The 144179-nt window shown below is 37.5% G+C and overlaps 1 protein-coding gene across 4 annotated transcripts; it reads left to right on the top strand.

The window, feature by feature from the left end:
- Nucleotides 1-54942: 54942 nt before the first annotated feature.
- Nucleotides 54943-137201, top strand: MINDY3 (MINDY lysine 48 deubiquitinase 3). 4 transcript variants are annotated; one of them, XM_069547572.1, is made up of 15 exons: nt 54943-55658; nt 67447-67526; nt 71398-71458; nt 73093-73266; nt 76487-76538; nt 77413-77527; nt 80011-80084; nt 80957-81036; nt 93787-93857; nt 98891-98971; nt 119002-119074; nt 130176-130248; nt 132121-132208; nt 134291-134362; nt 136910-137201. In XM_069547572.1, the coding sequence occupies exons 1-15, from the start codon at nt 55565-55567 to the stop codon at nt 137057-137059; spliced, it is 1338 nt and encodes a 445-aa protein (XP_069403673.1). In that variant the 5' UTR covers nt 54943-55564; the 3' UTR covers nt 137060-137201. The 4 variants fall into 4 exon arrangements, with proteins under 4 accessions (XP_069403673.1, XP_069403675.1, XP_069403674.1 ...); XM_069547574.1 differs by having other exon boundaries at nt 55286-55415; XM_069547573.1 differs by lacking the exon at nt 76487-76538 and having other exon boundaries at nt 55322-55658.
- Nucleotides 137202-144179: the final 6978 nt, after the last annotated feature.

Here is a 144179-nt window from a genome sequence, read left to right as displayed (position 1 = left end):
TGATTTCCTTTAGGATAGACTGGTTGGATCTCCTTGCAGTCCAAGGGACTCTCAAGAGTCTTCTCCAACACCACAGTTCAAAAGCATCAATTCTTTGGCGCTCAGCTTTCTTTATAGTCCAACTCTCACATCCATACATGACTACTGGAAAAACCATAGCTTTGACTAGATGGACGTTTGTTGGCAAAGTAATGTCTCTGCTTTTCAACATGCTATCTAGGTTGGTCATAGCTTTCCTTCCAAGGAGCAAGTGTCTTTTAATTTCATGGCTGCAATCACCATCTGTAGTGATTTTGGAGCCCCCCAAAATAAAGTATTTCACTGTTTCCATTGTTTCCCCATCTATTTGCCATGAAATGATGGGACTGGATGCCATGATCTTCGTTTTCTGAACATTGAGCTTTAAGCCAACTTTTTCACCCTCTACTTTCACTTTCATCAAGAGGCTCTTCAGTTCTTCTTCGCTTTCTGCCATAAGGGTGGTGTCACCTGCGTATCTGAGGTTATTGATATACATGCACATTACTGTTACACCTGCATATAACCTCTGTATGATTTTAAAGAGTATTTTAATTTCAAAGTCAGTTATTTGAGAATGAAGAGGGATACCCTACTGAATTAGCAACAATGCGAACAAATCTTTGTGGAGCAAAGGAAGGCAGACACAACAGTGCAAATGCTGCAACCTTCCCATGTGTATGAAATTCAAAATAGAGAAAACTGAAAACTGGACTTTGCTGAGGGTCGAGTGGTAGCGACTCCACCCTTCTGCTGCAAGGGACAAGTGTTTGATCTCTGGTTTGGGAGCTAAGATCCCACAGCTGCATGGCATTGCCAAAATTTCTTTTAAAGAAAGAAAGAAGGACTATAGAAAACTACTATTCAGCATAGGAATTCTGAGATTCATTTTGTCGCATGTATCAGGTGTTCGTTCACTTTTATGGCTTAGTGTTTTGCTGGGTGATCATCCCAGTCTGTTTATTCATTCACCTGTCCAGGGACATTTGGGCTATTTTCAGCTTTGCTTTTGCCTATAACAAGTAAAGCTTCTGTGGACATTTGTGTAAATATATGTTTTTATTCTCTTGAGTAAAAACCTAGCAGTAGAACAGTTGAATTCCATAATAGGTAAACATATCCATTTTTAAGAAACTGTTGAACCATTTTCCGAGGTGGTTGTACCATGTTGTATTCCCATTAGCAATGGAATTCCACCTGTTCTACATTCTTATCAACTCTTGATATGGTTAGTTTGTAATTTTTTAATCATCCTAATGAGTTTATAATATATCTCATTATGGTTTTAACTTGAATATCCTTGATGTATAATGATGGCTGAGCATGTTTTTAAATTATAGAATATCCAAACTAATCTAAAGTGTTAGAAAGCAAATAATTTGTTGCCTGGGGCAACAATGGTGAAACACAGAGAAGACAGATTTATAAAAGAGACATGAGTAGCTTTTAGGAGTGACAGAAATGTTTTTAGTTTTTATTGTGGTGATGGTTTTACTGGTATAGATACATGTAGAAACTTATCTCATTGTCCACTTGAAATATATGTATAGTATGCTTCAATTCTATCTTAACTGTTTAAAACAATTTTTAAAGTACAGGCAAAATTAGTCTATGATGATAAGCATCAGAAGAATGGTTATCTAGGGTAATAGGAATTATCTGGAAGGGAGCTTGTGAACTTCCTGGGGTGATAGACATATGTTACTTCCTGACTGGGGTGTTGATTAGTCAGGAGTTTGTATTTGTCAAAACTCACCAAACTGTGTGCTTGAGACCTGGGTGCTTCACTATATGGGCTTCCCTGGTGGTTCAAACAGTAAAGCATCTGCCTGAAATGTACTTCACTATATGTAAAATGTCCTTCAATTTTAAAAACTTCATTGTTTAAAATTTTACTCCACACTGTCCCTATACTAGTTCAACTAATTTTGCAAAGTTGTGATTTTTTTTCTCACCAAACAATTAAGTTTTGAGTTCAGTATTTCATTTCTTACTAAGTGTAAATATTTATATTTATGTCATAGGAGATCAACAAACTGGCAAATTAGTAACAGAAACTGTAGCATGCAAAGAACAGTCTGGTTGAGTGATAGACACTGTTACTATCTCACCAAAGAACTTACTCATTGACCTTTGAAGTCACTTGGGAAACACAGAAATTTCAGTTTCACAAGCAGGGTCAAGAAATCATTGAAACATTGCAAACACTGTGACAAACATCATTTTCTTTCTTTTTAAAAAGAATTTTTGAAGTATAGTTGATTTACAATGTTGTGTTAATTTCTGCATATAGCAAAGTGGTTGTATACACATATACACATTATTCTTTTTCATATTCTTTCCCATTATGGTTTATCATAGAATATTGACTATAGTTCTCTGTGGTATACAGTAGGACCTTGTTGTTTATCCATCCTAATATACTAATTTGCATCTGCTAATCCCAAACTCCCAATCTTTCCAGCCCCCACTCTCCTCCCCCTTGGCAACCACAAGTCTTCTCTCTGTGTTTGTGAGTCTCTTTCTGTTTTGTAGATAAGTTCATTTGTGCCATATTTAGATTCCACTTTAGGGCTTCCCTGGTGGCTCAGAGGTTAAAGCGTCTGCCTGCAATGCAGGAGACCTGGGTTCGATCCCTGGGTTGGGGAGAGCCCCTGGAGAAGGAAATGTCAACCCACTCCAGTATTCTTGCCTGGAGAATCCCATGGATGGGAGAGCCTGGTGGGCTACAGTCCATGGGGTTGCAGAGTCAGACACGACTGAGCAACTTCACTTTCACTTTACAAGTGATATCACATGGTCTTTATCTTTCTTTTTCTGACTTACTTTGCTAAGTATGATAATCTCTAGGGCCACCCATGTTGCTGCAAATGGCATCATTTCATTCCTCTATGACTGAGTAATACACACACACACACACACACATATAAATACATTTACCACATCCGCTTTATCCATTCATCTATCAGTGGACATTTAGGTCGTTTCCGTGTCTTATGTCTTAGCTATTGTAAATAGTACTGCTATGAACACAGAGGTGCATGTGTCTTTTGAATTTAATTTTGTCTGTGCATATGCCCAGGAGTAGGTAGCGGGAGACTCATCATTTTCTTATATTCATGTTTGATGCCACTCTATTGAACACTATTTTTTAGAGGAGATTTTCCTTAAGCAAGAACGTAGTATTTGTGACATCAGACTCAGAGGTTGTCCCCCCATGATCTTCACCTCTTGGTGGTCAGTCCCGCTTTTGCATAATCCCTTCTTGAGTGGCAGGACCTGTGACTCTCTTCTAACCAACAGAATATGGCCAAGATGAGAGAATATCATTCTTATGATTATGTTACCTTACATAAGATCCTGTCCTTGTAGCAGTCTCATTCCAAAGACCCTCCCTTCCTAGTTGGATTTGAAGAATTTAAGGAATGTACAACTCTGAGATTCCACTTGGCCAAGAGTTGTGAGTGGCCTCTGGATGCTGAGGGCAGCTGACAGCCAGTAGATCAGGGACATCAGTCCTACAACCAAAAGAGAATGAATTCTGCCATTGACCTGAGTGACCTTGGGAAGGGGCTTTTCCTTGGTCAAGTTTCCGGGTGAGGATGCATTTCCTCCAACATCTAAGTTACAGCCGTATGAGACCTTAGGCAATGGACCCAGCTAAGCCATGCCTAGACATCTATCCCATAGAAACTCTCAGATGACAAGTGTGGGTTGTTTTAAGCCACTTCATTTGTGTTAATATGCTATAAGCAATAAAAAGCTAATACAGTATTTTCTCTTGAATGTGCTAATTAAAGCTCTTCATATACTTTCTGTGTTCCCTTGACTTTCCAATTTATTGCTGAAGCTTCAGCTCAGGTCACAGACCGGGGGCTCCAGAGTCAGTTCCTCTGCCAAGTTTGATGCTGTTGGCACAGAAATATGCTATAGCTCGAGCATCTAACAAGACCAGACACATTTCTTCAGTTCCTCTGAAGAGATGAAATTATGGCTCCATCTCAGGCCCAAAAAATAATTTCCCACCTGTACATAATAAAGGCTGCGCTTGTAGATTCAGCTAAATGATGTTATGAAGGAAGCCCAGGCTAAATAAACTTAATAAAATAAATATGTAATATGGGAGAGAAACCAGGGTGTAATTTTGGCAGTTTAAAATTTTGAGTTGTACATATTTGCCTTCTTATTTAAATGACTTTGAAAGCAACTTCTTAAAAAGATCTCACTGTCAAAAATATTGAAAGAATTCTTAGCATTATCACATGACTCACATTTCAGAGCTTCTCATTTTGTGAGGTCAAGGAGAAAAGTTACAAAGGAATTTTTATATTCAGTTTTATTTGTTTTACTTAATGTTTTGAGCGATTGAACGGAACTGAATTGAACTGAACTATAAAAGAACTTTATTACCTGAATGGCCTTTTCTTGTCTGTAATTTAATGCAAAATAATCTTATCTTAGTCTTACTGAAATGGTTCTAAATTCTTGTTAAAGTTCTTCAAATCCTGAATATCTTTTAGTTTATTTTTTAAAGCATTTTATTAAAGACATAACACTTTTTTCTACAGATGTTTAATTTGTTTCTCTATAATACTTGCAAAATCAATATTAATTTAATTAATATATACAATAAAACAATATATGTTCCAGTTTGTTTTACTCAGCTCTAGAGTAAAATTTGTTTTATATTCAGCTCTAGAGATCATATTAAAATAACCAGAGCCAAACATTGAATTCTGTCATCTTTAGGTATTAGTATCATTAATCAATCAGTAGGTATCAAGTTTTTATAAGGTACAACACTATGGCACAAATGTATACATGTGCTTCTAATTATATATAGCAAAGTTTTTAGTCTTAAACATTATTTAAGAGTTGATAAAGCAAATACAGAAGACTACATGCAATCATGTAAGTGAATTTAAAAAATTCATTGAGCCCTTGCTTTGTTTATATATTACATGGAGACCTTGGAACTGAATCAAACTGTGTGATTGAACTGAACAATAATTTTTAAAAGATGTAGTCAATAAGCTTAACATAAGGTCAAGAGCTAAATGTCTTTCTGCAGAAGTACAGAAAATGATAACCCAGAAGGCTGAATAAATTAAGTGTATCTAAGTGTCTTCCTTGTGACCAGAGAGTAGTAAGGACTCTGGGACATTTAAATACAGAGTACACAGTGGGTGTACTCTTTCTTAAACATATGATCTGTGGAACACTGTGCGAGAATAATATTGCATAGATTCATGCTTGAACAAGTAAAGGGTGTGATGCTTGGTTGTACCTCTTGGTGGCTCACAATACATATACACTGGCATTTTAAAGCTGTTGAAAAGTTCTATAGTAGATAAACCTCTATCATTTTAACACAGTATTTTTATTTTTTATTTTTATTTTTTTAATTTTTAGTTTTTTATTTTTTAAATTTTAAAATCTTTAATTCTTACATGCATTCCCAAACATGAACCCCCCTCCCACCTCCCTCCCCAGAACATCTTTCTGGGTCATCCCCATGCACCAGCCCCAAGCATGCTGCATCCTGCGTCAGACATAGACTGGCGATTCAATTCACATGATAGTATACATGTTAGAATGTCATTCTCCCAAATCATCCCACCCTCTCCCTCTCCCTCTGAGTCCAAAAGTCCGTTATACACATCTGTGTCTCTTTCCCTGTCTTGCATACAGGGTCGTCATTGCCATCTTCCTAAATTCCATATATATGTGTTAGTATACTGTATTGGTGTTTTTCTTTCTGGCTTACTTCACTCTGTATAATCGGCTCCAGTTTCATCCATCTCATCAGAACTGATTCAAATGAATTCTTTTTAACGGCTGAGTAATACTCCATTGTTAACACAGTATTTTTAAAACATCATCAGTGGGAGTCAGCATCATCAACCTTCTGGTTCCAACCAGTCTAGGGTCTACAAGCTTGCTAGCAACTTGCCATTAACTTCTCCTACCTAGTGGGGGTTTCAGTTCCTGCAAAACAGCTCAAAGATGTATGTGTCCCTTGAAGAGGGGACCAGGACCCTGCCCCCATGGCTGTACAATTGTTCCTTTTGATTGCTCCTCCCTTGTCTCCACATGCCCACCCAACTTCCCTAATTAACAATTATTTGAACCTGCCCCTTGGAACTCAGGGAAGGTCATGGAGGCTGAATGAAGCCCATTTCCTGTAATCAAGAAGTGAGGGACGTGGACTTTTGTACCCCAGAGCCCCACTCCTTCTCGGTTTCAAAAGCAAATGCCTTGGTAGTTAAATTCATGTTGATAATGTATAGCCAAAGCAATATTCTGAAGGCAACTGGGGGATGAATTCTAGTACAACTGAGTACAGTTAATAGAAGTTAGAGTTTCATGTATCCTACCAGAGTCTCTAAGAACCAGGCAGCTGGACACTGGTGCTTCTGTTGAACAGAATTACAACTGGGCTGGAAACCAGGGAATTGACCAAGACCTGTACATTTCAATCTGTTCTACAATCATAGATCTGAGGAGGAATTAAAGTGCCAAACAATCAGGCAAAGAACAAGATGAAATGCAATTTACCCATAAGATTTTTTCTAAAAATAATGAGTCAGGAAAGATTTCTTCACTTGAGCATGAGTAGGAGCTGAAGCAGAAAGGGCTAAAGAGGAAACTGTGAATTAAATACTGCAGAAAAAGAGAAAGAATATCCATGCACCTTTGACACTGATCCACTATGTGATACACAACAAAATTTTGAATTGAAGTGTGAAATTGTTTATGAACTCCAGAGAATGTAGGAAGCTATAGCCATTAAGAAACAGGAATAGGGTGTCAGAATAGTCTGGGAATAGAACATACTAAGATGGGAAAAACAGGCTAAAAATTTTTTTTTTTTAAATGAATACAGGAATGCTCGAAATAACAGTAGAGGACAAAACTCAGGGTGCAGAAAATTAACAGTAGTGAAGAAAACGTTACTATAAGTGCAGTGGGGAAAATACAGTAGATATGAAAGACAGACTCAAGCAAGCCAGTAAACATGGGCAGGACCAGGTGAAAGAGAAAGAGCTGCTTCCCCTTCCTGTTCTTGTCCAATTCACAGCACATCCTGACCTTTTGTTCATCAGCTTTATCCCTTTTTCCCAGATGGAAGGGACCCAGCTACTTGCAGAAGACCAATGTTCTGCTATCTCATCCAAACCGTAAGATCTAGAGAATTAGGCTCTTTCCTTGATGGGAATTTTGGGGAAGGAAAGAGTAAATTTATCCCATGGTGATATTATGGTCCAGTACTTTGGGTAGGGAACCCTGACAAATACATAAAGATTTGAATGTAGAGATTGAAAGAACAATATGGAGAAGCCAAATTAGGCTAGAGAATGCAGCTTTATTTGGACTTTAGGACATGACCTTGAAAATTTAGGAGACTTTTTTGGGGCCATGTATCTTTTTTTTTTTTTTTACAGTTGTGCTTCTTTATTTTTCATGTATTTAGTACAGTGTCCTGGTGCTTTTGCCCCTGGGGATTGCTGAGCCTTTTGTCTACAGCCAGGGGCTGTTATATAGAGGCAGGGTTGCATTTGCCAGACTATAAACATACAACTCAAGAGTGTGACCTTCTTTAAGTGATATCAAAGGCCTTAGCAAACGTGCAAGCTCTAGAAGCAGCATGGGTCTCAGCAAGGGTGAGGTGCACAGTGTTGCCTGGGCAGATGTTGGCCACTCAGGTACCAGTAAGCCAACACCAGGTGCACAAGCTCAGCAGGTAAATGCCAGCCACAATGGCTTCAACCAAACTTCCAGCAGCCCTAGAATGGAGACTGTTGCCACCTGTACTTGGAATTCACAGATACAGGTTGACCTGGTATTCCAAGTTAGATGGAGACAGGATTCAATATTTCTAGATGCGGTTGGGCAGAACTGTATTTACTGTAAGGCATTTGAGTTCTACATGTACTGTGAAACATAAGCAAAATTCTAGGTTTAAAAATGTTGGATTTGGAAGGAACAGGAATTCCTAAACAGATGAGTGAGGAGTTCTCAGTAACAAAGAAAAAAAAAACAGAAAGCATCACAACTTCTTTTATAAAACAAAAATTGCCTCATGATCACTACTGAATACTTGTGAACCCCCCCAAAAAATTCACAAGTTGAAATCTTATCCTCAATGTAATGGTATTTGGACTTGAGCCTTTGAAAGGTCCTTAAGTCCTGAGAGTGGAGTCCTCATGATAGAATTAGTGCCCTTGTAAAAGAGACCCCAGAGAACCCCCTCAACCCTCTTCTACCAAGTGAGGACACAAAAAGAAATCTGTCTATGAATCAGGAAACAGGCTCTCACCAGATGCTGAATATGCTGGTGCCTTGATCTTAGACATCACAGCCTCAAAAACTGTACAAAATAAAACTCTGCTGTTTTAAGCCACCCAATCTAGGGTATTCAGTTGTAGCAGCTTGAATTGATTAAGGCATCTCACTATTAAAAAGAGAGAAAAACACAATTAAAGGTAAAAAAGAGTAAATAAGCAAATATCAGCTGTGAATAATCATGAAAAATCTTAAGTAAAGTATTAGCAAATTAAATGAAGGCATAAATGTAGCAATTCCACTCCTGGGTGTATATCCAAAGAAAACGAAAGCACTAATTCAAAAGGATGCATGCACTCACAATGTTCATACCAGTGTTACTTATAGTTCTCAAGATACAGAAATAAACTAAGTGTCCCTAAACAGATAAATGGATAAAGAAAATGTAATATATATATATATATATATATATATACACATATATATTTATGTATGTGCATGGTATTTATGTATATGTAAAGTGCCTATCATAGCAGGGGCTCAAAAAGATTGAATAACTAGATGGTAGAATGGGTGGGTGGATAGAAGAGTGAATGGATAGATGATAAGTAGATGGTTAATAGAAAGATAGCTGAGTGGATAGACAATGAGTAGGTGGAAGAACAAATGGATGAATAGACAGAAAAATGGATGGATAAGCAAATGATTAAATGAACCAAACATGTTTCTTAAAAACCACTATGTGCATGAACTGTTTCAGAGTCACCATCTTCTAATCATGGCATTATAATCACTAAGTCACAAATAACTGAAAAGTTCTTACCAAAAAAAAAAAAGAAGGCAGTAAGAAAAGACAGAAGCAAACCATTAAGGTTAATGTTATTTTGAAAACAGTTGAACAGTTCCATTTTCAAAAACTAAACAGAAACTATGATATTCTTAAAAGAAAAAATAATAATAGCTATGCTTTGAATTCAACACTAAAATTTCTTTTGTGATCAAAGTAGAACAAGTATTTTTTAAACAGACTTTAAAATTATTTAAGTAGGGCTCAAATAAATTTACATAAATCTTTAAATTGATTTATATCTCACTTCATAATATGTGTAAATATACTATGACAGGCTTCAAATATTTGGAAGAATGTTTCATATAACAAAGGCATGTAAAGTTTACTTTAGGAGAAATCTTCAATACTTTCTAAAATAGGCCATAAAAATAACATAGGCATCACATTGATCCTCATGAGTATACTTTATTTGTCCTTGAAAAAATATATATCCAGTGTACCTTTCAGAATGATTTATTAGGTGTTATTATTATGGTGCTCAATATTGTTCAATACCGAACTACTATACTGATTACCACTCTCCATTCAGCTTTAGTTCTATCATGTGCTTTTATTTACCTCCTGAGGCAAAAACATTTTAATTGGTTTAGAGAAGCTTGAACTCTCTTCTATCAGTGACAGATTTCATCAAAATGGAACTAACCCAAGAGCAACAGTCCAGGGCAAAAAAAAACCAACAACAAAAATAAAAACATGATCCACTTTGGGTTTCTAAGTTTTAAGATGTACAAACCAACGGTTTTTTAAAAAGTGTAAAAGCTAACACAGCATTGTAAAACAATTATACTCCAATAAATTTAATTTAAAAATTTTTTAAAGAAGGGAAATAAAGCCTCTTTGTAATCTAAGAACTTTTTTCATATGTATATAAACACACACATAAAACACACATATATATACACACTCATATATGTATATACAGATATACACATACATGTATGCACATATACATACATATGTGTATCTATAAACACATATGAAGAAGTGAAAGTGTTAGTCACTCAACCATGTCCAACTCTTGGCAACCCTATGGACTGTAGCCCACCAGGCTACTCATCCATGAAATTCTTCAGGCAAGAATATTGGAATGGGTTGCCATTCCTTTCTCCAGAGGATCTTCCTGACCCATGTGTGTGTGTATGTGTGTGTGTGTGTCTGTGTGTCTGTGTGTCTGTGTGTATACACACACACAGAAATGTATAGTGCTTAGACATAATTCTACAGAAAGGTTGCTGCTAAGTCACTTCAGTTGTGTCTGACTCTGTGTGACCCCGTAGATGGCAGCCCACCAGGCTCCCCCATCCCTGGGATTCTCCAGGCAAGAACACTGGAGTGGGTTGCCATTTCCTTCTCCAATGCATGAAAGTACAAAGTGAAAGTGAAGTCGCTCAGTCGTATCCAACTCTTATTGACCCCATGGACTGCAGCCTACCAGGCTCCTCCATCCATGGGATTTTCCAGGCAAGAGTACTGGAGCGGGATGCCATTGCCTTCTCCGACAGAAAGGTTAAGAAGTATCAAATACATTAGTCTGTCTACAGAAGTCTATAACATTACAAAAATGACAAAAATGGTTTCTACTTCTACCTTAGGGAAAGTATTACTAGATGAAAACAAGTCAGTGCTTCTCCCATTTTGTTTTGTTAATGGGCTGCTTGCCAAATTAGCCACACATTAAATTTATAGAATACTGCAGTCGATTTTGAAATAATTTGCAGCTATAGTAAATCCTGCTAACTGCATAAACTTAGGCAAATGGTGCATTATTTTAATAGGTTTGTATTTCTTTAAGTATTCATTTCACAATGCTCCATTATTTATGAACAGTAGCACAAGAAATAATTTGCTTGCTGCACAGAAACTGTATTTGTTTAATAGATCTTAGTTCCATGCAGATTTTACTATTTCAAGAATGGAAGCTAAATTGCTATTTTCACAGAGCCAAACATTAATTGTAATACACATGCAAAACAAATACTACAAATATTAACCGCAGTGATAGACACCCAATATTGGTTACTTCTTTTAAGCTTTATTTTATTGTGATAAGAGCACTTAAGATGGAATCTACACCTTTAAGAAATTTAATTGTACAATGCAGTACTATCCCCACAAATACTCAAAATAAGTACTGGTAAAGATATGGAGAAATTGGGACCTTGTACACTGCTGGTGGAAACAGAAAATGGCACAGCCACTATGGAAAACAGTATAGAGATGCCTCAAAAAATTAAAAATAGAACTATGAGATAATCAAGCAATCCCACTTCTGGGTGTTCATCCAAAAGAACCAAAATCAGGATCTCCAAGATACACCAGTGGTCCCATAGTCATATGGTCAGTGCAGCACTAATCACATTTGCCAAGATGTGGGAAAAATTTGAATGTACATCAGTGAATGCTTGGCTGTCCTTTTTGCCAAACAAGATGACAAGAACCATAAGGCATTAGACACAGAAGGGCCAACAGAAATAAATTCAAGTTCTCCCAACATTCCCATGGCAAATAGGCACAGCCCATCCTTGCACTGAATTTTAGCAAAAGTGTTCATGTATAAATCTGCAGGCACTCTGCACAAAGGAAAGATAAAGTGTGTTGTTTACAGTCGATAGTAGATTTCAGTGAATTCAAGTGAATTTCAGTGAATTCACCTTTCAGCAAATTCTCTGGCTATGCCCAGTGAGTCTTCCTTAGAGCTAAATTGTGCACTAATTTTTATTGCTCATTCCAATATGAATTTGTTTCTTTTTAATTTCTTTCTGTGTCAAGGTGAGCAAAATCCCCTGAGAGCCACAGACACTGACCTTAATGTTTCCCCCTGCATAGTAAGAGGCTTTTCCAACACAGGAAGTTCATTCTAAAGAGTAAAGTAACCTCATATTACCTAGTCATGAAATAACAATGACTTCAGTGAGTTGGTGAAAAAAAAATTATTTTCTTCTAAAAAGCAAATGTGCAGAATAGGTAGAAATGTAGGGTCATCTCTGTAATGTAATATAAAGGGTATAGAAAATTGATTTCTTTCACTCACAGCAGTAATTCCAGTACATTCACATATCATTCCAATGCGGTGAATAAACACATGTATCTAGACACTTCATTACTTTGAGTCAATAGATATTCTTTGTTACAAGCAAACCAAAAAAATTCTGTGAAAGTACACTTTCAGCAGACAAAGCAATCAAGTATTTAAGAGTACCTGCTCTATGTTCAGCTATGTGCTGGGGATTATGAAAGATACAGACAAAACGTAAGTCATGGTTCCTGCTTTTAAATAGCAGCTAAAGTTTTGGTTAGGAAAAAACAAGACGAATGCCTGAAACAATATCAAACAAAAAATATCAGGTTGCTTGAACATTTCTTAGTCCCAGCCACAGTTCAGCAAACCTGCAAAAGCATAGGTAGCAAATACGTTAATTTTAAGGAAACATAAGGTCTCCATCAAGATTACTTAACTCTGCTGGTGTAGCAGAGATAATCCTAAATGATGAGTGTGTCAGTGTTTCAGTAAAACTTTATTGATTAAAAGCAGGTGGTGGGCCAATTTCTGACTCTAGGTCCATTCAGTAAGGATGTTTACATTATGTTGATGTCTTAGGGGGAACAAGATTTTTCTCTTATAAATTTGTATTTATTTTTTATTGAAATATTGATATAGAATAAGGTATAGCTTTCAGGTATATATGTTAATTTGATACATTTATACAATACAATTACCATTGTAGCAATAATTAACACCTCCTAGCATATTACATAATTATCCTTTCTTTCAAGTATTTGGAATCATTACGTTCTAGTCTCTTAAGTTTGATGATAATAATACTGTATTATTGTCTATAATCTAGTGCTTATTTACTGCTCATTGTAAGAGTGTACCCTTAAACTACATCTGTCTGATCTCCCTCCCCTATTCCCTGGTAACCAGCATGTTACTTTCTGCTTTTACAAATTTGGTTTTTTGTATTAAAGTGATACTAGACAGTATTTGTCTTTCTCCATCTGACTTACCTCACTCAGCATGAAATGCCCAAGGTCCCTCCTTGTTGATGCAAATGGCAAGATGTCTTTCCTTTTCATAGCTAAATAATATTCCATTGTATATGTATTTTTTTATCCATTCATTCATTCAACAGCACTTGTTTCCATATCTTGACTCTTGTAAATAATAATGCACTAAACACAGGAGTGCGTATATCTCTTCAATATCCTTTCTTCATTTCCTTTGGATACACACACACACACACATACCCAGAAGAGGAACTGATACATCATATGGCAATGCTATTTTTAATTTTGTGAAAGTCCTCTCTACTGTTGTCCATAATGGTTGGATCCATTTACATTCCTACCAACAGAGTACAAGGGTTCCCTTTTCTCTACACCCTCACCAGCACCTGTTATAATCTGTCTTCCTGATGCTACCTCTTCTAACATGTGAGGTGATATATCATAGTGGTATTGATTTACACTCCCTAATGATTAGTGATGTTGGGTATCTCTTCAAATACCTCTTGGTCATTGGATATCTCCTTTGGAAAGATGTCTGTTTAGTTCCTCAGCCCATTTTTAAAATAGATTGTTTTTGTGTTTTGTTGTTATTGAGTTACATGAGTTCTTTATATAATTTTGGTTATTAACCCTTTATTTAATACATGGCTCACAAAACTTTTCTCTCGTTCTGTGGCTTACCTTTTCATTTTGATTCTTTTGCTATGTCGAACATTTTAAGTTTGATGTAATCTCATTTGTTGATTTTTATTCTTCTTGTTTGTGCTTTTGGTGTCATGTCCAGAAAATCATTGCCAAGACCAGTGTCAAGGAGCTTCTTCCCCATGTTTTGTTCTTGGAACTTTATGGTATTTCATCTTATGTTTAAATCTGGGATCCACTTGGAGTTAATTTTTGTGAGTGTTTTAAGATAAGGGTGCAGTATCATTGTTCTTCATGTGTTTATCCTATTTTTCCAGAACCATTGGTTCTTCCTCACTGTGCGTTCTTGGCTTTCTTGTCAAACATTAGTTGACTGAATATGTGGAGGTTTGATTCTGGGCTCTCTATTCTGTTCTATTGGTCTTCGTGTCTATTTTTGCTAGTCCCATACTGTTTATGACTTTGTGGTCTAACTTGAAGTCAGAAAGTGTGATGCCTCTGGCTTTGTTCTTTTTCCTCAGGTCTGCTTTGGCTCTCTGGGCCTTTTGCGTTCCATAAAAACTTTAGAATTTTTCTTCTACTTCTGTGAATAATGTCATGGGTATTTTTGTAGGGATTAGGTTGAATCTATAGGTGGCTTTAGGTAGTGTAAACATTTTATCAACATTCTTCCAAGCCATGAACAGAACATCTTTCCGATTTTTTGTGTCATCAGTTTCTTTCATCAAAGTCTTGTAGTTTTATTCTGCAGATATTTCACTTCCTTGGTTAAATGTATTCAGAGGTATTTCATTGATTTTAATGGTGTTGTGAAAGAAAGAGTCTTAAATTATTTATTCAGATGTTTCGTTATTAGTATATAGAAACGCAACTGATTTCTGTATGTTGATTTTATATGCTGCAACTTTACAGAAATCATTGATTAGTTCCAAAACTTTTTTGGTTGATTCTTTGGGATTTTCTGTATATAAATTATATCACCTGCAAATAGCAACAATTTTACTACTTCTTTACCCATTTGTATGCTTCGTATTTCTTTGTGTGCATAACTTCTCTTAGCGATGATTTCCCATACTGTATAGAATAAGAGTGGTAAGAATGACGTCTTTGTCTTTTTCCTAATTTTAGAAGGAAAAGCTTTCAATTTCTCTCCATTGCATATAATGTTAGCTGGGCATCAGTCATATATGGCCTTTGTGATTATGTTCCTTCCAATGTGTTCAAGGCTTTTATCATGAAAGGATGTTGTATTTTGTTGACTTTTTCTTCCTAAGCAAAGATTTGTTAGTTTTTTTTAAAGAAGTCCATCTTACCAATTTTTTTCATTTTAAGGATGTGATTTCTTTCTCTTCTCTATGAAAATTTTTCCTAAGCAATCCCACAATGAAGCTATGGTGAAAGAACTCAAAAGCCAGTTTTAAGCCAAAACTGTTACAGTTTTGAGCATTGAGAAGAATAAGATAACATGATTGTTGAATATTTGATAAAACATTAAATCAGTAAAAATCCATTACTCTGTAATAATACCCCCAAAAAAGGAAAAAATGGAGGGAATACCTCATTGCTGCCTTCTACATTGGCTATTAAGCCAGTTTTTTCTTTGAAAATTAGAAGTCAAAGAGAAAACTTACATGCATGTACCTTGGCCTTTTCAATAGGATCTGTATTTTGAAGTTACCATATGACCCCAGTTCATGAGGAAAACCTTTACTTTACTTAAAATGACCAGCAAATAATCACAGAAGGAAGGATAAAATTAAAGAAGAATCACCATTTTTCAGAGTCCAGTGAAATTATGTATTCAGACGAGGACTGCAAATTTATTTTAAAACCATTACACAAAGCGTTGATTGGGAACTCATGTACACCCGTGGTGGATTCATGTCAATGTATGGCAAAACCAATACAGTATTGTAAAGTAAAATAAAGTAAAAATAAATTTAAAAAAATAAATAAATAAATGGATGTGTATATGGTGCCAAAGTGTACCACACAGATTATTTCCTGATTGCAAAAGGAAAATTTAATGTGCAGTAAAGGGACAAGGCTGTATTCTCCCTAATCTGATGGCCAACTTTTAGTTTAGAAAATAGTAGGACAACCAGATATTATGTGTTTCTAGATATAATGCATTATGAAATAGACAACATCACTTATGGTGCATTATACAAAAATGTTTAGCCTGGTCTAATCAAAACTTTGAAACAAAATTCTAGGTTTTCAGAAATACAAGGTGTTAAACTGTAAAATTAAATGGCACCATGTGAGAGAAATGAGGCAATGTCCAAATGGTAGAATATTCAACTAGGTAAAGTTAGGTTCCTGTGTCAAGAAATATTTTTTTGATCAAAAGAGACTTATGAAATTCAATATGTGGCCCTGGATTCAATAATGTTCATACAAACCAACTGTGAAGGACATTCAGGAAATGATTGGGTAAATTTAAATGCGGATTGACTATTAGATAGCACTAGGGAATAAATATTAATTTTATTATGTATGATAATGTTATATTGTTTTGCCTATATGGTATGATGTCCTTACTTTTTATAAATGCATATTCATTTTTATGTGTGGAATGTTATAATATCAGTAAGTCTCTTTTAAATGCTTTTGAATAACAAGCATTAAAAACAGAATGTCATTACACTAACTACCACACATTCACTATGCACCCAGCCCTAGATCATTCTCTATCTGGCACGTGTTATGTTGTCATTAGCAATAAAGATTTGTTGTTTGGTGTTTCATTATTTGTTTGGTTGGTTACTTACTCATATCCTTCCTTCAAAATGCAAGTGTTATGAGTTGTGGGATCTTGCCTATAGTATTTACAATTGCACTCTTAGCCTTTGAATATTATGTAGCACTTAGTAGATGCTCAGTAAATGTTATTACAGAAGAGGGGGTGGGGACTTGCCTGGTGTCCAGTGGTTAAGACTCCGAGCTCCCAATGCCAGGGCGCAGAGTTCGATCCCTGGTCTGGGAACTGGGTTATCACACGCTGATTGGCCAATAAAAAAATTAATGGCATGTAAATTTTAAAATGAGGAGGGCACACTTTTATTATACTGAATCGCCATTGCTGGTGAAAATTTTCCTTTGAAGATTTCCTTTGCATGGCCTTCCCTGGCTCAGATGGTAAAGAATCCGCCTGCAATGCAGGAGACCCAGGTTCAATCCCTGGGTCAGGAAGATACCCTGGAGGAGGGCATGGCAACCCATTCTAGTGTTCTTGCTTGGAGAATTCCCGTGGGCAGGGGAACCTGGCAAGCTACAGTCCATGGGGTCACAAAGAGTCAGTCCCCACTGAGTGACTAACACTTTCAGTTTTCACTCTGCTTAGTTTGACATGCGGTTTCCTTTGGAAAATGTTGACAAAATTGGGAAGAGGCTGCTTTTTTGATTTAACATATGAATTTAGTTTATGTTGTGTCCTGCCAGCTAACAAAGAGGGTAAAATGACAGAAAGATATGAGATTTAAGTGCAGAGTTATGTGAAATCACATGTGAACAGTCTGCTGTGCGCTGCTGGAAGACATCCCTGTGAAGTTCAAAAAGCTGAGTGCTCTAGCACCTGTTTCTGAGCTATAACCTGTTTACACTTTTCATAATAAGATGAAACTCAATGTTTTCGGAAAGCCAGTACATGAGCGTTCTAAACATATCCTGTTGGAATTAAATCTTTAGTCCTAAAAATAAAGCTTGCAGTGCTCTGATGAAAGAAAATTAAAACATTTTATTTAAAAAAATGTGACAGTGAGAATCATAATCCAAAGAAACTGTACCAGTGTGAATAGGAACATCTTTTCTACCTACAGGAGGCATATATTACAGTCAAGATCCGATTTAAATTTATAGGTTACAGAGACTCTTTGGCTCGAGAAATACTAGTAACAGATTTTTGTCATATATAAAGAGACTGAATTCCAGAGAGAACTAATAATAAGACCATATGCTCGTCATTTTATGACTTGACATTGAATCTGCCTTAGATAATGAAGGCCACCCAAAAAGTCCACTAGGTCAGAGGTCCCCAACCTTTTTGGCACCTGGGAGCAATTTTGTGGAAGATAATTCTTCCATGGACCAGGGGGTGGCAGGGGGGATGGATTGGGGATGATTCAAACACATTGCACTTTTTTTTAACTTTTTATTTTATATTGGAGTATAGCCAATTAACAATGTTGAGATAGTTTCAGGTGGACAGCAAACGGACTCAGCCATACATGTACGTGTATCCATTCTCCCCCAAACTCCCCTCCCATCCAGGCTGCCATATAACATTGATCAAGCACATTACATTTATTGTGCACTTTATTTTTGATCTAATGTAGCTGCTGCTGAGCTGACAGGAAGTACTGATTCACGGCCCAGGGGTTGGTGACCCCTGCACTAGGTGACATGTCTAATGGCTTATTCTGTATCTCTTACTCTAATCAAAACATAGAGATAAGCATTACAGATACTGTCATAGCAACAGAAAAGCACTGTTGCATGACCATGTTTTTACCAGGTTACAATTTCTTACAACCAGAATTCTGCTTAGTTGTCACTGAAAGGGAAGACCATAAGAAGAAGCATGGAAACACTTAGAATAGGATATAGTCAACAATGAGATGTGAAATCTATCTTTCCCCCAGCTATAGTAACCTCATCTAGTCAACAAATATATATTGAGATTTAACTACTTGCCACACAGTATGTTAGAAGCTGAGACTACAAAGAATAAAAGGAACATAGGATTTATCCCCAAAGGCAAAATATGGTAGTGGAAATTAATCAGCAAAAGCTATGTATACAGGGCAAAATATATCCCAAAGCTACACAGGGGTAGATCACAAAGTCAAGATTTTAATATTGGTGTTTTCTTAAGAGGTACAGGGTAATCTGTTAAATAATCTCTTAATTCTATGGTTTGAATGTTTATGTCTCCCCGCCCTGCAAAATTCATATGTTGAAATCCTAACCCCCAAAGGTGATGGTATTAGGTGAGATTTGGGAAGGTGATTGGGTCCTTCACTGGATGATGTAAATGACTTGATATCAACCTCTCACTGAAAGGACTATACTTCATTCTTTATTGAGCATCTATTGTATACCAGGTACTCTGCTAAGCTGTAGAGATGCAAAAATTGTTAAGAAACCAGTTCCTGCCTCTAAGGAGCTCAGATATGTAAGCCATGTGGCAAATATGATGATGAGTAAGAAAGAGAATTACAAAAACTCAGCCTGGGTATACAAATGGAAGTTTCCTACAAGAAAGGGGATAATTTTAAAAGATGAAAGAGATTGAACTCTTTATGGCTTGGGAGAAAGGAAAAGCACTCCTGGAGGAGATGTTGAAGAACTGAATTAAGAGTAAGAAAGAAATTAAGAGTAAGAAAGAAATTAAGAGTAAGAGTAAGAAAAAGTTAATATGTCATAAGTTAATTATATATCTTTTGGGGGGAAAAAAGAAGGGCTTAGGCCAGAGATATATTTTGTTTACTTGGATGATGCAGAGTAATTTGAATTATTAAAATCAGTTCGAGTGCTACAATCCAGAAGGACTGTGTCTCAACCTGAGGATTTATTATCACTCAGCCATCTGTGACCAATAGTCCCTACAGAATTGTTCCAAATTTATTCTCCAAAGTTAAATCTATGGTAGCAAAAAAAAAAAAAAAAAACTGGCTCCCTTTCAGTAGGTGAACATCTGGATTCATTTGAAACAGGTAAGAATCAGATAAATGATATTTTAAATTTCTGATGACAATAAGGAATAATATGGAAATAAATTATTCTATTGTAATACAGTAGAAAAAATTAAGATGTTGGTAGAATGCTAAAAGTGGTTGGAATACTGAAAGGTCTACAAAACTGTCAGATACAACTGGGAAGATTTATTTGAAAACAGTAGGCTGTGAGGGTGTGGAGAAATTGTTTAATTTAGGATTCCTAGGCCCAAATTTTGTTTAAATTGAAAGATTAATCATTTTAAAGATTTTCCTGAAAACGCATTTCAAATTTGAATGTCTACCTGTTAGATAGTCTGCATATGATATGGTGGGCAAAGGAGTGGAGTCGGCCTCATTCTCAGAGAACAATATAATTGCAGAAAAATCTTTAATTACAGTCTCTCTTAGATCAAGGACCTAGGAGTGTAAGAGTTGTCAGAAGCACCAGGTTGAATCGACTGCCATTTGTCTTGAACACTAAGAAAATGCACTTTGATGTCCACTTTTCCTCAGGCCCTTTGTGCTTCCTCCAGTCCACTATAGGGCTCAGTAGAGATGGACATGTAGTTCCTAATCTTGAAACCTCCAATCTGCCTCAGCTGTCACCCAGAAAAGGGATGAAGGACAACATCCTTCTGCCCAGGCCACGAGAACAGAAGCCAAACTGGTCTCAAGGCCACTTCCTGCCCAGGGACTAGAGACTGAGTATTGGTGTCATCACAAATGTCACATGTTGAAACCTACCCCTGAATGTGATGGCATCTGGAGAGGGGCAATTGGGAGATGATTAGGTCATGAAGGTGGAATCCACACAAGTATGATCAGTGCCCTTTTAAAAAGAGATTCCATAGGAACTTGCCTGATGGTTCAGTGGTTAAGACCCACTACAAGGGGCACAGGTTTGATCTCTGGTCAGAGAACTGAGATTGTGTATGCTGCACAGTCAAAAAAAAAAAAAAAGGTTCAAGACTCCATGGAGCTCCCTCACACTTCCTACCACATGAGGATAGAGTGAGAAGCTACCCTCTATGGAGAAGAGGGTCCTCACCAGACGTAGAATGCGCAGATTCTTAGTCTCCAGAACTGTGAGAAATCAATGCATCTTGTTTATAAGCCAGCCAGGAGTACTATGACCCATGAGGTCATCCACACAGGAGAACTAGGGGTTAATATGCAATGGAGGGAGTGGATCTCAACGGGAGGCAATAGCATGGCTAGAAATGAAGAATCCCACAGGAAAAGGCAAATCCTGGCCCATGTTGCTTATTGACCAAGAGCAGAAGCAGACCAGTGGGGCTGGGGGTCGGGGAGCTCTGAGAGTCACTTCTGGCACCCTCACCAATAACTGTGCATATCCCTTCCTTCCTCAAAGTGTGCATCAGAAAAACAAACATTGTATGTTAACACATACATATGGAACCTAGAAAAATAATACTGATGAACCTAGTTGCAGGGCAGGAATAGAGGCACAGACATAGAGAAAAGACTTGTAGACACAGAGGGGAAGGAGAGCAGAGGGCAAATTAAGATAATAGCCACTGACGTATATACATTGCTATGTGTAAAATGGCTAGTGGGGAGCTCCTATATAGCACAGGGTGCTCAGCTCTGTGATGACCTAGAGGAACGGGATAGGGAGACAGTGGGATGGAGGCTTAAGAGGGACAGGATCTATGTATACCTATAGCTGATTCACTTCATTGTACAGCAGAAACTAACATAACATTGTAAAGCAATTATACTCCAATTTTAAAAACATAATGGTATTATCTGCACATGGATTTTGTATGAGTTTCTGTATTTTCTCTTGAAAGTAAAAGTTGCCCAATTCTGTCTGACTCTTTGTGACCCCATGGACTATACAGTCCATGGAATTCTCCAGGCCAGAATACTGGAGTGGTAGCCATTCCCTTCTCCAGGGCATCTTCCCAAACCAGGGATAAAACATAGGTCTCCTGCATTGCAGACAGATTCTTTACCAGCTGAGCCACCAGGGAAACCCAAGAACACTGGAGTGGGTAGCCTATCCCTTCTCCAACAGATCTTCCAAACCAAGGAATTAAACCAGGGTCTCCTGCATGGCAGGTGAATTCTTTACCAATTGAGCTACCAGGGAAGCCCATGAATTTCTATATATTCTCTCAGCAAGAATTTATTAAAGGGCTCTTACTGGGTAAGTGTAGAACTTTTAAAGGTAATATACATACCCATAGCCAAGATCTCCTAGAGAGAGTGCATATCAGTTCTCACACTCACCAAGAGTCTATGATGTATAGCCAATTGTCAGCAGTATAATTTTTTTTAAATAGTAAGGGGTAACAAATAGATGAAGAGTTTTATCATATTATTATAAAGTGCTTTTACTTGTTATTAACAAGGAAGTGAGAAATAGATTTAAGGGATTAGATCTGATAGAGTGCCTGATGAACTATGGACAGAGGTTCGTGACATTGTACAGAAGACAGGGATCAAGATCATCCCCAAGAAAAAGAAATGCAAAAAAGCAAAATGGCTGTCTGAGGAGACCTTACAAATAGCTGTGAAAAGAAAGGAAGCGAAAAGCAAAGGAGAAAAAGAAAGATATACCCATTTGAATGTAGAGTTCCAAAGAATAGCAAGGAGAGATAAGAAAGCCTTCCTCAGCGATCAGTACAAAGAAATAGAGTAAAACAATGGAATGGGAAAGACTAGAGATCTCTTCAAGAAAATTAAAGATACCAAGGGAACATTTCAGGCAAAGAAGGGCTCGATAAAGGACAGAAATGGTATGGACCTAACAAAGCAGAAGATATTAAGAAAAGGTGGAAAAAATACAAAGAAGAACTGTACAAAAAAGATCTTCACGACCCACATAATCACAATTGTGTGATCACTCACCTAGAGCCAGACATCCTGGAATGTGAAGTCAAGTGGGCCTCAGAAAGCATCACTATGAACAAAGCTAGTGGAGGTGATGGAATTCCAGTTGACCTCTTTCAAATCCTGAAAGATGATGCTGTGAAAGTGCTGCACTCAATATGCCAGCAAATTTGGAAAACTCAGCAGTGGCCACAGGACTGGAAAAGGTCAGTTTTCATTCCAATCCCAAAGAAAGGCAATGCCAAAAAATGCTCAAACTACTGCACAATTGCACTCATCTCACATGCTAGTAAAGTAATGCTCAAAATTCTCCAAGCCAGGCTTCAGCAATACGTGAACCATGAAATTCCAGACGTTCAAGGTGGTTTTAGAAAAGACAGAGGAATAAGAGGTCAAATTGCCAACATCCGCTGGATCATGGAAAAAGCAAGAGAGTTCCAGAAAAACATCTATTTCTGCTTTATTGACTATGCCAAAGCCTTTGACTGTGTGGATCATAATAAACTGCGGAAAATTCTGAAGATGGGCATACCAGACCACCTGACCTGCCTCTTGAGAAAACTGTATGCAGGTCAGGAAGCAACAGTTAGAACTGGACATGGAACAACAGACTGGTTCCAAATAGGAAAAGGAGTACGTCAAGGCTGTATATTGTCACCCTGCTTGTTTAACTTATATGCAGAGTACATCATGAGAAATGCTGGGCTGGATAAAGCACAAGCTGGAATCAAGATTGCCGGGAGAAATATCAATAACCTCAGATATGCAGATGATACCATCCTTATGGCAGAAAGTGAAGAGGAACTAAAGAGCCTCTTGAAAGTCAAAGAGGAGCGTGAAAAAGTTGGCTGAAAGCTCAACATTCAGAGAACGAAGATCATGGCATCTAGTCCCATCACTTCATGGGAAATAGATGGGGAAACAGTGGAAACGGTGGCTGACTTTATTTTTCTGGGCTCCAAAATCACTGCAGATGGTGAGTGTAGCCATGAAATTAAAAGATGCTTACTCCTTGGAAGGAAAGTTATGACCAACCTAGACAGCATATTCAAAAGCAGAGACATTACTTTGCCAACAAACGTCCATCTAGTCAAGGCTATGGTTTTTCCAGTAGTCATGTATGGATGTGAGAGTTGGACTATAAAGAAAGCTGAGCACTGAAGAATTGATGCTTTTGAACTGTGGTGTTGGAGAAGACTCCTGAGAGTCCCTTGGACTGCAAGGAGATCCAACCAGTCCACCCTAAAGGAGATCAGTCCTGGGTGTTCATTGGAAGGACTGATGTTGAAGCTGAAACTCCAATACTTTGGCCACCTGATGCGAAGAGCTGACTCATTTGAAAAGACCCTGATGCTGGGAGGGATTGGGGGCAGGAGAAGAAGGGGCCGAGAGAGGATGAGATGGTTGGATGGCATCACTGACACAATGCCCATGGGTTTGGGTGGATTCCGGGAGTTGATGGACAGGGAGGCCTGGCGTGCTGGGGTTCATGGGGTCACAAAGAGTCGGACACGACTGAGCAGCTGAACGGAACTGAATGAGATTTAAATTGTTTTCAACTTTCTGTCACGTGCGTGTGTGTGTGTATGTGTGAATCAATTGTTTTAGACTAGTATGCTTTTAAATGGACTGTAATCTCTACACATACTAATATCATCTCACACTGAGTATAATAGAACTTGGTCATGAGATTTTTCCAACATATGACTTTAAGCTGTTTGAAGGAGGCTTTAGAACTACACAGTATTCACATTTTGAGAGAGAAAAAAATAAGAATGTTTGCTCTACCTTTTCTAAGATGGTAAGTCAAAGAACTTAAATTTGTGGAGAAATACCCTAGGTTTTCTTTAAGGTAAAACAATCCTATAGCTATTTAAGTACAGGCAGCTCATTTCTTCAAACAATGCAGTTCCCAACACTTTTTCTGTCCTTTTCAAAGGCAAAGTGTGGGGATTAGCTTATTATTCTAAACAGTGAGTAGTATAGGTGGAACTTATTTCTTGCTTCAATCACAGTGCATCTTTTATGATAATACACATATTTCCTTATAAGGGATGCATGATCATTCTGCAAGAGAATTTTCTTAACCACATAATGTTTCTTAACCACTTAAAGAGTTATTTTAAGACACTTAAATATCTTTCAAGTGTTCCCTCCAATTTTTATTTTTAAATCCTGAAGTTTCTAGTGAGCACATAGTTCTTTCTTACAACTATTTTCTATTTTAGAATGGGTAAAAATTCACTGTCAACACATTAGTGCAAGACTGATGTAAATAATTTCAAAGCCAGTAGTCATGGTGTTCAAAAGTAGTGATCCTTTATATGGTAATAATGTAACCACATATTACATTTTGACCATTTCATTGATTGAACAACCACTATGAGCTGACACTATATTCTATAGTTATGAATATGAACCAGACAGAAGCTCTGCAGTCAAGGTGCTTATGGTTAGGGTTACAAGATACCATGTAATATAAGCTGAGAGATGGGAGATCAGAGAAGGATTCATTAAAGAATTATTTCTTAATTAGGTTGCAAGCAAGGAAGTCATATTTAGACAAATGACAACAATTTTTGTTCCAAAAAGAAAGAGAAAGCCTGTGTAAATGGGGATGGAAAAGAAAGGGCCAAAAATATCCCTATAGTGCAATCCATTTTGACTGCCAAAGGAGTTCGTGCTGGGAGATATGTAAAAAGGAGTGTCATAAACAAAGTATGTACAAATCCTGAGTTATAAATTATGAAGGAAATACCACATTTCATTTCTAGGATATTCATTATAAATTCTAGAATATAATAGTTCAGTAATATACTATAGGTTGGTGATGTTATGTCTGCCTGGGAAAAGAAGACTGTTATTTATAGCAAGAGTTACAGCTCCCTCTACAGGCCGAAACTAGAAAATCTTCAGTTGATTTCAGAAATAAATGGTTAGAACAAAGACTGAACGTTACTGCCTTGTAAAACAGCAATGTCTTGGAATTTATTCTTTTAATCTAAACACGTGTTTTCTTTTTTTCTATATACCACAATTCAGAAGCTTTGTTAGTAAGAGAAAAGACTCCAAAAGTCGAAGGAAACCCTTAAAGCCGTGAATTGGAAAGTATCACAATTCTTAAATGAAGCTCCCCAAAGCTTTTTCTTCCTCAGCATCCTTGTCTCTTCTGCCTAATTCCGCTGATCTGCATGTGCTTAGGCTCTTCAGCCGTGTCCACTCTTTGCGACCCCATGGACTGTATCCTGCCAGGCTCCTCAGATCATGGAATTTTCCAGGCAAGAATACTGGAGTGGGTTGGCATGCCCTTCTCCAGGGGATCTTCCTGACACAGGGATTGAACCCACATCTCTTAGTCTCCTGCTTTGGCAGGCAGGTTCTTTACCACTAGTGCCACCTGGGAAGTCCAATCCCACTGAAAGTCACAGCAAACACTAAATTTGTCATCACACACACTTTCCAACTACCTAGAAGAGAGTTATGCATAAATGACTCACTTTGCAAGCTTATAAAAGCACTGTTTTTATCCCCAATCTGCTAAAACACCAGCATCCAAAGAAGGGTTTGCCAGTCTGCACTTTTAACAATTGCCCCTGAGGGATTCTTCTCAGACCAGTTTGGGAAACACTCTTCCAATGCAAATCTTCTTTAATAAACTAAAACTCTTCCACTACTAACTTGTTGCTGAACAGCTGACTCCTGATTATCCTCAATTAATTAGCACCACCTGTTTAACAAAAGTGAATGGTTCCCTATTGTCTATTAGATCAAGTCTAAAACCTCTCTCTGGCAGGAACTCAGGCTCTCCACCAGCTGGTCTCGTCTCATTTGCTCACATCCCCTTCCAAAGCCCCGATGCCAGCTGGGCTTCTCTTTCATTGGTCCCCACTCTGCCGTGCATCTCCCCACAGAACAATTACCCCTGCAGGAAAATGTTACTTCTTCACTGTTTCGATATCTATCTCAAGTCTTAACATCTCCTGGACTGACTTTTGTGGCCTCTCATGGTCTTAATTCTCTGAATCCTATATGATCTTCATGTTTTAGACTCACTCCAAAATGCCATAGAGCAGGAGTCCCCAGCCCCTGGGCTACAGACTAATATGGGTCTGAGTCCTGTTAGCATCTGGGCCACACAGTAGGAGGTGAGCAGCAGCTTTATCTGTATTTACAACCGCTCCCCATCACTCACATTACCGCCTGGGCTCCGCCTCCTGTCAGATCAGCAGCCACATAATAAATGCAATGCATTTGAATCATCCTGAAATCATCCCTCCCCACCCTGGTCTGTGGAAAAATTGTCTCCCACAAAACTGGCCCCTGGTGCCAAAAAGGTTGGGGGCCGTTGCTGTATTTGTTTTCTTATGAATTTATGGGCCAACGTGCATGCCTACACCCAACAGGCTAATACTTTGGCTGCCTTCTAATTCATTCTAGTTAAATATTAGTTTAACCATTTTGTAAAGGAGAGGCTAACGTGGTATGGGGGAAGAACACAGGAGGAGCACAAAGCCCAGCTACTGTTCTGCTATTCCCAGAACCTTCCCATCCTGCTCCCCAAAACACAAGCCCTGCAGTATGGCATGCCCTCTAGGGGACTCATCTCTGCCCTCACCATCAAGCTACTTGAAAGTATTTATTCTGACCACACACAGTGCATAGTCTCCAAAAATCTTTGTAATAAGATCTTCTCAGTTTTAATCATTTTCTTCTGATGCTCTGCACAACCTACAGATGTGAGAGTACAGATGTAGGGCCAACCTACTTCATGGCCAAGGCTATGCGTATTAGAGATAGAGATCTTGACTACCCAACTGAGATGTTCAAATATTGTAACTTTTTGTGTACATTATGGGACCTATCATAATTGATCTACAGGTCTGTGATAAATACTGGGGGAGTGTACCACAGTCATGAGCCATCAACATCTGTCACCTACTAGCTCTAGTCCAAAGATATTAAAGGGACTATAAATTCAGCATTTTCATAATATTATATTGATGATTTTAGGATGCTAGGGTACAGTATGCATAGATGTACAAGATACTGTATATATAATTTATAAGTGTATACACTATATATTGCATATGATTATATATATATAGTACAGTATGTGTGTGTGTGTGTGTGTGTGTGTGTGTGTGTAATTTAGGTTTGGAATTGGTGAAATGACTTTATGTTAAGTAAAGTATGCTTCTATTGAAGCCATATGTGTGTGTGGGGGGGGGGGGTATGACTTCAGTAGAAGTATACTTAACATAAAGTCACATCTTCACCAATTCCAAACCTAAAAAATTCATTAATACTTCCATTTCTAGCTATATAACTAACTAGTTAACCTGAAAATACCAACAGTAAAGCATTATAAATGATATGTAAAAATTAGCAAGCATCCTTTTGAATACATCAACGACAACATTTTTAAAAATAACCTCCCATGGACCCATCACCTATCCCAATAGCCATCAACCCATAACCAATCCATGGCCTCATCTAAACTGCCATCCACTTTCCTCCATCCAAGATTATTTGAAAGTAAATCCCTTACAACAACCATACATATTTCCGTATGAATTTCTAAAGGGAATGACTCTCTTTAAAAAAAAAAAAAAAACAAATGTAATATTGCATCTAAAACATTCCTTAATATTATTAAATATCTAGTATTCAAATTTCCAGTTGTCTTATAATTGACATAAGTGAAGGTTTTTTTTAATATTAGAAACATTCAGGGCTGGTTTCTTAAAAATAAGAGAAGATATTATCCAAAATTTTTTTTAAAATTTAAATACCAGGCATATTTGACACGGAACCAAATAGAACTTCAGTAACTAGAAAACTAATATACTTGCTACAACAGTAGCCCCCGAATATTCAAACTTTTAATGCTATTGTGTTGACTTCTTTGACATAAAGTGTTTGTCTGCAGTTATGTCCCTGCTATTGTGAGCTAGAACATCAAGCTGTTCTGACTAAGTGTATTATATTCAGGACTGAATCCCAGCCAGAACCCCATCTAGTGCATGAAATGTGGAATGTGTCCAATAACAGTTTGTTACTTTATTTGAAATGACCATACTGCCTAGGCCTAAGTGTTCTTACATAGCTAACAGGCATCAATTGGACATGGGTACACCTATTTTGCATTAATTGAATTAATAAACCCAAGACAGAGGAGAGCATATGTATCCATTCTGTCTGGTGAGGTTGCACACTAGCTAGACTTGTTTTCTGTTGCAGCAGAGAAAATTGCTACAAACTTAACTGCCTTTTGACAATACCATTGGTTATCCCTTAACTGGGTAGGTCAGAACTGTGGGATAATGAGATCCGGTTCTCTACTTAGATTCTTACAAGGCTGAAATCCACATGTCAGCAGACTGATCTGTTATCTGAAAAATCTAGAATTCACTCAGATTGTTGGCAGAATCTAGTTCCTTTGTGGGTGTAGGACTGAGATCCCCATTTCCTGGCTGGCTGCAAGCCACTGTTAGTTCTCAAAGGTCACCAGCATTCCTTGGCACATGACCCCCTCCATCTTCAAAGCCAGTAATGATGCATCAAATGTCTGTCAAACGTGAAATGTTTGACTTCATTTTCCCCCATCAGTCAGTTGAAACTCTGCTTTTAAAGAGCTTGTTAGCTTAAATTATGCCCAACCAGATCACCTCCTTTTTCCTTGTAAGTTGATACAGTCACAATAATACAATCATGGGAGTGGTGTCTCATGATATGCAGAGATATGACCTCATTCAAAAGACAGGGGGATTATTATCATTAGATGAGTGTCATTAGAGTCATTCTTAGAATTTGCCTACTTCATGTCAAGTGAATGACAATAAGTATTTTTTTAAAGATTGAGCATAAATCCATCAATTCAACAAACAATGATGATACTATATCTATATACTAGGTACTGCTGATACAAAGATTAATAAGCTGGGGGCTTCACTGGTGGTCTAATGTCAAGAATCTGCCCTCCAATGCAGGGGACAGATGTTTGATTCCTGGTCCAGGAACTAAGATCCCACATGCCTTGGGACAATTAAGCCCATATAGCAGTGAAGAACCCACATGCCACAACTAAGACCCAAAGAAGACAAAAATAAAATAAATAATTTTTTAAAAGATTAATAAACCATAGTTCCTTCCTTCAAGGAGATAAACTTATGAATAAGTATTTACTGTTATAAGGCTCTAAAATGTACAGTGATGGCATAAAGAAGGAAATTCAGTTCAGTTCAGTCACTCAGTCGTGTCCGACTCTTTGCAACCCCATGAATTGCAGCACGCCAGGCCTCCCTGTCCATCACCAACTCCCAGAGTTCACTCAAACTCATGTCCATCGAGTCAGTGATGCCATCCAGCCATCTCATCCTCTGTCGTCCCCTTCTCCTCCTGCCCCCAATCCCTCCCAGCATCAGAGTCTTTTCCAATGAGTCAACTCTTCACATCAGGTGGCCAAATTATTGGAATTTCAGCTTTAGCATCAGTCCTTCCAAAGAAAGAAGGAAGAGATGGGTCTAAATCTTGACATAGAAGCTAGGTGGATAGTAGAACCGAATGATGAGATCTAAGCAACATACCAGATCCCAGAGAGCTTTGCATGCCACACTTCAGGATTTGTACTTTATTCTGCAGCAGAAACAGTCATTGGTAGCCATTAAGCAAGAGAATTATTCCTGCAAACACTTAACACCCAGCTTATGAAACTGTCACTTGCAATAAATAGTACACCACCAGCTATACCATATGCAAACTGACTCTTATCATGGCTGCATCTGGGAGAAGAGAATTCAGACTGATCTAGTGGCCAGAAATGTTAGTGCAATTTTCAAGGGAGTCCAATTTATAACCAGATCCTTGCTTAAGCACTGGGAAAATCTGACTCAGCCTGGCATCTCCTCCATCAGTATTCTGTGACAAATTTCTAATTTCTATAATCTATTATGTCATACTTCCAAAATTCTATGACTTTCTCGCCCACCTTTGCCAGGCTTTCAACTACCCACCAAAAAAAGGTTTTCTTTTATAGATTGGAATTAAAGCTTTGCACACGCACACACACACACACACACACACACACACGCAAAGCTGCACATTTTATACCTGCTGTTGCTTCCTGAGAAAAGGTTACAGGAATCTCAAGTAAATTTTAATGAGGGAAACTCTTATAGGTCTCAGAATTGATTTATGTGGGGAAGCATTTGAGAGTGTGCAGTAAGTGCATGGTTGACATGAATTATCATGTAGGTGTACAGAATTCCACATACATCGTCCTTTTATTTTAAAGACTAGCCAAGTTACAGAAACAGAATCATTTTTAAATGTCACTGTTGGATCTCTGCTTACTCTAAAGAACTAAGAATTTAGAAAATCAAATTCCTGCTTCCTGCAATTGGCTCATCATTAAGTTTCTTCTTGTTGGTGAAATGCATTGTTCAAAACAATGAAAGTGGGGAAGAAACAACTATTTCCTGATTAAGAGGAGAAGAAAAAAATCAAGCAACTCCCTTCCCATTATCTTCTGTACTTGTGCATCTTTGCCTGTCTCCTCCTGTTAGCAGACATGTGTATGACTCATGAGATTCTATTTGAAGTTTCAGCTCAACTATTCTTTCCCCAGTATGGAGTTTTCCATCAAAATCCATGAAGCAGAGAAACAGAGGAGCCTGAGCATTCACGCTTCCTGACATACAAGAAAAAAGGTGAACGTTTTTAAATGGGCTTCCCTGGTGGCTCAGCAGTAAAGAATCTGCCTGCGATGCAGGAGACCTGGGTTCGATCCCTGGTTCGTGAAGATCCCCTTTAAATAGGAAAGACCAAAAATCAAAATATTAGAGACACAGATGTAGAGAGCAAATGTATAAACACCAAGGAGGGTGAAGGGTAGGATCAACGGGGAAACTGGAATTGATATATATATACACTGCTGCTGCTGCTGCTGCTGCTGCTAAGTCGCTTCAGTCGTGTCTGACTCTGTGCAACCCCATAGATGACAGCCCACCAAGTTCCCCTGTCCCTGGGATTCTCCAGGCAAGAACACTGAAGTGGGTTGCCGTTTCCTTCTCCAATGCATGAATGTGAAAAATGAAAGTGAAGTCGCTCGGTCGTGTCTGACTCTTAGTGACCCCATGGACTGCAGCCTACGAGGCTCCTCCGTCCATGGGATTTTCCAGGCAAGAGTACTGAAGTGGGGTGCCATTGCCTTCTCCGATATAAATACTACTATGTATAAAACAGATAACTAATGATAACCTATTGTATAGCACAGGGAACTCTATTCAGTGTTCTGTGGTGATCTAAATGGGAAGGAAATCCAAAAAAGAGAGGATATATGTACACATATAACTGATTTGCTTTGCTGAACAGCAGAAAATAATGCAACATTGTAAAGTAACTATATTCCAATAAAAATGTTTTAAATCAAAATATTACTAAAAATTTAAAGAAGCATAGTATTACCTTTCCTGTAGATATAATTCCAGAAATTCATATCACTAGAAGTTGAAAAATTTCCAGCTTCTAAAAATTAATTTCTGACACATCTAAATTTCTCAAAAAATGTTTTATTTTATTCAACAAAAAAATATTTTCTGAGAACCTGTAATGTACCAGTATTACAATGTGTTGATGTGATACACTTATATATTAAAAATTATGACCGCCATAATCACCACTTCCATCACATCACAAATTATATCTTTTTGTGGTGAGAGCATTTAAGATTTACTCCTCTAACAACCTTCACATGTACAAAGCAGTATTGTTAACTATGATCACCATGCTGTACTTTAGATCCTCAGAACTACTCATCGTATAGCTCTTTTATTGCAGAGCATGGGCTCTGGGGAGTGCGGGCTTCAGTAATTGTGGCACACAGGCTTAATTGCCCTGCAGCATATGGGATCTTCCCAGGCCAAGGACTGAACCCATGTCCCTTGCATTGGCAGGCAGATTCTTAACTACAGGGCCACCAGGGAAGCCCGAAATTCAACTTTCTAACAACATACAATAAAAAACTCCACAGTAAGGGGATAGCTTCTAACTTGATACATTATATAGCTTCTAGTGATGGATTTTGTTAAACTCTTATCCAACTCCAGCTGAGTATAGAATATTAATTTTTGACAATGTTTTGCAAAATGATGAAGTTGCTTCTTGGTAGAAATCAATTTTATACACTGATTACACTAGGTAATCAGTAATCTTTTTGTGACTTAAAGCAATATTAGCCCTGGCTATGTGATTTTTGTAGGTATTTCTCTTTTGGCTGCCATGTAAACTACAGGATTAAGTTTTATTTTATGCATTTGTGTATTTACTTCTTCATTTTTAAAATAAATTATTTATTAAACCATTATTATAAGTAGAGTTTTGCTAGGTGTTTGATTTGAAGGCTTTGATCTGCTTGAGATAAAATAGAGATGAAATTAAAATATGTTAACAACATTAATGAGAATCATTGGCACATATATTTTCCATATATGGATTTTAAATTATTTTACAACTAATGCATACTTATCATTTTAAGAAAGTAGAAAAACAGATAAGAAAAATAAAGTGCATTTTTTAATTATCCATAATTTTACCTTCTGGTGATAAACAGTGTTAATACTTTATATCTTTCTATTTTCCTCCAATACATATTGGGCAGGGCAAAAATAAGATATCAGTAGTTCTGTTCTCAATCAAAATGGAACTGTGCCAGAGGAGTTGCTTGGTGTAGAGTGAAGTTGTAGGAGACAGGGAGACACAAAGAAAGCAAGATTGTCATCAGTTCAGTTCAGTTCAGTCGCTCAGTCGTGTCCAACTCTTTGTGACTCCATGAATTGCAGCACGCCAGGCCTCCCTGTCCATCACCATCTCCCAGAGTTCACTCAAACCATGTCCATCGAGTCGGTGATGCCATCAGCTATCTCATTCTCTGTCGTCCCCTTCTCCTCCTGCCCCCAATCCCTCCCAGCATCAGAGTCTTTTCCAATGAGTCAACTACTCGCATGAGGTGACCAAAGTACTGGAGCTTCAGCTTTAGCATCATTCCTTCCAAAGAACACCCAGGGCTGAACTACTTTAGAATGGACTGGTTGGATCTCCTTGCAGTCCAAGGGACTCTCAAGAATCTTCTGCAACACCACAGTTCAAAAGCATCAATTCTTCGGCACTCAGCTTTCTTCACAGTCCAACCTCACATCCATACATGACCACAGGAAAAACCATAGCCTTGACTAGACAGACCTTAGTCGGCAAATTAATGTCTCTGCTTTTGAATATGCTGTCTAGGTTGGTCATAACTTTTCTTCCAAGGAGTAACCGTGTTTTAATTTTATGGCTGCAGTCACCATCTGCAGTGTCATATCACTTACCTATTTTTCCTTTTGTTGCTTGTGCTTTTATCGTATTCAAAAATTCATTACCTTAGAGCACTATCATGAAGCTTTTCCCCTATTTTTTTTTCCTAGGAGTTTTACAGATTCATATCTTAATTTCATCTTTAATCCATTTTGAGTTATTTTTGTATATAGTGTAAGGTAAGGGCCCAACTTCATTCTTTTTCTTGTGGATATTCAGTTTCTCCAACATTATTTGTTTTAGAGACTATCCTTTTCCAATTGTATTTTTGGCACCGAGTAGAAAATCAGTTGACTGTATATTCATTCTCTGCTAATGGTTGATAAGTCTATTTTTATACTAGTATCATACTGTTTTAATTACTTTAGATTTTAAGGTATTCTGAAATTAGGAAATGTGATCTATCCAGCTTTGTTCTTTTTCAAGATTCTTTTGGTTTTTCATTGTCTTTTGCAGTTCCATATAATTTTAGAGGTGGTTTTTTTTTTCCTGTAGAAAATGTCATTGAAATTTTGATAGTGATTGCATTGAATCTGTAGATCTCTCTGGGCTGCATGGATATTTTAACAATATTAAGTGTTTCAATCCACAACCGTAGTTATCTCCATGTATTAGCCACTCACAGGAGGAGAAATACTGCATGAGTCCACTTACATGAAGTATCTAAAACAGTCAAACTCAGCAACAGAAAGTAGAATGGTGGTTGCCAGAGTGTGCAGGGAAAGAATAATAAAGGGTTGCTGTTTAATGAGTATAAAATTTCAGTTACGCAAGATGAATAAGTTCTAGAGATCTGCTGTACAACACTGTGCCTGTAGTTAAAAATTATATATTGTGCACCAAATGTTTGTTGAGAGTAGATCTTGTGTTCTTAACACAGTTGTTGTTGTTGTTGTTGTTTTTTAAAAAAAAGGAAGCAAGATTGATTTGAATGATTTACACAGGAAAAAACATTGGAAGAGAATGAACTAGATCTGGGATATGAAAAGAAGAGTGAAAAGAAGATTGTAATGAGAGAGTATTTATGTAATCAGGAAAGAGAAAGAATAAAGTTTTTATTAATAGTATCAGATGTGGGCTGTAGGTATCACAGGGAACTTTAAGAAATGTGTGCTGAGTATACCACTATAAACTTTAAAATGTATTCTCAAATTTTTGGAGAATTTTATACTGTCATTTATTTGAATGAAGACCAATAGGTGATTCAGCTTTATAGGAATAATACATCTACATATTTTATGATAGCTGTGGGTTTTCTGCCCAGCGATAATCATTCCACTTTTTAAATGATGACATCAACTTTCTAAACCTAGTGGGTTCCTGGCAGTCACATTTGTCTGACACAATTTTATTCCTCTGTCCATAGTTAATACACTAAGGATAGACATCATATATTCATGTATTCTTAGCCCAGAGTCTCTCCAGGAATTTGGAGCTCAGATTTGCAGAATGTCAGGCAGTTTCTAGGTATAGCTGGACTATAATATATGAAACTGTGAGTTTTAGGATAGGCAAATTCATCACATGAATCATAGAATAAGCAAATACAAATAGCGAAACAGGGATAAAAGATGAAGAATGCTTGTAAGTTTTTAATATGTGGTTTAGTCTTTTCCTAAGAAGTTTCTCCTAAAAATGTAACTTTGGAATCTTTGAGACATCTCTTTATTTTTATAATAAATTCCCTTTCTTTTGCTTTGGCTATAGCTCACATTGGTTTATTTCCTTTGCAAACACATGCAGGCACTTGTACACCCACATTTAATAGCCTACTTGTTCTTTTTCAGTAATACCAAGAGTATATTTATATTAATAAATATGGTTTTACCTCATCAACATTCATTACTGCATAGTCTTATGTTATAGTTCCATAATTTATTTAACCAATAACTATTTTGTGTAATTTTTACCCTTAAAAGAAAATCCTTACACATATAGTTTTGCACATTTATTTGATAATTGCCTTAGGATGAATTTACAGTAACACAGTAATATATATGGTGGATCAAAGGGTAGGTACTTTTTGTGAGCCTTTTGAGAGATGTAGACAAAATATCCAAAAATGTATGTGATGATTTATCAAAATATCTATAAAGATTTTAAATTATCAGTAGGAAAGGAAACATTATCTTATTTCAAGATGCAGTCCTTTAATCTCTAGAGCAATAGGGTATGTGTTCATGAGGGTCATTTTATTTTTCCCTTAGTTGCTAAGTTTTTTGATACCTTACCAAAAGCTGCCCCATCTCCTCACCAAGTGACCAGGCCCATAATTAGGGAAAGTCACAATATAAGGCAATCAGGAAGAAAAGACCTGTGCTTCAAATGAGCTGCAAGATATAGCTCATTTATACTAGAAAGAACCAGGCAAATTTGCGTAGGATTAGTTTCTGAGAGATTCTGATGAAGGAGGCAAGTGTGTAAGGTTGAATTTGTTATTGTTGTTTAGTGGCTGAGTTGCCTCAGACTCTTTACAACCCCATGGACTCTAGCCCACCGGGCTCCTCTATCCATGGGGTTTCCTAGTCAAGAATATTGGAGCAGGCTGCCATTTGCTTCTCCAGGGGATCTTCCAGACTCAGAGATTGACCTGTATCTCCTGCATGGCAGGCAGATTCTTTACCACTGAGCCACCTGGGAAGCCCCGTAATGTTGAATATACAATCCAAATATGCAAGATTTAATATCCTGGCAAAGACTCCAGGAGGGTGGTACAGTTTACTCCTAGAAGCATGGAAAAAGCAATGGGTCCACACAAAAGGAGTTTGAAATTCCAGAGTCTCCATGGATGATGGTACCAAAAGGGATCCAAAGGCTAAGAGAGATGTGCCTGCTAAACCAGAAAATCTGTCAAACGATTATGTTCCATGGGAAATGCACTGTTGAGAGATCACCAGCATCATTAAGAACTTCAGTGTTAGATCTCCTGTGTTTTAGGATGACAGCAGAAATGTTCATTAAAGACCAGGGCTCCTGGTCACTGTGGGGATAACAGTTCCCTCTAGATTTTAGAATTGAGGTGAATGCACATAATCACAGGAAGCTAAGTAGATGCAATTGTAGTGGATAGCAAGGTTGGAGATGGTTTAAAGAACATGGCAAAATAAATAAATAAATAAATAAAGAACATGGCATCCCCTAAGGGCAAAATGGATGGGCAGACAACAAAGGTACCTCCCAATTTGCAAAAACAAAATAAAGGATGGAAAATGAAGACAATTGCCCCTTTAAATAAAACATGATCCCTACGCCAGCTTCCAGAGCTAATCCAGGTTTTAGGCATGGAATTTATTGACTTGAGATAGGGTCCCCAGGAAAAAAAGACCTTGCAAGAATGTATCAGATGTACACACAGTCACGATTCCCTTAGTGCATTCCCAACAGGACCTACAGGTTTTTACTCAGGTAACTGTGCACTGGAGAAAGGGAAGTTTCCAGCATTTCCTGAATTCTGTGAAACACAGTGTCCAAGTGGACACTGATGCCCAGAGACCTGAAATGTCACAGAGATGGGGTCTTGAGGCTTCCCTGGTAGCTCCATCAGTAAAGAATCCGCTCGCAATGCAGGAGACAAGGGTTCGATCCCTCGGTTGGGAAAATTTCCTAGAGAAGGAAATGGAAACCCACTCCAGGATTCTTGCCTGGAAAATCCCATAAAGAGGGGCCTGGCAGACTATAGTCCATGTGGTCAAAAGACATGACTTAGGGACTAAACCACCACCACAATGTTACATGACATCATGAGGGTGGGACCCTGATCTAGTAAGTCTGGTGTCCTTAAAAGAAGAGATCTCTCTATCTCTCCCTCTCTCTCTCCCTCTCTCTCTTTTTTCATGCCTGTGCACAGAGGAAAAGGCAGAGGAACAAGAGATCAAGTTGCCAGCATCCCCTGGGTCATCAAAACAGCAAGAGAGTTCCAGAAAAACATCTATTTCTGCTTTATTGACTATGCCAAAGCCTTTGACTGTGTGGATCACAATAAACTGTGGAAAATTCTGAAAAAGATGGGAATACCAGACCACCTGACCTGCCTCTTGAGAAACCTGTATGCATGTCAGGAAGTAACAGTTAAAACTGATGACATGGAACAACAGACTGGTTCCAAATAGGAAAGGAGTACGTCAAGGCTGTATATTGTCACCCTACTTAGTTAACTTATATACAGAGTACCATGAGAAACACTGGGCTGGATGAAGTACAAGTTGGAATCAAGATTGCCGGGAGAAATATCAATAACCTCAGATATGCAGATGACACCACCCTTATGGCAGAAAGTGAAGAGGAACTAAAGAGCCTCTTGATGAAAGTGAAAGAGTAAAGTGAAAAAGTTGGCTTAAAGCTCAACATTCAGAAAACAAAGATCATGGCACCTGGTCCCATCACTTCACAGGAAATAGATGGGGAAACAGTGGAAACAATGGCTGACTTTATTTTGGGGGGCTCCAAAATCACTGCAGATGGTGATTGCAGCCATGAAATTAAAAGACACTTACTCCTTGGAAGGCAAGTTATGACCAACCTAGATAGCATATTAAAAAACAGAGACATTACTTTGTCAACAAAGGTCCATCTAGTCAAGGCTATGGTTTTTCCAGTAGTCATGTATGGGTGTAAGAGTTGGACTATAATGAAAGCTGAGCACAGAAGAATTTGATGCATTTGAACTGCGGTGTTGGAGAAGACTCTTGAGAGTCCCTTGGACTGCAAGGAGATCCAACCAGTCCATTCTGAAGGAGATCAGTCCTGGGTGTTCATTGGAAGGACTGATGTTGAAGCTGAAACTCCAATACTTTGGCCACCTCACGTGAAGAGCTGACTCATTTGAAAAGACCCTAATGCTGGGAAAGATTGAGGGCAGGAGGAGAAGGGGCCCACAGAGGATGAGATGGTTGGATGGCATCACCAACTCGATGGACATGGGTTTGGGTGAACTCTGGGAGTTGGTGATGGACAGGGAGGCCTGGCGTGCTGCAGTTCATGGGGTCGCAAAGAGTCGGACACAACTGAGCAACTGAACTAAACTTAACTGCACAGAGGAATGATCATATGAGAACACAATGAGAAGGTGCTCATGTACAAGCTGGGAAGACAGGTCTCACCAGAAACCAACTCGGCCGTCACTTTGGCCTTGGGCCTTTAGCATCGAGAACTGTGTTAGAAAACACAGTTTTTTTGTTTAAGCCACACAATCTGTGGTATTTTGTATGGCAGCCCCAGCACTGCCTTTCTAATATGTATACATGAATCTTTCTTCAGCAAAAGACTTTTTAATATTGTATCTGCTGCATTATTTGCCTCAAATGTCTTCTTTATAAATTTTGTAAAGAATGTGTGGTGAAACCCTCACTGTCTGATTTTATCCTTCTGTTACTATGTAGCAGCAATCAGTTCAGTTCAGTTCAGTCGCTCAGTCGTCTCCGACTCTTTGTGACCCCATGAATCGCAGCACGCCAGGCCTCCCTGTCCATCACCAACCCCCAGAGTTCACTCAGACTCATGTCCATCAAGTCAGTGATGCCATCCAGCCATCTCATCCTCTGTCGTCCCCTTCTCCTCCTGCCCCCAATCCCTCCCAGCATCAGAGTCTCTTCCAATGAGTCAACTCTTCTCATGAGGTGGCCAAAGTACTGGAGCTTCAGCTTTAGCATCATTCCTTCCAAAGAAATCCCAGGGCTGATCTCCTTCAGAATGGACTGGTTGGATCTCCTTGTAGTCCAAGGGACTCTCAAGAGTCTTCTCCAACACCACAGTTCAAAAGCATCAATTCTTCGGCACTCAGCCTTCTTCACAGTCCAACTCTCACATCCGTATGTGACTACTGGAAAAACCATAGCCTTGACTAGACGGACCTTAGCCTAAGTTCCAGGAATGGTCTCTGGTTGGTATTAACTAATCATTGCAGTCACATCACTCTTCTTATGGACTGGTTTCTAACTTTAAGCTTAAGCATAGTGATCCCCTGGCAACAGAGCTGGATTTATTAACTGAATTAGCGAAACTGAGGAAGAACACTTGAGCAAAAGTTGAAGAAATGTTCTCTTTATTCCACTGAACAGGAATGAGGAAGTAGCCATTATCCCAAAACTCCAAGTGGAACCTACAATAAAGTACAGTGTATACTGAGGAACTGTAAGAATATTGGTGCTTGATGATATTGTTGAACCACTGATTAACCAATCTTGACCTTTATCCTACTTTTGGACTATTAATTATGTGGACCATTTTCTTTAATGTCTAAGTCCCTTTCAGTTGAGTTTCCTAAGACATAAACCTAAAAGCATCTTAATTGATGCAGTAACCAATTAATTATTTTTTCAGTAAATATATAATGAATGCCTACTATGACCCAGGCACTCCCCCAAATTCAATGAACGAAGCAGAAACAGTGTCCTTCCCCTCAGAGAGTTAATTCCATCCAACTCTCTCTATTTTGAGTCTCCATCCTCTGTGTGATTTATTCTGTCATAACTTTATGCATGGCTTTAATCTTTCCTATGCATTCTGGAAGAGTTATCCAAATTTGTGTACTTTAGTGCCAACCTGATTACCTGCATCACTAATTACGCTCTTTGTTGCCTCCATCTCAAATCTTTCTTCTTCTGCGTTTTTGGTTTTTTTCACAACCTTTCTCCCATGTATATTCATGTTGTTGTTGTTGTCGTTTTTGGTTGGACCAGGCAGCATGCAGGATCTTAGTTCCCCGACCAGGAATTGAACTCCAGCCCCCTATATTGGGAGCAAGGAATCTTAATCACGGGACAGCCAGGGAAATCCCTATATATCCCTTTTGTAACAGTCACTTCTATTTTCTTCCTTACCTATTAACATTTTATTTCATATTTCTATCCTTATAATCTTTTCTGGATCAAGGGTATTTTTTCTTTATACTATGAAGGATGCAAACAACATCTTGAAATTCACTTCCAAAAGTATCTTCCCCTAGAAGCATCTTGTCATCCTTGTAGCTTCAACTGTTTTCTGCGACTTTTAACAACAAAATATTCTTGATTTTCTTCAATGTCTTAACTTATATAAACTTATTGTTATGTATAATGCATGTTATATGCAATAGTCACTTCGTATAAAATTTCTCTGAAAAAATTAAGCAGCAAAATTTTCAATAAATATAAAGGATACTTTCTACTCTCAAGGAAAACAAAATCTCAAAGAAGATAAAAAGTTCGCCCTTGTTGAAAAATCAGGAATTTACTTTCTGGACATAAAGGAAAAAATGTGAATGTAAAATCTTATGATTTTTCACAGAATGGATAAGGATCTACAATCAAACTTTGAAAAAGCATAATGGCAGAGAGGAAGTGAATATTAACACAATATGCCTGGGATATGCCCTCACTCTATTTTTGTGCCAAGAAAAATATTGCCCACTCTTCACTTACCACTCCAACTGGAAAAAGCTCCAGATCTGAAAATCAAAGAGATCCTCCCTGCCCATTTTAAACCCTAGTAAAGACAGAATTGCAGTGTGTTAGGATAATTCATGGAGAGGATGAGATGCATATCATTTCTTATCACAATTTAATAAAGATAACATTTGGATTATTCTATATCTTTTTCCTCTAAACTTATTCACTTTACTGTACTACAGAGCAACTTCAGTTGTTAAAATTTACTCTTTTCACTCCTCATTGTGTAATGGAAAGAACACATAACTTAAAAGGATCTGACTTACTGTGGGCTCCAATACTTATTTCAGTGTAATTTTTGAAAACTAATCTTGATTATGAAATGGCGATTGTTAGAGTTGTATCATAAGAATCAACAAGAGTAAATCTGATAACAAATTTGAAAATGTGCCTTTGAACCATAGAGGTGTGATAATAAATGAGAATTATGTATTAAAACTTATACTGAAGAATTATGTTAACATTTCTTCAGTTCAGTTCAGTCACTCAGTCGTGACCAACTCTTTGCGACTCCATGAATCGCAGCACGCCAGCCCTCCCTGTCCATCACCAACTCCCAGAGTTCACTCAGACTCACGTGCATTGAGTCCGTGATGCCATCCAGCCATCTCATCCTGGGTCGTCCCCTTCTCCTGCCCCCAATCCCTCCCAGCATCAAAGTCTTTTCCAATGAGTCAACTCTTCTCATGAGGTGGCCAAAGTACTGGAGTTTCAGCTGCAGCATCATTCCTTCCAAAGAAATCCCAGGGTTGATCTCCTTCAGAATGGACTGGTTGGATCTCCTTGCAGTCCAAGGGACTCTCAAGAGTCTTCTCCAACACCACAGTTCAAACGCATCAATTCTTCAGTGCTCAGCCTTCTTCACAGTCCAACTCTCACATCCATACATGATCACAGGAAAAACCATAGCCTTGACTAGACGGACCTTAGTTGGCGAAGTAATGTCTCTGCTTTTGAATATATTATCTAGGTTGGTCATAACTTTTCTTCCAAGGAGTAAGCATCTTTTAATTTCATGGCTGCAGTCACCATCTGCAGTGATTTTATAATAAAATAAAATGTGTCCAGTATGTTGATAATTGTATCATTTAACATGTAGACCCTAACTTGGATTTCTACTGTCAAATAAATTGTATTTTGTCTACTCTGAGCTGAGTTTTCCATCTGCTGATCTGCTCATCAAATTGATGCAAAGGATTTTAAGTAGGCTTGTTTCATTTCTTGACATTTGTGTTGTGTACATTTTTAGATTTGTGTGTGTGTATATATTTTTAGTATTGCTAAAGAACTGTATTATTTTCCATTTCTTTTTCTCAGATCATCCACACCAACAATGCAGGACTAATTAGCTTAGACAAGCTATGGGTTCCTCAAATCACTGAGAAGAATTACAAGAAACCTCAAAGTAAGTTCTTTTGGTGAGTCACAACTTCTTATTACCACCTTCTGTGTTCATGCTGTGACTTTGACGAGCACTTTCGAGGGAAATAGCTTTGCCAGTTTACACAGTGAACCAAAGGCAGAACTCGGAAAGGGTCAGAGCCAGGTATCCTCCATTCACTTTCTTCATGACAGTGCATATGGGGTTCACCCATTCCATTCCAAGCTGACCCTGTACAATTTGCTGCAACATGGAGAGATCGCCCAGTGGTGTTATTTCTGGGAATACTGAACTATAAAGAGATCTCTTGACAGAGGTGTGACCAATGTTAATATTTAATAGCATCTTAAAAAAAAAAATCTATACACAAATAGACAATGAGTGTTGTCTTGCTTTTCTCAGTACAAAAGAGAAAGAATGCAGAGGTGTTCTGTTACAAATGCAAGTGTTGTTAGTTAGTTACTCAGTCATGTCCTACTCTTTGAGACCCCATGGACTGTATAGCCCACCAGGCTCTTATGTCCATGGAATTCTCCAGATAAGAATACCGGAGTGGGTTGCAAAGGAGTATTTTAAAAATTATAAAATTTTCTGTTGCCTTGTCATATATGGCCTTTATTATGTTGAAATATGTTCCTTCTATACCTAACTTACAAACTTTTATCATGAATCAATGTTTTTCGCCACATGGTTTTTTTTGTGTTTACTGAGAATATATAATTTTTTTATTCTAATAATATGGTTGATCACATTGATTTCTGTATGTTGAACCATCCTCACATCCTAAGGATAAATCTCACTTGCTCATGGTGAATGATGCTTTTCATGTGCTTCTGAATTCTGTTTTAGAGTGATTTTGCATCTATATTCATCAGGGACATTGGCCTGTAATTTTCTGTATAAAATGAGAACTTGTGATAATCTGAAATTATAAAGCATACATTGGTCCTGTAGATATCAGAATACATAGTTATTATTTTTGGTTACTAGTTGCTTTGTCGACAAAATAGCACACATTATATCCTGAAATTTCTAGAAGTATTATATAAAGTAGAAGAATCCAGCCAAGTTTATTCCAGGACATAATTTTCAACAATATACATGTTTTAAACAAAATCATAAAATCAAGGTTCCTAAGGTACAAAAGCAATGACCAAAGTCTTTGGAAAAAGGAAGATGCCTATAGGTGCAACTACTCCAAAAAGGTTTTTTGTTTACAAAATTCAAACTATAATACAATGGCACCACCTGTTGATGGAACTGCAGAATTGAAATGCTAAAATTACAGATACAATCTCAAATATTTATTGGAATTACAAATCAAGGTACAGATATACACATCATTGACTACTGATTAGATGAAATCTATCAGTGAGATGGTTAGGTGGTAATTGACTGGCTTACATCAATTGTTCTTTGACTTTCTGGCATTCTGTGGAATGGCACAGCATTCCTTTAAGGGCTAATCATTTCTTGAACAAAAGAAAGTATATACTTACAATTAGTTTTCAATATTTTTAATTGAAGTATATAGTTGATTTACAATGGGTATTAAGTTCTGTTTGGGGCATCCCTGGTGGTTCAGCTGGTAAAGAATCTGACTGAAAACTGGTTTTGATCCCTGGGTTGAGAAGATCCCCTGGAGAAGAGAATGGCTACCCACTCCGGTATTCTTGCCTGGAGATTTCCATGGACAGAGGAGCCTAACAGGCTACAGTCCATGGGATTTCAAAAAGTTGGACAAATTCAGTTATATATATATACACACACATATTCTTTTTTAGGTATTCTTTTCCATTATGGTTTACAATAGGATATTGAATATAGTTCTTTATGCTATACAATAGGACCTTGCTGTTTATCCATTCTATATTTAAAAAGCTTACATCTGCTAACCCTCATCTCCCATTCCATCCTTCCCCAAACCCCTTTCCTCTTGGCAATCACCAGTCTGTTCTCTGTATCTGTGATTCTGGTTTTGTTTCATAGATAGGTCGCTTGTGTCATATTTTAGATTACAAATATAAGTGACGTCATATGGTATTTGTCTTTCTCTTTCTGACTTACTTAGTATGATAAGCTCTAGCTGCATCCACGTTGCGGTAATGACAGTATTACATTCTTTTTTATGGCTGAGTATAAATGTATATACGTCTTGGTTAATGTGAATAGTGATGCTATGAACATAGTGGTGCATTTATCTTTTTGAATTATAGTTTTGTCTGGATATATGTTCAGGAGTAAAGTTGGTAGATCATATGATAATTCTGCTTCAGCTTTCTGAGGAAACTTCATACTGTTTTTCAGAGGGGCTATACCAGCTTATATTCCCACCAACAGTGTAATATTATGTGTGTGTATTATTATGTTATATTCACCACACCCCACCAGAGTTGGTTATTTGTAGACTTTTTAACGATGGCCATTCTGATCAGTGTGAAGTGGGCCCACACTGCAGTTTTAATTTGCATTTCTATAAAGAAAGCTGAGCGCAGAAGCATTGATGCTTTTGAACTGTTGTGTTGGAGAAGACTCTTGAGAGTCCCTTGGACTGCAAGGAGATCCAACCAGTCCATCCTAAGGGAGATCAGTCCTGGGTATTCATTGGAGGGACTGATGTTGAAGCTGAAGCTCCAATACTTTGACCACCTGATGTGGAGAGCTGACTCATTTGAAAAGACCCTGATGCTGGGAAAGATTGAGGGCAGGAGGAGAAGGGGCCGAGAGAGGATGAGCTGGCTGGATGGCATCACCGACTCAAAGGACATGGGTTTGGGTGGACTCTGGGAGTTGGTGATGGTCAGCTAGGCCTGGCGTGCTGCAGTTCATGGGGTTGCAAAGAGTCGGACACGACTGAGCAACTGAACTGAACTGAATAACTAGCAATGTTCATGTGTCTCTTGGTCATGTGTATTTCTTCTTTGGAGAAATGTCTATGTAGGTCTTCTGCCCATTTTTTGATTGGGTTATTTTTTGTTGTTGTTGAGTGGTATGAGCCATTTATGTATTTTGGAAATAAAGCCCTTGTCACTTGCATCATTTGCAAATATTTTCTCCCATTCTGTAGGTTTTCTTTTTATTTTGCTTATGGTTTCCTTTGCTGTGCAAAAGTTTGTGGAAAACTTGTCCAAAAAATGACAAGTAAAGGTCTCTGTCTTGACTTAGAATCTAGATGGATCAATAAAGAGCCACATTTGAGAATCTGTAATGATGTATCTTCCTCGCATAGGCTGCAGTTATCATTTTCACTCTCTGTGTGGTCCAGGAAAATTTCATCTCAGAAAGCAACATAAAATTGATCTATGGCAGCATAATATGCAAATTCAAACTGTCTTTGAGGGACAAATACTCAATCTACATAATACAGTCATACGAGATTCCCACAAACCAAACTTAATTTAAAAACAAGTTTGGGAGTCCCTGGTGGCCTAGTGGTTAGGATTCTGGGATTTCAGTGCAGTGACCTAGGGTCAGTGCTTGGTCAGGGAACTGAGATCCCACAAACTGTACAGTACATCCAAAACAGGAAAAAAAGCTTATAATCCAAACCATAGAACTAACAAAACATTTCATAATAAATGAGTTAGAAAATACTATTATAAAACTTCTGGAAAATCTGGGAAACAATCAAAGATTTTGATTTGTATAAATAAAAATGAAACAATTGAGATTTAAATTTTCAATTAAATTTGCTAAAAGCAGTAAAGACAGAGGTGAGCAGAGATTAAAAGATGAAGACTTTATTTTACATATATATTATGTAGAGAAAAATAAATGGCATATATGGAAGACAAGTTGAGCATGGGGGCCTGAGTGACTAAACCCAATATATGTCTGTTAGGATTTCCAGAGATGGATAATAATGACTGAGAAAAAAATATTAAAAATTAAATGGCTGAAATGTTTTCCAAGTTGATAAAAGACGTAAATTTACAATTTGAAAAAGTACAACAAATACCAAGCAGGATAAATAAAAATGACCCATACCATATAACACAGTAGAACAGTAGAAAACCAAAGATAAAGATGAGGGAGAATGAGAAGAGAGAGGAAAGAGAGAGAAAGAGGGAGATGTCCGGTATCTCTTCCTTTTCTTATTAGCCCACCAGTTCTATTGGATTAGAATCCCACATATATGATGTCATTTAAGCTTAATTACCTCTTTAAAGGCATTATTTGCAAGTCACATTGAGGCTAAGGCTTCAGCATATGAATCTGGAAGAGGCACAATTCAGTCTATGGCACCTCCTTAAATCTGACATTCTTCACTTATCTCTCTAGTGACACTAATGCCAGGCTCCTGCTGCAATATTTCATACCTAAACGCACATCCTCCCTGTCTTTGCTAGTCAAAATTCTCTCCAGTTCAGGGGAGTTCCCTGGTGGTCCAGTGTTTAAGACGGTTGCTTCTAATGCAGAGGACGCAGGTTTGATCCCTGGTTGGAGAACTAAGATCCCATATGCCACACAGTGTGGCCAAAATACTAAATCCTGTCCAGTTCAAACTTCTCTGATGTTTTCTTCAGATCAAATGCAGCAATAACTCCCATTTTTCATCTTTCTCCCCAAGGTTCCTGGTTCAAACCATCAATATAGCTAACACAAGAATAGCATTTTTCATTATGCATTTTTTTGTGTACTCTGTTAAATCCCATAATCCCTGTATGATGTAATTATTAGTGTTTATTTTCTGTATATGGCATCTGAGTCTCAAAGTGCTTACTTATTATATCAAAATAGAGAACATTTAAATATGTGCATGTTTATATAGAATGGCACCATTCACTGATAATGAAACATGAAAGGGGAGAAGGTTTTCTGGGGCAAGATATTTGATTTATTTTTGTGTGCGGTGTTAGAAAGTGATCTAGTTTCATTCTTTTACAAGTGGTTGACCAGTTTTCCCAGCACCACTTGTTAAAGAGATTGTCTTTACTCCATTGTATATTCTTGCCTCCTTTGTCAAAGATAAGGTGTCCATATGTGTGTGGATTTATCTCTGGGCTTTCTATTTTGTTCCATTGATCTATATGTCTGTCTTTGTGCCAGTACCATACTGTCTTGATGACTGTGGCTTTGTAGTAGAGCCTGAAGTCAGGCAAGTTGATTCCTCCAGTTCCATTCTTCTTTCTCAAGATTGCTTTGGCTATTCGAGGTTTTTTGTATTTCCATACAAATCTTGAAATTATTTGTTCTAGTTCTGTGAAAAATGTGGCTGGTAGCTTGATAGGGATTGCATTAAATTTGTAAATTGCTTTGGGTAGTATACTCATTTTCACTATATTGATTCTTCCAATCCATGAACATGGTATATTTCTCCATCTATTAGTGTCCTCTTTGATTTCTTTCATCAGTGTTTTATAGTTTTCTATATATAGGTCTTTAGTTTCTTTAGGTAGATATATTCCTAAGTATTTTATTCTTTTCGTTGCAATGGTGAATGGAATTGTTTCCTTAATTTCTTTTTCTACTTTCTCATTATTCGTGTATAGGAATGCTGGATGAAACTGGAGCCGATTATACAGAGTGAAGTAAGCCAGAAAGAAAAACACCAATACAGTATACTAACACATATATATGGAATTTAGAAGATGGCAATGACGACCCTGTATGCAAGACAGGGAAAGAGACACAGATGTGTATAACGGACTTTTGGACTCAGAGGGAGAGGGAGAGGGTGGGATGATTTGGGAGAATGACATTCTAACATGTATACTATCATGTGAATTGAATCGCCAGTCTATGTCTGATGCAGGATGCAGCATGCTTGGGGCTGGTGCATGGGGATGACCCAGAAAGATGTTATGGGGAGGGAGGTGGGAGGGGGGTTCATGTTTGGGAATGCATGTAAGAATTAAAGATCTTAAAATTTAAAAAATAAAAAACTAAAATTAAAAAAAGAAAAAAAAATAAAAAAATTAAAAAAAAAGATATTTGATTTAGCACATGCTAAGTTTGAGTACTTGTGACACATCCAAGTGTGTATATCGTATATACTCATTTAATATAGTTAGTTCTGGATTAATATGCAAGTTTGAATTTGATCGTAGTTAAAATGATAGCACAGCTAAATGACAAGTGACAAATTACCAACCTCTTTAATTCTATGTGTTAGTGAAGAATAGTGCTAAACTGTTTACTCTTTATACTTGCTCAACATTCTTTTTCTTCTCACTCCATCTATACATCTTAACTTCTAATCAGCCAGTTTTTAAAATCAGAACTGGGCATGATCTAAAGTAAATGGGATATTAAGAGATGATTTAAATTTAGTCCTTACTATGAACAGAGAAAGCACAGTTAAGTGATTCATCCAAGGTCATGGTACCCAAATAAAAACTAACATCCAGCTTTTCTAATTCCTATAAAAAATCTATTCCATTAGGGACTTTCCTAGTGGTCCAGTGGTTAAGACCTCCCCTTCCAACGCATAGGGTGTGTGTTCAATCCCTAGTCAGAAAGCTAAGATCTCACATGCCTTGTAGCCAAAAAACAAAAAACAGAAGCAATACTGTAACAAATTCAGTAAAGACTTTAAAGATGGTCTACATCCAAATAACCTAAGAAAAGTTAAAAAAAAAAAATCTATTCCATTATACTGTGGCCAATGATTTCCAAACAGTTATCTGTAGAAATAAACTGTGAGAAACTCAGTGAACAATATGATTCAAATATAATTCCATCTCTTGCTCAGTTCAGTTCAGTTGTTCAGTTGTATCTGACTCTTTGCGACCCCATGGGCTGTACCACAACAGGTTTCCCTATCACCAATTCCCGAGCTTACTCAACCTCATGTCCATCAAGTGGGTGATGCCATCCAATCATCTCATCCTCTGTCATCCCCTTCTTCTCCCTCCTTCAATCTTTCCCAGCATCAGGGTCTTTTCAAGTGAGTCAGTTTTTTGCATCAGGTGGCCAAAGTATTAAAGTATCACCTTCAGCATCAGTCCTTTCAATGAATATTCAGAATTGATTTCCTTTAGGATGGACTGGTTTGATCTCCTTGCAGTCCAAGGGACTTTCAAGAGTCTTCTCCAACACCACAGCTCAAAGGCATCAGTTCTTTGGTGCTCAGCTTTCTTTGTAGTCCAACTCTCACATCCATACATGACTACTGGAAAAACCATAGCTTTGACTAGATGGGCCTTTGTTGGCAAAGTAATGTCTCTGCTTTTTAATATACTGTCTAGTTTGGTCATAACTTTTCTTCCAAGGAGCAAGTGTCTTTTAATTTCATGGATTCAGTCAGCATCTGCAGTAATTTTGGAGCCCAAGAAAATACCGTCTGTCACTGTTTCCATTGTTTCCCCATCTATTTGGCATGAAGTGATGGAACCAGATGCCATGATCTTCATTTTTTGAATGTTGAGTTTTAAGGCAGCTTTTTCACTCTCCTCTTTCACTTTCATCAAGAGGCTCCTCAGCTCCATTTCGCTTTCTGCCATAAGGGTGGTGTCATCTGCATATCTGAGGTTACTGGTATTTTTCCCAGCAATCTTGATTTCAACTTGTGCTTCATCCAGCCTGGCATTTTGCATGATTTACTCTGCATATAATTTAAATAAGCAGGGTGACAATATACAGCTTTGATGCACTCCTTTCCCAATTTGGAACCAGTCCATTGTTCCATGTCCAGTTCTTTGAAACTGTTGCTTCTTGATCTGCATACAGATTCCTCAGAAGGCAGGTAAAGTGGTCTGGTATTCCCATCCCTTGAATAATTTTCCAGTTTGTTGTGATCCACACAGTCAAAGGCTTTGGTGTAGTCAATAAAGCAGATGTTTTTCTGGAACTCTCTTGCTTTTTCAATGATCCAATGGATGTTGGCAATTTGACTTCTGGTTCCTCTACCTTTTCTAAATTCAGCTTGAACATCTGGAAGTTCTTGGTCACGTACTGTTGAAGCCTCGCTTGGAGAATTTTGAGCATCTCTTGCTTGACTTTATTTAACTCAGCATTTAATGACAGAACCCCTTTTCCACCATGTGTTTGTAGGAAATGACATTTTATGTCATACCTGAGCATGACAGTGGTGGATTTATAAGGAACTGAGACATGTTTAGTTTGATGCAAAGAAAAGAATTTCATGTGCTCTACAGATTTACACTGTTATTGGAAGCCAAGGGACATATACATGAAATAGTTTTTATTAATAAATACAGAGAGGATTGTTTTAGTAACCTGCTTAGAACTTATCTTATTGTAGAGTGGATTTCTGAAAGATTGATTTCTCTTAAACAAGTGGTGCAAATATACTAAATTAGAATCTGAGGGCTTCTAGTTGGAGAAATGTCCTTTCATGGTAGTTGCTAGGAACAAGGTCATGAAGCTGTTTTGCTCTTTTTTGACAGGGAAATTTGGGGAAAGATAACAATAATTCAGCATGGAGTTAGCATTTGATAATGAGTGATTCTGTTTCTTAGTGGATTTGGCTAAAGAGAATTGATGATTCTGGTAATCTAAGCCCAGTTTTATAGAGGTACCCTGACTTGAGTTTGAAAGAGGAATACTAAAAATAAAAGTTAACATGTTAACAGGAATTTTCTGATATTTTTAGACTCTCTTTTAGGATTAAAAATCATTTATGCAACCTATATGTCAACCTGCTCCACTGTTCTTGCCTGGAAAATTCCATGAACAGAGAAGCCTAGTGGACTATAGTCCATGGGGTCACAAAGAGTCTGACATGACTGAGCCACTGGGCATTCATGTATATGTGCATCTTAATGACACAGCAATTTAATCAAAACTATAGATGGTCCTGGGCTTTCCTCATAGCTCAGTGGTAAAGAATCAGTCTGCAATGCAGGAAACCTGGGTTTGATTCCCCAGGTTGGGAAATGGCAATCTGGAGAAGGAAATGGCAACCCACTCCAATATTCTTGCCTGGAGAATCCAATGAACAGAGGAGCCTGGCAGACTACAGTCAATGGGGTTGCAAGAGTCGGACATGAGTTAGCTACTTAGACAGAGACTAATAGATGGTCCTAAGGAAAAAATATTATGGTAAATATGGAACAAGATAAATATGCCAAAGAAAAATTACATAATTTTCAAGTCATTATAAAAACAAAAAAGGCATTATCCTCCTGTACCAGAAATACATGCAACAAACTTGACTGTTACAATTATTGTTATTTTTCTAAATGATTACTAACTAAAAAAATGTTAAATGAACATTAATTTGCATTTCTAATGTAGCATAAGTAACTTCACAATTCAAATGTAGGAAGTAATGAATAATTAAGCAACATAAATAATTTAACAATCAAATATTCCTTGTTAAAAATATGTCCAGCTAATTTAAAAATTTAAAGCATGTTGCAAATAGAGAATACAACCTAAAGGTAGAAAGATCATGCATATTAACATCTACCCAAGATTTTGCCAGTTTCATCACAGCTGAAAACTAAGAAAAATCATGGATCAAGAAATATTTCATTAAAATTTTTTGGAAAGTATTTCTTTCTATCCATGGACAATTATATCTATAATTATGTCTCTATAATAATGAAAAGAGGAAAATGTGGCAAACACCTCTGAACTTATTGCTGACTTTTAAAAAATGCAGTGTGAGAGTTGTGAGTTAAGTTTTATTTGTGGCAAAATGAGGACTATAGCCTGAGAGACAGCATTTCAGATAGCTCTGAGAAACTGCTCTAAAGAGGTAGTGGTGAAGGTCAGTATATATGTGATTTTGGTGAAGGGGGTGTACATGCAATCAAGCATATATTTTTGGAAGGTTTCTGCTAGTCACAACAAGCAGTTGTCACCATGAAGGATTTTAGCGCTTTTCTAGATATGACAAGATACTAGAATTGGGCTCATAAAATTAGCTCCTCAAAATATCTAACTATCTGAAGACCTGTTCTGCCCATTTTTTCCAGAGCACAGAGTGCTACATTTCTGTTCTTCACCCTGAAGGCCTTTCAGGGGTGTTAAAAATCAGCAGCTGCAGCAGCACATGATTTAATCCTTGTAGATTACAGGTAGATGGCAAGCTCCCATGGCAAGTGCCAATTTGTAGTTGACATTAGAGTTCTGCCACTTACATGATCTATGAATATTGGCCCTTCTATGTCTTTTAGGAAGTGAAATAATTGTGCAAATTATAAATCACCTGTACAAATAATAGACATTTACTTGGACCAGTCACTGGTACTTTCCCTCATTTCCTTACTTCTTGAATTCTTAAGTTCCATAAGTGAATTCTCAAGTTCCATAAAGGCAAGTTTCATTCTAATACTGAGATCCAGCTATGTTCAAGGCTCTCTATTAGTTACTATGAATAAGACAGGTCCTCATCTTCCTTAAACATCTACCACAGCAGAAGAGTAAATAATTATTTGCACATTACAAATGACAGTGATTGTCATAAGCAAGTTACAAAATGGCAACCCACTCCAGTATTCTTGCCTGGCAAATCCCATGGATGGAGGAGGCTAATAGGCTATAGTCCATAGGGTCACAAAGAGTTGTACATGACCAAGCAACTTCACTTTCACGAAATCTCAGAAGCTAAAAATTTTCTTTTATATTGTAACAACAGGAGAACGCTTTATTCAAAGTACCACTTCTACTTTGTGAGTAGTAGAGTGAAAAGTCGAAGTGTTAGTTGTTCAATTGTGTCCAACTCTTTGTGACCCCATGGACTGTAGCCCACCAGGCTCCTGTGTCCATGGAATTTCCCAGGCAAGAATACTGGAGTGGGTAGCCATTTCCTTTGCCAAGGGATCAGCCCAACCCTGGATCCTGCATTGCAGGCAGATTCTTTACCATTTGAGCCACCAGGGAAGTACCAAGAAATGGAGTATTTCCTGCCACATCAGTAAACAGGGATATCACAGTCATCAGTGACTATAGAACTCCATTGTGAATTCCTGAGCCCTAAGGGCACTCAGGAAGAAGGGTACCTGTGGACTAGCAGCCACTAGGACTGTAGCTACTCCCTAAGGTGAGCCCCAGTGGAGCTCAGGATGTGAAAAAACATAGGCTACTGGCCCAGGATAGCTGAGATATATATGAAAGAAATGATTTCAGTGATCCCAGACTCTTGCATCTTCCCGTACATAGAAAAGTGCTAATTTCTTTAACTTGGGATATCTGTGCTGTGCTTAGTCGTTCAGTTGTGTTCAGCTCTTTAGCCTGCCAGGCTCCTCTGTCCAGGGGGATTCTCCAGGCAAGAACACTGAAGTGGGTTGCAATGTCCTCCTCCAGGGGAATCTTCCCCACCCAGGGATCGAACTGAAGTCTCCTGCATTGCAGATGTATCCTTTACCATTCCAGCCACCAGTGAAGCCCAAGAATATTGGATTGTGGGATATCTGGCTTCCTTTAATTAACAATAATCTTTTGATGTTCAGACTACCTGCCCTTTGTTGCAAAACTTCTATTAACCTGGCTCCTCCCCTCTGCTCCTCAGAGCAGTTGTCTCAAGGTTACTACAAATGCTGTCTCCTAGACTTAAAGTCCTAAAAATTCTCACTGAATTAAAAAAAAAAACAAAACTTTGAATTATTAGGCTGTATTTTTTAAGTCAACATACATCTTGAAGAATGAATAAGATTTTGTTTGAAAAACAGGATAAAGGATATTTCACAAGGAATAAATATTGGGAAGAAGGCTATGGATAGGGTTCAGGTACTTTGAGCAATTCCTTTTAACAACAGCAAAGGTTGCTTAAATCAAAAATAGAGTATAAATTAACAAACTCTGTTATTTGCTGCCTGGAAGGAGCCCAACAGATTTTTGCCTATTTGTTTTCCAAATTCGGCCAGAATAAGTTTTCTTCTTTGTAAGTGTCACAAACAGAAATTTTTCAGTTCAATTCAGTTCAGATGCTCAGTCGTGTCCAACTCTGTGACCCCCATGGACTGCAGCATACCAAGATTCCCTATGCATCACCAACTCAGAGAAGCCACTAAATTTAACTGAATGCTTGTCAATGATTGAAACCCGATCTTTAAGCTCACGTGTTGCCCATACAACCTACAGTCTTCAAAATTGCAGGTAAAATTGCTCTACCATTTACCAACGGGCAGCTTTGAATCTGTTTTCCTGTAAAGAGCTTTGTAATTCTGCGTTACGCTTGGGTCAGGCATTTCTAACATTCATTCGGTCACATTCTTCAGTTACGTTGATAGTTGGTTTATGTGACTTACCAAGAGATTGAGAGCCTTCAATTTATGGGCACAGACATGAATGTTTCCTCAAGGAGACTCAACCATACTTTTAAAGCTGTAGTTTGGCAAAATTAATATTATAAATTTTAAGGTTATAGGTTATGTTTCGAGTCCAGGGCTTGGGCCTGGGGTCCTACGGCTAAGCCCAAAGCAGTGCGGAGAAAGAGGTATTCTACAAGCTCCAGTACTTTGGTCACCTCATGCGAAGAGCTGACTCATTGGAAAAGACTTTGATGCTGGGAGGGATTGGGGGCAGGAGGAGAAGGGGACGACAGAGGATGAGATGGCTGGATGGCATCACGGACTTGATGGACGCGAGTCTGAGTGAACTCCGGGAGTTGGTGATGGACAGGGAGGCCTGGCGTGCTGCGATTCATGGGGTCGCAGAGTCGGACACGACTGAGCGACTGAACTGAACTGAGGAATATGCCAACACCCATGGGACGCGATGCTCCTGCCAACACAAAAGCAGCCACCACACGACAGTCCCCTTGCACTGAGTTCAGAAAGGCCTGAAGAGACCCCTGCAGCTCTTCTCGCCCCACCCCCACTTCCGCTTCCGGGGAGGTGCCGCCTGCCCCTCCGGCCGTGGGGTCCGCAGTGAAAGAGAAGCCGGAAGTGGCTCCGGTACTTCCGGTACGGGAAACTCCTTGCTGCCGCTTCGACCGGGCTTGACAGGCGGGGTCTCTGCAAGTAGGTCTCTCTCCTTTTGCCTCCCTCCCGTCTGACCTTCAAGCTCGTTTACCGCCGCCGTCCCGCCACTCTGGTCTCGGAAGCCGCCCCTTCCCCATGTGCCGGGGCAGGAGTCCTGAAAGCCAAGACCAGCTCGCCGGCATCCCATCATGTCCGAACTGACTAAAGAGCTGATGGAGCTGGTGTGGGGCACCAACAGCAGCCCCGGTCTCTCTGACACCATCTTCTGCCGCTGGACGCAAGGTACCCCGGCTGGACTCTGGCTTCCAGCCCCCGCTTCCTTTTGCCCCGAGAGAGTCGAGCCGTGACGCCTCTCGCGCCAGTCCCCTCCCGTGCCCTGTAGTCTGTCCCAGTTCCCCTGCTCTGCACTGACACTGGACTTTCTAGAAACGCCCTGCCCTTCCAGGGGGTAGAGGTTGGGTAGGAGAATGGTTCCAGCTGGCAGCTAAAGACCCGAAGTGCCCCTGCCGCTCCCTGGGCTGCCTCTTGGGCTGGAAAGGAGAAGGGGGCGGCAGTCGGGCTGCAGGGTGTGACACTGAAGGTGTGCCCTGTGCCTTTGGTATCCATTTCTCAAGACTTGCTCTGGCCTCCTGGGTCTTTACCCTCTAACGAGGCTTCATCTTGGTGTTTGGTCTAATTTTGGAGAAGGGAAGTCCACGTGAAACTCACTGTGGCAAATTCCACGAAACGATTGTGCAGTTTGTATTTTAATTAGGCGGTTAGGCGTGGTACTCGGTGCAAAAATAAGACGCTGCTGCAAAGTGTTTTCTACACCCCAATATGCCTGATTTTGAGGTGATTTAGTATCTGTTCCGTGGCTCGTAGAACCTCCTGCGCCGATCTGATAATTCAGACAGGATTTTGAATTATATAAGAAGTTTTGTTAATACTACGAATAATTGTGAAATAGAAAACACACACACACAGATTTAATTCCAGAGCTGTCCCAGGCTCTGCGTTGGGCACTTCATGCTAGTAATCATCCCTGTCTCGTGCGTTTTAATATTAAAACGAAACGAACACATTGGTTAAGGTGATAAGAAAGTGAAGTTAACAGCATAGTCTTTGAAATCAGAAGGGTGGGTAATGTATGTATGTTAAACATCACAAGCCAATGAATAGTAGCTATTTAGTACTATTATTAAAATATTTTGTTATGAAAACATGTATTTAGAGAATACTGATTCTCAAAGGATTTGGGGGTAAATTTAGCATAGTAGATACATGTCTTTACTTCATAATGTTTACTTAGTAACAAACATTTAGGGTTTAAATCATGTCTTCTTCCCTCTCAGATACTTCTAAGACCTGGTAAAAACAGAATCATAATGTGTAACAGCTAGTTAGGTTATTTAGTCCATTACTCTTTGTTTGAAAATGAGAAAAATGAGTCCTGAAGGCTAAATGACCAGGCCAAAGTTGCACGAATTGATAGAACTGGGAGTGAATTACAAGTCACAGCTCTGTCTTGTTTTCCTTTCTGTTTTTAACCAGACATGTAATTAGTTTGGCTCTTTTTGGACTTCCCTGATGGTAAAGCATCTGTCTACAATTTGGGAGACCCGGGTTCTGTCCCTGGGCTGCAAAGATCCCCTGGAGAAGGAAATGGCAATCCACTCTAGGACTATTGCCTGGAAAGTCCCATGGACAGAGGAGCCTGGTAGGCTACAGTCCATGGGGTCATAGAGTTGGACACGACTGAGCGACTTCACTTTTCACTTCACACACCTAATTTTGTCACTTAACTAATACTTCTCAGAAATTATGGGCATTCACATTTGCAAGTTCTGTTTTAAAACTTATTTTCCTATTTGTCTTATTTATTCTAGTAATGAATAGCCCTAAAGTACACAAGATTGTAAGATTGAGAAAGGTTTTACTTTTTGTTAATTAAGCAGTAATATAGCACAGAATAGGGTGATATTTGGCCTCGTTTATTTTAGTACTGTGTTGCAGATACAAGGAGAATTCAGAGGCTGTTCTAATAATGGTTAGGAGCAGGAGCAGTCTTTGGAATAGGCATTCTTTGGTTCTGGGTTCAAGTTTTTTAACTTAAACCTCGGTTTCCTTCTCTGTGGAGAACAGATAATACTAGTGCCGATCTTACAGGTTTGTTGTGAGGATATCTGACATAAACACTCAGAAAATGATAGCTTAATTTAGAAAGTGCTTAATTGTAGGATAGATCAAGCCAAAGATCACTCAGTTGCAAGAAATTATTGTTAATTAGATCACTTTGAAATGGCGCATTAGAATGCTCTACCATCTTGTAGTCAGAAGTTCCTTAACAAAACGTGTTCAATATCATTTGAAAATAAAAGGTTACTTTTTGCTCTTTACAGAGTGCAGCTATATTGTGGCTGATTCTTCAAGGTTTTAAGTTGATCATGGTTTTAAGGCAACCGAATATGTATTTTTAAGTTATCACTTCTGAATCAGAGGGGTGTTGTTACTGGTTTTGCTCTGTTGACTTTGTATTCATTTATTCTTTCTCAGAGGAGACAGAAATTGCTGAAGGTTGCTGTGGCAATGATTTGGGAATGACACAAGACACTGCTTTGCTGCACTTACTGCATTCGTAATGTGACATCAGCTTTGGCTTTATTTCATCATCTGTAGCTGTGCTTTGAATTGACAACTGTAACCTCATTATCTTTTGGAAGCAGGTTATAGATGTAAGGTCTTTGGTGTAAATATTTATAGAACTATGTCCAGGAATATTCCATTTATGAGACTATACTGATTGGTCCTGTTAAATTCCTGTGATATGTTAAACAGCTTTAGGAGTTTCCCTCTCCCCCCTTTAATTGATTTGGCCTCTTTAGATAATATGTTAAAGCAGTAAGTGCAGGAGTAGCACATAGGTTTTGTGTGTGTGTGTGTGTTCTTTTAAAATTCATTTGGCAGTTTAAGATAATTCTCTTTTGCAAATACTTTTTTTTAAAAGAGAGAAAAGTAGGGTTTTGGTGTGAGGTTTTATTTTTATTTTTTTATTTTTTGTAGTTTTTATTTTAAAGTCAATAAGCCACATAATTTAAAGATTTGAAGTTGTTTTGTTGTTTAACTTGGACGTTTACTCCCTACTCCTGCCTACTTCCCTCCTGCTCAGTTGTCACTAATGCTTTTTAAAGGAAAAAAAATTTTTTTTCTACTTCATTATTTGTAAATATCATTTATTCTTCCTTTCTCTCAAACTGAAATGTTCCAGACTTACTTGATAGGGCACAAGGGAAGACGAATAACAAATATGGCATAGTATATATACTAGAAGGTAAAGAAATAGGAATTATAGGGTGAAGTTGCCTGGAAAGGCCTCAGTTTAAGATGAGGTTTGAACAGACCCTTGAAGTAACTGCATTAGTCATGCAGGTATCTGAGGAATATTCCAGGCAGCGAGGATAGCCATCATAAAGACTTAATGCAGAGTACGTCTGGTTAAGGAACGGGAAGGAGGTTAGTTTGGCTGGAGACAGAATGAAGGAAGAGGGCACCAGTAAAGATGATATAAGAAACAATGTGGCCCAGATCACTAAGATTTTATAGGCCATTGTAAGGACTTTGGTTTATATTCTAAATGAGATGACAGGTCATTGGGAGTTTTGGAACAAAGGAGAGACATAACATGACAATTTCTAAAGGACTGACCTGACTACTAAATTTGAGGATGGACTGTAGCCCTAGAGTGAGACAACAAGACCAAATGAGAGAGAATTGCAGTAATCCAGGGGGTAAAAGACTGTGACTTAGACCGGGAGAGTGGTAGAGGAGATGGTTGGAAGTGGTCAGGTTGACCTCAACCCAGCAGAACCAGAATAAGAGTCACCATGATCTAACAAAAGTAAATATTAATCTTATTACAAAGGGAAACATTTTGGCTGGTTGAGACTTTGTTTTCTTTTCAGTATTGATTGTCTCGCCAGTGTTTGGCAAATATTTTCTTTAAAGGGCCAGTGACTTTATTGTCTGGCATTGCAGCAGAAGCAGCCCTTGATAAGATGGGTGTGGCTGTGTTTCAAATCTCCATTTAAAAAACAAGTCAACCTTGATGTACATTATAAACTCTGAGAACCCATCTTTTCCTTTTTTCTACCCAGTTCCTTCCAGCTTTAAGTTACTTCATTGTTTCACCTAAAGATTAGCCAGAAGAGAAACCCAGTTTTGCTGTTTATTGCAGTTCAGTGTGTTTTAGGGTGGAGGTGGAGTGTTTGGAGCTGTGGTTGTTTGAAATTAGTTTTGCACTTTCTGTGTAGGACAGTATTTACTGTATGATTAAAAAAAAAGATTCTAAATAACTTTTGAAAAATTGAGGGATCAATTTGGGTTAAAATCCAAAAGTGTGATGTGAAGGTAAGTCAGTATTATGGATCATATAATTTCAAAGATCTTAAGTTCAAAATATTTATGATAATACCTTACATTTGTATTATGCTTTACAGTTTTTGAAAATCTTGCTTAATCTTTGCAAGAACCCCAAGAGACAGCAAGAGATAAATGTAGTTATTCTCCTGTTTATAGATGAGGAGACTAAGGCTCAGTTCAGATTCCACTTAATATTATCTAACTTATAATGACAAATGAAGACTTTTGTTTACATGGAAGACTAGAACTAACTAGGCAATAGTTGTCAAACTGGTTTGAATAAGTAAGTCATATGAAAATAAAAGACTAGGAAATTGCAAAGAGGTTCATGGCTTAGGTTTAAATTAGTTATGAGCTATAAAATTGAGAAAGACTTCTATGTCTAGTCTAGTGCTGTCCAGTGTGATACAAAATCATATGCTTAGGATCAGATGCTAAGTTAGATGGCTAATTTCAGATCTAATTAGTAAAGCAGTCATTTTGTGATAAGTCAATTCCTCTTAAAACTAGGAAATAATACAAATATGAGAACACTTGACAAGAAAAATAACTGTATCCTAAAAAATTCCAACTCAAGTGAAACCTTATTATAAAAGGAGATGCCTACATAGCATAGTCCTGTTTTAGGACAGAAAAGTTCATTTCCATTTATTTGACTTTTACTACATTTTAAGCTGTAAGAGCCTTTGTTCATTATCAGATAACACCCTCAAGCATATATGCTGCAATTAAACAGAATTTGGTATAAAGCATATCTGTCTAGAATTCTCTCCCTGGGGTTTTTATCTCTAAAGTATGAAAGCAACTCATCATAATGTATTTCAGTCTAAAAGCCCCACCCATGGACCTTGAAAATTGAATTACATTATCAGTGATTTTAAGAAAGGCAAGAATCCATTACTGAAACTTATTTATCACATACCCTGAAAGTTTGGAAGAGCTTAGTTTCACCTCTGCACTTAGCCCCAACACCAGTGACCCTTTCTTGCCACTAGGAAAAGAGGTGGATGAAGAGTAGAGGTCCCTTGGCTTCACCTCTTGTTTCCAGGTTGGATCTCAGTTTTGCTTGTCTTGATGTGATCATCAGCACCCTTAGTTCTCATTTGTCCTTATTAAGGTTGCCCCATCATGCCTGTTTTTTAGCCTACATTTAGCCTGTCCTCTATTCTGTTTCTCCCAAAGTGTTGCGTGTTGCTGGAGCAAATTGTGGTGGGCATCAGTACAGATGTACTAACTAAACCTTAGCTGAGCCCTCAGTATTTCTCTTAGTTCTTTATCCTGTCGACTCTTACGTTTTTTTGGAATTAATATTCTGTTTTCTATGCCCCTCATTCTGTTGCTCTCAGTCAGTAACATCACTTCCTCTTTGCCCATATTTCTAAGTTGAAAACCTGCTAAAGTTTTCATTTTCTCTAGTTTATAAACTCAGGGCCCCATTACACTCTTAAAAATTATTAAAGACTTCACTATGAAAAAAAATTGAGACCTGTGGCATTATTTTACATTAAAAAAATCTCTTCAGTGTCTAGCTCATTAGAAGATAGCTGGATTCTCTCACTTGCTTCTCCAGCCTGTTACATTCAGTCTGTTGTTTTGGTTGAAGTGTATGCAGAAAATCCATCTTCATACATTTAAGCAATTGGTAATATAGGAGTATCATAATAGCATTTTCAAATAATTGTGGATATTCTTCTTTGATACTACACTGAAACTCAGCAAATGGTAGCTTCTTAGAGGTTAGTTGAGATATGAAATCTGAAGCCACATTGATGAACATTTTGTACTGTATTAAATTGAAATCCATTGGTTTGTCTTGTACTTTGAGTGGATCTTCTACCTGTGAATTAATTTGTAACCATTTGTTGTTTGGAAATTATTGGTCTGCTGGTTTATGCAAATCTTCCAAATGTTAACACATATTATTAAACAATATCTAGAAGACTCTAGAGAGTCCCTTGGACTGCAAGGAGATCCAACCAGTCCATTCTGAAGGAGATCAGCCCTGGGATTTCTTTGGAAGGAATGATGCTAAAGCTGAAGCTCCAGTACTTTGGCCACCTCATGTGAAGAGTTGACTCATTGGAAAAAACTCTGATGCTGGGAGGGGTTGGGGGCAGGAGGAGAAGGGGACGACCAAGGATGAGATGGCTGGATGGCATCACCGACTCGATGGACGTGAATTTGAGTGAACTCTGGGAGTTGGTGATGGACAGGGAGGCTTGGCGTGCTGCATTCATGGGGTCACAAAGAGTAGGACACGACTGAGCGACTGAACTCAACTGAACTGAACTGAAAGTCATATTTATTATTATCTCACTGATCCTGTCAGAAAAATCTCTTTGAGTATTGGGAAGCTTCAAGCTCACAGTGGTGGCCCTGAGTTTTCCAGAATTTTAGTTAATCACTTGAAAGCTTGAAATTTTATTGCTGGCAAAAGTACTGTCAGTTTTTTTTTTCCTTGAATTATCAGGCTCACTACATTTACTTCTGAGAAAAAGTCTAAATAATCATAGTTTGTTACTAGCTCTTCAAAGTAAAAATAACATTCACAGACAAGCTGTTAGTTCAGCTCACAGTTCAAAAAATGGCACATCTGCTTTTCTTTGAGCTACCTACCTGTACAGGGTGCGTGGCAGGGGTGCTTCATAGGTAGTTGCCGTTACGTCATACAATTTTTTTTTAAGTACTTTGTATTCAAAGTCAAGATTTAATAAGATTAGCATTAGCAAGAGCTTTCTTAAGTTAAATTGGCTTTTTCTGTTTGTTTGAGAGCATATCAGGGTGTTTCCTAGTACAGTGACTGCTGGTATAGCTTAATGGCATTGCCTTGATGTGTGCTAAGGCACCAGTAACGTAATCCACTTTTTGTTTTGTACCATCACTGTGAATATCAAACCGAGAAAAGGGCAGATATCTCTGTATTATAGTAAAAATGATTTTCACCTCTAGCAGGTTCCCTAAAAGGTCACTAAAATTTCCAGGGTTCGGTAGACCACACTTTGAGAACCTCTTTATCTAGTCCACCGCCACTCTGTACCATCTCAGCTTTCTCAGAACTCAGCGTCCTTTAACTTTCTCTTTTTCCATTTGATCACTCTTTTCCTTCTTGGAAACTCATGCCCTTTGTTCTATAAAATAATAATTCTTTATCCAGCTACCCTTCAAGTTGTCATCCTTTGTCCCTTCACTTGTTTAACATAGTTTGCAGTCTCTCCTTCTGCTTGTGTTCTGAATCACACCTCAACCCTCTAAAATTTGACTGCTCTTCCTAGTATTCTAAGTTTGCTTTTTTTAGTATTCCCAGTGATGACATGCTTAATCCAGCGTTTTCATGTATGTTTTTATTCCACTCAGCATTTGAAACAGGTGACTGCCTGCTTTTCCTTTTTGGGGCCTCACTGTGTTTTTTCTCTTACCTTTCAAGTCTTTGTCAGTCGTCTTTGCTGACTCAGCATCGGCTTGTTTCTTTCTTTCTTTTTTTTTTTTATGTTAACTGCCTTCATTATCTTTGTTCTGTGTTCTCATTCACTTTAACTGCCATGTTTAGGGTGATGCAAGTTGCTATCTTTAATCTTCATCCCTGCCATGAGCTCCAGACCCATATCCGCCCCCACCACATTTTAGAGACTGAATTGAGAAACAAAAATCTCCATTATCAGGCTTCCCAGATGGCTCAGTGGAAAAGAATCCACCTGCCAATGCAAGAGACACAGGAGACGTGGGTTTGATCCCTGGGTCGGGAAGATCCCCTGGAGAAGGAAATGGCAACCCACTCCAATATTCTTGCCTGAAGAACCCCTTAGAGGAGCCTGGAGAACTACAGTCCATGGGCTCACAAAGAGTTGGATGTGAATGAGCTCACCCCCATTATCTTTCTTCCCAAAACTTCAGCAAGTATTCATTGAGTATTAACTGTATTAATAACAACACACTAGGAAAACTGGTCAATAAGAGAGGCAGGATACTTGCAAGGCAAGACACAATAAACAAATGAACAATAACATAATTACAGATGATGATAAGTCCTGGTTGGGCTGGGGAATGGTAGGAAGGATCTACTTAGCTAGATTTGTCAGGGAACATCTCTCTGATGAGTTAATACCTCCACTGAGTCTTTTAGGATGAGAAGGATTCAGCTATGAGAAGGGTAAAGACCATTTCATGCAGAGAGAACAGCCGGCACCAAGGCCCCAGGTAAAGATCTTAAGATGTTCTGAGGACTAAGACCACTGTATATGATGAAGGTAAGAGTGAACTGAGGGAAGTTGGGATTGATAGATCATATATGGTCTTTTTTAGGCAATGAAAAAGGAGTTTGAATTTTATTTTAATTGCAGTAAGAAACCATTTGAATGTTTTAAGCAGTCTGTGAGAAAAACTGGTTTCCGTTTCTAGACTGTTTCTCTGGTAAATTTATGGTGAATAGGTAAGGGGTGAGTTGGGAGTTGGGATGTGGGTGAAATGGGGCAGGGGGATCCTGATTGGAAGTTCCTAACAGTGTTCTAGATGAAAGATGATGGTGGTTAGGACCTAAAGGTGAACCAGAAATGGAATGGAGATGGGCAGATACAGATGTGTTTTGGGCCCTTGAACCAAGAAGTTCTTATAAGGTGAAGCCTTAAAGTTAAGTGGGAGTTTTTTGGAGAAGGTGTTTCAAGTGGAGGGAACATGTTCAAAGCATGAGAAACCAGAGAGAGAATGGATATTTGATGGTCTGAAAGAAAGTCTGTGCACCTGGAGGCTAAAGAAGGAAAGTGTCAAAGGATGAGATAGGAGACACAGGCAGAAGCCAGACCATACAAGACCATGTTAAAGAATTCAGATTCTGTCAGCGACTGGAGTTCCATTCAGGGCTCTGTTTGGAGATTACCTGATCATAACCCATAATGGAAACCTTGGGAGTAGATGAGTTACACAGGGAGAACATGTAGAACGAAAAGAACAGAGACTCTAAAGCCAAGACCTGAAGAACATTAGCATTTAGTTGCTGATCAACATTGATACAGAGTAGAAACAAAAAAGGAAAATCTGGAACAAGAGGGACCGCTAAAGCCAAGGGCCAGAAGGCTTTCACAAGTCACTGATGAGCGTTTCAGATGGTTCTCTGAGGGGTCATTGGTGAATTTGGTGAGAGTGAGTTTGATGCAATCACAGGTTGAAAACCAAATTATTGTGGGTTGAGTTAATTGAGGAAATTGAGACAGTACATACAGAAATTAGGTATGCTTTGAGCGAGTGGTGTTTGGAGTCTTGGATGGAAATTTTTCTTTTTAATGGTCAAACGATTTTTTAATAAGACTTTTCCTTTTAGAACAATGTTATTTAGGTTCACAGCAAAATTGCAAGCAAGATACAGAGATTTCCCCACATACCTCGTGCTCCCATGACGTGCACAACCTCCTCCAATGTCAATATCTCCCACCAGAGTGTTTGTTACAATTTTGAACCTACATTGATTCATCATTATCACCCGAAGTCCACAGTTTTTATTCTTGGTTCTATACATCCTATGGGTGGTGACAAAAATATAATGGAATGTATCCATCATTATAGTATCATAGAGTATTTTCACTGCTGTAAAAATCCTCTGTGCTCTATCTGTTAACCCAATCCCCCTCTCCCCTCCCCTTGGCAGCCTCTGATCTTTTTTTACTCTCTGCATAGTTTTGCCTTTTCCAGAATGTCATATAGTTGGAATCATATGGCATATAACTGTTTTCCCCCTTGTTTTTTCACAGCTTGCAAGCCATTATTTTTTATAAACACCGAATAATATTTCATTTTCTGTATGTGCTATTTATCCATTCCCCTACTGAAGGATATCTTGGCTGCTTCCAAGTTGTGGCAATTATGAAAGGCGCAGTAAACAGTGTGTGCAGGTTTTTGTTGGGGGGGGTGGTGCTAAATTTTCAACTCCTTTGGGTAAACAAGGACCTTCTGGTAGACTCTTAAGGAGAATTTTTGTTTTTAAATAGGAGGTACATGTTTAAATCCTGTTTGAAAGAGATTGAAAGGTAAAGAGAGAAGAGGTGGACTGGAATGGCGACCTCCATACTATTTGTTAACTCACTTGCTACCGAGTGTCTCAAGGTAGAAACAGAGTTAGATCTAATTTCTTACGTACCCAGCCTGTGCTGCACTTGCATATATTCATCAAATCTTAATTTTTACCTTAGAAATACTGTTTGTATATAGTGTTTTCTCTCAACATTAGTGTTGTTTGTATTAGTCTGGCACTGTCTCTATAGGTCTGTTGAAATGGTCTCCTCCCCATTCTGGTCCTTTAAAGAAAGAAACAAAATTCCAGTATGGTTGTGTTACTACTTTAATTAGTACTTGTCGTGATGTGGCCCTTCCCAGTATGAATGTCCTGTCATCTCTTCTTTCTCACCATCCTGCCCCCATACAGCTCTTCAACTGCATGACATTTCCCTCTGATCCATGAACTTGTCCTGTTCTTACCACACCTTTTTCCTTTCCTGAAGATGTTTTCTTTACCTGAAAGTCATTCTCCCACCCTTGCCTCTGTTAAGGTTCCATTCAAGGTCAGCTTTCAAGTCACCTGTTACGACTTGATTTAGGCAAAGTCATTCCTTTCAGTTTCCTCAACACTCTCTTCATACTTCTGTTAAAACACTCATTTATCCCTTTATTTTAGTGATTTATTCGTATGTCTGTCTTCATCTGGACTGTTGGCTTCTCCAGACGAGGGACTTTGTCATGCATGTCATTTGTATATCCTGGATGTTTGGTGTCGTGTCTGAGGGTCATGAAATGTTCATTGGATAAATGACTGAATTATAACCATTAGGTATGTTGGAATTGGAAATGATTGTTTTAAAGCTAAGTACCCCGAGGCCTAGGGAGGGGAAATGATTTCCTGAAGGTTGTACAGATTGTAACTCACCTCTCCTGACTTTGGCTGCAATATCTCCACAGTGTGCCGTGATCTCTGTGGGAGCTTGTCCTGGCTGCTTTCAGTCAGTGCGACTTGGTAATACTTAAATTGAGATGGAGCCAGTATGAGCACGTTTGGTGTGTATGTGCTGGGCTTAGCCACTCAGTCATGTCCAACTCTTTGCAACCCCTTGGACTGTAGCCTGCCAGGCTCCTCTGTCCATGGGATTCTCCAGGCAAGAATCCTGGAGTGGGTTGCCATATCCTCCTCCAGGGGATCTTCCCAACTCAGAGATCATACCGGGGTCTCACCACTTTGTGGGCAGATTCTGTACCGTCTGAGCCATCAAGGAAGCTGTCAGTGTGTATAATGCTTTTTAATTTAAAGAGTCCTAAAATTTCTGTTTAAATTCAGTAAACTAGTCTTTCTTCCAGTATATTAAATTACTTTAAAAAATCAGATTTAGTGTCCTTTTACTGAGGTCTACACTGTATCTCTTTAGTCCACTTAATAGGGGGCCCTGAGTGCAAAATTGTGTTTGTGTGGGTGTGTGTGCGCGCGCACATGTGCACTTGGCAGGGAGCCTAGGTTCCGTATCTTTTTTCAAAGGGTTCTTTTATCCTCCAGAAAGCTAAGAACTATAGCAATGGACTGACTTAAAGATAATTTGCTGTTGTGATAAGTGATTCTCTCTCAAAACAAAGTACATTAAAAATTCTTTCAGCTACTACTTGAACGACATGTTTAATCTTTGCTGCTTGCTTTCATTTTTAGGGTTTGTGTTTAGTGAATCAGAGGGATCTGCATTAGAACAGTTTGAAGGTGGCCCCTGTGCTGTTATTGCACCTGTTCAGGTAACATAGACTACTTTACCAACTCCTTAGAGGGACGTGTTCAAACGTTCCCTCCTTGACTTTGTGTTTTCTAATACCTGTACTCTGTGTAATCATGAAGCATAATCAGTTACCTCTTAACTTTTGTTCGTGTAAATTGCTTTAAATGTCTGAAATAAAAATGAATTCAGAATATGAGTAGCTTACACAGCAGTAGCCATTTGGCTGACTTTAACTCCAAGTTTTCTATTATGTGTTGTTGAAAATAATGACCATGACATCTTACACAGTGATCCTATTGAGTAATAATAATTTATGCCAGAGGTAGTTATACCGTAATCATGGTATCGTTTGTATTTGTTCTGTCTCTTAAAATGACTCTTCAAAAAAGTTGAAGACGGGTTAATATTTTCATGGCCTAAAACTCAATCAGATTTTAAAGTAAGTTGACAATATATACTGTTTTAGGGTGTATCTTTTGGGTCTTTAAAATAAAATCAGTAACAGCAGATTTCAAACAATTCCCAAAATTTAAAAAAAAAAAAAGATTTTTTTTTTCTTTGCACATGAGATAGGGTGAATTTCAATATGTGTATTTGATTTTGAATTTTTATGTGTTGCATTGTTTGAAATTCAAAGGCTGATTTGCCATGAACTATTAAATTATTAAAACGGAGAATTGAATTTTCAGTTTGCTGTGATATTTACGATGTCTAAACAGCAGTATAACTTCAGAACTGTTAAAAAGAAACTTGAATTTATTGCTTGTTTTAATCAGCACATTTTGAAAATGCATTTTTAATGTGGCATTTATTATTCATTGAGCGTGAAAAATGCTTTCCTGACTGTTAGTTGCAAAATAAATTTGTCTCTCAAACTCCATACACTTACACTGTTAAATTTAAAGTGCTTTTTTGAAGAAGAAGAAATGTTTTCCTTTATGGTTGGTTCTAAAATATATTCTTTGTAGGTCATTGTTTCCTCTTTAAAAAGTAAAGTTGATACATTTTTTCATTAGTAGATTTTTTTTAATTAAGAAAAATTTGAATGAGCTTTGCCTAGGGATTTTGGAGTATAAATAAATTTAACTATAAATTAGTTATTAGAGCTGTTGAACAACTGAGGTAGGTTTTGGTTTGCTAGCAGGAATCTTAACAGAATTTGAGGATTCTGTGTCTTGTTTATATACAAGATAGATTTTATTACCACTGACCCTCTTGGACCATGATAGTACCTTAGAGTCTATTGCCAGTCTATGAATATACTTAAAATGAAAGATAAATAGCAGGAATTTCATGTTGTATAAAATTCACTATATTTCCAAAATGGTAGTTATTTTTGCAAGTGGAGCTGTTATGTAACAGGAAATAATTGTAATATTCAAAATCAAGATATATCTTTGAGGTAGTAACTTAGCTTCGTAGTCACATAAATGTTTTTGATTATAGAATTTTGTTTGTATTAATATTTCAATGTAAAAATCAAAACTAAATTACTGAGAGTAATGAAGTGTGCGAGTTGGATGTTGAACTTTTTAAAACTGAACTCTAGAACATGGCACTTCTGCTAGAAGAATAAACATTATGGAACCAAGTAAAAAATACAGTAGTAGACCATGTTACATACAACAGTTCTAATCGCATACCATAATAAGGAATGCAAATCAATGATGAAATACAATGTAGTTTAGTAAATGCTACTGATATGACAGTTTGATCATTTGAGGGGGAAAACTGAATCTGGGTTGTCTCATACCATGTACCAAGTTTATTCTTGATATAACACTTAACCACGGGAAGTTGAAAATAACGGGTTACCAACCTTCTAAGAGAATAGATGAGTTCCAGGCTCAGGAAAATATCTGCAGGTAATGTTAGCAATAAGTGAATATCTTTCTTAGACAAAAAACTCATACACATTGGTTAGAAAAACACTTCAACCTCAGAGGTGAAATGGGCAAGTATATGCAATCATGGCAGGTAGAATTATGCTGCACAGCCAAAAAATCAAGATGCCCAAGCTCACTAGGAATCCACCAAAGTACAAATAAAACCTTTAAATAGATTATTTTGCTTACTCTTCCCTATCTTTAGATATAAAATAATTGCCCGAAAGCTTACTCTTCCTAATCTTTATACATAAAATACTTGCCAGTACATATAAGGGTAGGGTGATGCTGGCACACACTGTAGCTACAGATAACTCTATATAGTATAAATTTGTACTATGACCTAGGGAAGGAATTTTACATTATAATTGAAACCATAATAAAATAATGCAGATTCTTTGAGAATAATTTTACTTCTATGAATCTTCCCTGAAGAAATAATCCTAAAAATTGAAAGATTGTATTCAAGAATTAGCTTTTTTACAGCAATTCCAAATATGTTTTCTATTTATAGTAGTTTTAAAAAATTGCAAATAACCTGATGCACAGTAACGTCATGTAAACATGGAATAATGTTGAAGTAAACTTTAATAGCTTGGTAGACAGTTAGAGATTGACTTATAGTTATGAACTACGTGGGAAAACAGAAAAGTGGAAAACAATCACATACCCATTAGGCTTCTCACTTAAAATCTGAAACAGGTATGAAAGAAAGACTGGAAGGAAGTATATCAGAATGCGAATGGTGGTTCTATTAGTGGTGAAATAATGGTTGTCCCACCTCACTTTTCCAGTTTTGCAATATAGTTATGTCACTCAATTTTATGGTTTTTGTTATTTGGGGAAAAGTCAGAAGCGCTTGGTTGTAGTATTTGTAGATTTTATTACTGTGAGAATATTACTTATTTTTTTGTTTAGATGTTTAGAATTGATAGTTTATTAGGTGCCAGGTATTATGCTAAGTGTATTACTAGATCATCTCATGTAATCAACCTTTTAAAGTTTGTGCTATTATTTTTGATTAGTAAAATAATGGAACCAGAATTCAAGTTTAGGTCTGTCTAACTAGAAGTAGTTCTCTTATCTGTATACTACTGTTTTCAGACACTGATGAGTAAGAATGAAATGGCAACCCACTCCAGTATTCTTGCCTAGAAAATCCCAGGGATAGGGGAGCCTGGTGGGCTGCCGTCTATGGGTCGCACAGAATCGGACGCGACTGAAGCGACTTAGCAGCAGCAGCAACTAAAAGTAGTTTTCTTATCTATATACTACTGTTTTCAGACACTGATGAGTAAGAATCACCATAGTAACTACTTTTTCTTGAATCTGCCCCCTGGAGATAAAGTAGGTGGAGCATCAGGATCTGCCTCTTAAATAAACAAGTCAGGTTAACTACACTTTGAGAAGGAAACAGTATTATACTCAGAACTGCTATCTATGGAAACACTAATGTAACATAGTTGGCACACTTAAGAAAAGGTTAAAAATGGGTTTGTTTTTTCCTTGGGATCTTAAAGCTTTTTGAGTTAAATCAGAACTCCTTATCAGTGATCCACACAGTGGTATTCCTGTGTCACAAATGAGAACTAGTACAGAACCACTTTTGTATTTAGCTTTCTTTCCTCAAAGGAATCAAAGAGAAACGTAGATTTTTTTTTTTCCTGGTCGATAGAGCTTTCACTCTGTGAATGAAGCAGTAAATTTCTTTTTCAGTTACGCAGTTGTTATTTTGAGTCAGTTCTTCTATTTGCCAAAAAATATGTACTATAAGAGAAGAATTGTATGGATCTAGAATCAAGTTTATAGTAATATATTCTAAGTAAGTAAGTATGTTCAGTTACTGGTGAATGTGAGGAAAATGATTTGAAATTCTGTAGCACTATTCAAAAGATCAGAAAGGAGGTGCAAATTAGGTGGGGTTTTTTTCCATTTTAGAATAAAAGAATGATATAAGGTATGTTTATAATAAATTCTAATAATTATTGCTTTAATTGTATAAAGGCATTTCTTTTGAAGAAGCTCCTGTTTTCATCTGAGAAGTCTTCTTGGAGGGATTGCCCAGGTATGATAGCTGTCTTTTATCAACTTCTACTCCATCTTTTATTTTATAAGTGATTCCTGCAGCATTCATTGGCAGTAATTCAGTTGATATTACCTGTTTTTAAAAAGTAAACTATCAGTTACTTTTTTGTGAGGTTGACTTTTTAAATATTCCCAGAAGTTTCATGAACAGTGACTCTAGGTCTTTAAAATGTGTATTTTGTAATGTGGTTTTCCTAACTGAGAGGGGTAAGACAGGTTTTTACTACTTAGGGAAAAATCTTTTGGTGCACTGTTAAATGATAGCATACCATAAGGAAGAATCATTTATGTTTGATTGTCTGATTTAGCTTTGAGCAAAAACTCAAGATTATCTTTGTATTGCTAACTCTTTTAGTATAATACTTTACACAATACCAATACTACTGCAGGTAATTCTGAGTTAAATCACAAATGAAGCTTTCGTGGCTTCTGCAATATGGTTAAATCAGAGAACTGTATGTGCTACCTGATAATAACAAACATTTGCATCCTTGACAGTTTACAAAGATATTTTCTTCACTTACACTATTTTATGTGAACTCACAATGTGAGTTGCAGTTTTGTATATAAGGGCAGAGCAGCTTCCATTCCAAACCATGCAGTTACATTCTACTAGTGGTTTTGAATTTAAGAGATAAAGTGTCACTGTCATGTATTTTTAATTAATAACTGAAAGGCAAAATAAGTTTCAGTAGAGAAGAAAGAAACTATTCAAAAGAGACTGTTATTAGCATGAACATTTTATTAAATTTCTAAAATTTCTTGCGTAGAAACATTCATATTGATAAGAAATTTTTGTAGCGTTGTTGTAAGTGTCGTAAATGCTGTGGTGGCTAGAAAGTGAATAGGACAGTTCCAGTCTTTAAAGAACTCTTAGTCTATCTAGGGAGAGAAACCTCCCTCTAGCATAAAATTTTACATGTGTTAGATAGCCATCTTGTCCCCTTTGTTTGAAAGCTTCAGAAAGTGGTACTACTTCTGGAGACGAACACTACTCGAAAAGGGGAGGGTGGCTAAGGTTCAGGACAGAGTGGAGCATTTGTGCTATTTTTTATAAATGTCTGAGGCTGAGATCACCACAGTACAGTATCAGTGGTTTGTGTACTATGCGGCATAACCGCAACGGCCTCTGCTAATGTAATGGATTGTGTCGTATGTGCTGATGGTATATTATCTCATTATCCTTCCCCCGTGGGACTGGGAGATCAAAGACATGAGACTCATTCAGAAATGGGGAAAAACAGAGGTCTCCACAGGCCCTTACAAGACCTGGTTCTATAAGAAGGCTGAAAGCTTCCGTTTGCAGCCGAAGAAAGGAATGATCAGTATCAGCTTACTCCACGCAGCATATTCCTTCCTCTGATGTTTAATTCTGCATTTTCCAGGATTCTTTTTCTCCTGAATGGAAATATTCAATAGCAGTGACATTTTAACCCTCAAGCACATTGTTTTTCTAAACTGTAATTGAAGATCAGTGGCTTATGGATTTCTGCCCCTCTAAAAAATGCTTGATTTTGGTCACTAAATTAACACATTCTTAACATTGTTATTTGACAGGATTTTTTTGTCCCCCACAGAGAAAACCATTGTAACTTATGCTTCGGTTATTTTTAGAGGAAGAGCGGAAGGAACTCCTTTGTCATACCTTGTGTGATATTTTAGAAAGTGCTGGTTGTGACAACTCGGGATCCTACTGCTTGGTTTCTTGGTTAAGAGGAAAAACAACTGAGGAAACCGCTAGTCTTTCTGGGAGCCCTGCACAGTCTAGTTGCCAAGTGGAACATTCTTGTAAGACACACTTTTATTTCATGAAGTAATTTCTTGTCTGTGTGTTTGAATAAACTATTGAAAATTTTAAAGAGAGAACAAGATTTAAACATTGTGTAAGATCTGTTTTTTAGCCTAAGCTTACTTAATCCTTGAGCTTTGTTAGTTTTCATTTCTCACATGATGATTTTAATTGCTGGAGGATATTACATTTGTTTATTTTTTCTTTGATTTTTGGGGAAAAAACATAGGAACTGCATCTCTTAAAGTAAACTTAGTAAAAGTTCTAGTTAACTTCTACTTGATGACAGTCTCTTTTCAGCTTTGGAACTCTCATTTAGAAAGCTGAAAGAACATATTTCTGTTTTCTTTGCTTCAAATACTTCAGTGTTTTCCTTGGTATTGGAAAAAACAGGGAAATTATATTATTACAACTGTTTTTTACATTAGGAAATGTCTTAATTATCTTCAGCTGTTTCCTAAAGCAAAGATGGGGACATTTTTCTTCCCTGTGTTCTTTTTCCTCCTGAACTTTTTGGACATGGTTACTATAGATGAATTTTTTTGAGATAGTTTTTTTTATTATGAGTTTTAATTTTGCGTTCATTTAAGTTTTTCATACCTTGAAGATTTCTCTTAAAGAAAAATAACAGCTCTTCTCACTCAGAAGAATTATATATTCTATGGTCTTTAGTTTTTAAATATTCTTACCTAGTTGACCTACAAACTGCCAGAATGAACTAGTAAGATTGTACTACAGATAGAGTTGCTTTTCTGGTTTTCTTTTTAGAAATGGACTTTTTCATAGGTTGCTTTTGGTAATTGATAGTTCTAAGTGCCTTTATTAAATAAGTGACTTGTTCTGCTTATAGTGCAATCCATTAACTATCGTCTTTGTGGAAACTGTAGACACCCAATTTCTTAAAAGTAAATTTCAGTTGCTGTGGTACACATCTTGCTCTCCCTATAGGATTTTCTATGAGGCAAGTTATCTCTTTGAGCCAACATATCTCTAGGATGTCAGCATCTTCTCTCTCTCACCTTTGCAGTTACAATGGCAAATTCTTCTAATAGTACATTTGCAAGGAATAATTTTTCACATTTAAACAGTTGAATGACATTTCCTTTTAGGCCTTTCAAACATAGCATTTCAAAAAGAATTTAATATATTTTTAGAGTTAAAGAAAACAAGTGGAAAATACTCACAAGGTTGATAATCAAAAAATGTCATTAAGGCTGGTCTTAAAATATTTTCCAGATTTTACTGGATTGCATAAAAGCATGTTTAATAGTTTTGTTTAGGATATTAAAATCTTAATAGGAATAGTTGAAGAGGTTAGAAGTTGTTTTAAAGAATATGTGGTTAAAACTACTCCATGTATTAATATTATAAGAAAATAGTTTTTTGCTAACATTTTTCATTAGTATCTTAGTAAACTGTGTGCTCACTGGATGTGCTGTACATTTCTGTGTTGATGGGTTAAATGTCCTCATGATGTTAACTTTAGCACTTCAGTAACCTATTTGGACATATTATATTGACTCCCCCTCCAAAAAACATTTTTTAGTAATTTTCCAATTTACGTTGTCTCATTTTTAAAATAGACATGAAATGAAACTATTATAAATTGATTTTTAATGTTATATAAATTTGAGAAGTTTTAGTAATTGAAAATTTGAAAATTCACATTAGATGTTGACAATGAAATGAGCTTATATTAAAATTTATTCCATATAACAATCTGTTTTACCTGTTTTTTTCCTTTATTCCCAGCTATGTTCTTTTTCTTCTGTTTTATATTTTTCTACCATCCTGCCTGCTAAGCTTTTTATTTTGCTTGCCTCTTTACTCTAAATTACTATCTTTATGTCAACTTTCATATTGTACACTCAGTAAAATTATTTAGATAATCAGGTACCACATAGAAGTTAGTACAGTTTGGAAAAGATTAGGTAGAAGTTTTATTTTCTCTTGAAATTTTAAATGTGAAGTGTTTTTCCCCTTGTCAATATTACATTGTGTACAAACATTAATTTCATTGGCTTTTGTGGTGTGTAGTTTTGGCTTTTGGTAATGCACACTTGTTTGCAGTAGTGAATACTCAGGTTCAATTTCAGTTTGTTTCCCACACACAAATCAAAAGATTATTTAAATGAATCAATTTGGACTTTACAGATGTTAAAAAGTAATTCAAAACGTTTGAAAATTAAATCTGGACTTTGAAAGGCTAAAATAGTGAGACTTTTTAAAACTGTAAATAAAAATTTCACTTTTGAATACATAGTTTCTTCAGTTCTCTAGTGAGGATTAGTATTTGAAAGTACTAACATTTATTTATTTAATAAGGTATATATGAAATTGTTCCTTGTGATTAATGAGAGTGAGCATTTTGATCTGTGTAGGATTTCTTTAAAGACAGGATTTCTTTGTGGAGCTGAGACTATCCAGGTTCAGATCTCAGTTCTGCTGTTTATAGCTTTTTGCTCTTGGAAGGATTCTTCTTTGGGCCTTGGGTTCGTCTACTATAAAACGGGGTAATAGGGTTGTTTGTGGATTAAATGAGGTTAAGGCCCATAGAGCATTTAAAAAAGGGCCTGGAACTTAGAACTGTGCTAAGTAAGCATTACTTCTCATTTAAATGCTTTCTTTGATTTCCTTTGATTTCTTAAAATTTTATAATTTTATTAGCAAATATAATCTAAATAAGACACTGAAAACTTGTCAACAGTTATACAAGTAAATGAGGAAACAGACTTAAAGCTGTCGTTGAACCTGTGTACTTTCAAAGTTCTCTGCCTTTTTATACGTATTTGTTTAATAATGAAACATCAAGTCTAAAGATTTTATATTAGAGGAAGATTAGCAGTGAAGATTTGACTTGGCTCTAAGAAATGAAAGATGATTTAGAAGTGCAGGACACATTGCAGTTATGTGTGAAGCACTATGATTGTCAATGCTTTCTCACATGCTATTAACTTCTCTAGCACAACTGAATTTAAAGAAAATGTTTATTTAATCACCTTTCTACATTTCAGTATTAAATCCATTTTAGTTCTATTCATGATACCTAAGATGTTGAAATATAAATTTGTTACAGTAAAGTGGAAAATAAACTGAGAATTCTAAGGAGTAAGGAAAGAGGGAAACTTTTGATTGCTTAAAAGTATTTACAGCCTGCTGTGTGTATCTTGTGTCATTTATTTGCCATGTGTAGTGCTGAAAAGTGTCTTTTATGTATAGCTGCCTTGGCTGTCGAAGAGCTTGGCTTTGAGCGATTTCATGCATTAATTCAGTAAGTAACATTGGAACATTTAAAATACTTACCTTGTGGACACATTTGCCATTTTAAGTCTGTTCATACTGTGGAAAGGTACTTAGATTTGTATGCTTGAGGATTAATTTGTTTTCAGATTTTTTTAAAAAAAGAATACTTTGTCAATATGTTCTTAATATTCTGATTCCCAAATTAACTTTGGAAATACATCCTTTTGTAACATTAAAGGCTTTTTCATCATTATAATGAAAAATCATTTTAGCTTAGTAATGTTTCTCCAAGTGAAAATAAAGATTTCTAGTATGATAAATATTTGTGTTATTGCTTATTGTCAAAATATGCTTTCTATAATTTTCATTAAAAGTGCCATATTTTCATTAGAGTATTTAAATTTTTTGCTGTGAAATAAAAGGTAAGGATAGCTATGTTGGTAGAATTGCGAGTGGCATTTGATTTGAAATGCAACGTTATTTTAAAAGAAGCCACAAAGGTACACCTTATCCTTGGTGTTCAGATATTTGTTAAATAATTTTCAAGCTTTAAAAAGTCAATTTTCTTTGTTCTTAACCATATCCTAAAAGAGGACCACCTAATTCCTTAAATAACTGTATGATCATTAAACAAGTGATTGATGTCAGACAGTTCACCTAAGAGATGAAGAGGTTCCCTGCCAAGTAGGCTTTCTATTTTAATGGTACCTATTACGTATAATGACAATTGTCAGCAGTAGCTTCGGCTGTTAATGGCTAAATTTATATTTGAAAATTTGAGACACAAAAATCTCCTCTATGTATGTATGCATTTTAATATAGAAGACGATTAAAAAATGTTCCCATTTATGAATGTGGTCAATCTCATATCATATTAATACTTAATTCTTTTTTTCCCCCAGAAAAAGATCATTCAGAAGTTTAGCAGAATTAAGAGATGCTGTCTTGGACCAGTATTCAATGTGGGGAAACAAATTTGGAGTATTGCTTTTTCTGTATTCTGTGTTACTGACAAAGGTTGGTTAAAGAAGATGTTTTTCTGATTTTTATTCATTTGAGTTTAGTATTTTTCCTACTGCAGAGAGAAATTTTACTTCTGATGTTGTTTCTAAATCTCAGAATTGAAATCTCTTGTGCCAGTAATGAAGACTCAGTCTCTTTCTTCATTCACCTGTTACTTAACCACATTTCAAGCTTTACCCATGATCTTCTAGACTGCAGAGATTTATCAGTAATATTCTAATTATGAAGTGCAGTGAGGTCTTTGGTATTTTATTTTCTTGGATCATAGTGGAAGCACTTGACCCCGTAGCCCCTTCTGGAACAGCTGTATCTAACACCAGTCTCTTCTTAGCTTACCTGATAAATCACTATACTGGTTCCCTTTCTGTAATGCCTCATAATTACTTTTCTGCTTATAGCTTCATTTCCATCTTTTCCTGTTAGTTACCTTTGTATCCTCTCAGCTTACCTTTATATGGTTCATTCTGACCTGTATACTTCTGGTCCTGCCCTTTTCTGCAAGTGCCAGCCTCACATCTCCAGCGACCTGTTTGGTCTGAGTTATCCTGCTGGATTTGCCATATCTGGAATCAGACTTCACTCACTTGATAAATGTTTATTGAGCACGGACTGTTTATTAGGGACTAAACTTACAATGTGGGATACAATTTTTGTTTAATCATTCCTCTCCAATGTTGTAAACAAAAAGGTAGACACCTTAATAGTTACTTCCATTTTGGCAGTGTTTTTGGTGTTTGTTTGTTTCATGCACAAAGCGTAGTGGGACAATAGAAGGCTTGCCTTAGTTCATATGGTGGAATCAAGGGCAGACCTTGTAGGCATCATTTGATGGATGGGGAGAAGTTTTCTGGACAGAATAACTATGGGAAGAAATTCCAAGCTGTGGGAACAACACGTATAAAGACATTATCTTAGTGTAGCATAATATACCAGAAAGGCAACTGTGGAAGATGAGAATGGCATATATGTAAGAATTCTTGTGCAGAAATACTTAAAATCTCATTTTATGTGGCCAAAAGTGGAACAAATCAAAAATTGTGAGCAATGAAGTAATGAGATCTTTCTGTTGCTAAAAGGTTCTTTAAATTGGTATCAGAGTTATGCTGGAGGGAGTTGGTATGTGGATAGTAAGACTAGAGTCAGAGAAACTGGAAAAGTAGTTACTGAAATAGGTGACCCTAAAGCCAGAGCAGTGATCATGGAAATGGAAAGAAAAGGAGCATATTTTTTAGAAACATGTTTTAAACTTAGAAATTTTAAATCATTTAGGAGCATATTTAAGAGAAAGAATGAAAAGTAGTTAGTAGTCGATTAGCAATGGGGACTGGCAGTGATGGAGGTCCCGAGGATGCCTGGTTTCTAATGAGTTCATCGTGACTGTTCAGTACTCTTCCAGTTCTTACGCTCAAAACTTTTGATACCTCCTCTCTGTCTAGTCGTTCACAGCCAAGAAAACTGTCATGTCTAGTTCTTCCTTGACCTGGTCTTTGAAATAAGATCCCCTCTCTCCCTAGTGATTTTTGGCGCTTGACTATGTTATTCATTGTGACTTTATGATAGTCCATTTTGTATAGTTGTCCACAAGGAAGGCCAGTGTGAGATCTTAAACTTGTTTGTATCATTCTGTAGTATTTCCACAATATTACTATTTTGATTGTTGATTATCATCTCTTTAATTTTTAGAAATGGCCTATAATCAAGTGGAATCAATGGTTAAAGTTAGGTGAATAGCACAAAGAATGGCAGTTTATCTTTGTCATTTTGGAATTGATGGAGATAAAATGCCTAGGCCTTCTTGTACTTATCCAGTAACTAGACCTTTAGGGATTTGGGTAATCTTTTGGGCGATTAAAAAATCAGAAAATTGGCTTTCAAGAAAATAAGAAACTCCTGCCCTCCTAGTTTTCATTTTGTCAGTGCACATTTGAATGACCAATATGTAAGAATGCACAATCAGAAGAGAACCTTCCATTTTCTTATGTACGAGAAATACCTGCTGTATATTTAAATTTATATCTTTATCATGTGTGTATATATTTAGTGTTTTAATGATCTAAGAAAATATATCAGGTACCTCAGTAGGTATATTGGGTTCAAATTTAATTTCACCTAAATTTAAATGAGTATTAACTTTCAGATAAAATAATTTTCTTCTCACTTCTCTTGAAACTTAAACAGTCTCTCTGTCTCCCCCTCTCTGGCCCTCCCCACCACCCCTTTAACTCACCCACACTGGATCTGTTACCTGTTCTGATGTTGAGTACACAGAAGAAAAGATTCTAAGAATTAACTGCTTCTCACTATTTTCATTTCAAACGCACCCCCCCATTTCAAATCTGGGTAATTCTTTGGGAGAAAAGTTACTTATATAATGGTGTTTTATTAATTCATAGTATAAACTGGTTAGTTTTTAAACTACCGTAATTTTCATTTTTAGTTTTTTTAAAAATAAGCCAATGAATTCTTGGTTTCTTTAGGGCATTGAAAACATAAAAAATGAAATTGAAGATTCGAGTGAGCCTTTGATAGATCCTGTGTATGGACATGGCAGGTAATTGACTAAAATCTGTTATTTCCTCATATGGACTTTAGGTTTTAGGACTGATAATATGCACATAAGATAAAACACTACTGAGTCAGATAATTTTGTTTGTCGGTACTTAAGCTTAAAGTCTCTGAGTATGAGCAGTCTTAAGCTTTATACATTGCTTTTAGGTATGAAGTATTAACTTTCACTTTAGATCTATGTATGCACTGGGTTTATTGTAGCAAATAGTTTCTTTTAGGATGACAGTGGGAATATTTTAACAATGTTTGCTTGATAGTGCATTCATGAAATTTTCTAATAGATGAAGTTTGCTCACTTTAATTTAGAAATAAGTATACCCGTGTGTATTTGTAAATGTTTTCCCTGTTTGGGGGAAAAATTTTTTTTTTCTTTATTTTTCTCTGAGAAACCGTGCCTCTCAAGCTTTTTATAGCTATTTATGCAAAAAATTGATGACACAGTGACTGATTGTTAACTCACTCCAAAACATATTTCCTTTAGATCTTTCTGCCCCAGAGGTTAAATTCACATGTCTTGCATCAAACACAAAATAATAAAAATTATATATGTATTTTTAAGGTGATTATAAATAAATTAGCAGTCTAAGTATCATTTTTTTGATCTATTTAAATATGATGTCTTGAATAAAGTTGTTAAATTGATATGATTATATAGAACAACAAGCACCATTGTGGTGACACAGGAAGTGATACATTTAGCAAGGTTGTGTATAAAATGAGAACTGTAAGGTTTTTCTGTTTTTTAAACAACATAATTTAATGTAAAAAGTCATGATTTTATGCTTTGTCATAAGAATATTTTTTTTGAAAATTAGTGTATTCATACTTTAATTACTTTTTAATCTTTATTAATAGCCAAAGTTTAATTAACCTCCTGCTGACAGGACACGCTGTTTCTAATGTATGGGATGGTGATAGAGAATGCTCAGGAATGAGTAAGTGTATTTATTCTTTGTTGTGTTTATTTTGTTTATGATGAATATTCCACTAAAATACAGTTGATTGTTAATTCATCTGTTTAATGGCCTTGTGTTACTTAGAGGTTAAGATAAATGCTTTAGTATAGAGGAATCCTTTACAGTTTTCACAGCACTATAACGTGAAGAGCATAGACTTTGGAGGCTGACAAACTTGAGTTCAAATCCCAAGTATATGACTTGAGTCAAGTTACCTAAGCCTTTAGCTTTCTCTAATATAAAATTAGGATTATAGGACTAACTTGCTTAGAAAAAGTAATAGGTCTTTGTATATATGTAAAGTTAAAATGTTTTGTATATATGTAAAGTTAAAATGTATATAAAGTTTGTACATATCCAGTGATATCTGTCTGTAAGTCGAGAACACTATTGAATTTTGCTTAAAACTGAAAAATTATGAGTATCGCGATTTGGAGTATTTACTTTAAGAGTCTAGTGGTTTTTTTCCCTGTATTACTTTTAAGGTTTGTAATTTCCTTTAAAATGCTGGGTAAATTTAAGGTTGTCTGAGAATTTTAAACCACCATCACCTCCATCTCTGGTCTCAATTATTTCTTTCATATACCTTCATATGTTGCCAGGAACGTTGAAGTCAAGTACCTTTGGCCAATCCATCTAGTTAAGGAGAGCTGATATACAGCTCTGAAAAAGATTACCTGTAGCTTATTGTTATTTGGTCAGTTTGAATTCATTTATTTGTTCTTTCAACATACATTGAATAACTACCACATATTCAATCCTGCTAGTTAAAGGCATGTCAGACTCTCAAGTATGTAATCCTTGAAGTGTGTAATATAGAACAGAAATCATCATGACTCCTATAGTTCACAGGGAAGTTTAATTTTTCTCCTAAAATTGAATAAAACTGTCAACAAATGACAGAAGCAAATATTATGACTGAGAAAATAATAATTACTGCTTTCTGCTCCCATTTAAATGAATGAATCTTGATCTTAAATATTTAAATTTTCTCAAATTTTAGAAATACATAGAGTTAATAGAAACATAGAATATAATATTAGGGGGAAAAATCAGTAAAAATGAATGAATTTCAAAATTGATAAGTACCTTAACACCATCCAACCTTAACTATTTAAGAAATCTAAGAGGTACCCTTCCATCCTACATTAGCTAATGTATACAAAATTATCTCAGTGATGAGGTGAAAATGAGAACTTAGTTCAGGTGATTTCTGGTAAAGGTCAAAGTTCAAACAGTAAAATGCACTGACAAAAAAAGCAGTGAGGTGAACTTGCTCTATATTTTTGTAATTGAGCCCATCCTGTTCTTGAGCCCTCATTCTGATTGAGAGCTGAAAGTATTCAACCCTGCTAGTCAAAGGCAGGTCAGATTCCGAAGTCTTCCATAGGCTTTTCTTCATGCTATATATGGGTTGGCCAAAAAGTTCATTTGGGTTTTTCCATTACATCTTATGAAAAACTTTTTGGCCAACCCAATATTTACAGAATATTGGTCAGCTATCCAGTTGTTGATATGTACTAATTCATCCTTTTCTGTTTCTTGAAATACTAGCTTTCAAAGCTATTGTCTTGCAGTGTTTTTTGTTTTGAAGTGAAGTCACTCAGTTGTGTCCGACTCTTTGCGACCCCATTGATGGTAGCCTACCAGGCTCCGTGATCCATGGGATTTTCCAGGCAAGAATACTGGAATGGGCTGCCATTTCCTTTTCCAGGGGATCTTCCCAACCCAGGGATCGAACCTGGGTCTCCTGCATTGCAGACAGATGCTTTACCGTCTGAACCACTAGGGAAGCCCAGTTTTTTTTTTTTTAAGTATAGTTTAAATATCAAAACTAAGCAATGACTTTAAAATATTATCTTGGAAAAGAAAATAGACATGGTATATTTCTTACATTCTCCCTTAATTGTTATGAATGGTGACTTAAGGTTGAATCTGTTTTCATTCACCAAAATTAAAATGAAAATCCATACATTCATCCAGCATTTATTGGATATTTTTCTGTCTGACAACATGGGGGGAAAATTCTGATAAATGTATTATACAAAGAAAAATTATAATTAAAGAATTACTAGTTTTGCAAATCTTTAGGCAAGCTGCTTTACTTCTCTTGTCTGCAGTTTCCTTATTTATAACTCAGGGAGGTAATACCATCCTTAAAGAAATGTTAGATTATGAAGATTAAGATTAAATTTCTAAAATGCCTCAACCAGCCCATGGGAATACTTGGCCTTCCCTCAAAAGAGGAAAACAAGAACATGCACACAGATAATTATAATTCAAGGCAAAATGAACACAAGTTGAAGTAAAGTGTGATAGAAGTTCAAGGAAAGGAGGAAGCCTTTCCTACTCTGTTTGCCTTTGGACGAGTGGGGAGCCATTAAGTAGGAGTGGCCATTTTAATGAGGCCACATGGAAGGAGAGAGAGGGAAAAATAACAGGTTTGTGTCTAGAGACAGGGAGACAGACCAGTCTCATTAGAGCAGTGTATCTTAATCCCGACTATGCGTTGTCACTTAGGAAGCTTAAGAGTAAGTCAGTGCTCAGGCCCCAGCTGAGAACGAATAAACAAATTAGAATTTCTAGGTCGTGGGCTCTGGACATGATAATTTAAAAATTACCTGTACATAATTAGAATGTACAGCCAGATTTGAGGAGATAAAAGACTGAAGAAGACAGAAAAGATCATAAAGATAAGGTTGAGTAAGAAACCAGAGGATCTTGATACTGAGAAGTTTAAACCTTAGTTGTCAAGCATTAGGAAGAGAGTCATTGAAGGCATTTAAGCAGAGCAGTAACATAAGACAAAAGAACTTGAACCTGTCAGCTTGTATGCATAGGAATGGGACAGGATGACAGGTCACAAACTAGTCAATGGGTGGGAAGTAACAAGATGAAATAGGTGTGGCAAAGGAAGAGAAAGAGAGCTGCTAGGATTATGTACTTTGTGCCAAACAATATGTTTTGGATGTATATCTTCTCAACCTCAATTTATAGTTAAGAAAACCGAGGCTTAGGTCATTTGTAATTCACCCCACGTCCAACAGCAGGCGTCCATGGCTTCTGACCACAGCCCAGGCCTGTGCTCAGTCCACCATAGCATGTTCTCCTGCTGGACCCCTGCTTCTGTGAAAGAGCCTCCGGGAAAGTAGAATCTGTAGAACTCAGCTGTGAATTAGACGAATAAGAGTAAGGTACAAACCACCAATAGGTTTTCAAATGAAGTTTATTGAGTGAATGAATATGTGCAAGAAACATTATAGGAAGTCAGCTTTAAGTCACTGTTTGGGTCCAGAGAACGATTCTTGTCCTCAGGTATTTCATTTTCTTTAAAGGGCCATTAACAACTGTTGACACTTACTAAGAATGCTGATCCTGTGTGCCGCAGCTAAGACCTGGCACAGCCAAGTAAATAAATAAATAATAATAACAACAAAAAGCCCATTATCCAGCAGTGACAAGCATCATCTTAGCAATGCCAACCTCTGTTCTTAATATTTAATGATTCTCTTTCTTTTCTCCCATTTTACTCACTTCTTTTCTTAAAACTACTCTATGAAGGTCATAGAATAAAGGAAACTAAGGCACCAAATTAAGTATCTTATTTCATGCAAACAGAGCTGGAGTTTAAACCACAGTTGTCTGGTTCTCTTACAACCAGCATACTTAATCATCATGATAGCCTATTAAACCATACTTAATAGAGTTTTCAGTGTGAAAATAAATATATAAGATGATATAGAAGAATTTCATTTTATTTAATTTCACAATAGCCCTAAGAGGTAATTTTTTGCCTCATTTATAGAGAGAAGCAGAGATTGAGAATTTTATCCAAAGATTTTTTTGTGTGTGTGATACAGAGTTAAGTGAATGAGCCATGCTGAATCTCTCAATCAAGGAGAATGAGGACTAAGAATAGGCTATGAATTTAGCAGTTAATGAGGGCTTTCCCTTAAAAGAGCAACTGAGATAGAATCCATAGCATAAGGAATAAATATTTTAGGAATGTAGGCAAGGACATTTTGCTGGTGAAAGGATGGAAAGAGGGGAGTTCGTTGCCTGGTCATAAGACCAAGGGATGGTATACACCAGTTTTGTTTTAAGGGATAGAAGTCTCCTAAATTATCTGTTAGGAGGAAAACTGCTTTTAATAGAAGAGATAGTAAATGGAGTTGATAGTAACAGTGACGTTGGAAAGATACACAGTTCTTCTAAAACAAGAAGAAAGAATGTATTGAGAAAAGAAAAAGGCATTTTGAGGTATCAAATATTTAAATTGGAATAACTTTTGAGAGTTTGAATTTGTCCACTGACAATGAATGGACAAAGTTAGAGGCATGTAAAGGAGAAAGAGTTTACATCCACTGCTTTAAGAAGGAGTATAAAGATGAATTATGGAAGGAATGTGTAAATGTGCAATCAGAATTAAGAGCTGAGATGAAGTTTACATAGGATTATTTATTAGAGTGGATCCAACCAATAAAGGTTACAGTTAGGCTTCTGTTCTTTTTCTTTTTTTAAACTAATAGATTTATTGAGATATAATTCACATAATTTACACATCTGCCATTTAAAATGTATAGGTCACTGGTTTTTAATATGTTCTTGAGTTGTGCAGCCATCACCATATCAGTTTCAAAACATCTGTATCATCTCCAAAAGAACCCTTAAACCCGTAAGTAGTCACCTCAGCCACCATTAATCTGCTTTCTATCTCTGTTGATTTGCCTATTCTGGACATTTAATAGAATCATGTAATATATAAGCCTCTGTACCAGTTTATTTCACTTAGTGTAGTATTTTCAAGGTTCATCCATATTTTAGCATGAAAGAGCACTTCACTCCATTTTACTGAAAACTATTTCATTGTATAGCTTATAGCACATTTTCTCATTTTCTTTTTTCATTCATCAGTTGATGGACATTTGCTTTGTTTCCACTTGGCTGTGATGAGTGATGTGGTTAGTAACATTTATGTACAAATGTTAGTGAGAAGATGTTTTTATTTTTCTTTAGCATCTACCCAGGAGTGAAAATCCTGGGTCATATGATAACTGTTTATTTAACCTTTTGAGGAATACCTGTTAAACGTTCATATGCCAAATTACCTTTGGAAATTTGCTTTACCGACTGGAGAAGTATAAACTTACGCTTGCAGTGTGTAGTTTCTGTTTTTCTACATCCTAACCAGCACTCACAACTTTCACTCTTCAGTATTTTTGTCATCAGTTTATTGACACTTGGTAGCCTATTTTGATTCACATTTCCCTGATTGCTACTGAACCTGCACCTAATCATCTTTTCATATGTTTGCCAACTTTTAGTGTTTTCTTCTTCTGCTAATTGTCTGTCTTTTGGCATTTTAGAAGGAGAGGTTATTTTACCTGTAATTTCTAGGGGTACTTTATAAATTCTTAATTCTTTATGTATTAAATCTGTGTTGTAGATACTGTCTCTCAGCCATTTCTGTCTTCTTTAACTTTGCCACTGCTATCTTTTATATACCAAAGCTTTCATTTTTGATGAAATTAAATCATTTGATCTCTTCTTTTAGGGCTTCTGGGTTTTGCTTCTTTTGTTTACATTTTTTTCTTTGTATCCGTTCTGTGTTTTTCCCACCTCAAGGTTAAAGCTAGCACTGCCTAGTATTTTCTTAAAATGCTTTGGTAGGCTTTATTTCTTTTTAATGTTTATCCGGTTAACCCATCTGGGTTTTATTTATTCATGAGTGGTATGAGATAGGGATCTACCGTTTTACTTTTCCCCGAAGGATTACCTAATATCCCAATTCTAACTTCCCTAGTGGCTCAGATGGTAAAAAAATCTGCTTGCAATGCAGAAGACCTAGGTTCGATCCCTGGGTCGGTAAGATCCCCTGGAGAAAGGGCAAGCCACTCCAGTATTCTTGCCTGGAGAATTTCCAGAGATGTCTGGCAGGCTACAGTTCATGGGGTTGCAAAGAGTTGGACACTACTGAGGGACTAACACATACACACACACACACACACACACACACACACACACACGTTGCTAGATAAAATGCAGAGCTCCCAGTTAAATCTGAATTTCAAATAAGCAGTCCTTTTTAGCGGAAGTATGTTTTGTTTAGTATTTGGAGTATACTTATACTGAAAATTTTTATTTTGTATCTGAAATTCAAATATAACTGGGCATATTGTGTTCTTATTGGCTGAAATTGGCAACTCCGGCTAGATGCCAACTCCGTAGCAACCTGACTTCTCAGGAATATAACAACCAGTTAGTGGGTTTTTATAAAGCTCTTCACTTCAAAAATAGATTTCACAAAGTTCATGGCTCAAAGTGCATGTACCTTTACCTGTAAATGAGATGAATCAAGCTTTTTTTTGTATTTTTTAAAATTTTAGGTATTCTAGCATTCTTATTAAAAAAGCCCTCCCCCCTCCATTTTTAAACAACAGATTCTTTTTAAAATTTTCATTGGAGTATAGTTGCTTTACAGTGATGTTAGTTTCTGCTATATCATAATCAGCCGTACATATACGTGTATCCCCTGCTTTTTAGATTCCTTCTCATTTAGATCACCACAGAGCATCAAGCAGAGTTCCCTGTGCTATACCATAGGTTCTCATTAAGTTAGTTATCTATTTTATGCATAGTAGTGTATATGTCTATCCCAGTCTCTCAATTCATCCCACCCTCCTTCCCCCCGTTGTAACCATAAGTTTGTTCTCTACTTCTGTGTCTCTCGTTGTGCTTTCAGAAAAGACACAGGTGTACCATTTTTCTAGATTCCACATATATGCATTACTATATGATCTTTTTCTTTTTCTGACTGACTTCACTCTGTATGACAGACTCTGGTTCCATCCACGTCTCTGTAAATGGTACAGTTTCATTCGTTTCTGTGGCTGAGTAATATTCCATTATGTGTAGATTCTTTACTCAGTGACCTTACATAATTTCACCCCAGCTTATATTTTCAGCCATCGTGAACTTATCAATGCTTGAACAGAATCCTGCTACTTACCTTCATTTCTTCGTGCATGCTGTTCCTTGTGCCTGAAGACCTCTATCCCTCCCATCTCTGCTTGGCCAGCCCTTCAGCTGCCACTGCTTGTGCTGTCTCCAGGAGTCCCCGGAGTCCCACAACTGCTGGTCATCTGTCTGGTCTCTGAGCATTTTGCCTTCATCATACTTACCACATTCTACATTGTTGTTGGGGAGGGATTTGAGTTTTTTTTAATTGTAGTAAGAATGTTTAACATGAGTCTACCCCTGCAACGAAGTTTTAGAGTATGGTATTAATTATAGGTATGAGATTGTACAGCAAATCTTACTTGTCTTATATAACTGAAACTGAAACTCTTCTATCTGTAGAATAGCCTCTCCCCTTTTCCTCCTTCTCTAGCTCCTATCAACCACCATTCTACTTTCTGCTTCTCTGAGTTTGTTTTAGATACCTCATCTCAGTGGAATCATGCAGTGTTTCTTCTTCTATGACTGGCATATGTCAGTTAGCCTAAGGTCCTCACGGTTCATGTATGTGCACATATGATAAGATTTCCTTCTTTTGTAAGCCTGAATGGTAATCCTTTGCATGGATGTTGCACGCTTTCTTCATTCGTTGCTAGACATTTAGTTTGTCTGTTTCTCAGCTGTTGTGAACAGTGCAGCAGTGAACATGGGAATGTGGATATCTCTTTGAGATGCTCACTTCACTCTTTTCAATTAAATACACAGAGGTGGAACTGATGGATCATACAGTGGTTCTATTTTTAATTTTAGGGGGGAAACTCCATCCTGTTTTTCATGTTAGATTCCCACCAACAGTGAATAAGGATTCTACACATCCTCCACAACACTTATTTATAATCTTTTCTGTTTTTTGAGAATGGTTATCCTAACATTGTGGTTTTGATTTACTCCTCTCTGATGATTGGGGATGTTGATCTTCAGCATCTTTTCATATACTGTTGGCCATTTGTATGTATTCTTTAGAGAAATGTCTTAAGTCTTTAGCCCAGATTTTTTTGTTTAGCATTTTGTTTGGTTTGGGGAGTTACTTTTTTTTTTTTTAAAACAGTGAGTTTTCGGAATTTCTTATATGTTTTAGGTGTTAACCCCTCATCAGATACATAGTTTGCAGAGAGGTTCTTCTGTCTTCATACTCCAGGTGATACCTTTGTATTCCCACACTGTGCTTAACATTGTTCTTTTCAATACTTGGCCCTCAGGGTGTTTGTTAAATAAATATAGTGCAGGTATGTGCTTTCCAAGTCAATATCAAGTTTGAAAGGCCTAACAAGGACTTCTGTAGACACCCTGACAGTAGTGAGAAGTGATAGTTGGGAGCAGAAAAGGGTATAGAGAAGCAAACTCGTGAATATATGAAACTCTACACTTTGATACAGTCTGACTGACTGAACACAAAGGTGGATAGACACTTAATCATGGTTAGTCTTAATTGCTAGGCTAAAAACAAGAATAAAATTCTGAAATATAATGACAGAATTATTAGAATTTTCTGCAAACTTAAACAGATTTCTTGGAGACTTAGTGAGAAAAGTGTAGTTAGTGTAACTAAATTCTTTAAATTTTAATATGTGAGAATAGTATGTCTTCACTGTAATTATAACATGGTACAATAATAAATATTATTAATGATGCACTTTAGCTATCAAAATAAGATAAAAATTTTAAGTACATAGGAGTGATACATTTTAAAAATATTACCATTCAAACAACATGGCTAAACATGTGATTACTGACTGCATCTGAATAATTCATTATTCAAGAGTTTTGAAAGCTGATTTGGTGTATTTAGTAGCATGATATTATAGATATAGTATTCCAGACATCTGTAAGGAAATAGGTGATGTAGTAATCAAGTCATAACACTAGGTGGTGGTAGGTGATTTTAGAAATTAAAATGTGAAACTGTTTTTTCAGTTTAGTTCAGTTCAGTCGCTCAGTCGTGTCCGACTCTTTGCGACTCCATGAATCGCAGCACGCCAGGCCTCCCTGTCCATCACCAACTCCCGGAGTTCACTCAGACTCACGTCCATCAAGTCAGTGATGCCATCCAGCCATCTCATCCTCTGTCGTCCCCTTCTTCTCCTGCCCCCAATCCCTCCCAGCATCACAGTCTTTTCCACCGAGTCAACTCTTCACATGAGGTGGCCAAAGTACTGGAGTTTCAGCTTTAGCATCATTCCTTCCAAAGAAATCCCAGGGCTGATTTCCTTCAGAATGGACTGGTTGGATCTCCTTGCAGTCCAAGGGACTCCCAAGAGTCTTCTCCAACACCACAGTTCAAAAGCATCAGTTCTTCGGCACTCAGCCTTCTTCACAGTCCAACTCTCACATCCATACATGACCACAGGAAAAACCATAACCTTGACTAGACGGACCTTTGTTGGCAAAGTAATGTCTCTGCTCTTCAGTATGCTATCTACGCTGGTCATAACTTTTCTTCCAAGGAGTAAGCGTCTTTTCATTTCATGGCTGCAGTCACCATCTGCAGTGATTTTGGAGCCCCCCAAAATAAAGTCTGCCACTGTTTCTACTGTTTCCCCATCTATTTCCCATGAAGTGATGGGACCGGATGCCATGATCTTTGTTTTTTGAATGTTGAGCTTTAAGCCAACTTTTTCACTCTCCTCTTTCACTTTCATCAAGATGTATTATTTGAGCTTGAGAATATTTAGCAGAGAAGGCAACGGCAACCCACTCCAGTACTCTTGCCTGGAAAATCCCATGGACTGGGAGCCTGGTAGGCTGCAGTCCATGGGATCGCGAAGAGTCGGACACGACTGAACGACTTCACTTTCACTTTTCACTTTCATGCATTGGAGAAGGAAATGGCAGCCCACTCCAGTGTTCTTGCCTGGAGAATCCCAGGGATGGCGGAGCCTGGTGGGCTGCCGTCTATGGGGTCGCACAGAGTCGGACATGACTGAAGCGACTTAGCAGCAGAGAATATTTAGTATTCCTTAATTTTAAGAATGAAGAGGAAGAAAAAGTTTGAAAGGCTGTGGGGTACCATCTCTTCCTATCTGGGTTGCTCACCCTCACTTTCTCTTTTTGATCTGAATGCTATGCCAATGATTTTCAGATTTCTTGGTCTCATGACCTTTATACTATTAAACATTATTGAGGATCCAAAAAAGCTTTTGCTTACTTGGTTTATAAGAAAATAATCACTGTTTTTTGGGTTGTTAAAAATTAAGACAGAGAAATAAGTCTAAAAGGAACTTAGACATCCCTGAGAATTCTAAGCAAAACTTGGAAACTAGCTATGTCTCTTCTGTGCCTGTAAGAAGCTAGTGAAAAATACAAACTATGTGTATACATGTCTTCCATTAATTTTGAATTTACAAAAATTAAAGCTTAAACAACCAACTCTTGGTTTACACCATCTAGATATTGTGCTTAATATTTACAATAAAGCAAATAAGTTGATATTATTACATTAATTGATAAAAACATGATATCCTACTGGAAAATGGACGATACATAACCAAATAGTAAAAAGGATGTAGAATTATATATATGTTGTGTTTATAGTGGATATAATTTTTAACTAGAAAAAAGATTCTTTTTAGAAATATGTATGGTCCCAAATTAGTATTACAAGTTCATTTCAGTTGCTCAGTCGTGTGCGACTCTTTCCGACTCCATGAATCGCAGCACACCAGGCCTCCCTGTTCATCACCAACTCCCGGAGTTCACTCAGACTCACGTCCATCGAGTCAGTGATGCCATCCAGCCATCTCATCCTCTGTCGTCCCCTTCTCCTCCTGCCCCCAATCCCTCCCAGCATCAAAGTCTTTTCCAGTGAGTCAACTCTTCACATGAGGTGGCCAAAAGTACTGGAGTTTCAGCTTTAGCATCATTCCTTCCAAAGAAATCCCAGGGCTGATTTCCTTCAGAATGGACTGGTTGGATCTCCTTGCAGTCCAAGGGACTCTCAAGAGTCTTCTCCAACACCACAGTTCAAAAGCATCAATTCTTCGGCACTCAGCCTTCTTCACAGTCCAACTCTCACATCCATACATGACCACTGGGAAAACCATAGCCTTGACTAGACAGACCTTAGTCGGCAAAGTAATGTCTCTGCTTTTAAATATACTATCTAGGTTGGTCATAACTTTTCTTCCAATGAATAAGTGTCTTATAGTTTCATGGCTGCAGTCACCATCTGCAGTGATTTTGGAGCCCAAAAAAATAAAGTCTGACACTGTTTCCACTGTTTCCCCATCTCTTTCCCATGAAGTGATGGGACCGGATGCCAAAACCGGTAGACCATTCAGGCATGACCTAAATCAAATCCCTTATGATTGGAAGTGAAAAATAGATTTAAGGGCCTAGATCTGATAGATAAGAGTGCCTGATGAACTATGGAATGAGGTTCGTGACATTGTACAGGAGACAGGGATCAAGACCATCCCCATGGAAAAGAAATGCAAAAAAAATAATTACAAATTACTGTTACCCAAATTACTATTATCCTGATACTTAATGTACGTTAGCTGAAAGCTGTAGTCTATGAAAAGACTTTATTACCATTACAGTTACATTTCTGATGTGGAATAGTCTGTCTTTTCATTTTCTTTGCTTTTTTTGCTCTTTCTTATCCATTTCCATGATCATGTTGGTGATTCCCTAAAGCTTTGCATCCAGTTCTGACCTTTTTTTCTGTGTTCCTGAACCTTACTTCTAGTAATGTACCCATCTCTCTCTAGAAGTCCTCAAGGTCACTCAATTCGACTTGTCTAAAACTAAACTCATGCTCTCTCTTCATACCACTTTAGAACCTAATTCTTTATTCTCTCTCTCTCAGTCAGTCACCATTTATCAGGTTCCCCAGGCTAGAAACCTTTGTAAGGAAGCTTTGACAAATTTTTCACCCCTTGAATACATTGATTTTTCATACTTCTTTGCCATTTCTTCTCTTTAAATTTTCTTCTTATCCTCTTCTTGGCCTGGAAAATTCCTACATATGCTTCAGGATTCAACTCAGATGTTAACACTTGCATATACCTACCCTAACACAGTAAACAGATGCCCTTAACACCACTGTAAGGTGTGTGTGTTCATCTAAATAAAGAGCACAGGTTTTCTCATCTATCTCCTTTGGTAAGCTCTTAGCCTTTGTAAGGGTTTCTCTTGTAGCTCAGTGGGTAAAGAATCTGCCTGCAATGCAGGAGGCGTGGGTTCGATCCCTGGCTTGGAAGATCCCCTGATGAAGGAAACGGTAACCCACTCCAGTATTCTTGCCTGGAGAATCCCATGGACAGAGGAGCCTGGTGGACTACAGCCCATCAGGTTGCAAAAAGTCAGACACGACTGAGTGACTAACACTAGGCTTTGTAAACCAGGTACTGTGTTCTGTTCTTCATCATTTCCCCAGTCTTAAGCTGCTGCGTGTGTTTATTTAGAGGAGAAAGGGATGATATCAAATGGCTATCAAAAGTTAACATTGAATATAAAGTTTTATAAATGCATTTAATGTACATATAAAGGCTCTATTACCTAATCTAATGGTATTTTGTAATGAACAGGACTATCATGATGACTTGATGTGATCTCTTAACAGTAAATATATGCTAGACTTTTAAAGTACAATTTTGGGTGAAAGTAAACATTTTGGTGTAGAATATATATATATGTATGTGTACAAATGTATTTATATTGAAGTGCTTTTCAGATCTGTATGCTAATGCATTGCTGACTTTCTTGTTGCAGAACTTCTTGGTATACATGAACAAGCTGCTGTAGGATTCTTAACCCTCATGGAAGCTTTAAGATACTGTAAGGTAAGTTGATTTTTAAGGTACTTCGAATGATTTTTATTCTCTTGTCCCCTGTTACAGAGAGCATTTTTCTCCTATGACAGCATATTTTACTTCACTGCTGATAGTGTATACTCTCAATTCCTTTTTCATCACCCTTTCTGAACTGACAGGCTTATCAAGGATAGAGTTAAGCTGGCCAATCATGCTGAGTTTCCTATTTTTTTAGGCTCATTCCTTTTGAGGGTCAGAGGCAGAACCCACTTTGAAATAATTTATAAAAACAGATATCCATTATTGAATATAAATAAAGTTTTTTATAAACTGAGGGGAGAGAATATCCTATTTGATCTTCCATACTAACAGTATGGTTCACTGAAACAACTGGTAATAAATATTTTGTCAGGCATAGTAAAACAATTTGTTAAATGCCCGAAATTCCAACTTTTGTCTATTTCATCTGAAAAATGATTTCACACTGAAAGAAGAAAGACCTAAGCATTTCACAGCATAGGAGCTGCCATGAAGCTCTCATTTTTTGATATGTATCTCATCACTTTTCCTGCATAGTCTGAAATTACTATGGATATTCCAAATAGTTTTAAATGGAGTTTAAATCATTAATGATTTGCATTTAATAAAATGTTCTGATTTTGGAAAAAGAAGTAGATCTCCTCTTCTTTTCCAGTTTAGAATGGTGGTTTCATAGCAGTGGTTCGAAAGGTGGTGATTATTTTTAGTAACAGTCCTTGCCTGCCTGCCTGCTTCCCCTTCCTCATCCTCCTCCCCCTCCCTCCCTCTCCTTCCTCTGTTTCCTTTCTTTTTTACCAGACAACATTCGTCTTTCGTGACGACACTTGCACAGGGATGGTATGGGCATGATGATCAGATGATTTCATCCTGCCTTTACTCATTAATAGTAATTGTGCTGTCAAACAGTAGTAACTCTTACATTTTTAGTGACTTTAATTACACAAGCTAAAGCTATTCTGAGGCAGTCTAGCGACCAGGGAATAAAGCTGTGTCTCCTCCCCAACACACCCACAAACAACCATTCCTATTCCAAAAAGTGTGACTGTGTATGCACATAAAAAAATGGTGACTGGATAGAGTTAATGGGTGTTAATTAGCTTGATTGTGGTGATCTTTTTACAGTATATACATGTATCAAAACATCAAGTTGTCTACCTTAAATATATTTAGTTTTTGTATGTCAAAGATATTTCAGTGAAGCTGTTTTCTAAAAAGTGCCTGGAGTGTGTTTTGCAGGAAGATAGAGAGTGAAGGTGATAATGTTCTGAAATCTTCACCCTGTGGCCTTAAGGCCCTGATGGTCTAGATTCTCTGTCCTCCAGCCACACTGTCTCCTGTCAGTTCTTCATACATGCCAAGCCCTTACTTCCCTGGGTTGGGAAGATCCCCTGGAGAAGGAAATGGCAACCCACTCCAGTTTTCTTGCCGGGAAATCCCATGGACAGAGGGACCTAGGTGGGCTACAGTCCATGGGATCGCAGAGAGTCAGTCATGACTTAGCTACTAAACAACAGACAACAAGCCCGTACCTGATGAATCTTTATACTTCTTTCATTTCTGCCTGGAATACTGCAGCTGAATGGATCACTCCTTTCTCCTTCAAGCCCTAACTCAGAAGGTACCTCAAAGGCCTTTTCCTGGACCATTTCCCACTGACTCTTTTTCACATTATTTTGTAGGAATAATCACTTTATCTTTTTTTTTTAATCTTGAATTTTTCTGTTGTCCTTAATGGAATATTAACTCTATGAAAGCAGTCCCATTGTCTTTCTGGGTACATATTAGATGCTCAGTAAACATTTGTTGAATGAATGAGCAGACAGTTTCACCAGAATGGTGAGCTCTTCTAAATACATGCATTTGCTTTTCTTTTAACTGTTAGGTAGAACAGAGGAATGTTTGTTTTCTGCCTACGATCATAGTGGGAAGTCATTAGCTGCTGTATATTCTCCTGTTACCCCAGTATTACTGCCTTAGTACTACCCTAGTATTACCTGTCTAGTGTTGTAGCAGTAATTGTGGTGTTTTCTAGGGTTTAAAAGATATTTCTTATGGTAGGATACAGCACACAGATGCTCAGATAGATGAAAGGCAGAACACTTTTGTTACTTAACATCTCTAAACAAGAGAAAGCTCCAAGACAGGAAGAGAAGGAGACCTGTGGACAAGGCACCAGTAGGCTGCAGCCCTGAGGGGCAGCTTCCTATGGGAACTGGGGTGGAGTTGGCTGAGGGGCCGTGCAACCCATGCCTGGCCCCGCTGTGGGCTGGCTGGTTTGAATAGATTCAGTGGGCTCTGGGCTTGGGAGTTGTCCTTGTTGTCTGGTACCGGGCTCCAGGGCAATTAGGGCCATGCATGGTGGCCTGGAGGGTGGGAGACGTATCAGGGAGGTTTGGACTTTGTCAGCTGCCTTTTTTAAAGGAAGCTGACCAGCCCCTAGTGAGGACCTCGAAACTACGTGAAGACAAGTATTTAAAAAGGAAGAAAGATAAAACTCTTACACTGTGGTGCTCATCTGTATATAATTATAGCTGTCCTTCTGAAAATATATATATACTTGGAATTATATACTTTTTATCAAACATTTAGAGAAACAGCAGTAAGGAAATAATTGTGTTGTTAATGGATTTTGTGAGTCTGAACATTTTCCTTTTCTTTGATAGTGTAGCAAATTGCCCTTTAGAGTTAAAATGATCCATTTCATATTACGTTTATCATACGCACTCATTAAGACAAAGGAAACAGTCTCTCTCATGGGCTCTCTGGCTCTCTTTCTCTCCCCCTATCTCCATGTGTGCATGTGTCTATCAGACTGTACTGAGATGAAAGGTTGACTCCGAATGCTTTGGGGTGTGCACTTCAAAAAAAAAAAAATAGAACTCCAATGCCGTAAAATTCACCATTTTAAAGTGGGGTTTTTTGTGTGTATTCACAAGCCTCTGCCATCATGACCACTATCTATGTCAATACATTTCCTCACTCCGAGAAGATCCTCTACACCCTTTAGCTGTCACTTCCTCATTCCTTGCCAGCCCCTGGCGCCTTTTTGTGTCTGAAGCTTTGCCTCTTCTGGATAGTTCATCTAAATGGAATCATACAGTATGTGGCCTTTCGTGTCTGGCTTCTTCTTTCACTTAGCATAATGTTTCCATTGTTCATTCCTGTGTATTAGTACTTCTTTTTTATGACCAAATAATATTCTTTTATATGATTTATCAATTTATATCAATTTTGTTTTTCTCTTTAGTAGTTGATGGACATTTAAATTGTTTCTGATTTTTGACTCTTATGAATAATACTGCTATAAACATTAATATATAATATTAACATAATAATGTATAATACTACTGTGAACATTAGTGTTTTGTGGACATGGTTCTATTTCTCTTGGGGGTGTACCCAGGAATGAAATTACTTGATCATGTGGTATCTACATAAGTTTTGGAGGAACTGGCAAACTGTTTTCCAAAGTGGGTGCACTATTTATGGCCTTTCGATTTATTTATTTTTATTATTACAAAACACTGCATGAGTTCAGCACTCATTTACCCTTTGATCCCACTGTATATGCTTTTATCCTCATTTTTTTACTTCTACCTTAACTAAACACACACACACGCCTACACACGAATACATGCACACTTTTTCTAGAAGAGGAATTAAACGATGTCTGAACTTCCCATCACAAGAGGCAGCATGATGTAATGGAGAGCTGCCACATTATGTGTCAGAAAACATGAGTTTTAATTCTGACTCTATACTAGTTAGCTGTTTGAATTCAGACCAGGCACTGATCCTGTGTGTCTTCTGGTTTCCTTATGTAGAATGGAAGGACTTGGCCGAAAACCTCTAAAATCCCTCGATTCTGAATCTTTGCTAAGCTTTGTCTTCTCCTTTGCCCTTTTGCTGTTATCTTCTCTGTTGTCCTCAGATCACCCTTCCTCCTCTACTGGTTGGTCATTGCGATTAGCACATCCAGCTCATGTCTCCCATCACAGGTCAAAAGATAGTTTTACTATCCCACTGCCCTCCTAATGATCACAATAAATTTCAAAGGTGGTTGAAAGCAGGACACCATAGCGAGGCTTTTGGCTGCCTAGTGATGAATAGTTGACCCTGACTGTTGCAAGTAGCCACTTGGGATTTCCCAGCTCCAGTGGGGGTTGGGGCATGGGTGAAGGTCTTTGTGAGAAAAGAAAACCCAGCAAATGTTATTGGTAAGGTTACTTGTTTTTTAAGAGTCCTTGTCCATCTAACAGTGTGAATGACTGATGTGAACATGGTCAGATTTCACAAGTCAGTTTTTAACCTGTTGAATTTTAAGCTTGCTTTTTCTCTGTCACACAAAAATGATACCCTTAAATTTTCGGTGCTGTTGCTTTTATAGGTTAAGTGTGTAACCTTGAAGGCAGGCTATAAGGTACAACTTTTTAATATATTTTAGAATTAATATTGTGTAACTTTGAGTTTACTTCCTGCCATAGTCAAGTGAAAGATTCTTTAATATTCCTAGATGGAAGTATATATTTTGCTTTAGAGAGATTATTATATTGCTCTAGGTTCTTTAAAGACAAGATGTTCTTAAGGCTTTTTCTCTTATTTATTCATGTAGCTACTCACTCGTTAATTTATGATTATTTTCCTGATAAAGTAATTACCATCAGATTTATAGTTTTAGAGTTTGAAGTACCAAGCTGAAATTCTAGAAGTGGCCATTTTATCTAGGATCTTCAGTGAAACATGAGAATGATTCTTAGGGTTACACTAATTTCTTTTTTGCTTTGTTAAATCTGTATTATTATTATTCTGGTGGAAAGATGCAGTATAAGCTTTGCCCTGACAGTCTTTATAACACTCATTTTTACATTTAGCATTTGACCTTTATGGGTAAGGCATTCTGGCATAATCCATTATTCCATTTAAATATGAATTAGGCACTTTAGTGATGCTTCAAGGATTTGCTGGTAAATACTTAACAGGCAATATAAAATTTTCATTTTCTTATTTTACTACCTTTGTTCTAGGTTGGCTCTTACTTGAAATCTCCAAAATTCCCTATTTGGATTGTTGGCAGTGAAACTCACCTCACCGTATTTTTTGCCAAGGTATGCTTTGCAAGATCTCTTGTTGTTGTTGTTGTTGTTGTTAAGTTTGACATCAGACAAACAGGTAATATTACGTCCATATTTAGTTTAAATCTTTTATACAGAGTTCAGTGGATTGTTTCAAAATCTAAAAAGGCGATACTAAAGATCGTACTGCTTCCATGATTGTCCTGCTCTAGCTTTGGAGTCATTTCAGTCAAGTCTGTCATGATTTAGTTATAATTTCTTTATCTTTACCAACTATACAAGTTTGACTTCTGATTTTTTTTAGAAATCACTGTGTTATGATGAAAATAATTGAAATTAAATGTTTTGAGTTACTGTTTTCTAGAGGATAAAAATTGAATTTATGTGATATAAAATAGTTTTAGTTACAACATCTAGGAAAATATTTTGAAATTTATTAATAGTTCAATGATTTAGAAGTCAGTTGCTCTTTCAGAATGGAATATTTCCACAGTTTTAGTATATATAGTATAACAATATTGAACTAGGTTAAATACATTTGAATGTGTTTAAAATGTTTGCCCCCAGAAAACTGTTGCTAAATCAAAGGTTTTATAATCTTTCTCTTTCCACAATTGAGTGGTTTAGAGCTTTGAATTCAGAAGCCTTTGTTAGCATCCCAGCCTTGCCACTTCCTAACATGGCTCAGCCTCTTCGCCCATGTCTTTAAAATAGGGTTTAGTAATAGGATCTTGTTCTTAGGATTGTTGTCAGGCTTAAATATAAAACATTTAGCAGAACCTAGTACATGTTAAATGCCCAGTAAATCTTAGCTGTCATCGTCATCATCATCATCATTGCCTTTTTCATTATTCTGGTATGCCTGTGTAGACGTGCTAGATGTTGGACTAAAAGGAGAAAATAAATAATTCTATTTTTGATGTTTTTTAATCCTGTTGCACTTTGCTGATTACTCAGCGTGCTCTTTCAGCTTGTACTTGTTACTGTTTTTTATTTGTGTCTGTTGTAAGAAGTATGAATTATATAAATTGTACTAAAGACTAAAGTGACAGTGTGAGTTTTAGTGGATCTGTTTCATTATTTATTACTGTATTTACTTTTATTGTGCTGGCAAACATCCAGCAAGTGGGTTTAGTGGCAGATACAGGCTTAACCTTTCCTTACAGGGAAAGCTATAAATACAGTTGAAAAGTACAGGCCTTACTGATTTGTTGTATTTCATCTGACAGCTTTTGCTGTTCATTTCCTCCTGAAGTAGAGAGGAGGAAGTCAAAAGCAAGTGTAACCTGCAGAAACTAAACACCTAATTCCCTGACTGAAGATTTCATCATTTGACTAATTTTAGTGTCAAGTGTTATAAATTTCCAGAAAAGGAAATCAGTTCCAGTTCACATACAGAAATGTGTTATCAAGCCAATTATTAATTATTTTTATCACAGCCCTATTCTTTAGCATTAGGAAAACTATTAAATTCTATGAAATATAAAAGATAAAATGTGTTTTTTAATTTTAACTTTTTATTTTGTATTGGAGTATATAGCTGATTAACAATGTTGTGATAGTTTCAGGGGTGCAGCAAAGGGACTCAGCCATATATATACATGTATCCATTCTCCCTCAAACTCCCCTCCCATCCAGGCTGCCTCATAGCATTGAGCAGAGTTTCCTATGGACCTACAGAGTTTCCTGTAGGACCAAGGCCCTACAGTAGGACCTTGAAGATAAAACTGTTTTAAATCTTAAATTTTATGAGTGATATTTAAGCAATGATTTTGTTGTCAAAACAGCAGAAAAGATTTCATGGGAGATTAATACAAGCAACAGTGTCAGTTGAGCTATGTAACAGTGCAGACATTCTGTTTTCAAGCATTGATAATAGGTATGTCGAGAGTGTCATGGGAGTATGCACCCTTCTGTGAAATACACACTGCCCCCTACCTGTCCTGGTTTGCTTCATTGTTCCCAATGAAGTTCCCTTCGTTGTTCCCAAGATGCACAATTGTTCCTCTTAGGCCTTTTGCTTGATTCCTGGTCAGTAGTGAGCCTTGTGTAGGGCAGGGACTCTCACTGATTTTCTTATCCACAGACCTCAGCCACATGCAGTGAAAAGTTGAATTGGAGCCATGAGGTACATACATAGAGAAAAAACAGAGACCTTGCAACACCAGTTGCATGTAGGCCTCAAAACACACTCAGTGTACACTGTGGAAATCAGTCAAGACTTTTAAATGTTTGTTTGTTTTTGGCTGCATTGGGTCTTCGTTGCTGCATGTTGGCTTTTTCTAGTTGGGATGAGTTGGGGTCACCCTTTGTTGGGGTACGCCAGCTTCTCATTGCAGTGGCTTCTCTTGTTGTGGAGCACAGGCTCAATAGTTGAGGCGCATGGGCTTAGTTGCCCCACAGCATGTGGGATCTTCCTGGATCAGGGATTCAACCCATGTCCCCTGCATTGGCAGGTGGATTCTTAACCCACTGCACCACCAGGGAAGTCCAGTCAAGGTTTTTAAATCTGTCTTCATTTATATGCATCCTCAAAACTACTAATAATCCTAATAGGAAAGTGCATGTAAATTTAAAGTGGTTATAGAAGTTTATGTTAAGATTTTAGGTTCTTCTGCTGTTATAAATTATAAAATTTGTATATTTCAAATACCTTATCTCGCTTTTAGAACTCTTAAATTGTGTGCTAATTGTTTTGACAGTTACCTCTGTGTAGTTTAGTCGCTCAGTCATGTCCGACTCTTTGCGACCTCATGGACTGCAGGACTCCAGGCTTCCCTGTCCATCAACGTATAGGGAATTCATTAGTTTCATGAATAAAGCCTTTGCACAAATTTTCCACATTTAGGTCCCAGTGACATTTATATCTTCTAAAAATGTTTTTTCATGACTCATTCTGAAGCTTCTTAAAAGCATGGGTACTTCTTTTTCAGTGAATTTTAGAGCAATTGAATTTGGATTGCTTGCGCATGGTATCTTTAAACATGTAAAGAATTTTTCCCTTTGAAATAAACTGTTACAAAGCTGGAAGAACATGTAAATGGTAAATGACATTAATAATGTGCTCAGTCTCTGTTGTGTCCTACTCCTTGCAACCCCATGGACTGCAGCCCGCCAGCTCCTCTCTCCATGGGGATTCTCCAGGCAAGAATACTGGAGTCGGTTACCATGCCCTCTTCCAGGGGATCTTCCCAACCTAGGGATGGAACGAACCCAGGTCTCCTGCATTATAGGTAGATTCTTTACCATCTGAGCCACCAGGGAAGTCCAGTATTAATAATACTTGATAATATTTACTGGGTTCAAATTTAAATTTTTCAAAATTTTATTCATGTAGCGTTTGCCATTTAGATAATATTGTAAACTTTGTTGGTTTTTACATTACAGTAAGATCTGTTATTTGGTCACACTTTCTTGGATATTTATATATTTGAGTAAGTGATTTTGGCAGTGAATTTATTTTTGTAATTATTTTTTATTTGTTTTTGGTAGGTTTACCCACTCGTATGTTTCTGACCTGAACAATTTCCCCTATCTCTCCCTCCCCCAAAACTTAAAGTGAATATTGATACCTTTTTCTACAAAACTTGTGTGTTTGTCAGGAAAAGTATTTTGTGTATGCTGCCTTCTTTGTACTGATTATAATGAAATATTTAAAAAGCATGTTTTAAGGTCATGATTTTAAAGGCAGTCTATAATTTGGCATTATGTTGGGTTGGCCAGAAAGTTCGATAGGGTTTTCCATAAGCTGTTACAGGAAACCCAAATGAATTTTTTGGCCAACACAATAAAATGCCTTTGAAAAGCAATAGACTTTCTCATGTGACTTATACACTGGAAGTGATTATAGTTGCAGTTCTCTTCATTTATGTATGTACCCATTTCTTACATATTTACAGGGTTTATTTACTATGCGCCTGGCATTGTGCAAGGTGCTGTGAATACAGTGGTGAGGAAAAAATAGATTAGGCGCCTGTTATGGATGTGTGCATTCTCATGGAGGAGGCATTAATCAAAGAGTCACACTTAAAAAATTAAAGCTGTGATGGGTGCTGACAAAGCACAGGTCTCTAAAGGTGGATTAGAGGAAGATTAGGGATGTCTCCTTGAGAAATTGATGTTGAAAATGAGCCCTGAGGCATCAGTAAAATTAAGCTGCAGGGAGAGGGAAAAAAGCAGTTCCTACAAGGGAAATAGTTGGAGCAAGCAAATTACTGCAGAAGAAAGGACTGTGGTGCGAACAGCTGAGAGAAGAAGGGGAGCCCTGAGACTTGGAGGTGCGGGCAGGAGGAAGCTGCAAAGGCAGACAGCCTGTGCGGCTCTCTTCTAAGAGTAAGGGCAGCCGCGAGAGTTTAAAAGTCGGCATTGGGAGGAGTTTGAGGGAGAGATAGGAAGGAAGGGAACAGGACTAAAAGTACATTTTGAAAAAAATCACTCTGGCTAACTGTAGAAAGCAGACATTGAAGGGTAGCCTAGGGATTAGATAAACAAGACTCCTGTAGTCTTCCTGGTGAGCAAAGGGTAGTTTGATCCAAGGTAACAACTGTAGACATGGATAGAAGTACAGCTGACCTTTGAACAACATGGGTTTGAACTGATTTTACATAGATTTTTTTTCATTAGTAAATGCTACACAATTTCTGGTTGGGTGGATCTCCAGTTGGTTGAATCTGTGGATACAAAACCACAGATACAGAGGAACTGTGAATACACAGGGCCAATTATAAGTTTCCTGTGAGTTTTTGACTGTGCTGAGCGTCCGTGTCCCCAACCCCTGCATTGTTCAAGGATCAACTGTATATAAATTTGAGAGATTTATTCCTGAGTTGACAGAACTTGGTGATAGATTGAGATAGGTGAGGAGTGAGAAGTCTAATGAGATCTGTGTGGTTTTTTTTTGTTTTTTGTTTTTTGGTTTTTTTTTTGAGATGTGTGTTTTTAATTAGACCGTAGACCCTCAGAAAACTCCACAGCTTTGTGCTTGTCGAATGCACCTACTCATGATTAAGGCCATTTATTTTTCTTTGGCTACATTGACAAGGTCAAGATATAGCAGTGAAACGGCCCAGCCAAAATAACTCCACAGTGAGGTTTACAAGGCCTGCCCACACAGACAGTGCTTTTTAGTCTCTCACATATTAAAAGACCACCAAGGATCATGAGACATTTGAGAAATGTTAATGTGAAGAACAGAAATCAGAACAAATAGGGAAAAGGAGCTCACAAGATTAGAGACAGTGTAGGACAGTGAAGGCATCAAAAGAAAATTTTAAAAAACCAAGAACCATAAGAGAATTTGTGATGAATTCCATGAAACTGTGGAAGCCGTGAGGAAAGGACATTTGAAGGACAGAAGAGAAACCGGAAACTTCCTGAAAGAGCTGAAAGACAGATTGGAGAATGCCTGCCCTAGGTCGTGGCAGTAGCTTCCTGACGACCGTGCTGTGGCCCTTCATGGAGCCTAATAGCTTCTCAGTTCAGCAATAGAATGAGCCCATTACATGGAGTCGCTTCATGTCACTGGCTCCCTTTTCACTAAGAGTAGAAGCCAGTGTCCTTAGAGTGACCCCCCTCGGCCCTTCCTCGGCTCATCAGACTCCCCATCACCCTGTAAGCGCGTTTCTTGCTCCTCTCCCCTCCTGCCCTGCTTGGCCACAGTGGCTTTTCCTGTACCTCCCAACGGGAAGCAAGCCCTCCACCCCTGCTCTTGCCTTTAGGATCTTGAGCAGACGTCTGTATCGAGGATTCCTCCCTACCTTCATGTCGTGCATGGCAATCCGAGCGCAGGCTGGAAAAGAATCTCCAGACAGAGCATTTCAGAAGGGAGTGATTTTATTATTAAGAACAAAGAGCTGAGATAATGAGGGCACTGTGAGCACAGCGGGCTGACCACCTGGCAGATCAGGGAGAGCTGACTTAGAACTGTGGGCCTGTTCAAGAGAAAGCTGACCCCTTTCGTGGATTAGTAGTCAATTTCTATAGCCTCAAGACAAAATTCTTGCTGAAAGGGTGGCATTAGGTGATTGGTTAGGGTGCTATAGGCTGAGGACTCAAGTGGGCATTTTTACCTAATACGGAGTCAGGGAACTGGCTGGTAAGGATGTGGGAACTCATGGCAATGGTTGCTATGGGGCTCAGTCAGTTCTGGGAGATGACCTTGGTGGGGGACTCTGTGGCCTTAGTACAAGGCCTCACACCTGTGACCTTGGTATGGAACTCTATACTTCAGATCAGGATTCAAGTCTTAGTTTCTTAGTGAGGCCTTCCCTGGGACCCTTTATAAAAATCTCAGTCCCTCCTCCCTTTTCATTAACAGTCTCTCCCCCACTTATTTTCAAAATAGATATTTTTTAATTGAGGTAAAATTCATGTAACAAAATTAACCATTTTTAATGAACACTTTTGTAGCATTTGGCACTTTTCACAATATTGTGTAGCCATCACCTGTAACATATTCATCACCCTGAAGTAAAACCCCAAATCTACTTAGCAGTTACTCCCTATTCTTCCTGCCTGGAATCCTAGCAACCACCAGTTTGCTTTCAGTCACGATGAGTTTACCTATACTAGATATTTCATGTAAATGAATCATACAGCGTATCACCTTTTGTGTCTTGAGGCTCATCCTTATTTCAGCCTGTCTCAGTGCTTCAGCCCCTTTTCTGAAAGAATGATACTCCGCTGTGTGCATGTAACACAGGGTGTCCAGTCATCAGTGGATGTGTGGTTCGTTTCTTCCTGTGGTTACTGTGAATAGTACTGTAGTGAACATTCCTACACAAGGACCTGTGTGAGTCCCTGTTCTCAATTCTTTTGGGAATTTGGTATCAATCTAGAACTGGAATTGCTGGGTCATATGGCAGTTTTATGTTTTAATTTTTGGAGAAATGCCAAGCTGCTTCCCAGCAACTATACCATTTTACATTCCTACCAGGAGTAAACAAGGGTTCCCAGTTCTCCACATCTTTGCCAGCACTTGTTACTGTCCCATTATTAGTATTGCCATCCTCGTGGGTGTACAGTGGTGGTTGTGGCTTGATTTACATTTTCCTAGTGACTGATGATGTTGATCATCTTTTTTTGTGCTCTTTGGCCATTTGTATGTCTTCTTTGAGGAACTGTCTATTCATGTCCCTTGCCTGATTTTGAATCGGGCTGTTTGTCTTTTTATTGAATTGTAAGGTTTTTTAATATATTCTGATTACTAGGCACATAACATATATTTTACTTACTTGTTTTAGGTATTATCTCACTAGTAAGCTCAAAGATGGCAGAATTCTTGTCCACTTTGTCTCTTCCTGTTTCTAGCACCTAGAACAGTGCCAGGTTCAGTGTTCATGCTCTATAGATTTTTGTTAAACAGATGAAGAAAGAAATTAGCAGAATACACTGAAGATTTATTTCACATTGTGATGTAACCATGTTGATACTTGATAAAGGGGGAAAATGGAGCTGAATATGCTAAATTGTTTTTTATCATAAGAATTCAATAGATCCCTAAGCTTGAAATCAAGAAATAATTGTTAATGCTTGCAGTATCCTATATGGAGACAAAAATAGAACTTACTTTTACTCTTTGGCCTGATCAACTTAAATACACACACATACATACACAGATTCTTTCTCCAGATGAGTGAATAAAAAAACTTGGGGTATTCATAAATAATCATTTAAAAGTCTGTCTTCATGGTTTGAGGATGGATAAGAAAATTGTTTCTATTCAGTGAAATAACTTCTTTTTCTTTTTGAGATGAACAGTATATTTTTAGGACTCTCACATCCATACATGACTACTGGAAAAACCATAACCTTGACTAGACAGACCTTTGTTGACAAAGTAATGTCTCTGCTTTTTAATATGCTGTCTAGGTTGGTCATAACTTTCCTTCCAAGGAGTAAGCATCTTTTAATTTCATGGCTGCAATCACCATCTGCAGTGATTTTGGAGCCCAAAAAAATAAAGTTAGCTACTGTTTCCCCATCTATTTGCCATGAAGTGATGAGACTGGATGCCATGATCTTCATTTTCTGAATGTTGAGCTTTAAGCCAACTTTTTCACTCTCCACTTTCACTTTCATCGAAAAGTTCTTTAGTTGTTCACTTTCTGCCATAAGGGTGGTGTCATCTACATATCTGAGCTTATTGATATTTCTCCTGGCAAACTTGATTCCAGCTTGTACTTCATGCAGCCCCACGTTTCTCATGATGTACTCTGCATAGAAGTTAACTAAGCAGGGTGACAGTATACAGCCTTGACGTACTCCTTTACCTTTTTGGAACCAGTCTGTTGTTCCATGTCCAGTTCTAACTGTTGCTTCCTGACCTGCATACAGGTTTCTCAAGAGGCAGGTCAGGTGGTCTGGTATTCCCATCTCCTTCAGAATTTTCCACAGTTTATTGTGATCCACAGAGTCAGAGGCTTTGGCATAGTCAATAAAGCAGAAATAGATGTTTTTCTGGAACTTTCTTGCTTTTTCTTCTCTTTAATCATCAGTTTTCCCTTTGGCTCATTAACTTCCATTTTTTACATTTGGTGGTCACAGATTAAAATTATTTAGCTCACTTTCATATTTTCTTCTTGAATTGGAACTAATTATGGAGCTAATTTTCAATGCGGATTCAAGATGATCCTCTAAATTTGACAATATGATACTTTAATAGTATTAGAATTATGTTTATAAAAGGATAGACAAATAAATTTAGTGTTTTTGTTTTCATTGTGCATTTAAATCTTTGGAATGGAAACTGTTGATTGAACATAAAAATAGTTGGAACCTACCTGTGACATCTAGCTTCATCTTCAGAAGATCAGTGACTAATTTCCTTGATAATCCATTTCCAACTTTCTTTTGAAGCCAGGAAGATGAGTTTTACATTCCTTTCTGTTCTCTTTTGTGGTTATAAAAGGACTCCTTGTATACTGTGTACAGAGTGTTGCCTTTGACCTTTCCTATGATAAAACAGGTTTCCTTTTAGATAAGTACACATGAAAACACATCTCTGTTTAAATGCAAAGTATATGGAGAAACTGAATTTAATGCAAAGGAGAAACAAAACATTGAATTGTTCCTGCATGAGCTGACTCTTCTTACAGTGGTATCTGTTACTGGGAATTGAGATAGAATTCTTTATACAGAGCATGCTCTTTTTGTGTTCCTACTCTTTGGTGTAACATAAGCAGGACTACTGCAGTTACATGTTAGAACCTTTTTTAGGGCGTTCAAAAGTTGAACAGTTCTAGTTTATCATGAATATATTCCTCTACGTGTATTAACACAGTTTTAAGGAAAAGAAGCAAAATGATGCTTTATAGATTTTATTTCTCATAAAGAAAATTCACTTCTATGTATCTTTCATTACTGATAAAAGTTTTAGGACTTGCAATATAATTAGATTCACAGTTGGGCATTTTAAAATATGGTTTTCCTATGTATTAATATGGTTTAGTCATCCTATCCATTTATCCTAAATAAATATTAGAGTTTTGTGCATTTGTTTAAATTTCATGCCTTATTTGCCTGAGAAAGGATAATGGATTTAAGAGCTAAAATATTACTGTTTGTAGTTTAAATCATGAAATATTATTGTTTGTAGTTTAAATCATAATCATTACTGTTTGTAGTTTAAGTCCATAAATCATAATTTTGTGTCATATTTTAGTATTGTTTTTTATGAATTTTTTCTATTATCTCAGTCATGTCCGTGGTATTTTGCAGTTTACTGAAACTAGTAAACTCTTTCCATTTGAATTTGTGTCTTGTAGCTTTTTGTTACATTAGAACCCAGATAATTGTCCATACAAGATACAGTACTGCTGATATATGCCTAAAGGCATTCTGTTATGAGTAAAGTCTATGAGTTTTCATTTAGAATCAGCATTGATAAGTCTGTACCTCTACCTGTCCATCTAGAATTGATGAAAATAATTGTGGCAAATAGAGTGGGTTGCAGAAAAGGCCTTAGCATATATTTAATGTATGATGAAAGTGAAATTGAAGGTTGCTCGGTCATGTCGACTCTTTGCAACCCCATGGGAACTATATGGTCAGCATCTTATGTGCACTCCTCATTCAGGCCTCTATGCAACCCTGTGAAATAAGTACTGGTTTCATCTACATTTTAGAGTCTGGGACCAGTGAGAAATAACACCTCCTGGCTAAAGCATGAATTCTGTTCACTGAGCTTTTAAATACTTCTGTTCCTTAGGAAAACAAATTATTAGACTAGGATGAACTAGAGACTGAAAGAGGGGAGAGGTGTGCAGAGGAGATGGCATTGGAATTAAAGGACATAATGTATATTAGATGAAAAGAGGAATGTGCTCTAGGCTTGGGAAAAGAGTGAGCAGAAAGAGATGTGGGATATGAAGCTCTGTGCTGTATTTGGAGAATAATAGTTGGCTCATGATGGCTGAACTATATTCATTGTGCTAAGAGATAAGATGGAAGCAAAAATTGGGATTAGAATTAGTACCAGCTGGCATAATCATTTCTCCTCTGACATCTCACTGTACTATGCTTATCTTGATAAGCTGTGCATGCTTATCTTGATACGAAAGGCTAAACATGAGCATCCAGGTCATGAATGTAAAGCCTGTTCATGGAAGTGGAACAGCCTTCTTAAGAACTTTCTCTCTGAAGCTGTGATGAAACTTACAGAGTATTAGAAGTTGAGTACTGTCAGTATTTTTCACCGTTTAAACCTTGTTTAAAATAGTAGAAAAGGAAGGAGGATGTGGGAGGATCTAGGATCAGGGATGTCCCTTACTTTGTACTTACACACTAATCCAGGACTACGAAGTTTAAATAACCAGTGTAGTGTTGTGTGGACTATAGTGTCAGTCATCTTTCTAGGCTTCTGTTTTCACAAGAAACATAGGAAGTGTATATATGTATATGGAGATTCCTTCTGTGCTGCTTATATGGTTAAAATTCACGTCGATGGGTAGCATGGAGGAATAGAAGAGGAAGAAGCAGGTCAAGGATGAACAGGATGAGCAGATATTATACATGTGACATAAACTAAAACCTCAGCCAGAATGTTAGGGTTTAATTCCTTTTGCCAGCTTCCTGAAGTCACAGCTAATCCTAAAGTTTGAACAGTTCACACAGCAGTATTCAAGAAGGGTGGGGTGGGGGCAGTGAGAACAGTCACCTCAGGCCAGAGCAGGCATTTGGCTACTGAAATCGTCTGGAACTGCCTGCATATGACGATAATAAAGAGGAATTTGACCAAGTCCATTTTATTATGTTTAAACTCTGCGGACAGTGTCCCCTCTTTTTGCTGTGCTGAGGCACACTCTAACCGTCTCCCCAGACACACACCCTGATGCTTCTCTTAATTTGCAGGGTGGCTACACATGTCCCGCAGGTGCCTGCCTCCTGCCGTGAGGACTTAGCAGTTCTCCTGGCACAGCCACAGGTGGCCCTCACAGCTTCTTCCAGGAGCTGGCAGGATGTCACTTCAGCTTCTGTTTCTTTGGCCAACAATGGCACCTAACCAAATCATGATGTCAGTGGGGCTCAGGAGTAGATCTCTGCCACAGAGAGGTACTGCAGAGCCCATGACAACAAGCAGTGATTATACTCTCACAGGGAAGAGGAAGGAATTGACATCGACTGTACTGTCTACCACCCTGGGCTACTGTGGGGCCAGGTAATGTCACAGAGTTTCAGTTTGTTTAAAGGATATAAAGAGTCTTAGCCTAGAAATGAGGAATTTTTGACCGTCAGATTGATTTTTGATATAATATGAACATCTACCATTTTAAAAAAAGCCAGATAATCATTTTTCTTGAATTTTGTAGGTATCCTTGTGCCTAGAGAGTAACAGCTTGTATTAGCGGTTTTCTTCATGACATACGGTAGTTAAAGGGGCAAAGAGCTCAGTTCTTCAGAGTAAACAAGAGAAACCAGAAGTTATTCTGGATGTCCAGGAGAGCAGGACACCTTAGGCCTGAGGGATGAATTCTTTGGCATAAAGCAGTGGAGAAGGCTGGAGGGATCCCTGCAGTGAGTGGTACAGTCATAACGATAGGGAGAAAAAGAATCCAACCAGTGTTAATATAATCATCATAAGGATTGCAGCGCGTCATATCGAAGACTTTCCTTCCAATGCCTGGTTTTGTTTACTCATTTAGAGTTTATGTTTCTGTGCAGAAAGAATCTTGAAGGGTTTTGCTTGTGTATTTCCTACTCTGACTTCTCCGCTGACACAGCACAGGTCAGCACACAGCAGTGAGCTATTGTGGGGTAGCTGGGACTGCTGCAGATTCGAGCAATCATGGAAGAGTGAGAAGAAAGGCCACTTTCCGACATTAAAAAAAATTATTATTTATTTATTGGGCTGCATTGGGTCTTGGTTGTGGCAGGCAGGATCTTTTGTTGTCATAGTTGCAGTGTGTGGGCGCTCAGTAGTTGCTCCGCCGCATATGGGATCTTAGTTCCCTGACCAGGGATTGAATCCGAGTCCTCTTCATTGGAAGGCAGTTTCTTAACCACTGGAGCACCAGGGAATTCCCTACTTGAGAGCATTTGATAACTGATTTAAAATCTAATTTCTTAGTAGTTCCCAAATTATTTTCCTTAAGTAGTTCATGAGCAAAGTCAATATGGAACATACAATAAAGTGATTTTTAAAGCAAAATTTTACTTAAAGTCTAAAGGGAAATTATATCCCAGTTAGCTGTGTGTGTGTGTATGTGTGTGTGTGTGGAAGGACTCCTCATAACACTATAAAATGTTGTCTGCAAGCTAGAATGTAATTTATATGTGTGTGATCATTCCTGAAAATAGATAAGGTTCTCAGGGGTTCTTTGATTACTCATGACAGCAGATTGCTCTTGATAATGATGAAAGGTATAATAAATAAGCTTTAAAGACCTTTCTGGTAATGAGCTACATACTTACATCTAGCTAACACACTGAACACTGGCCTTCCTTATGTTTCCGTAGGTATTTTAGAAGCATAGCTAATGTTACAACATTTTAAAAGGTTTATGGTGGACAGAGCTACACGAAAAAGAGATATACGTTTCATGACTCTAGGATATTAGATAGTCCCATTACACCTCAGGGTTTTGGGGTTTTTTTCCCCCTTTTCTTTTATAGTTCTTTGCCAGTTAAGGAAAGTTGGATGAAACCAGATAACTTTAAAAGCTATATTGTTTAGCAGTCTCTGTTGACCAGTAAATTGGCTAAGAAGTTATTTGCTATAATATTCCTGTCATTAAAGCATCTGGTGATATTTAACTAATGTAGAGAACTACTTTAAAAATAAAGTTAATGTTGATGATAAATCAGAATTTAAAAGTATTGCTAATTAAAATATTTGACTCTTAGGTTTAGATTCTCTTGTGGGAGGACCTTAAAGAGTTTTGGATGCAGTACACACTGAAATTTTCTCCTAAGTACTGCAACTGGGGAAGAAAAAAAAATGCTCACAGTTATCCTTGCTGCCTTAGATAATTTGGAATTACATCATTGGAATCTATTTATTTGCAACTCAGCCGTTTTTTGAGGATGGGGGATATGTGTGTTTGAATTTTATTTTAGAAAGTAATTTTAAGAGAATTTTAATAATATTCATGGAACATATAGGAACATATTTTTCTCTCTTCTATTAGATTGTGATGTCTTTATCTCATCTAATAGGCTTGACAGGTATTCAAAACATTATGGGTATGTAGGTAGTTATATGGGGAAAATATGTTAAATATGTAGTCTAAAAACTATTGCCACATTTGTCTTAGATATAGAAAATCTAAGGGTAGGATCCTCGTCATATTGTTCTTCACATTTATACAGTTTTTACATAAGAGTTCTATTTTAAATTATCCTTTCTAATTAAATCATTTTCTTTATGTGCAGTGAAAAAAATTTGGCAGTTATATCTCACTAAAAGGTTGAAAAGGACCCTTTCTCAATTAATGAAATTCTACACTTGCTGTTCAAATTTGCTGTGCAGATATGAAATATATGTAATATTACCATATCACTGAAATTACTACATAGGCCATCCTACTCCAGGTCTTACACAGGGAACCTTGTTTAGAAGTGTTGAAGTTAAATAAATTGGTAAAAATGAGTGTTGGAATTTGTAATTTTAAACCAAATTAGAAAGTTAAAAGTTTGGAGTTCAGCATGAAGCACTTTAATGGGAATAGAAGGTGGTTTTGTAGCTGGTCCTGATTTCATCTATAAACATGTAAACCTTACATAAATTTAAACGAGCTTTAACTAAGAGATCTTTTTCTATAGTAATCTAAAAAGCATTGTAAACACTCAAAATAAGCAAGGCAACAATCAATTTAGAAGACTTTTTAATTTATGGATGAAAACTTTTGGAATGTTTTCCTTAGAATTTATTGTAATCTTTCGTGGTTTTGGTAGGGGGGCTTTGTGTTTTTCTTTCCCCCCCTGTAGTATAAACACATCTTAAAATCAGTGATATGAGTTAAGAACAATTAATTCCTAAGGAGTTTGGCAGATTAGCTGTTAGTATATCACTGAAACCAAAGGAGCAAAACAAGATTTTTTTCTCTTAATCGTTCAAGACACAGTTTGCTTCACTAGTAATGACAGTCATAGTTGATGGTTTTATTATGTGGAACATGACCACTGCCACTGGGTTGTGTTTTAAGAGGAAAAAGGAATTTCTGTTTTGGTAGTTTGCTTCTGAGGGTTTTTCATTGTCTGCTCATAGCGTTTTGAGATACTTGTTTCAACTTTTAAACGTCAAACAAGAAATTCTCTAAATTCCTTTTTGGAAATACTCTATTCTGACATCCTTGCCATAATCTCCTTTCACCTGTTTCCATATTTTGCCTGGCAGACTCTCCAGCTTTGATCTCCTTTAGTCCTCATCGCCTTTTTCTGCTGGCCTGTGAGAGGCCTACAACTGGCAACCGCTGGATGGCACAGTGTTAAGACAGCCACGTGCTCCACTTGAGTTTTTAACCATCTCCTCCAAACTTTGTTTATTCTTCCATCAGAGCTGATTCCCCTGCCTAACCACTCCCTGTCTCTCACAGTTCTCCATCCTGTTCAGCTCTTTCAGTTTCCCTTGTGCTGTGCTCATTCACATTTCTGCCTTTGATGATTCCATTCTGGCTAGAGAGAATTTCCTACCCTCTTTTCTGTTCCACATGAGAGCCAAAGTACCTTCTTTGTAAAATTTATTAAGGTGATTAAGACATCATTATGTCCCCAGATATGTCAAAAGAAGGCATGTTTACTACAGCTTAGAGCATTGAGGGGGAAAAATATAATGTATTCTCTAAATCATGGGTCGGTAAACTATGGCTCACAGGCTAAATCAAGCCCTACACCTATTTTGTGAAATATTTATTGGAACACAACCAGGTGCTCTTGTTTATGTATTACATTATCTTGCTGTTACACATTGTCTTATCTTGCTACCTTATGGCCTGTGAAGCCTAAAATATTTACTGTCTGGCCCATCACAGAAAAAATTTGCCAACCTTTACTCCAAATGAACACTTGTTAAACCAGAGTACACCAGGACTTTGCCCAGGCTTCATCTGATATTTCTATATTAGGCCATGCCTGTCCAAACAAGAATTAAGCACACATTTTCTAAAGCCTAAATTGTTTACATGTTTATAACCGGAGGCAAGAGATAAGCAGTGAATGTTTTATTAAGTCTACTTTAATTTTCTTTTTTTTTTTTACATAAGCATAGTATTTATTTATTTGTAGCACTTGAAACTTAGAGATGAGGCATCAGGTAGTTAATAAATCCTTTTCACACTCCCTTATTTTCTGAAATCTTTAATGTCAGAGAATTTGATGCCAACCTTTTCCTCTGGCGAGAACTGGAATCTTCCTTGTTCCCCAAACTTTATAAACGGTGGCAGTTTCCCCAAACTTCACTTTTGTAGGAAGATTTAGAAGATGCTTCATTTATATTCTCTGCCACCTCTTCCCCCCAAAAGATTCTTTTTGTTTGTTTTTTAACCAAGAAAAACATTATGCCCATTCCTTCTATTTAGATCACAGTTTTAATTAATATTTAGAAATTTTGAAGTAATGTGTTAAAACTCATTTCAAGCTCTGCCTGATCACTTACTAGAAACAAAGGTTGAAATGCAACAGGTGTTGAGTAGGAAGAATGACTTTATCTTCGTCTTGTGCCTCCAAACCCTCCCCTTTGCATAAGAGCTCATCTACAGCTGTATACCTTTTTCTCCACCAGCGTTTCAGTGACTTTGCTCCTCCACAAATTCCAACAGGTGTTCTCAAGTGGACAATTGAAAAAAGAAAGGAGAGTTGGAAACAGTTAAGGAGGTGAAAGCTTATTCTGCAATACACGTAGAAACGTTTGCAGTAAAGGTTTGGAAGTGGTAAAGGAAGCTAAGGAATAATAACAATAGTCTCAATGCTATTAAGTGCTCCCTAAATCTGAGAACCCACACTACAATCCTAGCCTTGATACAAAGGTGATTGTAGAGCTAAGGCTCTACTGGGGATGTATTAGAGAAAGGAGAAAGCATTTTAAGAAATACTGTTCAGACTAGGTTAAATGAACACATTTAACCCAAGAATCGGGTAGTATCTGTAGTACCAAACTGCAATGCCTTTTTCCTTTGGCTCAGTGATCCTGCTCTGGAACTCTGTCCTACAGATACCACTGTTCATGTCCTATAGATATTACTGTTCACGTATGAAATCACATGTTCCAGTTTATTTGGTACAGCAGTGGTTATGGTAAAATGTTACGCACAATCCAAGTATCCAGAAGTAAAGGACTGGATCATAAAATCAGAAAGGCATTGAAAGTTCAACCAGATGAAAGCATGGCCCTTGACATGTATTATCTATAAAATGATACTGAAAATGTAAGAAAAGGACACCCTAAAAGTTGGTATCAAGGGAGGTAAAAGGGAAATAATTGTACATTACCAGATCTACATTATAAAGTAACAAGATTCTTAAAAATTATTTTATCATTTAATACATTAAAACTGTGTAGGGGCTTGTATATATTGCCTTGTTTTGACTCCCATACCCATTTGATACCTATTCCCCATTGAATGGAACATACTGTTAAGGTGCTCAGACATGGTCAAGTGAGAACTACTCTAACTGACCCTGAAGAGTTTATTCCTTCATCTTTGAGATAAGGGCAAGATGATTAGGACAAAAGTTACCTAGTGCATTTCTTAAAAAATTTGTTTGCATGGAGAAATAGCAATTTAAATTCTACTTAACATTTATATCCCACTTTTTTAAAAATTGAAGAATAGTTGATTTACAGTGTTGTATTTCTGCTGTACAGCAAAGTGATTCAGTTATACAAATATATATATACTCTTTTTCATATTCTCTTCTGGTTTGTTACAGGATATTGTATATGGTTCCCTGTACTGTACAGTAGACCATGATGATTATCTATTTTATATATAGTTATTTGTATGTACTAATCCCAGGCTCCTAATTTATCCCTCCCTCAGCCCCTCCCTGCTTTGGTAATCATAGGTTTGTTTTCTATGTGAGTCTGTTTCCATTTTATAAATAAGTTCATTTTTGTATATTTTAGATTGCACATATAGTTGATATCATACAGTATTTGACTTTCTGGTGTATTTCACTTAATATGATAATCTCTAGGTCAGTCTGTGTTGCTGCACATGGCTTGATTTTATTCTTTTTTATGGCTGAGTAATATTCGTGTGTGTGTATACCACATCTTTCTTTCATGTCTTAGCTGTTCAGATAGTGCTGCTGTGAACACAGGGGTGCATCTATCCTTCTGAACCATGGTTTTCTCCAGATACCTGCCCAGGAGTGGGATTGCTAAATTATATGGTAGTTCTATTTTTAGCTTTTAAAAGACTCTCCATACTGTTCTCCATAGTGGCTGTACCAATGTACATTCCCGCCACCAGTGTACAACTGTTCCCTTTTCTGTGCACCCTCTCTAGCATTTGTTATTTGTAGACTTTTAATGAAGTGGCCATTCTGACCTTTGTGAGGTGATACCTCATTGTAGTTTTCATTTATTTATTTAATTTTATGAGGTATTTGGATATTTTGGAAATTAAGCTCTTGTCAATTGCATCATTTGCAAATATTTTCTCCCATTCTTCAGGGTGTCTTTTTACTTTGTTTATAGTTTCCTTTGCTGTGCAAAAGCTTAAGAGTTTGATTAGGTCCCATTTGTTTATTTTTACTTTTATTTCTATTGCCTTGGGAGACTGACCGAAGAAAACATTGCTACAATTTATGTCAGAGTGTTTTGCCTATGATCTCTTCTAGGAATTTTATGGTGTCATGCTTTATATTTAAGTCATTAAGCCATTTTGAGTTTGTGTGTGGTACTGAGGTAAGTATTCTAAGTTCATTGATTTATATGTGTATGTAAATCAAGTGTGTGGGTTTATTTTTGGACTCTGTATTCTGTTCCATTGATCTGTATGTCTGTTTTTGTACCAGTACCATGCTATTTTGATTACTGTAGCTGTGTAGTATTGTCTGAAGTCTGGGAGGGTTATGTCTCCAGCTTTGTTCTTTTTGCTCAGGATTGCTTTGGCAGTTCTGGTCTTTAATGGTTCCACATACATTTTAGGATTCTTTATTCTAGTCCTGTAAAATATGTCATAGGTAATTTGATAGGGATTGCTTTAAATCTGTAGATTGCTTTGGGTAGTATAGAGATTTTAATAATAATTCTTTCAACCCAGGAGCATGGGATGTCTTTGTCTCTTTAAATCATTTTCAGATTCCTTCATCAGTGTTTTATGGTTCTCACCATATGAGTCTTTCACTTCTTTGGCCAGGTTTATTCCTAACTATTTTATTACTTTTGATGTGATTTTAGAAGGGATTTTTTTTTTTTGTACTTTTTGATATTTCATTGTTAGTGTAAAGAACTGCAACAGATTTCTGTGTGTTAATTTTGTAGCCTGCTATATTGTTGGTTATTTATCAGTTCTAGAAGTTTTCATATGAAATCTTTAGGGTTTTCTACATATATGTCATCTGCATATAATGACAATTTTACTTCTTCCCTTTTATTTTGAATCCCTGTATTTTTCTTGTTCGATTGCTGTGGCTAGGACTTTCAATACTATGTTGATTAGAAGAGCTGAGAGTGGACATCCTGGTCTTGTTTCAGATTTTAGTGGGAAAGCTTTCAGCTTTTCACCATTGAGTTTTATGTTGGCTGAGGGTTTGTCATAAATAGCATTTTTCATGTTGAGATATGTTCCCTTTATATCTACTCCTCAAAAAGGAATCAAGATAGTAAAAAGGGAAGCTTGGGAAACTTGCTCTGATAAGGTTTGTCTGAGTGAACACTTGGACCAGATATATGAATAGAGGAAAACAGTTAGAGCCTATATTCTAGTTTCATGTTGGTTAAGTGTAGAATTTCATAATGGCTAAAATATGTGGAGTAAAGCTTTGTGAAGAGTCCAGGATAACATTGAATTATGTGCTTATTTTTGGTAAGTTGTAACGTGGCTTACTTTTAAAGAAATTCATCATGATAGAGAATAAGTTTTATAGGGAAAAAAAAACCTGCCTTTTGGATATTTCCTTTAATAAAAATTAAAATTCTGAACATGCTGAAGTTGTTATTGATCTGTCCCTAGGTCATTGATATAACATGCTTCCTAAAGTAAAAAATTTCAAATGAATTCTTACGTAATTGTTATCATATCTCTGGATTTAATTTTTAGATATTTGAAAACTAGAGTATATTTTGTTATTTTTCATTGGCTATTACTATACAACAAAAAATGTCATTAATTTTTACAGATTCAGTTTTATAGTGATTACTTATACAATATTAGACTTCTTCAAGAGTTATATAAAACTTTATATGTCATTCTCACAACAGTTCTCTGTGGTTGAAGTGGTATTGCCATTTTTCAGAGGTAAAGTTAAGGCCCAGAGAGTCATACAGCTATGATATAAATATTAACATAACACACAGTATTTTGATTCCAAATGTCTTCATTTCTCTAGCCTTGTATTTATTTTGTTTTTAATGTCATGATATTGAAGCTTGTTGATAGCATGTCTTTTTATGTTTTCAGGATATGGCCTTAGTTGCCCCTGAGGCTCCCTCAGAACAAGCCAGAAGAGTTTTTCAAACTTATGATCCAGAAGGTAAAAGATTTTATTTTTTATTAATATTGTTTTATATCTTTATGTATTTAAAATACATTGATCCTTTCCTGAGTTTTATTTTTAAAGAGTTGTTGGATTACTGAATGAAATCTATCGTGTACTAGTTGAAAGTTTTAAATAAGAAACAGTGGAAGTGAGAACCAAAAAAAAAAAAGTGATCATCATATTTTCACATGGTAGAAGGGTTCTGTTTCACATGGTACTTAACTATGGTTACTTGAATCTTGACTTCTGATGGTGTTAAACAGGGAAAAATACTACTTCTGAATTAAACTTTCTTAGCAACTTTCATATAAACAATACAGTATGATTAACTCTAGTCACCATGCTGTACATCACATCCCATGACTCATATTATAACTGAAAGGTGGTACCTCTGACATCTTTTACTCCTTTCACCTACTCCCCTACCCCTTGCCTCTAGCAGCCACCAATCTGTTCCTGTATCTGTAAGCTCAGTCTTATTTCACTTCAGTTCAGTTGCTCAGTCATGTCCGACTCTTTGTAACCCCATGAATTGCAGCACGCCAGGCCTCCCTGTCCATCACCAGCTCCTGGAGTTCACTCAGATTCACATTCATTGAGTCAGTGATGCCATCCAGCCATCTCATCCTCCGTCGTCCCCTTCTCCTCCTGCCCCCAATCCCTCCCAGCATCAGAGTCTTTTTCCAATGAGTCAACTCTTCCCATGAGGTGGCCAAAGTTTTGGAGCTTCAGCTTTAGCATCATTCCTTCCAAAGAAGTCCCTGGGCTAATCTTCAGAATGGACTGGTTGGATCTCCTTGCAGTCCAAGGGACTCTCAAGATTCTTCTCCAACACCACAGTTCAAAAGCATCAATTCTTTGGCACTCAGCTTTCTTCACAGTCCAACTCTCACATCCATACATGACCACTGGAAAAACCATAGCCTTGACTAGACGGACCTTTGTTGGCAAAGTAATGTCTCTGCTTTTGAATATGCTATCTAGGTTGGTCATAACTTTCCTTCCAAGGAGTAAGCGTCTTTTAATTTCATGGCTGCAGTCACCATCTGCAGTTATTTTGGAGCCCCCCAAAATAAAGTCTGACACGGTTTGCACTGATTCCACATCCACTTTCCATGAAGTGATGGGACCAGATGCCATGATCTTCATTTTCTGAATGTTGAGCTTTAAACCAACTTTTTCACTTTCATCAAGAGGCTCTTTAGTTCCTCTTCACTTTCTGCCATAAGGGTGGTATCATCTGCATATCTGAGGTTATTGATATTTCTCCCAGGAATCTTGATTCTAGCTTGTGCTTCTTCCAGCCCAGCGTTTCTCATGATGTACTCTGCATAGAAGTTAAATAAGCAGGGGGACAATATACAGCCTTGACGTACTCCTTTTCCTATTTGGAACCAGTCTGTTGTTCCATGTCCAGTTCTAACTGTTGCTTCCTGACCTGCATATAGGTTTCTCAAGGGGCAGGTCAGGTGGTCTGGTATTCCCATCTCTTTCAGAATTTTCCACAGTTTATTGTGATCCACACAGTCAAAGGCTTTGGCATAGTCAATAAAGCAGAAATAGATGTTTTTCACTCCACATATAATTGGGATAATATGGTATTTGTCTTTGTCTGATTTACTTCACTTAGCATAATACCCCCAAGTTCCATCCATGTTGAGGCAAATAGAAAGATTTCCTTCCTTTTTTATTGGCTGAATAATACTCCATTTTGTGTATATACCACATTTTCTTTATCCATTCATCCACTGATGGACATTTAGAGTGTTTCAGTATCTTGGCTTGTAAACAGTGCTGCATTGAACATGAAGATGCATCTCAAGTAGTGTTTTCTCTTCCTTCCAATAAATACCCAGAAGTGGAATTGCTGGATGATGTGGTAGTTCTCTTTTTAACTTTCTGAGAAACCTTCCTACTGTACTCCATAGTGGCTATACCAGTTTACATCCCCACTAACAGTGCACAGGGGTTCCCTTTTCTCCACATCCTCTCGAACACTTGCTATTTCTTATTGTGACTTTGATTTGCATTTCCCTGATGACTAGTGAGTGTTGAGTACTGTTTCATGTACCTGTTGTATATAATCAGTATATCTTCATAGGAAAATGTGCATTCAGATCTTCTGCCTCTATTGTAATCATAGTGTTTGGGGTTTCTGTATTGAGTTCTGTGCGTTCTTCACATAGTTTGTATAGTAACCCCTTATCAGAAGTGAGATTTGCAAATATATCCTCCCATTCAGTAGGTTGCCTTTTCATTTTCCTTTGTTACACAGAAGCTTTTTAGTTTGATACAGTCCACTTGTTTATTTTTGCTTTTGATATCACATCCAAAAAAATCAATGCCAAGAGTGTCTTGGAGCTTACCACCTGTGTTTTCTAATAAGTAAGTTTTAAGGTTTCTGGTCTTACAGTTAAGTCTTAACTCATAGTGGATCAAATGATGTGTGTGTTGTAAGACAAGTGGCCCAGTTTTCACAGTACCGCTTGTTGAAGAGACTGGTCTTTATTCATTGTATGTCACAACTCCCGTGTTGTAAGTTAATTGTCTGTTTATGTGTAGGTTTATGTCTGGACTCTATTTGTTCCATTGATCTGTGTGGCTGTTTTAGGTGAGCACCTAAAAACAGGGCAGGGCACCCGGGGGGTAGACCTTCTTGGAGGAGGTGCAGGAGCAGCGCTGATGAAGACAGTAGGAGACCATTGCAGCAGGGGCTGCACGTGCCCCCCCGCAACTGTTGGGGGGGCCCTGCACAGGTTTTCCTTTTCCCCCAGGTGGTGAACTTCCTCCCAGGGCAACCCTCCTGGTGTCAGGCTGCTCTTGGCTGGGGGTAGGTACTTCTTAAAAAGTAGTGTGCTTTTCTCCACCACTATCCTCAATCTATTTTGGAACTCCATGGGTTTGTTGCTTCTGCTTCATAGCCCGGTGCTATCCTTGGACTGTTTTCTTCAGTTTGTAGTTTGTTGTTTTGTTGGGTTTTTGTGTAGGAGACATGAGTTGGGGTCTCCAAGCCCTCCATCTTGCTGATACCACTCCCCAGAATATTTCTGTGTAATATTGTGCAAGAAAATAAGAAGAAAAACCAACTTTATGATTTGTTTTTGAGCCAGATCTTAGCTTCTCTACCACACTAACCGAGGTTGTTTTGAAAAGTTCATAGATAGATAGACATCACTCTGTTGTCCACTGTATCATTGCTAACTAGGTGCTTTTGATCACCTTTGCATTTATGTACTTTAATTAGGTGATGGTCACGACTAACTCACTGACTTCCAGGATAACCTTAAAACTGAGTCGTGCCTTCTGTTCCCTTGTAAATTACCATGTAGGAACCTATGTTGTTGGAGAAGTCCTTATCAACTGCTGAAAGCATTCAGTTATTTTTATAAATTCATTGTCTTCTGTCTTGAAATTTTTCTGTTCTTGGAGATGTACTCTTTCAGTCACACAAATTCTAGGAATCTTGGTAACCCATATAACTTTAGTTACCTTTCAGTCTATAAGTCTGCTTTCTTATGTATCATATAATAGCCTGTTTAAGAGTCCTTATGAAGATTAAATGAATAATGTTGTGTAAAGCATCTGCAGTGCTTAATGTGTAGTAGGTATTTTATAAGTGTGATTCCTTTCTCTCTACACCTCAAGTTAATTAGTGCTGGTACTGGTGAGTTTACCTACAGTTAGTTTCTTCTACTGTACCTTTTTATTAACTTGAAAAAAGAAGTTTCTTTCCTCTTGGAATTAATAATCTTTTAAACTTCCAGTAACATTTCATTCTAAGTCTTTAGAAGTAAAAGTAATTTACATCTTTATGTTTTCCCACCACTGAATGAAATCAGTTTTATAGTATTAATAAGTTAACAGCTTCAACTGGAATCACTGATTATGTGTAGCACATTGAACTGTGTCGTGGAGGGTGACAAAAATAAGCGTCCTCTTACCTCTTTGAATCCTTTGATGGAAAAGATGGGAAATAAATAATTTATGTTCCTAAATGCTTTTAGTATCTTTGGAGCTGGGATCAAACTTAAGAGTTTTTGGAAACTGTAGCAAGTTAAAATGAAAATAAGATTGACATAAATAAAGTTAAAAGAAATGTGATTGAAGTGAACTGAGATTAGCTAGAGAGCCATCAAGTAGACCTGAGTGGGGAGGGTCATGCTGGCAAATAGCGTAAAGAAGAGAATGTGATATCTGTGAACATAAGGTAGGAAATAGCAATTTACATGCAGGCAGTAGCCAGCTAAGTGTTTGACTGGAGTGCAAAGACAGGGCACAAGAAAAATAATCATGTAGTATTTACTCAAGTGATGCCAAAGGTAAGAAATTAATGGTCAAGGCTTGGATTTATGGGGTTTTTTTTTTTCCTTCTCTTTTATTGGGATGTAATTGCTTTACAGTGCTGTCATTGTTTCAGCTATGTATACGTACATCCCCTCGCTCTTGCACCAGGGCAGGAATAGAGATGCAGACATAAGAGAATGGACTTTTTATACAGGGGTGGCAGGGAGGAGCTGGGGTGCGGAGCTGGAGGGGACGAATAGAGAGTAGCATTGACATATATACGCTGTCATGTGTAAAACAGCCAGCTAGTGGGGAGCTGCTGTATAGCACAGGAAGCTCAGCTTGGAGCTTTGAGAGGATTTATGTTTTAAAGAATATATTTCAGAGAACGAGTCATGCAGTTTTCTGTTATGTACCATCCTCTTAAGGCTTTAAGGTATTTGTTTTGTTTTTCCCTTCCATCTCTCACCTCTCTTCTAGATGTTCGCCTTTTCTATACCTCACATCCCAGTGGAGAGTGAGTGTGGAGTGGTATACACACATACACATGTAAAATGCCTGCTCTGTTTCAGGACATATTAGGTGACATGTTTCTACCCATATTGATAGTAATCACTGTGTGAAAGGTAGATTCCTTCTGGAATGGAATGCATTATAGTAAGGTAAGATGACTTGACAGATGAACTGGGTATTTTCCCAGGGTTTCCAGTCAGCTCTTTATAGTGCTGTGTAATTTTGATTTGAATTGATGGTCCGAGATGTCAAATATACTCTTATCCCAGTGTAACCACCAACACAAACCACTCTCAACGCAAACATATGGCCTTTCTGTACTGCGCCTTTTCGGATACCTATATATTTCGTTCCTTAGTGAGAAACTGAGACGTAAAATTATAAGTGAATGAGTTTGAGAAAAGAAATGTGCACAGAAAGTATCAGAATATTTCAGGAGATAACTGAACACAGTATTTTAGGAGACGATGAACAGAGTTGTAGAGAAATGCCTTCAGAATAAGAAGGAGTAGATCTGGACTTGAAAAGCCTAATGTGATTTAGAAGGTGAGTTTTGGTTTATATTCTAAAGGAACTATCAGGAATACAAAGATACTAAAACTAACGTTTAGTATCTTACAGTCGCAAGTAGTAGATTTGTTTGCATTTTACAATTTCAATTTTTTCCATCATTAATGAGGTAGCAGACTCCATTGGGTTTTACTGAATTACAAGGAAAATTAGACTGTCTTATTGTCAATATGAAAACACAATTTATGATCGTTGGCAGTTTTTCAGAATTGAGTCCTCAGGAATACATAGGAAAATAAATTTGTTATGTTTTTAATTAGAGAAAATTATTGATTAAATAAAGTAGTTTTCATCTGTATAGTTTTATGTGGGACGACTTAGCAGGACTATAATCTGATAGTTAAGAAGTAAACAAAACTTGTTCAGTCATCTTAGAGCTGTGTCTTTCTATTACTTAACCTTTAGTTCAGTTCAGTTGCTCAGTCTTGTCCAACTCTTTGCAACCCTTTGGATTGCAGCACACCAGGCTTGCCTGTCCATCACCAACTCCTGGAGCTTACTTACCATGGAGAAAATGAACTCCACTTTCTCATTTGAGTATCACTGTTTATTGTTTAGCTATATAGAGTCCACTCTAGGAAGTTGGATTCAGTTCAGTTCAGTTGCTCAGTCGTGTCCCACTCTTTGTAACCCCATGGACTGCAGCACGCAAGCCCTCCCCGTCCATCACCAACTCCCAGAGTCCACCCAAACCCATGTCCATTGAGTCGGTGATGCCATCCAACCATCTCATCCTCTGTCATACCCTTCTCCTCCTGCCTTCAATCTTTCCCAGCATCAGGGTCTTTTCCAATGAGTCAGTTCTTCACATCAGGTAGCCAAAGTATTGGAGTTTCAGCTTCAACATCAGTCCTTCCAATGAACACCCAGGACTGATCTCCTTTAGGACGGACTGGTTGGATCTCCTTGCAGTCCAAGGGACTCTCAAGAGTCTTCTCCAACACCACAGTTCAAAAGCATCAATTCTTTGGCACTCAGCTTTCTTTATAGTCCAACTCTCACATCCATACATGACTACTGGAAAATCCACAGCTTTTACTAGACGGACCTTTGTTGGCAAAGTAATGTTTCTGCTTTTTAATATGCCATCTAGGTTGGTCATAACTTTCCTTCCAAGGAGTAAGCATCTTTTAATTTCATGGCTGCAATCACCATCTGCAGTGATTTTGGAGCCCCAAAAAATAAAGTCTGACACTGTTTCCACTGTCTCCCCATCTATTTGCCATGAAGTGATGAGACTGGATGCCATGATCTTAGTTTTCTGAATGTCGAGCTCTAAGCCAACTTTCACTCTCCACTTTCACTTTCATCAAGAGGCTCTTTAGTTCTTCCTCACTTTCTGCCATAAGGGTGGTGTCATCTGCATATCTGAGGTTATCGATATTTCTCCCAACAATCTTGATTACAGCTTATACTTCATCCAGCCCTGTGTTTCTCATGATGTACTCTGCATAGAAGTTAAATAAGCAGGGTGACAATATACAGCCTTGACGTACTCCTTTTCCTATTTGGAACCAGTCTGTTGTTCCATGTCCAGTTCTAACTGTTGCTTTTTGACCTGCATACAGGTTTCTCAAGAGGCAGGTCAGGCGGTCTGGTATTCCCACCTCTTTCAGAGTTTTCCACAGTTTATTGTGATCCACACAGTCAAAGGCTTTGGCATAGTCAATAAAGGAGAAACCGATGTTTTTCTGGAACTCTTGCTTTTTTGATGTTCCAGCGGATGTTGGCAATTTGATCTCTGGTTCCTCTGCCTTTTCTAAAACCAGCTTGAACATCTGGAAATTCATGGTTCACGTATTGTTGAAGCCTGGCTTGGAGAATTTTAAGCATCACTTTATCAGCGTGTGAGATGAGTGCAATTGTGCAGTAGATTGAGCATTCTTTGGCATTGCCTTTCTTCGGGATTGGAATGAAAACTGACCTTTTCCAGTCCTGTGGCCACTGCTGAGTTTTCCAAATAGAAAATTCTTCATTTTTAGTCACAAACTAAATTACTAATTTGATCCCCACCCCCACCATAGTACTCTTTTCTGTATTCTGCACCATGTTTGGTTTGGTTTGTAACTTTCCCATCACATAAGGTGAAGTGGTTCTGCAAGATAGGCCAGAAATCAACTTCTCATTTCTTTCCAAACTTCATAGGTACAGTTCACAAAGCTGTTTTTGGTTGAACCATAATGCCTGAACAGAGCAGTTTATGTAAGTCTAAAGTTAGGGTTAGCTTGAATAATTGTCAGAACTGTGATTGAGCAGCTTCTTGTATCAAGCCCTCTGCTGGTCCTGGGGCTGTGTCTTCTCTGCCGTCCAGGAGCCAGAGAAGCAAAGCAGCAGGGAGACATGGGACAGGAGACCAGGGCAAAAGCAACCACAAAAATGCCTGGACCCTGCCTCAGGGCCAAAGTCACAGAGGTTAAAGCATCTGCCTGCAATGCAGGAGACGTGGGTTCGATCCCTGAGTCGGGAAGATCCCCCTGGAGAAGGAAATGGCAACCCACTCCAGTATTCTTGCCTGGAGAATCCCATGGACGGAGGAGCCTGGTGGGCTACAGTCCACGGGGTTGCAGAGAGTCGGACATGACTGAGCAACTTCACTTTCACTTTCTTTAAGAGTTCTACTAAATTGTTTATGTTATTAAAGTATTGATAATAATAATAATAGGTAAAGTACGATACAACATTTAATAAAAATAATTTATTATTTTCTTGACTAAGACCAACAGTGTTTACATTCTCCTCAATTAGATCTCTTCTAGGAAATGGCAACCCACTCCAGTATTCCTGCCTGGGAAATCCCATGGACAGGGAAGCTTGGAGGGCTACAGTCCTTGGGGTCGCAAAGAGTCAGACACAACTTGGCCACTAAAGAATAAACAATAACTAGCTCTCGATTTTCTCCTCTGTTCCTAAGAAACTTTACTCTTCTCATCTACAGAGGTTTGAATATATTACAGTCCCAATGCTGGGTCCTGCCTCTTCTCAAGCTCTCCTTCACCTGCTTGAACTCCTGACCCAGCTCTTCTGCAGCTCTCCATCAACTGCGGCCTCTGCTAAGAGAGACCTGCCAGGTTCCCCTTGTCTTCCCCAGGTTTTCCCAGTGGGGATCACAGTAGGTGCTCCCTTTTCCTTCATGTCCAGCTCTGACTTCTTCCTCATGAACTCTCGTCGTACCCAGCAGGTTGTGAACTCACTCCACTGTCAACACTCCTTCCTTGCACTGCTCTGCGCTGTGTCCCTCCTCTCACACTCTAGGAGCTGGGCACTTCTTACCATCTGTTTACTTGTTTTGAAAAAGCAAAACTCTTTCAAATTCGTAAACAGCTTTTCCCCTCCTTTTCAAATGTCTTAAAACACAACTTAACTGTATGTGAACATTGGCTCTGTAGCTGCTCACCAGCTCACTGTCACACACACAGTGCCCCCTCTTATCCTCCCTGTTCTTCCGAGGTGGAACGCCTGCACGAGTCTGTTTTATATTCATGTGGTTAAATTACTGATGCATTCACATTCTCCTTTTTCCTTTTGTGTTTCTTAGCCCTGCCTCTGTGTGTGTGTGTGTGTGTGCATGTGCGTGCACACGTGCTCACTCAGTCGTGTCCCAGTCTTTACAACCCACCAGCACTGTAGCCCATGGACTATAGCCCACTGGGCTCCTCTGTACATGGAATTTTCCAGGCAAGGATAGCTTGAGAAGTCAACAAATTGACTCTCAGGTTTCCTCTGCTGTTGATATTGAGGTCATCTTATCATTGTGTCTCTATTTCCATATTCTCTGTGGAACCAACCAAATCCTAGATGGCATGAGTTTCATCTGCTTAGACTTAAGGCTTCTTTTTCTAAAGAACTTGTCTTGATACGAATAACTGCTAAAGAATAAAGTAACTTCAAAATCAGTGTTTCAGAAAGGTAATTCCAAATCTCCTCTTCTGATCTTGGGTATATTAAAAGTCTGTGAGGTATTGAAAAAACGCTCTCCAGTCTCTAGTTATACTGTACGTATAAAAAAATAGAGTCACTGGCTTATAGTCACTGCTGTGCTCCGTGTTTACAAGCTGTAAATCTCATAGGTCGCTTGAAAACTGTTGGAGTGGTTACATTTTGAGGTAAATTATGTTTGAGTTAACGAGGTCATTGTGTTATTTTCCTGCTTGTTGTTTGTATCTTATACAGCCAATTAGCTTTTTCTGAGGATGGGAGCAGAGTCTCAGTTACAGTAAGAAGAGATAAGGCTGCCTGCCATTCAGTGCTTCTGAAGAATATTGTAATACACACTGCCTGTGTTGAGTGATACATGCGATAACCCATAAACACAGAACTGTTTGTGTCTGCCAGTGACCTGATAAAGCCTGTTTTACATTATGAGATGCTAAGCTTTTAGCTGTGACCTAACTAAGCAAAATGAGTAATTTTTTTCTACCTTTCGAACTCAAGTTAGGCTTACAAAGCTGGAATATTTTCACAGGTGCCTTAAAACAAGTGCTTTATTCTCTATATTGTAAATTATTGGTAGCTTGACAAACTGGAATTATTCTAAACCCCCACTTTATAAAATTATGTTTAGGAAAATTTTTAATTATCCTAAATGATTCTCTTTAGTCAAGGCCAATCAGTCTTCATATGAATAAGCATGTGCTTAGGAGGTTTAAGAAAAGACTTTAAAGAATCATAACTTCTTTATTTCCTTTCTGGTAGAGACAGAGTACACACTACGTCCAGAAAGAGCAGCTATGCTTTATTTTGTGGTTTGATGACAGAAGCAGGACTTTTGGACACCTCGTTTTCCAAGACAAGATTTTTATTTTTATTATTCTAACCCCTGAAAAGGGTATGGTGTTATTATTATCCTAATCCCTGAAAAAGGGTATCATGTTGGAAGCTGATCGGAAGCCAAGACAGTCTTCAGAAATGAGTAAATGGGTAGAGGAACTTGAGTGTTGGACATTTAAGGGCATCAACAACTTGCTGGTTTAAAAGCACTGTGATTTCAGACAGCCCAGAAGCTTTTTTTGTGTGTCATGCTCTGTTGCATCATCTGAGTTTGGGCCATTTCCCATCCTCATTGAGCCCTAGAAAAGGAGTATTTTCTATTGACTAGTCTTCATCAACATTTGAGTCTACCCTATGTCCCAACTTTTTTTTTTTTTTCCTGTTAAATCTTTGGCTTTTATTTAAGTCAGGTCTGTTGATTTAAGTCAAGAGGTATCTTTTCTTGATCTTATATTATTAGCGACCTAAATAGCAATTGATCATGAAAATCCTTTCAAAAAAGTACATAACATTGTGACAAGAGGAATTTATTGGTAAAGGATCATTTAAATTGGATTTGTTAAAGGGAATTTAAAGGTTTACATTATTTATTGAAAAATAAACCTAATTAATAAATAGTTGTTATAAACTTAAGTAGAAAAAACTTACATCATTTAAATTTGTAAGCCTGTTTAAGAAGTAATTTGGCTTTAAGGTTTCTTTGGTGTTCTCAGGTAGAAGTCATGTGGTTATTTTTGTATTAAAAACTAACCTTGAAAATAAATCTTTGCCTATGTGCTCAAGAACACTAATGGAAAAAAAAGAACCTAATAATAATAGACATTGCACCCAAAATAAGCTGAATATGCTATTCCTTAACTCTTTGTATCCCTCTTACTGACTTCACTGGTGTCTGTGATCAGCAGTAATAGCATTTCTTGAAGTAAGCTGTCTAAATTGTTTCTGTAATATATTTTCTCAGATAATGGATTCATACCTGACTCACTTCTAGAAGATGTGATGAAAGCCTTGGACCTTGTTTCAGATCCTGAATAGTAAGATACATACAAAGTGTTATTTAGTGAGGGGGGAGGGTGGGAGAACTCTTTTAACTGCCCCACGTGGCCCTTGTCTTCATTAATAATGTACATCATTACATCTATAACTTCTATAAATTTGGGATCTTTATTATCCATGGGAAAATCTCTCTCTAGTTAGGTGGACACATCTTTTAATCAAATACATAATATATTGATCAAATATAGGTTATTAAAAATCACCTTTGGTCTACATTTTCTTTTTTTTTTTTTCCTTTTTCCGAAAGTATATCTGACAGTGAAAAAGCTTTAGCTAACAAACATTTAAGGAAAGGATTCAGCAAAAGCATCCCAAAACATATTGGTATACAGTTTTTAGAACTTGATACTATTCTATTTTCAGTTAGTTTGGCTATATTTTCTTTGAAAGTATGAAATATGTATAAATATTAGCAAACTAACCACATGTGAAATAATGTCTCAATCTCACCACCTAGAGCTGGGATGTTACCCTTTCTTAGTAGACATAATTGGTGATTCCAACTTAAAGAGGAGAAATTCAGAGACAGTTGAACCAGTCCAATAAATGGTATAATAGTAACTACCATATTTCTTCTCAGCTGATTACCAAGTGGAGACCTTTTTGTTTATATTGCTCTAATACGCAAAAGAGACTTGAATTCGGATAATTTTGGTTACTAAGAAGTCTTAAGATGGGAAGGAAGAAAAAGACAGTTATTAAAGTTAGCACAGATGAGTCGAATTGTTTTTCTAGAAATAGCTGAAAGATTGGACAGTTACTCACTTGGTCCTTTGGTCCAGTCCATTTATAATGTTCGATGGCCATAAGCTAACTGGACCGTATCAAGGATTAATATAGTAAATATGACTGTGTCTTCATCTGTTTCATTTCATAACATGATATATATGTATTACTGTATTCTTAAAGTAAGCTAAAGGAAAGGTCATAAGGAACATCATAAGAGAAATTTATTTATGATATATGTTTATATTGATTGAAAAATACATGTGTATGTTTGTGTAAGTGGACCCTGGCAATTCAAACCCATGTTATACAAGGGTCAACTGTATAAAAGTTATCTTTATAACCTGAGAGGTAATATGGAGAAAAAAGATGTTCTAAAAAGACCATTTTCATTTTTAAAACTCTTTAAACTGCAGTCCACTCTTCTCTGCCTTCTTTCTATACATGATACCTTTCAGCAACCTCAGTGACACCAAATGGTAAGGGCTCTGCCAAATGCTACTCCAGACCGCTACTGGAACAACAGTCATGCCACTTCCTGAAATTCAGTGTACTTTATTAGCTCTTTGAGAACTGTCTTACCTTTCATAACCTTCAGTTTACACTGTCTTAAGAATTTTAAGCCTCCATCTCATTTGGTTCTTGAAAGTGAGCTTTTCAGGAGATGTTTTTGATTATCTGATGTACTGCTACCTTTGACACTGTTCCTTTTTCTCTCTAACGTAAAAGAAAAAAATGCTTATTTTTAAGCCTAAATGCCTCATTTGGTAGCTAAATTCAGGCATACCTATGAAGCAAAGGGAATGTGCCTTTGGGAGGCTATAGGCCTGCTTTTACAAGCCTGGGTTTTTAAGTTACTTTACCTAATAAGGAACAATATTCCAAAGTCATCATCATAATTTAAATTCTAAATAGTAACAGATTACTCTGGTTTAAAAATAACCAAGTTTTGGCAAATTAGATGTCATTCCTGTGTATTTGTCATTAAGGGTCTAAAAAAGAACAGCTCTCAGGATTTTTGGCAGTCAAATGTGTTGCAGTACCAGTAATTTAATCATGAAAGAAGAAAAATAAGCTTTTTTTTCCTGTGGTATCCACTGTTTTTCTTTTTTCTCTCTCCATAGTATAAATCTCATGAAGAATAAATTAGATCCAGAAGGATTAGGAATCATATTATTGGGTCCATTTCTTCAAGAATTTTTTCCTGATCAGGTAACATTGTTTTGTTCTATTGGGATGATCATATTATGATTGTTTCAGCATTTTTCCCTACTAAACATGTTCTAACATGCAGATATTAGACTAAGAAAGCACTATTATGTAAATACTTGCCCAGACCAAGAGAATAGAAGGGCATGTATGTTCCAATACAATAATGTAAAATTTTGATTAAAGGACAGAGGTGGTGAAAGCCAGTATATACACCAATATAGGCATTCTGATACTGTTTTCTAAAGAAAGATTCAAATTCAGAAATACGTGGAATAAAAACAGAAAGATTCTCTTAATCCCCTCCTGCCCCTGGGTAACTTCTTTCAGGTAACTATTGTCAGTAGGTTGGTACGTATCTTTAAAACTTTCTCAATGCTAGCAAAGAAGGTTAAGGATCCTGTATGTAGTGCGAACTCCTACCAGTGCTCCTGTGTCCCAGGAGAATTTTAGTTGCATTAAAGGAGACCCTTTGAGTGGAACCGTACTATTTCATGTTGGGTCATGTCTATGTCACTGGCTAATTCTACAGCCTACACTTAACTTTTCCTCCTGTCGGAGTGCAGGGTTTTACCACTCCCTCAAATTATTTAGCAAGGTGTGTTGTGATTTCATCAGATACCAGCATAGTTTACAGTAAGAATAGCAGAAGCAGCTACCATTTAATAAGCATGTACTATGCATGAGATACTGTGTACCTTCTAAATTGCATATTATTTTTCCCCAATTTTGCCAGTGAGGAAATTGAAGATTAGAGAACTTAAAAAAATGGCTTAAGGTTATACTGCTAGCACGAGGCCAATTCAGGATCCAGTGTAGGTTGTCTAAGCCCAGAGACAAAGCATTTTAGCGCGGTTACATTACCTTTTGTTGCTATTTATTTTATACCACTTGTTACCAGAACTGCAGTAAAATATTTATTTTGTAAGTTAAAATACAGTAACTCTGAAAATCCAGTCAAATCATTTATCTAAGTAATTGCACTGACTTGTGTTTAAATAAGATGGTTGATATGTCTTTTAAAGCTTTTGAGTGGGATACAAAAAAGAGCGTAGATTCTAGACATGAAAAGTAAAAAACAGTTAAAAATATGAACTCTTTTAAAATATGATGCACAAATTATTAAGATTTGAACTAAAAGAAGAGAAGTTGAAAAAAATCACAAATGTGCACAGAGCTGACAACAAAAGGTCTTTTCATGTGAAGATGAGGAATATGCTTGTCTCAGAGAACTGAGAAAGGTGAGTGGTTGGGGACAAGCCTGGAAAAGCAGTTTAGGTCCTACATTTTTAGGATTCTTGGTTACAAATCCCAGCATGAGCTAAACATGAGCAGGAAGGAGTAGCTCAGAATACTTGAAGGATGGAAGAGGTAGGCAGTGCCTGGAAGGTGGGTTCCAAGAGCTTCTGGGACTGGGCCAAGTTTCATCTCCACCCCCATACATGCACATATTTAAAACCGTAAACTACTGTAGAAGAACTTATCATAAAAATCACTGCTTTGCCAATCTCTAGTCTCTTCCCCAGATGCAACTATTTCAGCTTTTAGATTTTATAGTACTTAAGTGTAAGGTCGAACCCCGGGGGCCATGATGGGCCGCCCCTTCCCTCCCCCGCCGGCGGGAGAAGTCCCTAAGGAAGGAGCCTCCCAGATCCCGGGGACCAGTGACAGCACAGTTCGCCAAATCCGCCCCACCCCAGCCACGTAGAAGGACCTATCAGCCCGCGACACCTCGGCCCGATGACCTATCCAAATCCCCATCCATTAACCTGACCATCCCTCGCAAAAAACTTATATAAGCTGCTTCTAACACAGCCGGGCACGGACTTCCTTGACCTGCCTCGTTTGGGTCCAGGAATCCTGCCGGGTAGCGCTTCGTCATTAAAAAGCTTGTTAGACAGTTTTTTTTTTTTGGTGTCCTGGTCGTCTTTTATCTAACATTAAGTACATAAATCTAAGTGTCTTGCTTTGTCAACTGATTCCGTAATCAAAGGCTGTGGAATTAAGAAGCTTCCATTTTACTTTGAATTGCTAGTTAGAAATTGCCTGATATACAGTTTTAATTGTTGGTTATTTATAATATAGGGTTCCAGTGGTCCAGAGTCTTTTACTGTCTACCACTACAATGGATTGAAACAGTCAAATTACAATGAAAAGGTATGATAACTCAGTGTAATTTGTCTTCACCTGAGTTGATAAAATACAGGAGTATGTATTACAATGTCTGAGTCCCATAAACCTGATGCCTAAGCAAGGAGGTTATCCTAGGAGTCTCTTTACTGTCACAGCTTATCATAGACCTGGACTCGGTGAGAGAGTCATTGGAATTTTGGAGCAGTGGTTTCACTATAACAAGGTAACTCATCTACATACATGTTGTTACAAAATCATGTTTAGTCCACGGAAGTTATTGATCCACTTAAATGAAGAATGAAGGGGCAAGAGGGAGATTTTTTATTTAAAAAATATATATATATTTTAAAGGATTTAAGTTAATAACCATAACAGCGAGCATTTATTGAGGATGTACCAAGAATTGTCATCGCACTTTGTTTTCTCCAAAGTTTCACCCCACCTCATGAACTAAGTATTCTTGCATATTCTCCGTTTACAGTAGAGAAAATTGAGGCACAGAGAAGGAAGCAGTTCACCAAGGTCAGGCAGCAAGGAGACAGCAGAGCTGGAGCGAAGGGTGTCTCCCTCTGAGCCTGTGGTTCACCCGCTGTGCTCTGATCTTGCCTTCTTGAATCTCAGACAAGGGCCCATGGGTGCTTCACTTCCAGATGTACTCACCCACTCTACAGCAGAAGTTTGGTCTTGACAATTCACCCTCTTTGATTAATGAGCTTAGCAACACAGAAGATCTATCTACTCTGTTTGCATTTATTCCAGTTAAGAGTCACAGTAGATATAGCTCATATTAGAAGGACTAAGGCCTAACATGCCTTTTTAATTTGAAGTACCCGTGCTGACTTCATGTGTATCTGATATACTGAGGATGGCTACAGAAAACAGATCGTCATGTGCATTAGAGCACATCTAAACCTGCCCCTAAAATATACTTTTGTTTATAACAAAATATAAATTAGAACTTTTATTAAGTTAGGGCCAAAGATCTTTTCATAGGATAATTGATATCTATTGTGAAAAATAGAAATTGTCAATAAAAAAAGAGAACTTGTATGTTTGGTCCTACTGTGTAAATTAATGAGCACTTCATCTAGTTGTAAGTTCTGTGTAGCCTTGTACTAGAAGGTATTTTGTAGTCACAAAGTAGTTACTTGCCTACACAATCCCTGCAAAGTAGATCAGTCAAATGTTATCTGTATTTTACAGATGAAGCCTCTGGGACAGGGAGATTAGCGACTCACCCAGGGTCACACGGCCAGTCACTGGCAGAGCAGGGACTGGAACTGAGTTCCTGAAACCCAGTTCTGTCCTTGGTCTGCCTGCCCACGCTATATGTGTATAGTAAGTTTTTAAGTCACGCTTATAACAAGTAAAAGTGTCTGACATGACTAACAAAAAGAAATCAAAGATGAACTATTAACCTGACAACAGGACATAAGAATTAGAATGCAAAGCATGTATTATACTATTAAGCTGCAAAGGTTTAACATAAAGTTACTTACGTTATACGAGCTAGAAATGTAGTAGACCGCATAGAAGATACTATTAAAAATACCTGAGGAAACAGGTAGCAGGAGAAGGCTGGCCAAGTGGAAGGGAGCCTGACCCACCAGCGCAGCCCAGGCTGGTGAGGCCACAGAGGAGATCATGGTACTCAGCCCTGAGCACTTCTGCTCTAACACTGTGGCCAAGGAAAGTTTCTCATGGAAGAGAGGTCTTGTCTTTCTTGTTCATTATGATAACCTGTTATATGCTTGGTGGACAATTTTTGAGAAAAAGTTGTTTTGCTTTAGAGAGCTAAAAAGCATGATTACTTAGGGTTTTAATAGTAAAGTTACTCCATCAAAACTAGAACCTAATTAAGAAACCGAAGTACCTGACCTAGTAATAGAAAATACTCCACTCCTGTAGTTAATGTTTTTTAAGGAGATTCCAACTTAAGGCTAAGTTTATAGCTTTTATCTTGGAAGAACATAATTATAATCATGTGTATCAGCCACTGAGTGTGAAAATCATTATACATACTTTTTCAACATAGCAGGCTTATTCTGTTGTCTTTCAAATTATGCAATTAGAATATTCTGGTATCAAGAGAAATTAATGACAGTGCTTTCATGTATACAGTGAGTGCTTATAAATGCTAACTTATTGTCAGTATGTTACTTCATATATAATGTCTAAAAGTTTTTTAAATTAGAGTGAAACCTTTTTTGACGTCCGTCCACCTGCCACTGCATATCAATTACCTAGTTTTTTATCCATCAACCTTTTCCTGCTATTTGATTTCTCTTTCTGACTGAAGTCTTTTTTTCTCCATGATTTTTTGTGCCAAACCAAAATGAAGAGCACTTCAGAAGTATTTAATGCAATAACAGAAAATTTCATTGACAAATATCCAGTTTGCTTCCAGCTCTGGAAATTCAGCACTTTATTTTCTGCTTTCATTATAATTCCTTCTCAGAATATATAGCTGTATTTTTATCACAGCTTTTTATCTGAAATGAGGCAACATTTGAAGAGTGAATTTTCTTTGCTAAGATTGATTGACCTCAGTGGCTTGCTTCTGTTCAATAGGTAATGTATGTGGAAGGAACCGCAGTTGTTATGGGGTTTGAAGACCCCCTGCTACAGACAGATGACACGCCCATTAAACGCTGTCTCCAAACCAAATGGCCATACATTGAATTACTCTGGACCACAGATCGCTCACCTTCACTAAACTGATTCGCCTAAGTATTTATAAAGAAGATTGTAATAGCAGATGTTGAAAAAAGGATGCAAGACTGGCAAGTGGCCCAATGAAGCTATACACTGGTATCACTGATAATCTGTAAATAACAATTAAAGACACATTTTCAGTGTTTAAGATATGTTTAAATTATTTGTTTTAAAGCTTTATGTTAAAGGTTACCCTATTTAAATTCTTTATGTGAAATTTACTAGCAAAACTAAGCTTTAATCAAAGTTCATCACTGTTGCAGTCAGATAATTTGGTCATTTGCCAAATTACAGACATCATAATAGCATTTTTATATTGAGTATCAAGGTTACTATTTATAGACTTCTACTTTGGGATTTAATTTCATTCAGGCACTGTTTATTGTTTAAGTGATTCTGGCATGCAATGCATCAGCCTCTACATTGAAATGCAAAAGAATTTTTACCTTCATTATTTCTTAAATCTGGTTTCCATTAGAAATATTGATAAATAACAAATTATCAACCTGAATCTTTGACAATTGGCTTAGCTCTGGCATGTGTATAAAAAAGTAGAAACTATAAGGGAACATTACCATTTATTCACAGATATATAGAGGATGTATTTTAAAAAATGATAGGAAAGAGAATCTGTTTGATAGTCTTAACACTGTTAACTTTCACTGTATTGCCAACTACACATTTCCAAATTTGTCCCAACAGCCCTGTAAGCCAGCTTTCTTGTATATTTACAAATGTGATAAATGCATGAGAACATCTGTTATTACATTAGTATATCGCATTATTTATTATGGTCCTAGTCGATGGCCTAAATAAACACTTTTTTTCTTTAACTTTACCCTTGATTTGTTTACATTCATAGCTCAAAATAACGTACTCTTAAATGAGTCTGCTCAGTAGGCCTGAGAGCACAGAACAAATACCTTTTGGACTCACACAGCACCTCAACAGGGAGACCAAACCTTGCACTTAGTAACTCAAATGGTCAGAAGCACCAAAACCTGGGGGACAGCTGTCTTCGTCAGTAGACAAAGTTACAGAAGCCTCGTCCTGTGTACTTTTGAGAGCAATTACTGTTATTTCAATAGTTTTGTTGCCCAATAATTTGAAATGTGAATACCCAGAAAATACTTCACTTAAGGCAGACAAGACAGCCTCATAATGAATTTCAGAACTAAACTTTTACTTCAATAACATGTATTTCCTCTATAAATCTCTTGGGGGGTTTTATTTATATTTTTGTACACATTGACAATGATAAGTAGATTTTAGCATAGGAAAACCCCCAATTTTATATATAACAACTTTCAGTAGCACTGTATTAGGAGTGTGATACTAGCTACTACAATTACAGCTGTAAAATGTCAGTATTGGGGGTTAATCTTGCTTATTTCCAAATGGATATAAAATATTATGCTAGAATTAGTTCTCTAACTCTGCTCCTAAATTCCATAAGGATTATGAAAAACCATAGATTCTACTTATAAACATTGAGTCTACAATATGTTATTCTTAGAATTGTTTCATAACAAACCATTCGAAAACTTCATGACATAATCATTTTATAAAGCCTATGGCTCAGCGGTTTGAACAAAATACAATGGGAGTGGCTTGTCTGCCTCTTAGTCTGGAGGCCCAGCTAGGAGAGTGTAGGTGCCTTAACTCCCATGACTGGGACCTTAGCTTGATCTGACAACTGTCTAACATGACATTAGACAACTGCAGATAACATTTTCTTTTCACGTCCATGTGGGATACTTAACCCTAGACCATAGGCTGCACCATGAAACAAACCTAGAAAAATCTCCAAAAGTCTGGAGATTAAGCAGCACACTTCTAAAAAAGCCAAGGGTCAAAGTGGAATTGCAGTGGGAATTAGGACGTATTTTTTGCTGAATGATAGTGAAAATAGCAGATAGCAAAATTGTGGGATAGAAATAAAGCAGTGCTTAAATGCAAATGTGTAACCTTATAGAAAGTTGGGAAATTAAAAAGGTAAGCTTTCATCTCAAAAACAAACTGAAAGCAAATAACGATGCAAAAACAATCATTCACGTGCAAAGGAATGAATTCAGACTTCTACTTCACGTTCTGTGTAAAAATTTAAAAGATCAGAGATCTACTTGTAAGCTAAAACTATAAAAGAAGAAATTTTCCTCATCACAATAGGTTAGGCAGTGTTTCTTAGAATGCCAAAAACAACAGTAGCAGCAAAGATTAACTGAACTTCATCAAAATTAAAAGCATTGTGTATCAAAGGACACCATCAAAAAGATGAGATGACAACCCACAGAATGAGAGAAAATATTTGAGACTCATTACCTCATAAGGAATTTGTATCCAGAATAAATAAAGAAATCTTAACACAAAAATTTTAATGGCCATAAGACTGGAAGAGATACTACCAAAGATGATAAAAAAAAATGTCCAGTAAACACATGAAACCATGCTTAACAAAATCAGTCATTAGGGAAATTCAAATAAAAGTCATGAGATACCATCTTACCTACCCGAGGATGTTTAAATTAGAAAGCTAGACAATAACAGCTGCTGGCAAAGATGTGAAGAAAATGGAATTCTGCAGTTGTTGGTGGGGATATAAAATGGTGAAATCACTTTAGAAAAACAGTAGTGCAGTTCTTCAGAAAGTTAAATCAAGGGTTAGTGTATGACCCAGTGTTTCCACTCCTAGGTATACACACCCAACAGAAACAACATATATACCACAAAAACTTTTCTTTAAATATTTTTAGTGGTGTTCTTCATACTAGCCGTAAGTGGAAACAGCCTAAATGTTTACTAATGGGTGGATAAATAAGTATATATACATATAATGAAAAATCATATGAAAATTAAGAATTACTGAAACGTGCTACAACATGGATGAACTTTGAACACCTGCTAAGAAGCCTGTTGTAAAAGGCCACGTATTATGATTCCATTTATGTGAAATGGCCACAGTAGGCAAACCATAGAGGCAGAAAAGGGGTTAGCAATTGCCCATGCCTAGAATGGGGATTGAGTAGGGCAACAGAACTGGGAAATAACTGCTAATGTATAGGGGTTTCTTTGGGGGTAATAAAAATATTTTATAAAGTTGCGATGGTTGCATAACAATATACTAAAAGTCACAAAATTGAAAGAAAAAATATAAAAGGAGAAATCCATGAAACAACAGTTATATACTATGAAAAAAAGCGACACCAAAAGACCTCTTGAGGCGGGGGAGCAAGGAAAGAACTAATAAAAAGGATAAAAACACCAAACAAAATGAGAAGTAAAACAAATTATTAACACCAAAAAGAAAGGGGAACATTGCTTACAATTCTCTAGATATTAAAAAGACAGGAGTTAAGAGTACATTCAAACTTACTATTATCTTAAAAAGAGATAAATTTAAACCTCATGGAAACAATAAGTAAAAACCTATAATAGATACACAAAAGATAAAGAAATCTAGACCTATCACTACAGAAGATCATCAAACCACAGATGAGATCAAGAGAAGAATGAGGAATTACAAAACAGCCAGGAAACAATCAACAAAATGGCAATAAGTACATACCTATCAATAATTACCTAAAATGTACATGGACTAAATTCTCCAAAATACACAGCATGACTGAAAAAATTTAAAAACAAGACCCCTCTATATGCCATCTGCAGCAGACTCACAGGTTTTAAGGACACACACTGAAAACGAAGGGATGTAAAATGATATTCTGCACAAATGGAAGACAAAAACCTGAAGCAAAACTGACTTCCAGACGAAGACTAATAAGAGACAAAAGATAATTATAAACTGATAAGTCAATCCAATGAGAAGATATAACATTTGTGAATTATACTCAATATAGGAGCACCTAAACATATAAAGCAAATATTATCTCTCCTAAACGGAGAAGTAGACATCATCATAATATTAGGGGACTTTAATAATCCACTTCCATAAACAGACAAAACCAGAGAGGAAACATTGGACTGAAACTACATGTCAGACCAGATGGAATTAACATATACAGAACATTCCATCCAAAAGCAACAGGATACACATTATTATTAACATGAAACATTTTCTAGGATATATGATGTTAGGGCACAGAACAAATCAACAAAGAAGACGGAAATCATATCAAGCATTTTTTTCCTTCTGACTACAATGGTATGGAAATGAGCAATCAAAAACTAAGACAAGTGAAAATAGAAATAAAACATACAAAAATTTATGGGACACCAGAAGCAGTTCTAAGAGGGAAGCTCATAATGATAAGTGCCTATGTAAAGAAACAAGATCTCAAAAAAATGACCTAACTTTTTTCCTTAAAGATACAAAAAAGAAATGAATCTCAAGTTCATACGAGGAGGGAAATAACAAAGATTAGAGTAGAAATGAAATAGAGTAGGATGGGGTAGGGAGTGAGAGGGAGGGGACATATGTATACTTATGGCTGATTCATGTTGTATGCCAGAAACCAACACAGCATTGTAAAGCAGTTGTTCTCCAATTAAATTTTTTTAAAAAAAGAAACAGCCTTAAAAGACAAAAGGTCATTGAAATGTAAGAGCTAGTTTTTTGAAAAAATACAGAAAATTGGCAACACTTGACTTAAGAAAATAACAGTACTCAGTATCAGAAACGGAGGAGGAAACAACTGCACTGAGAAATACAAAGACTCATAAAAGGCTGCTGCTGCTGCTGCTAAGTCACTTCAGTCGTGTCCAACTCTGTGCGACCCCAGAGACGGCAGCCCACCGGGCTCCCCCATCCCTGGGATTCTCCAGGCAAGAATACTGGAGTGGGTTGCCATTTCCTTCTCCATGAAAGTGGAAAGTGAAAGTAAAGTCACTCAGTCGTGTCCGACTCTTAGCGACCCCATGGACTGCAGCCCACCAGGCTCCTCCGTCCATGGGATTTTCCAGGCAAGAGTACTGGAGTGGGGTGCCATTGCCTTCTCTACTATGAACTATCTTAGGCGAACAAATTGTATAACTTTGGAGACATGGAAATTTCTAGAAATATACAACTATCAAGACTGAATCATGAAGAAAGAGAAAATCTGAATAACTTCATTACTACCATGGAGATTAAATCAGTATACCTAAAGTTAATTCAATGCTATGTGCCAGTTTTATCTCAGAATTTTAAGATAGGAAAGTATAAATTATAGGCTAAGCAAAAGGTAGACATGTCCTTTGTAAAGTAAAAATGATAGCACTCAATCATGTCCAACTCTATGCAACCTCATGGACTGTAGCCCACCAGGCTCCTCTTTCCATGGAATTCTGTAGGCAAGAACACTGAAGTGGCTTGCCATTCCCTTCTCGAGGGGATCTTCCTCACCCAGGGATCAAACCCAGGTCTTCTGCATTGCAGGCAGATTTTTACTGTCTGAGCCACCAGGGAAGACCACATACTTCCTTTATTAAATAAAGGCTGGTGAAAGCACCATAATTCTCTTCTTTCAAAAGCAAACATTAATTGTTGAATAAATAGCACAATACACAATTGTTCTTCTAGGTTTGCCCAAGCCCCTTCCAGGAAGATAAACGATAAAGCAAGAAGAAAACTGAACTTAAGCTTATAAAATCTAGTTTTAAACCTGGCTCTATCACTTAAATTTATTCATTGAGCAAGCATCAGCTCTCTCCTAGACATAAAGTCCACTTAATATTTTGAATCTTAATTCCTCTGCTATGAAGTGAAGGTAAGTGAAAGTTGCTCAGTCACGTCCAACTCTTTGCGACCCCATGGACTATATGGTCCGTGGAATTCTTCAGGTGAGAATACTGGCATGGGTAGCCGTTCTCCAGGGGATCATCTGAACCCAGGATCAAACCCAGGTGTCCCACACTGCAAGCAGATTCTTTACTCCAATGCAGGAGACACCGGTTCAATCCTGGGTCAGGAAGATCTGCTGAAGAAGAGATAGGCTACCCACTCCAGTATTCTTGGGTTTCCCTGGTGGCTCAGCTGGTACAAAATCCTCCAGATTTTACAGAAAATGTAAAAATAACTATTAATTTAATTGAAGAAAATACATGACTTAACATGGTATTTGACTGGTTTAAAATTGAGAAAGGAGTATGTCAAGGCTGTACATTGTCACCCTACTTATTTAACTTATAAATGAGTAGAGTACATCATGTGAAATGCTTGGCTGGAAAAGCAAAAGCTGGAATCAAGACTGCTGGAAGAAATATCAACGTCCTCAGATATGCAGATGATACCACCCTAATGGCAGAAAGTGAAGAGGAACTAAAGAGCCTCTTGATGAGGGTGAAAGAAGAGAGTGAAAAAGCTGGCTTCAAACTCAACATTCGAAAAACAATGGTCATGGCATCCAGTCCCATCACTTCATGGCAAGTGGAAACTGACAGATTTTATTTTCTTGGGCTCCAAAATCACTACAGAGGGTGAGTGCAGCCACAAAATTAAAAGATGCTTGCTCCTTAGAAGGAAAGCTTTGACAAACCCAGTAGAGTTAGTTCAGTCACTCAGTTGTGTCTGACTCTGTGACCCCATGGACTGCCACACACCAGGACTCCCTGTCCATCACCACTCCTAGAGGTGACTCAAACTCATGTCCATTGAGTCAGTGATGCCATCTGACCATCCCATCTTCTGATGTCCCCTTCTCCTGCCATCAATCTTTCCCAGCATCAGGGTCTTTTTCAATGAGTCAGCTCTTCGCACCAGGTGGCCAGAGTATTGGAGTTTCAGCTTCAACATCAGTCCTTCCAAAGAATATTCAGGACTGATCTCCTTTAGGATGGACTGGTTGGATCTCCTTGCAGTCCAAGGGACTCTCAAGAGTCTTCTCCAGCACCACAGTTCAAAAGCATCAATTCTTCGGCGCTCAGCTTTCTTTATAGTCCAACTCTCACATCCATACATGACTACTGGAAAATCCATAGCTTTGACTAGACGGACCTTTGTTGGCAAAGTAATGTTTCTGCTTTTTAATATGCTATCTAGGTTGGTCATAACTTTTCTTCCAAGGAGCAAGCATCTTTTAATTTCATGGCTGCAGTCACCATCTGCAGTGATTTTGGAGCCCCCAAAATTAAAGTCTCTCACTGTTTCCACTGTTTCCCCATCTATTTCCCATGAAGTGATGGGACCAGG

This window comes from Ovis canadensis, chromosome 13 (genome assembly GCF_042477335.2).
Source record: "Ovis canadensis isolate MfBH-ARS-UI-01 breed Bighorn chromosome 13, ARS-UI_OviCan_v2, whole genome shotgun sequence".
Lineage (NCBI taxonomy): Eukaryota > Metazoa > Chordata > Mammalia > Artiodactyla > Bovidae > Ovis > Ovis canadensis.
This window is presented reverse-complemented; position numbering and strand designations above follow the sequence as displayed.

What these genes read in the sequence shown, in the direction of transcription:
- MINDY3 (XM_069547572.1), top strand. Translation starts at nt 55,565, where the DNA reads ATGTCCGAACTGACTAAAGAGCTGATGGAGCTGGTGTGGGGCACCAAC. An exon ending in CTGTTATTGCACCTGTTCAG is followed by an intron (nt 67,527 to 71,397) that starts GTAACATAGACT and finishes AATTGTATAAAG; the next exon opens with GCATTTCTTTTGAAGAAGCT. An exon ending in TTCTTGGAGGGATTGCCCAG is followed by an intron (nt 71,459 to 73,092) that starts GTATGATAGCTG and finishes GGTTATTTTTAG; the next exon opens with AGGAAGAGCGGAAGGAACTC.